A 144179-nucleotide genomic window follows, 5' to 3' on the forward strand; every position below is an offset into this window, starting at 1 on the left:
CGGGACTAGGAAGGCAGTTGAGTTGGTAGAGTACTTGCCTAGCTTTCATAGATCCTCGGTGCCACTAAAACTGGGCCTGGTGGCACATATTGTAATCACAGCATGTCAGAGGTAGAGGCAAGAGGGGGAAAGAAAGAAAGAAAGGGAAGAAGTGAAGGGGAGGAAAAGGGTAGAAAAATATCATCACAGCTGAATCACCCACTCACTCTCAAATGGGATTCACAGCACATTCTCCTTCCTAACTAACAGCACTAGACCAGGGGTGAGCTACCTCTTCCCTAGAAGAACATGCATGTCATTGCTCCACTAGCTAGCTCCACCTTGACATCCTGATAACGCTGTACTAGCCAACCTGAAGAAAATATATCAATTTAGTCCTAGGTTATGACTTAGACACTGCATTTGGGTAGCCTGGAAGAGCACTAAAGCACAACCAAGTGAATTGGTCTCTCTTTTCCTGCTATCTAGGGTGTCTCTGGCTATCATTCACTTGTACATTTATTCAAGATAAATGATTAGGTATTAATGTGCCAGGCATTTCCAGGTATGGAAGCATTACAGAGAATGTGAAGCTAGTTGTAATGATGGAATACTCAGCTATTGGTTGATTGAAAGCTCTATGTATTACTAATACAAGTGGAATGAAGAAAGGGGAGTAAGTTCCTTACCCCAAAGTCACAGAAGCTTATGTGTGTGTATCCATGCACTCACACATGTCTATCTACATCATGTTGCATGTCTTGGTGTGAATGTTTGAGCACTGATGCTGTGTGTGCTTCTTCTGGAGTAGGCTTTGTGGAGAGCACCTTCCCAAGAGGTGGTCCTCACCTCTTCTTAACTCCTTCCCTTCGGTTCCAATGACCGTCCCCATAGCCTCCCTTGTATCTAGTCCCCAAACCCCTTCCCATGGAAATAGTGAAACATCTACTATGTCATCTTGTTAGCTTCCCCACCCTCCATCCTTGAGTGTCAATTGCTTTTCTCCTCTTGGGTCATGGTTACTCCCCCACGGAGAAGGGTACGACCTGGCTCTGCATCCTCTGAGTTTTCCAGGTTGAAGCTTGTCACTGGTGGGAAAGAGCTTCCACCCTGGCTTGTGGCTGGAATTTCCCTGGGTTGCTGAAAACCCAGCCAGTCTTGCTACTTCTAGCATTAATTTCTCTCAGAAAGCCCCTATTCTGACCCAGTCAACAAGTACAAGTGCTCCACCTCATTTTGATACTCGTCTTAACAAAATTAATACCCAGACTTACCATGCAAAGGAAAAATATCTCCTTCTACCTTGCCTTTATGGTAATTTATCAGACACCTTATTGTTACTGGACAGTAAGGAATATGACATCTAAGACACATTTCTTCAGACTCTGAATACAGAGAAATCTCAGCCCACCCAGTCACACTGACATCATTTAAAGTATGATCCACTATTAGATTTGCTAACACACCTAGAATACATTTGTGGCTCAGAAAACATTTTGAGCATGGTTTGAGCTAGATCTAGATCCTCAGTGATATGGTGACATTCTGCAAGCTTCTCGGCAGCTGGTCTGAGGAATCTACCCCCAAGTAAATTTCAGTTATGATGTACACCAGAAGCAACCAGACACTGAATTACTATTCAGATCCCTGGTACAACCTGAAGCAGCTGGTGAGATAGATTTTTCTTCTTCTGATACCAGAAAATGGATGTCGGTTATTTACTTTTATCTGGAAATGAAGTCAACCAATACTTTTTGCATTTTTAATGTTAACCTTTTGAAAGCCTAATAAAAGTCAAAACAATAAGCTATACCATATCTTTATTGACAAGACTATACTTTCAGGGATCATTTCTATAGTTTGTCACCATATCTTTATTGACTAATTCTAGATTTTGTTCTAGGGAATTTGTCTTAGAATAATTCTAAAAGAAAACAGTGGTAAAGACCAGCACAGTGTTGATATCAGACCCTCAAATACAAACCAACATGTAGTCTGTACTACATTGTGAATGCTAGCTTTAACTGTCAGCTTGATTCAACCTAGAAACACTGGGAAGAAAGTCTCAGTGAAATATTGTCCACATTGGGTGGGCCTATGGGAATATATGTGAAGAATTATCTTAATTAAGACAATTGATGTGGAAAGATCCAGTCTACTGTGAGTGGCACCATTCTCTAGGCAGAGGATTCTAAACTGTATGAGAATAGAGAAATCAAGCAAGTGACCATATGCACACTTATTTACCATTTATCTGTCTTGACCATAGATGTGATGTTTCTAGATGTTTGAAGTTCCTTTCTTGATTTTTTCCTACAATGATAGACTGTGACTTGGATCTGTAAGAATAACTAAACCCCTTCTCCCTTAAGTTGCTTTTTGCACAACTATATGAATGAAACTAGAACACCCACTTAATAATCAACCTGTTTGTCTAATACGTAAATCTTATTTTAGAGTAATTTCGATCATCTTGAAATTTGTTTAATGGCTTGTCAGAGTTCACACCAGTTCTCTTCAGGAACTGCAATGAAAATACTCCTGTTGAAAGGGTTGGTATGTTAAAAGGATGGGGAGAAGTTTCAGTTGGTTAAAAGTGCTTGCTGCTACACAAGCACAAGGACCTGCGGTGCTCTCCAGGATCCACATTAACAAATTTGAAAAGCAGAGCATGGTGGGTCATAGGGGTGTGTTAGCTAGTCAGCCTAACTGAATCATTGAGCTCCAAGCCAGCAAGATGCCCTGTGCCAAAACACAATGAAAAAGACGAACAATAACAAAAACCCAAAGCAGATGATGTCCTGAGGAACAACACCTAAGGTTAGCCTCTGTACTCCACATGCATCCCACACACAACTGCACCCTGACACCACACACAAAGGGTTTGGTATGTTAAAGTAAAAGCAGACTGATGTAGGCATTCAGGGAATGTATTCTGGCCAAGGCTGTTCATGTAGAGCTCAGCTCTGCTCCTTTCTAGTGGAGTGACCATGTTTCATGTGCCTTGGTTTTCCTATCTGTAGAGTGAGGATAAATGGAGCTTTATCTCCCAAAGGTGCTCTGTGTCTTGCTTCAGTTTTATTTTAGTGTGCACTACTGCAGTGTTCTGTACTAGGCAATGTTATGAGAACTTTAAAATAACAATGTGTTTAGTTTTGATTACTCTGTAAGCCACATATGTTATCTGTATTAACCTGTCTACAGAGAAGTCGAATAACTTAGACACCATATCTAAGACAGTGCCTGGAAGATACCTGTTTCTTAGGGTAATTAGTTAAAGACCACAATCCCTCTCTCTCTCTATATATATATATATCTCAAGAAAAGGCACGGCTACAATTATTTGTATCCCTCAGATAAGAATGTGTCCAAATAGAAAATACAATGCTTGGAATTTAGCAAATATTGAGCAAATGATAGTCACATTGCAACTTGCTGTTTCCCTCATGATCTGTGAGTCTTTTTCAAAACACAAGATGCAGACTAAGTCAGAACACGCATGATTAGTTGCATCCTGACTTTTCCCCTCCCAGACTACCCAGCAACACTGGTCCTCCACACAAGCCTTTAGTGAAAGGGTCCCCACCTTCCCCCTCTTTTGTCTTTCTGGATTAACCTTGAGGATTCAAGGATTAAAGTCTGGTAGCAGAATTCAACTTCCATGTAGATCAAAAGGAATTTTTTGAGAAGTCCACTAGGGGGCACATTATCAACAGACCAGGGAGTCAACAAGATGGCTGAAAACCACAGAGAAAATGACAAGTTTCTAGAAAGTATATGAACACAGGTGTCAGGACTCTTTGTTCATTCAGTGAGTCTCCAGCTTGGTGTTACACGAAGAGAAACCACAGCATTGTCAATGGTTTTGCCGCTCAGGCTACATTTTGTGTTTCTGAGCTCCAGTGGTCCCCAAACCCAGGCTTCAAAGATTTAGACAAGAAGCCAAGAGTGGCTAATCACCCTGCCCTGGAACTTCTTATTGTAAAACTAACTCATGGGCTTGCCTTACAGCCATTATTATTTATGTAGCTACTGTGTTCTCAGACGAGACAATGAACAGCTGTTAGCTAATTGCTCCTGAATAACTGCTGAAGTACCCCTCTTCTTTTTGCGCTTTCCTTCTTATCTTTCTGACAGCCTTTTCTGGCAATTCTCTCTTCGTCCTTGAGCAGACTCACATGACAAGAGTAGAAAATAGAAAGCCAAGTTCTTACACAACTCCAGTGACTTGTGGAGAATTCTGACGTGCCCACTACTGCTCAAAACCAGTCTCTCCAGTTCTGGGCAGATGAATTCCAAATTACCTGTATAGGCTTTGTTGAGGCAGGACTCTGGAAAGGGGTTCCCGTTCCCTCCTCCCACAGTAACAAATCTGCATACTTCAACACTTCAAACCCGGGCAGGTCCCCTTTCCTCCCTGATGGCCATTTGAGTATCTGGGTGGGAGAATTAGGGTTTCAGCAGTTCTGTGCTTACAACCCTTAAAACAGATTCAGGGATTCTTGCACCTTCTTTGACTTCCCTTCCAATCATGATTCATAGCCTACCCAGCTGCCTACTGTGTATCACACAGAAATGGTGATGAAGCTGTCAGGAATGAGGAGGAGCGTGAAAGCCTTATGCATTTATCAAATCCCATCATCTTATTTAATTTCCCAGATGTCTTTCTGATAGAAATAATTATCCCCATCTTACAGATAAGAAAAACCAAGGCACAGGATTGCTAAGTGAATTAAGATGCACATAAATAAACAACAACAAAAAAAATGCCAATGCTGGGTTTGAACTGAGTCTGGTTTTAAAGACTTTTATGTTCAAACTAAGTGTTAGCTGTCTTTTCTGGAGTTTGTGCCATTTCTCCTCAGGGAGTGAGGATAGAGGAAGTGGTTTGGATGAGACTGCTGGAAAACAGCAGTCACCACATGATGAAGTCAGCAGTCTGGAAGCCTGAGGGGGGGTGGCATGGAGGGGGCGGGAGATGGGGAGCCCTAACAAGCAAACAAACTGCTGGTGTTGAAGACCAGATGTCAGCACAGGCAAGGAATGGGGCCTGAGGCCAGGGCACTGGATCAGACTTCCTTCTTCCATGACCCTTTGCGTGGGCCATCATGGCACAACTCCCGACACTTCTGCATGACCTGATCCTTCTCATTCCAATAAATGCAGAATCTGTGAGGTCCCTTATGGGTTTCTAAACCAACTCCTCCAATATAGTCTACATGGTACATCTCTTCACTTACTCCCAACCCTTCCCAGGAGCTTCTGGAGGACTCTTTCTATCTGGTTAAGCACAGAGAGCTAGCTTAGGAGTGCTGACCTGGCTCAAAGGGTTTGGAGATGATCTCTTAATGTCAACAAATTCAGCTTAACACACTTATGAAGACAGGCAATTCTAACTATACTACTCTCTACTTGGGTGGTTTGTAGACTACAGTGTATTTCTCTGTGTTCCTAGCTGACTCATCCATTAAAAATGGGATAAGAATTCCTCCTTCACTAGTTGAGTACACAACCACAGACATCCACAAGTGATCAGTAGTAAATAGTAACTTTTGAGGCCATATTTGATCTGGGACTTTTGTCACCATTTGGAGGTAAAAAACACAAAACCTGTTCTCAAGTGGTCTGCCATAACAAGAGATAGAATGATGGGGGAATCAATAAAGTTGAACTATATTAGCAACTTGTGGACAAGGTCAAGGTGCTACTAGGGAAGGGGAGTACACTCAGTCTGAATCAAGGTGGGGTGAGACAACTTCCTGAGGATGACATCAAAGCCATGGGTGGGTGCCCAATTTTGGTTAATGTGTAGCCACATCTTGGGTAGCCAATATTACATCAAGGATGCCAGCTGTTTGCTTTGGTAACTCCTTGCTCTTAGGTCTTGCTTTGAAAACAAAAGCTCTTCTGTGAAAATCAATGAGCTTACCTCACAAGGTGCTTTGGATTCTGAATAATCTGGATATAGTCACCCTAAGTTAATAACCACACAATTAAGATGAGAGTTCAGGAAACTGGAAGGGATGGTGAAGGCAGAGACTAAATACCTATGTATATGTGGACATGGCAGGTAGGAGTGTATGTTTGTGTGTGTGTGTGTGTGTGCCCACGCGCGCATGTGAGTTAGTATTGTATGAATGTGTTCGTATGGATGTATGTACCTGTATGTGGAGACCAGAGGTTGATGTCAAATGTTCTTGACATCCCTGATTTTTTTCTACCTTGATTTTGAAGACAGGTTCATTTACTGACTCTGGAATTGGTTTACTAAGCTAGCCTGGCTGACCAATGAACTTCAGAGATCTGCCAGTCCTGGATTTACAGACCTGGTGCCACTGCCGCTCTTGGCTATTTATGTGGATGCTGGGGATGAAATTTGAGTCCTCAAGCCTGTATAGCAAGTGCATCATTGGCTGATCCATCTCCCCACCCCTTGAATTAACATTTTTGAGAACCTATAACATACCAGGCAGCACGAAGTACCTTGCCTAACAAGAGAAACCCTATGGCAGTTTTCCTGTACACCCCTTTATTGCAGATGATAAACTAAGACACCAATTACTTAAGACATGTGAGCAGGGTTGCACTAAGTAGGTGAGAGAATCAATATGAAAACTCAATATTTAATACTGACTCCAAAACTCATGTTCTTTTTAATGCTATGGGCACTCTACCAAACACACACACTTGCATATGCCTGCTACTTCCTTTTCCAATCTCAAGCCATTTATGAAGTTGTTCATGGTTTTCCATACTAATGTTATCACCAACATGGCCCAACATTTCTTCGTAAACATAAACGAGAGGTGCCCTTGAGCCATGAAAATCTTTCAACACAACTGATGATGTTAAAAGCTCTTGTAATTGGTCTCCTCCCTCCTAGCTTCTTTGGAAGGTGTATTTGTTAGTCTTCTCACTGGGAGATAGAATCTATTTTCTTTTTCCCTGAAATCTGAGCTGCTCTTGGGTTTGGCTTTGGCCAGTATAATATGTTGGTGGAATCACAGAAGGTTAGTTTTGTGCGTTGGACACTAGGAGCTATATAAGCATCCGTTTTCTTCTTAGGTCCTTGCCAGGCCTATACAAGCCAGCTGATAGCATGTGAAAGACATATGGAAACAAACTCTTGGCATCTAAAATAAAGCGATCCTAGATCAGGCAGCTTCTCTCTGAGCAGTTTATCAACAACATAAACATGAATGAGTCAACTGAGCCAGCCCCGATCGCCAGATGCACTGAATCAACCCGTAGACTTGGGAGGAACATTTATCTTAAGCATCTACTTTTGCATCAGCAACTAGCTGATATAACCAAAATGTGAATTCCTTTTTAATTAGGAGTCAACAGAGGCAAAACATGTATTCTTTCCATTTTTAGTCTGTTCTCCAATTTGGACTGATTTCCACCTTGACTGGATGGACCATCTTCCTCTGGGATCTCTCTCCACCATTTTAAGAATTCTCTTTTATTTCCTCAAGTTCACATCTTTCATTTTAGGTAGAGTGCACCCACTCTGAGTTGCCTAAGAGTAAGTGAATGGGCTTGGATACCGTGCATATCTGAAATGTCTCCATTCTGTTCTTACCCTTAATTTGTATCTCAGCTTAGTTGCGAGTCTAGCCTGGAAACAATTCCCTTGAAAATTTCTTCAAGTATAGTTAAATGTATTTAATTTAGCTCAGGCTAAACAGAATGACTTCATGAGGTTCATTTAGTTCAAGTGAGAAGTTCCTATTTTGTTATTTTTGAGGCCTCCAATGACTTTTACAATCCTAGGTGCCCTTGGTTTGATAAGGGCATTACAGGTATACAGGTATTTACTACTCTCCCAGGCTCAGTGTGGTCTGAAGGTCAGATTATTTTGGAAACGTCCAAGCCTCTGGAAAGGTCTTTTGGGGCACATCCCATCTGGGAAGCTTCCCATGGGAAGGAAGCTTTTATTCTACCATGTCTCTTGGCCCTCTTTCTTTCAAAGGAATGAATGAGAAGTCTGATTTTCTTCTGGTTATTTTGTGTTTGTTTGTTTGTTTGTTTTTTGAAACAGGGTCTTTCTGTGTAGCTGGCCTATCAGACGTATGATCTTCCCATCTACTTTTGACTCCTAAGAACTGGGATTCTGGGTGCACAGCATCTTATCCAGCTCTATAGTATCATGCCCAGGCCCTAGTTTGAGTCTTTGTTCTATATTTAAGGTCCAGCTTTCCTTCCTAGAAAATACAGGGTCATCTCTTTCCTGCAAATGTTGAGAATTTTTATGACAATAACTTGATGTAGTTTTGGTTTTGTCTATTTTTCTAAGCATTCATCTGGTACTTAATCAGACACTTGCATTTATAAATTCTGGAGCATTTTCTTGTTTTGTTTTGTTTTGCATGATCACTCCTTTCCATGGTTTTCTCTTTTGGTGTCTTTTGTAATTTGCACATTAGATTTCCTATCAGAGCTCAGTCTTTGGACTGTATATCTCTTTATTTCCATTTCTCTGTCATTGCCTTTGCAATGATATTTCTTGAACTTTATCTTACGAGCCTTCTCTTGTGCTTATTTTAAAACTCTGCCCTTTCAAATGGAAGATTTGATAAACTCCATCTTGAGACATGCTGTGAGTGTTCTTTCTCACCTAAGCATTCTGTCCTCTCTTCATGCTTTGCCTCCCCTTTTACTGAGGCTACTAATGATGGGTTTTGTTTGTTTGTTTTATTTCTTATCCATGAATTGTTTCTTTCTCTTCCAAGTGGCTTTATCTTATTTTCTTTAGTCCATGTGTTTGATGGAGGTACTTTCTGCAAGGACGTAGAACCTCTGTCTTTCAGTGTGCAGAGCTAGGCTTAGAAATCTGGGTGCCTGATGCCCTCTGTGACTTGATCCTTACTGCACAGCTCCTGTGTCCCCTGAGACACTATCATATTAGTTATCTTCAGACTTTTTTCTGGGTTTGTAAAATTCCCTAGAAAGGTGGAGCTTCTTGAAGGAAACAGGACTCTGCCAGTGTTATGGGAGCCAAGGAAAAGGAGAAGACCAGGGAATTTGAGCATTTTCATATGCACAGATTCAGCGTGTGTGTGTGTGTGTGTGTGTGTGTGTGTCTGTGTGTGTATGAGAGAGAGTTATATTCCAACTGTCTCTCTTGTTGCCTTAACTATTTTACTCTCTCCAGAGAATATCATTCTGCTTCTCTGTGGGGACGGTGAGAGGATAATAAGCTGAACTGCATAGAGGAGGGGAGGGGGCTGGGGCTCAAACTGCTCATCCCCCTTCCTCATCATTTGCAGGATAGCTACTGATGCCAATTTCTGGGCCTCTGTGGTACTCAGCTCATAAGTTTGATTATTTCCCAACCCATGTAAAATGTTGGTGGGCATAGTGGTTCACTTGGAACCCTGGAGCAAGCTGGCTAGCAAGACTAGCCATACTGGAGAGCTTTGGGTTTGATTTAAAGACTCTGCCTCAATGAATAAGGTGGAAGAGTCAGCAGAGATGACCTTGACATCGAGCCTCAGGCTTCCATATATATGCCCACTCCAGCATATTTCTCTATACACACGCAAACATAACAAAAAAGGAACATGACTCCAGATGCCTCAGAAACCTCCAAGTTCTTCCATATTACTCAGACATCCAAACAGCCACTCTCTGCCCCTCCCCACTTCCCAAGCCCCTCACATCAGAGATCATGGGTTCCATTTCGTATGGCCTTTTAATATTTTCCAATACACACTTTCAGTTGGGCAATATATACATTATGCTTTTCTCATTATTATTGGTCAATCAATAAATATACAAAAAAAACAGAGAAAGGGAGGGTGGTCTCTGAAAAATCAAAGGAACCATAGCAAAAGTCATTGTACATACATTAACAATTGACTGTATTTGAAAAGTCATCACAGGAGATTTACACGAAGTGGTCGATTCGTATTCTTAGGAACCTTTTAATTCCCAAAGAAGGTGGTTCTATCTTCTACTCTGTTGCTACACTCATGAATGGATGTTGGCTACAAAGCCAGTTCTTGGTGTTATGGATGTCAATGTAAAGCTTTTTTCTTAAAAAGAAGCCTTCAGGATACATGACAAATTCACAATTTCTGGTAAAAATGACATCTGAAGTGCTCATGTTACTTTACAAAAATCACTAAATGCCAGCCCCTAATTTTTATTAACAAACTCCTAGTTCAATGACTTGGTCTATATCACCTGGCAAGTCATTGGTAGGAGTAACACAAAGTCAGATTATGCTACCATAATCATACTCATCATGGCAAGTAATATCCTACCCCAATCCAATTGGTGGGCATATCTAGAATGGGTAGAGAATCATCTCTGGTTCTGAGGCTTACATGGCTCTCCTTGTTCCTATAAAGGGTATCTAGGTATCAAGGAGAGCTTGTCAGAGTCTTTTATACCCTTTATACCCAATTCCAGAGTGGTTCGCTGCATACAGGTTAAAGAGCCTGTTGTGGGTGTGGTAGGCCAGGACAGCTATAAGGACGGGGACATTCTAACACCAGTGGGGAAGAACAAATGGGCACCTAGTGTGTATTTCAACTGGAAAAGAAGAAGAAAACTAGCTGTGTAAATATGGCACTGACTAATAGCATTCACAGAGGAAGTAAAAGAAAATCTGTGGGAGCCAAGTAATTGGGGAGATATGAATAGGGAAGTCTGTGTATTTCCTTAAATAAAGCCTTTTGATATAAACTCAAACCCAATTTAGGTGATAAACTTTTCTCTTGTTTTTTTATTTGAAAAAATATTAAACATATAAATTTATCAACAGTAACATCATGGGAGACTTAGGAAGGAAGTCTCATCTTACAGAAAGCCTTACTTTATAGATTTAATTTCTTCTACAAGTAACCAGGGAAGATCCAGGAGCAATGGGACATTCTGGCAGATGGATAAATGCCACCAAACACTTACCTACTACGTTAAAAAAATGAGGTTAGAGGGTAACACCATTCTCCCTTGGCTAAACCATAAGCCTGCTTATCTGGTGATGAGATTCCAGTAGTGGGCAGCCCTGAGGCTTTCTGGGAGATTCCCAGGCACCTCACTCTGAGGACCAACTGGTTTGTGAAAATATCAACAAACACATCCATGGAAATAGTGGGATGGGTTGTGCACCACACCCTCCTTATGCCAATCTACTGCTTGTTTGTGCACTTTAATTTCTGTTGGCTTCTCCTTTTATTGTAAGGTGTCACAAGCACGCACCATGCTGTTCTGTGAAAACCACTACTAGGATCAGTTTCTATGAAATAGAAGGACATAGAAACGTAATGTTCCCTTTAAGGAAGAGAAAAGGGTGGCCATAGCACAAAGATGACCAAAGCTCTCCTGCTCACAATCCAGACTCCAGAACAGGAGAGAAACCCCTTTCATAGCCCTAGGTACAGAACAGTGCTTCTTTCCTTGATCTTTTAGGAGATTCAGCCAGATGAACCTGAGTTGGGCATAGGTAGTCTGGCACCAGTTTAGGAGGACCGTTCTAAAGTCATCCTGATGTGCTATGAAGACTCAAACCTTGCTGGTTTAGAAACTGAAGGATCACAGCACAACAACAGGTTAAGATGGAAGATTGACAGGTGTTTATTATGAATCAACTTATACCCTGTTATGCTTCTGACAAAGTAACCTAAAAAAAAGTCAAAAGTCATACTGCACAAAGGACCTCCAGGGTTTGATATTTCAAAAACAAAGATAAATAGCTTACTACAGATAAATAGCTTCACCCTTTGGGGATCTCTCAGAAGCATCTGAAAATTTTCCAGCAGAAAGGGGAGTCTATAAAAAGGTGTGTAACCAGTACACCTGATCTCCCACCCAACTGGAAAACAATACCCAAGGACTGGACTTGTGGAGAGGCAATATGGACCCATTCAAATTTCCTCCCAGAGACCAATACCTCTAAGCCCTGGGGTAAGTCCCTGGCTGGTGACTGTTACTTGGGACTTAGTTTAGGGAAAAGATTCAATAGGGACCAAGAATATGCATTTGATCGAAGCCGTCCATAGCATCCCTTGGGAATGCAAGACCTCTAGGAAGGAGCTGGAAGAGTCAAAATCTTAATGGAATATTCTTTGGGCCCTCATTTCAGAAAGCAATGCTGGTTTTTATAAATTGGAATGGACTATTAACAAAATGAAAAAGGAATAGAAATTTTACACAGAAACTACCCCCAATAAAAATAATCAGTAGCACATTGCATCTGTTAAGGGTCCCAGCTCCCAGTATTGACAAGTCTGCGATTTTGGTGTCTTTCCAAATTGCTGGTATAGGCACTACACCCCAATCTTCATGTCCACATTCTGCAGATTCCGGGTCTCATCAGCTGTCATAAACTGGTCAGGAGTCTCTGATGGTTCCTTGTTCACCAAATGCACCATTTCCTGAGACTTGCTGGCCTCCCCGTTGAGCTCACTTGGCTTCCTGTCCTCCACCTTTCCATTGCCACTGTTGATCACCAGCTTTTTCTTCTGTCCACACCTGATGATTTTTAAAAACATCATATGAGAAAAGGCGCACAATCAATCAGTCAGTCAACCAACCATTATCATCATGACTGACACCACAGGGGATATCACCATGATCATCACAATTTAGCATGGTCTTCCCATGTGCTAAGCACTGAGCTTGGTGCCCTTTCTACCTGTTCTTGCTAACTCTTATGGCAGAGTTTCTCTGTGTAGCCCTGCATGTCCTGAAACTCACTCTGTAGACCAGGCTGGTCTCCACCTCAGAGATCTGCCTGCTTCTGCATCCCAAGTGCTGGAATTAAGGTATGTGCCACCACCGCCCACTGACACCAGCACTTCTAATGTGAGGTCCCTAGTCCAGCAATAAAAGCACATGGAAATTATCCACTCTAATGCTTACTGAAGAAGTCAGAAGGCGGTGGGGCCCAGGATCTGAGGTTTAACAGACTATTATTGCAGTTACTCTGGAGGCTGAGACAGGAAGATCACAAGTTCAAGGCCTTCCTCGACTACAAAATGAGTTCAAGACCAACCTGGATAATGAATGAAACCCGGTCTTAAAATAAGAAGGCTAAAGAAGTCTAGGGATATACAGCTTATTGGTAGAGTACTTGCTTAGCATGCAAAATACTCTAGGCTCAGTCTGTGGTACTTGGAAAAAAAAATAATAAACCACCACACTATGGTGGCTTCTGCTGCAGTCAACTTTGAGAATCAGAACTCTAGGTACCCAAAGCTATTATTACACCTAACCCCTTTTAGCTGAAGAAATTCTTGGGGGTCTGAAAATTCAGGTCTTTCTAAGTTAGTTAACAAGCAATGAAAGAGTCAGGATGCAAACCCTGATCCTTCTGACTCTGGAGTCCTGGTTCTTCGTCCCCCACACCGTGCCGTGCAAATGTTTGCCTGTGAAGCATTCAAGTTCCGCAGCCTCAGATAAACTGTGATGACTGTGACCATAAATCATTCTGATCTGTGTATTCAAGAAAGTTCCACTACTTCCTCCTTCACCCAACACCTCACTGCCTTGTCAGTATTATTGCAACTTGGACAGAGAATAAGAAACCCACACTGATTCAGAAGGATAAGGCCATACTGATTTTTTTCTCTCTAAGGTTGGTTAACTTTCACATAGTGCTGCTATAGGACACTTAACCAATGTAAGAAAGACCATTTGTTGTCACTTTGAGATTTCTTAGTAATGTTACTCAAGATTCTCAGACAGGAGAAGGGCTTCTGTGGAAAGCATGACTCTGACCTTGCCCTTGTGAGTCTCATAGCACCGCCTGGACCCACAGAGCCTGACTCAGAGCTTCCTGTTTGCTGTAACCTGTGCACCGCTGTACATATAGCAGTTAGATTAGGCTAATGGATGCATCGTCTTAGAGCTTCACAGCTATGATGAGGGAAAATAGATGAACACTTATTTAATGCATGCTCAATTCCAGACATAGTACATGCAGTTTTCTGTAACCCTTATTAAAGTGACTCTCACTGCCATTCCTGCAGCAGTGGGAACTGAGGGCCAGATAAGAGCTCGCTTGAGGTTGCAGAAGTAAGAACGGCAGAGTTCCTATTTGGATATTAAGCTTCTGACTGAAAAAACTGCGTTCAGCCTGGCCCTGTTAGTGCTGAAGATTTGGAAACAATGAAGTTGGAACGGCTCTCTTTGCTGCTGGATATTTCGAGTTCTACAGTCAAAGCGTCTATTATTTGTGACCACGGGCTCTTTCCTGCAAGACTGCCAAGACCATAAACCTTAATCTCTCGTTTGGGAAAGTCAAAAACATACTGCCTCAACAGGAAGCAGATCCTGTATCTTCCAGCACAGGTGTGGAGCAGGGTGGAAGGAAAGATGTTCCAACTGTGAAATAAACAGATGAGGGATAGGGACGTAGCTGGGGTCCACAGAGACAGCAGGATGCGTGGCGAAGGGCTTTAGAAGGCTTGGTATTGAGATCTTAAAGCTGTGTGACCTGAAGCAGCTCACTTGACTTCTCTGAGCCTCAGTTTATATATGCACTTGTGAAATCAGGCTGTTGGACTATCAGCCTCACTGGATCGGGGCAGGTACTTCAAACAGAGGGAACTCAATAGTCTGCTTACTGCTGCTTTTTACTGCTTTATGGACAATGTGGGTTGAACGAAATAAAGCCTGGGATAATCAGGAGAGAACCCGGAATATAGTAAACATTCAGAAGTGCTGGCTGCGGTCGTTAATGGGATGAAAGCCACATGATGTGAAATCTAGTGGTTTCTTCAGCTGCTTTCACTGTAACCACCCCAGCAGGGATGACAACATCCTATAGAGACCTTTGTGCCCCTCCTTGGGCTATGAGACCATTGAGACAAGGGACCCCAAGAAATGGGAATTTCCCAAGAACCTCACAGTTGGGGGGAGAAAAAAGGCTGAATCCTGTGGCCAGCCAGAGGGGAACTTGTCTTTGGGATAGAGAGCTCACATAGTTCCCAGAAGTTGTAGCAACTTCAGTGCAGGACATATGGATCCCTGACAATGCTGGGTCAACTGTGGGTAGGATCATGCCTTCACCATAATTTCTTAGCTGTGCATATCTCCTGCCCTCTATTTAAACCTTAACCTCATGTCTGGTCTCTGAAAATGGGCTGGGGGAAGGGTTGTCATGGGAGATAGTTTATTTGTTCCTCTTCCCAATGTGGTCACAATCGACTACCTCCCATTTCTCTGCTTTTCACCGTGACTTGCCTGTTTAACTATCCTTTTGGGAATGGGTGGGGAAGTTCGCCGCTACAGCGGCTAGGGATCCAGCTCTGACCATGGCAACCCCAGAACACCATTGGTTTTCCTCTAAGCACTGGTAGGATAACTCCAAGGGTGGTGGAGAACACTGCTGTCTTATTCCAAACTCTCAGGTGACATAGCCTGCGTTCTTAGAGGACAACTGCCTGACTTAACTAAGACTCACTTGCTTATTGCTTATCAACCAGAGAGTTGAGGGGTAGAATGAAACACAAAGGGAAGTGCTCTGTAAGTATAAAAATATGCCTGTGCATGCATGCAGGACCAAATTGTTAACTCTAAATCAGCGGTTCTCAGTCTTCCTAATGCTGGGACCCTTTAATACAGTTCCTCATATTGTGGTGACTCTCTAACCATAAAATTATTTTTGTTGCTACTTCATAGCTATAATTTTGCTACTGCCGAAGTACAGAGGTCCACAGCCAGTGTTCATGACTGGTAAGTCAGGGCTCTGTGTGTGTGTGTGTGCACATGCAGGCACATGCAGGTTCCTGAGTGTACATGAGTGTGGAGACCAAAGGTCGATGTTATGTGTCTTCCTGAGTCACTCTCCCCCTTATTTTTTTGAGGCAGGATATCTCACTGAATCTGGAGCTCACTAATTTGGCTAGGCTGACTGTCCAGCAAGCTCCAGGAAGAGACTTGGATCTTCCTCCCCAGTGCTGGGACTGTTAGTTCACACCACCATGACCAGCTTTTTATGTAGGTTCTGGGGGCATGAAACTCAGAGCCTCATTTGTGCTCCGCAATCCATTACTAACTGATCATCTTTCCAGCTCTTAGTAGGTCTGAGGCCTGCTACATTTGAGCCTCAAGACTTTTAAAGAAGAAACACGGTCTTCATTTTCTTTCATTCCTCATCAGGGCTAACATCCATAGAATCCTGCAAAAGATGCTGTTGAATAAATGAATCCCCTCTGGAGGTCTCATTTTCCATCAAAATATCTTGGATGAAAATAGGGTTCCCTATCGCTTTTAAATGTAGTGTTCGAAGCAGAAAGGCTCTTGTCTCCTAACAGGATTGGAGATGGGCTATTAGCTTTAGGAAGACAACACACATTAAGGGGCCTGTGTGGCCGTTAACCATCCTTCATCAGCATGGCAAATCTGTTTTCAATTATCAAATCAGGACATAGTAATTTACGGCGTCCATGAAGCTGCTTTCCTGGTGAGAGGCTGGTTCAGCCAGCTTCTGCCTGTCTCTGTTTTCCTGTTGCTAGGGTGATGGCTGGCCTGAGGACAAGAAGAGGAGGGGCCATGAGGTCCTTTCTCTGAGGCTGAGGAGACAGGGAACCATCTGGGATAGGATGCCACAATGTGACAATGTGCAGACTTCAACTGCTCTCAGGGACAGTTGAGATGTTTGGGGAGGGCCCCCCACATCAACAGGATTGGGGACATCTCTATGGTGACATCTACAAAGCTATGAACTGTATATGTGATACCTCCTAGGGTCTGAAATCAAGGCTGATTCCAAACAAAAGGAAATTCATATTTAATTGAGCAAAACTAACCCAAGAGAAAACAAGGAAACCAAGAGGAAGAATAAAATCTCTTTGAAGGGCTTCCCCAACTTACATATCTAAGTTGAACTAAAAATAAACCTTTTTCTATCCAGTCATGGGAGCCCAAAGGAGATCTCTTAGATTTCCCCCCAGTATGTGGTCAGAGCTCATGACTAACATTTTCATTATGCTCTCAAAGTATATAGGTAGCAATGCTGTGACTTGATTGAGCACTTTCATTAACCCCAAATACAATAAAACAGCATTACTTGGTCTTTGCAGATGATGAGAAAGCCTACAAAGACTATGCTGGGCACTGGAAATAGTTGCTTATTGTTTCTGAACAACAACAATGAAGAGTATAATTCTTCCCAGACATCTCAGAATCTGAGACTTTTGGGAGGCTGTAAGGCGATTTAGAGATACAGCAAAGGCAACCAAGTTCAGCCAGAAAACTCTAGCTTCCATGAGGCAACCACAAAGGCTGTTTATAAAAAGCTTAATGTCTGTAGCAGACACTTTGGAAAAAAACAAAGAATCTTTAAAGTATCCTGGAAGAATGTAGACTTAGATATTTTTTGGAGTACCCTGGATTAAGTTCACATCTCCTGCTGCTAAAGTTACTATGGTCCTGCATTTCACCTTGGGTGGCATGGCATTCTGGTAGGAGACTGGTTATAAATTTATATATATATATATATATATATATATATATATATATATATATATATATATATATTACTTAAGTAACTTTTGAAATACTAAGCTTCATGGATGCGAGCAGCCTGTTTGTCTGTTCTGTGGTGCTGAACTAATTTTCTTGCCTAGGAAAGTTAATCATTGTTTCATAGACCCCACTGTGATAAAGATTTTCCTCGGGCAATGCCCTGAATCTCTTCAATAGAAACGTTGAGAAATCACAAGATAACATCCTTACAGAGAAACAAACAAACCCAGGACCCATGCCAACTTTGGGCCCAGTCTAGAAAATTCCATAAGCTTTCAATGGTCAAAGAAGATGACCAATTCTTGATTTATGATACATTTTGTGAATGCTTGTTTAATGAACCAGTGGCTGAAAATACACTTTATATGACTTCCTGGTGATGTATTTCATAACTTTTTCAGATAGTCACCATAGGGTTTGACCATGAAAAATTAAAAACAGTAAGATCCAACCACTGTTTAAAAGGAGGGGTTCTGATGTTTTATTTCTCTGAAGAAAGGGACTGAGAAAGGCTTATACTAAGACAAGCACTGGACTCCCTGGGATCTCATTAAAGAACAAGCTCTGATGCAGGACATCTGGTGTCAGGCTGGAAACCATGCATGGCCCCAGGGTGCCAGGGCTTCAGGCTATAGTCAGAGCATCACAGATCTAAAGCCTGGGTTCCACAATACCCCTCAAGGCAGAAAGCTGAAGGGGCTCCCTCTTACCTTCTCCTACTGTTGACAGCAATGCAAACAGCAAGAATCAGAGCCAGCGCCAGGAGAGATGCCAAGACGATGAGCCATTCTGGTGAGAGTGAGCCAAAGAACACACGTGAGCTTTACAATACTTTAGGGAATAAGAAACGCGATTTAAAATTGATCTGCTCCAAATAAAAACCCCAGTCAACTCTGCAGAGAGACCTGACCAATAGGTACAGCTAGAATATTCTACCACAAACTTGGCTGCAGTTGTTCCATTCAACAGGCTTCTCGTATTAATCTTTTATCAACAGTTAGTCAAGTCCTGCTGAGGAAAGCTCTTTCCAAAAGCATATCAAACATGCTGCTGAAGCCTGTATGTGTTTTTGTGAAATGCTAGGTAGGTTAAAGGAAATTTACATTTTTATTAACAGAATCATTCCATGCCTATGTAAGAGCATCTGCCTTATATTTCACTCAAAACAAAGATGGGGTTCATAACCAGTGGGCAAAGGACGTTCTTATGATGAGTGTTAAGGTAGATTTCTGCCGTTCATTTCAGTTATTTGGCTACTCTTGACAACAGACCCTACTCATGCTTTTTGATTTAGAAGTTACACTTCCTAAAAGTTATAGGATCTCAAAGTTGGCTGTAAAGATGTCCATCTTTATACCATATCTAACCACGGAAGTTGAAACTGACCTAATGTCCAATGGTGAGGGATTAAATAAATTAATCAGGATATATCCACTTTTGTTAAGTGCTATAATTCAAGGGAAAGATGTTTAATGACATGGAGAGTGGAACTCATCAACAGAGGATGTGAACTAAACTGCACATACAGCAGTTTTGAAATAAATTACTTGGAAAGATATTAGGAAGAACATCTTTCAGACTTCAATACTTTTGGGTACCGAGATAGACAGTAAGTGATCTGCGTTTCCATCCATTTGCTAAGTCGTATTTTCTAAAATGTATTTGATAATTATGCTGCACTTGCGGATTAATGCAATGCTATGCATATGCTTTAAACCCAGGCTTCAAAAAGATTGACAAGTTGAATCAATTTAGTTGCAGATGTATGCAGTAAATGAAGGCTTGACAAAGAAGAAAGACAGAAAGCTGTCAGTCATTGTCCACTTGTTGGAAGGCTTGCTTTCCCCCTGCCTGTCAGACTGGGCATCCTCTTTGGCTCACCTCAAGAAGACAGGGACACTGTTGGGATGATGCCATGTCTGCTCCGTCCTGTTCTCCCCACTTCTGCCTGACCCCCAGCACTGAGTGTTATGTGCTCCTTTTCACTGCTCTGGGACGAACCCCCCTTCTGATCCTCCCTGGAGGTGTCCTGCCTTCTTGGGTGGCCATCATGCTGAAGCAAAGGAGCAAGGCCCACAGGGAAGCTGCTTTGCTCCCACCCCCCCGCAAGAAAGCATTGACAGGGTGATTTACAACATTCAGAGAGACTTCCTTTGTGGAATCCCCCCTTTGCACATGATCAGTTTCACCCCCAAGCTAAAAGAAGAAATTGTATCAAATGCTAAATCTTGCGGCATGGGACAACCAGATGTCAAAGTTCCCTCCCTGTACATGTGATACTTTCTAAAACATTTCTTCTGGCTGAATGAGCAGACTGTTCCTCAAGGAAAAGTAGTTTGGGGAGCAGAAGAATGTTTTCACTCCACCCAACACAGATGGCCCCTTATCTCCTCCCTGCCCTTTCAGCCAATGCAAAGAGAATCACAAATTTCATCTCCAGCCCTGGAAATATAGGGGGAACTGGGTTAAGATAGGAAGGACCTGGGTGTGCCATGGGGGTAATCTGGGGGATGGTTCATATGAGTAAGTGGCATACCAGTTCTTTGAGGAAGGCCTCAATGTGAATTAATCCAGGACATGAGGGGCCTAGGGGCGAGAAAGAGAGGGCCCCTCCTTTTCTATGAAGAGGCTATCATATTTTTGTTTATCCTTAAGCTTGCAAAGAGGTGCCTGATGTGCATTTGATGAGGCCTCTTCCAGGATATCCTGAGAATCTTGCTGTAATTATCTCACATTTGCTTCACCGTATGAAACTCACCTGGAATCTGAGGTTTCCTCCCAGGACGAGAAGTTGTGTTTGCCCCACTGTCTTGATTCCCACTTGAGTGTCCTAAGGGGAGAAGCAACAAGCTCTTTCAGTCCAGGTTTGAAATGTATAGCCAGGAGTTCCTTCCAGAGAGTTGTCCTGGGCTACCCTCCAACCACTGCCTCACTAGACGCTATAAACAGATTCAAGATGCAGACATCTACAAAGTGTTAGACAAAAGATATCATCTCTCTCCTCACCTCCCAGGGAAGTTCAGTGTGACTAAGCTAAGGCTTACAAATGTTACTTTTGCTGCAAGGAACTGTGATGGGCAGTGTTTGAAATTGAGCCCCAATGCTGGTCCACCCCGGGTTTAGAACCTAACTTATTAATAACTTTTGCTGAGCCACGTTATCTCTGTTTCCTCACATATAAAGTGAGGATCATAACAGAAACACCTTCATTGTTGTCTTACAGAGGGTTCCAGAAGTATATGATAGTAGTAGCTGTGTATAGTTATAATGTTATGTGTTTAAGACCTTGCCTATAAACTGTGGTCCTGTAGACCAGCAGGACCCTATCACTAGGGAGCTGGCTACCAATAGGATATCTCAAGTTTAGTTCCAATCCTCCAGACACAACATCTTCATTTTAATAATATCTCTAATGCATTCATGTGCTTCAGAAAGTCCAAAGTGAATCTAAAAATCACATGCTTTGTGCTGATTAGTTTTTTGTCAACTTGATACTAGAAAGCCTGGTTCATCTGTGACGAAGGAACTTCAGTTGAGAAAATGCTTCTACCACATTAGCCTGTAGGCAAATCTATGAGGCAGCTTTCTTTATTAATGATTGTTATGGTAGGGACCAGCTCACCAGGCCAGTGCCACTATGGACAAGTGGTCCTGGGTGGTATGAGAATTCAAGTTGAGCAATCCAAGGAGAGCAAGCCATAAGTAGCATTCCTCCTCCAGGTTTCTGCCTCCAGGTTCCTGCCCTGACTTTCTTAAGGGGACCGTGACTCAGGATATGAAAGCCAAATGAATGTTCCTCCCCAAGGAAAGCTGTGGTTATGGTCTTTATCACAGCAATAGAAAACAAACCAGGACACATATAAGCACTGATAAGACCACTATTTTTTTTTTTTTTTGCAGGAAGGTGGAGCACTGGCTTTTTCTGTCTACAAATAAAAGGTTATTAGAGTCTATGCTAACACAGTGAAACATAATAGAAAAATAAATGCTTTCTATTGTTAAAAAACAAAACAAGGAAATGAACAAAAAGCCCAACTTGGATGGGAGCATTGTGAGACAGACAGTCTATGAGTCAAAACCCAGATGCCTTTTCAAACCAAGGAAGACACTATGTTTCAAAAGAAATTTCTTGGTTTTCTGTTTTGTTTTTTTCCTTTACTGTTTTTTATTTTAAATAGCAATCTTTTCTGGAATCTTGAATGCCACCTAGGCAAGACTTTTTGGCTAGTTCATTGACTAGGATGAGTGGGCTTAAAAGAAAGTATTTTCTGAGAGAGCCAAACATTAGACTCTGCAGAGTGGATGCTGAAATCTAACTACATAGGATGGCTTCAGTTTGGACGGTTTGGTGCTGTGCTAACGCTCCGACAAAACGGAGCAAAGTAACTTCTGTGCTGTTTCCACAGCCCTGCACTGCTCTGAGAATAGCCTCTGCTTCACAGATCTCAAAGGAGTTCGTGGCAATTTTTCTACCCACCTGCCAGTGTCCTGGGCAATTGGCAGGTTTGTGCATGCACAAGTCATGGCATAGCAACTGTCTAAACTGGAGAGCTTTGGCCTTGAAAACCACTGTAAAGGTATAGTCACTCCCACTGGTCTCTTTTGTCTGACGCACAGCAGCCTTTGATATTTGAAAGGGAGGCCATTAATAGATCATAATCTATTTATTTTCCTTTTCCAAAGAAGTGCTCCCAGCAAGGAAAGAATTAGGTGTGTGCACAAGATGAAACCTCTTGGTTGAACAATAGACACCTGCACAGGAGCCAAAGGAAAAAAGACTAGTTCCCACCCACCTGATTCTCACTTCAAGCAAAAGCCCAAGAGGCCAGAGACAGAAGGCTTCCTTGTGCCCAAGAACTCCATAAATCCAACCAGGGTAGAACAGGCCTGGAGAACAAGTTTTACAAAGAAGGACACTGGGCACACCAGTTTGGAGATGGGGCCCAACCACAGACATGGGCACAGACCATTCAGTTGTGTAGAGTGGAGCATACTAACCAGCTGAAGGGGAGGGGCTTAAATAAACCGAGACGCCAATCCGGTTTATTTAGGCCCTTCCCACAAGCTTCTGTGTGCAGTCTCCGCAACTGGTTCACAGAGCACATGCATAGTAGTAGAGGTCTCTTGGTTTTGGAAGCTGTGTCTTCAAATTTAACCGCTCACACCCTCAATACCTTGTGCTCCACAGGGAACCTAGATTACTGAGGTAGGTGGCATGGTCTTTCTTCCTACTGACAAGGAAATAAGAGCTAGGGAAGACCACGTGTGCTAAGGACCCCAGTGAGCTCAGAACATCTGTGTCTACTTCAGGGTAGTTTCTAATGAGCCCTGCATCCCAGAGTTCCTACATTTAAGGGATGTTACCAATGCCAGTTTGTAATCCATCCTCAGATTTTCTTGAACCCTGGAGGCAGTCCTTGTTCAACATTCAAGCCCACAACAGAGGATGCTAATTTATATGGATTTCTTGGCCCCTAGGACCACATAGATTTGTGATGATCAGGAGCTCGTGGTAGGAAGTGCTGAGAGAACCTCTCTGTAACCCCAGCATTAGGCATTAAAAGTAAGCTTGCCTCATGTCAGATTTCGCTGCCTGGAGTAATGTTTTCAGGGGTTGATATGAGTCATGGCCAACAGCAATCTATTTAATAATGCATGTCTGGCCGTAATTATGGTCATTATAGAATTTTCTTCCAGACCAGACTTAGGAGAGGCAATCTGAGACCCCAGGCCTGAAGCCTGGCTCCACCACTCTCTGGTCATATCAACTCGGCAAGTTGCTTACCTTCTCTCACCTTTCCTTATTCTCCTCATCTGTAATAAGGAGATGATAATAGTGTTTTCATATATTATAGGGTTGGCAAGGTAATTAGATGAGTTAATAGAAAATGAACTATGAACTCCCTGGCACTGGATTTACTTACCGGATAGAAATATCAGTTTCATGTAGTTCAAAGTACAAATGAAATGTTTTGCTTAATCTTTCTGGAATACAGTAAATTCTGAAGTGCTGGCTACTTCACCAGGTTCCAGGATTATGCTAAACACTTTCCAGGTATTCGTTGCCATTTGGTCTTAAAAGGGCACCCTCTAACAATATCTCAAGATTATCATCTAAGACATTGAATCTCAGACCCTGTGATCATTTGCTCAGCTTATAGGTAGAAGAACGAGGATCAAACACAAGCTATGTTATGTCAAAAAGTTCTCTTAGTTACTCTGTAATGGAGACAATGTTAGATGGTGGCTGTCCTACTTAGGGTTACTATTGATGAAACACCATAACCCAAACCAAGTTGGGGATGAAAGGGTTTACTCGACTTACATATCACAGTCCAGGAACTCAAACCTGCCTGGAGGCAGGAACTAATGCAGAGGCCATGGAGCAAAGTGCTGCTTACTGACTTGTTCTTTGTTGCTTTCTCAGTATGCTTTCTTTTTTTTCCCCTTTTTTGATTTAAGTTAGAAACAAACTTGTTTCACATGTCAATCCCAGCTCCCTCTTGCTCCCCTCCTCCCTTGCCCTCCCCACCAGGCCCCCCAGTACCCCACCCAATCTCCACTCTGATCCCCAGGGATGGTGGATCTCCAGAGTCTGTCATCTCATCCAGGGCAGGGTCTAGTCCCTCCCACAAGAGTCCAGGCTGAGAGAGCATCCCTCATTGTAGGATGGGCACTCAAAGTCTATTTGTACGCCAAGGATAAAGACTACCCCCCCCAAAAAAAGCCGGGCGTTGGTGGCGCACGCCTTTAATCCCAGCACTTGGGAGGCAGAGGCAGGCAGATCTCTGTGAGTTCGAGGCCAGCCTGGTCTACAGAGCGAGTTCCAGGACAGCCTCCAAAGCCACAGAGAAACCCTGTCTCGAAAAACCAAAAAAAAAAAAAAAAAAAAAAAAAAAAGACTACCCAAGGCCCCATAGATTACCTAGGCCACATTCAGGGGGTCTGGGTCAGCCCCATGTTTTCTACACAGCCATCAATCTGGGGTCCAGTATGCTTTCTTATAGAGGCCAGGACCACCAATCCAGCGATGTCCCAGCCACAATGTGACAGCCCCCCCACATCAATCACTAAGAAAATGCTCCATAGGCTTGTTTACAGCCAGATCTTACTGAGGCATCTTCTCAACTGAGGCTGCCTCCTCTCTAATGACTTTAGCTTGTGTCAAGCTGACATAGCACTAGTCAGCACAGACGTACTGTGTGAATTCTTCCAGACCCTTTCAGATGGAAGCTCCTTTTCTATAGTGTTGGTTCTCAAAGTGTGGTACTCATTGCAGCAGTATCACAGTGAATGGGAATTTATTAGGCTCCACCCTAGACCTGCTGAATCAGAAACGTCAGGGTGGGGTCTAGCAAAGTAACTTAATAAGCCCTCCCTGTGACTGAAAATACATGTGGTGTCTTCTTTTAAGTGTGAAACAATTCTCTAGAGACACTGACTCAGGATTCATTAGCAACCATCAGGTTCAGTGATCATAATAGTAAGTGACTAAACATTTCTAACTCACCAGTTAATTTGGATCCATCAGTCACAGTGAGGGAATTCCCCCTGGGATCCATGGATGAGTCTTGGTCTCCTAGAGTAATAGGCAATAAAAAATAGTCAGCATTGTGTGTCCACTCACATTGTCATCTTTATTTCCACCGGGTGTGTGTTCAGAAAAACATCATCTGCTAACAACGAACAAGTCACTGCTCATCTTTAAGACATTGATGAGTGAACTAGAGTTTTAATCAAAATTAAGGAAACAGAGGCAGTACAGGTCATCCTGGATGATCACTAAAAGTATGTTGAGAGTAGAAATCCAAGAGCAGAGCTAAGGAATATTCTGGAGGAAGATACTATGATGCTTTCTTGGGGTTGGGTTTTGAATGGGACACTTCTTAGCTTGGAAAAGAGCTGTGATACAGGAATATAATCACTTAACTAAGACTCTGGCTCAGACAGTGAAAGAGGTTTCTCTGAGTCTGAAACAAAAGAATCTTAGGGATGAATGAGGCAAAGACTCAAAGGGAAAAATAAACTATGCAGAGAGGAGGAAAGTCAAACTTAAGTGAAAAAAGAAACAGTGAAATAACATGAATGATAATAGAGCTGGGTATCAGAATAAATCTCAACTGACATTTTTTTTTCAGATTTATGCCTGCATTTTCAACAATCCTTGATATGATCCCATCTTCTCAAATATCCATCATCAGAAAACTTTAGGTTTTGACAAACTCAAGAGGGGTTAAATTTAAATCCTAAGATGAAATCTTAGATTCAGCATATAGGAAACATAAACAGAGATCAAGAACTCCGAATGTTGGTATAGACCATTACAACAGAGCCTAGAAAGAGAATACAGTGAACCGCTCATCACCATTCCCTGGTTAGGAGGGGGCTGCTTGGAATTGCTCCTAACTTTATGAGAGACTGCTTTTTTCCTTGGATAATGGTTATAATAACTGACAACAGCACTTGCGGAAACACCACATGAGAGTCCCACCACCAAAATCACCATTTCCAAAGCCATCACCATCGCTAGGCCCATCAGCACCACTGCCATTGCATGCATGGTTCAGTGCTTTGCATTAAGCGTGTAGATTGAGAAATGTACGGAGAGAAATATCCTTTGTGAATCTTCTGGAAGGAAACAAGGAATGAGAATCAGGCCATTTATTCTAATCACTGAATTCACAGAGAACTGGAGGAAATACAGATATTACTACCTTTCTTACATTGATCAAATGGGATCAGCACATGTGTGTACTAATTTAGTAGAAAGCATTTTACTTGCTAGCAATTAGATAGACTCTGCAAGCCACTCAAGAAACTGTAACTAAGACTGCCATTTCAAATTTAAATCCACCAAGTGGCATGATGGATGGGACCATTTCTGCATGAGAACATTGCTGGCACTCCTAGATTTGATTCGTTCTGCAGGAATCTAACAGCAGCACTTGGAAGTTTTAATGAAGAAAAGATGGTTATTAATAAGAGCACTAAGCAAAAGCCTTCAGCGTGTAAGGAGGCTTGGGCTTGCCAATACTGCCGAAATTGGTATTTTTAAAGCTCCTTTTCTTGAAGCCCTGGAGTGGAAAGCCAAAGGAAATATGCTATGCATATGACATCCTGGGTTTTCTTTCCCTCTGTCAATCAGAACTTCACCACTACCATCTGTTTTGCATATGTGATTCTCATGAGATCATTTTCTTATCTTTTGCGAGAGTGGAGGAGGCCTGGTCTTTCTACAAATGTGCGTGCATATGTATGTGCATGTGCATGTGTTTGTGTGTATTAATCTTTAATGTGTTAGTGGTTGAATGGTAGAGGTACCTGGACTATAAGCACTAGCAGGAGTGGGCATCTAGTTTCTTAGCAATAGAAAGCACTTTCCCCTTTCTACAGTGTTAGTTTCTTAATACACACAAACAAATAAAGGAGAGATACAGAGAGGATTGCTTATTTGAGAAGTCTCATTGAGTCCATAACAGACTTAGTTGAGTAAGTCATATGTTTACAATTACAATAAAAGTGAGGATCCCAGTTTATTAATAGTGAATAACTTTGAAGCACACTATAAGTAGAAAAGGTTCATATACCAACCCATCACCAAAAATGAAATGAACCACTCCATCACCAATTAAAGACAGTTTCAGAGGAAAGATACCAGTATAAGAAAATCATGAATGTTTGGTAAAGCTTTACTAAATAGGCAAAATATATTAGCTGAATCAAGTGAAATTTCTAATATTCAACTATTTCAGTCCTCAAAAATATCAGTTTCACATGGTTCAAGTTAATATATCACAGACTGGAGAAAAGACAAAGCAAGAAAGCCTACCATGAGAACCAAGTCACAAAAAAATATATGGAGATTACACCAGGAAATTGAAGCATTATTTTATTTCAGATAAGTCCAAGTTTGCTGGCATTAGAATTGATGACCAATGATGAAAACCATTCCCATGGCATAAGGTAACCTAATTACAGTCTTCACAGAAAATATCCCCAATAGGAAAAATATATATTGTTTCTCCAGAGAAGCAAACCAGATGACAAATGGCCAAATTACCTGGTAAGGAGCCATCAACATTAAAGTTGGAGTCTTCAGCAACAGTCACTTCAGTTTCTCCAAAGACCCCAGTCTTTGCAGGAGTCACTGGGGTGAGAGTCCCATTTTCCATTGTTTCTGGGTAATGAGTGGTGTAGCCTTCCAGAGAAGTAGTTGCGTCTTTGGGGAGGCCTCCACCTCTTCTTCCGTCTTTACCACCACTCCTAGCTGCGTGGAGGTGGAGTCAATGACAAGCCCACACCTGTATGGTTACCACCCACCATGTGCTTGTCTTCAGAAGGTAAAGTTGCTGAGACATCTTTCTACTGTTTTCCAAGACCAAAAGCAAATGGTGCTGAATAAAAACAATGTTTTACAAAAGATACCATCCGGATAGCACTCAACAGAAGAGATTTTGGTGACTACTACCCACAAGAGGCATTTCTTATAAGATTTGTCTGAGTCATCAAGGGGGAGGTTAATCCCATTGTGACCTTGAACTCAACTCAGGTATTACAGGATTTTGAGTTTTTTTTCTCAGTTGGATCCATCTCTGAAGAAGAGGAAGAAACAAACCATTGGATTTCCATCTGTCTACAAACTGGAATAATAAATTCAAGATCCAAAAGACCTGAGTCTACTGACTTAATCTTTTCTGTGCCAGAAGGGCATTGCGTCTTAGTCACCAATACTGTGGAGTTGTGGTCCAGAAGACAAAATGGAAATATTATTAATGTAATGAATTTAATAAAATCTTATAGAAACAATCATCATTTTCTAAACCAATTCAGCAGAAAAGTTTTACCTAATGTACAATGGCTTCTAAAAGGTCTATAAAGCAGGGGAGTTGGAGACCACCACCAGACACACCTTATGATTAAAATTAATGTATAAAAATAAGCAGCAGATATACCACCACCAAAGATACCAGAACTTTTTGATTTCTGTTAAATAGACAAAGCCATTTGGGCTTTATGATCCTTACTGCTAGATGGCAGAACAGAAGTTGTTGGGTGGTTTTTGTCTTCTTCCAGTTCTTCATGTGATGTAAAGTTCTGAGAATGACTCTGTGCTGTTTCAATGAGGGATGAAGTTAGTGTTAATTAGGAACCACGAAGTCCTTTGTTGCCCCCTTACATGGATGATCTAGTTAGCAGATGGACAGATACAAAGGGAGAATGATATTTGTGCCTTTTATCATCGACTGAGTTGATAGAAATACACAGAAAATTTTTGCTTTGTCCCTAGTTAGCTTCTTTTTCTGTCAGTGCAGTTCCAAAGAGAAGCCCAAGCCAAAACTTTGTCCTCCCTGGACTGACCCAACTGCACCAAGAAACCCCAGGAAACAAAAATCACAGAGATATGGAAAGTGCAGCTTTAATTTGTTTTTCCTCAACCATTAAGATATTCAAATTGTGAGCAAAGAGGTTATAAGGAAAATAGTGCTATGTAGTTTGTGAACACAAAAGGAAAAAGCTCATTTCCATCAATTAACCCAGAGCAATCTTACAGAGAAATACATGACTCCCTTGTAGGGAGCATTGCATTTTAGTTACTACTTTGTTAGTAGGCTATGGTCTTGCCTATAATATGGTTTCTCTTCAATGCACCAAGGAAATGCTTGCCTGGGCAAACACAGGGCTCTCAGTGACTTATATCAATTTGAGATTGAATCGTTGCCCATATCTGAAATTACTTTGACTATTTTAAGTTCTTTCCTTTTGTGTTCTTCCAAGAAAGGCACTGACTGACCTCTGAGGTTCAGGTGCAAAGGCTGCATAAAACACTCCCATGAGCCATGTCCACCACCAAATAAATATAGCCAGGAGAGAGACATTCACTAAATAACAAAAGCAAGATCACAACAAAAGCCAAGAGTAAACAAAATGTAAATACAAGTCCAGCATTGGTGAGAGCCATATATAGGCTTATTTATATTTCCTTTGATGCCTAACACTGTTGTTTACATTAATGATGGTCAATATATGCCTGCTGGCTTTTTTATTATGCCTAAAGGGCTCCTCTAAAGGACTCTGCCCATTATGTGTAGCAAGAAGTAAAATGAGTCCTTCTTAATTTGGGGATTTCTTTGATAATCTGCCAAGAATTTATGAATGACTTTGGGGTTGATTCTTGGGCTATTATTATACACATGGTGAAAATTAAGGGCACTAAAAATTTCATATTTCTTCTTGGCAGATTTTTTAAGGATAGAAAACTATGTTAGCAAAGGGTTCTTTTTGATTCCAGGAACTCCATCACCTTGGTCAGTTATTAACAAAAGCCTTGCTCCTCCTCTCAAATCTAAATGCAATTTCTCTATCCACAATGATAATCTGGCCTTCATATTACACAACCATGAAAGCAATCTTTCACCTTCCTTGCATGGTAAAAGGGTGGGAATGAAAAATAATCTATTAAAACATAGAGAAAGCAATCTACTAGTGATGGTCTTCAATATCATTCATATGAAGAGTTACAGAAGAAACATGGAGATGAATTAAGCCTCCATATCCTTTTGTTAGTAAAAAGTCATTGGAGACCCTGAATGAAGATGAAGTCAGGTTTAAAGAATCCCCACAAGAAAGACGGACAATGAAAATAGATTCACCCTCTGCCTGAGCTGAGCCACCTAACAAAGACTGCACCATTCCACCACCAAATGAGACATCTTGACCAATGTGAGCAGAAGTAGGAAGACAGGTCAAGAAAGGAGCTGTGTGTCATTATCCTTACGAGTTGTCACTGAAAGTGGTCCTGTCCTGTCCAAGTCTTCCACCAAATGGGTATTTTGAGCTGCAGTAGGCTGAAGGGTTGTACTATGACTGGACTCTGTATCTGAAGAAAGTAAATCTGTATTACTGCCTTATTCCCTATGCCATTGCCCGAGGGCCATTGTCATACAGCCAAGTAATTTTTATATTCAGCCTGATAAGAGGAAAGAAACAGGTTCACATGTCCAGACTGTGATAAATGATTGTTTCTTTAAGAATACCACAGGATATTCCTGGTTTTCATTCAGGACAGAGTCAGGTTAAAGCTATCACATATTTGCTTGCTTGTTTTGCCTAGTCTGGAAGGAAGTTGCATGAGCATGCGACGGGGCTCACAGTCTTTGCAAAGGGACAGAAATGTAGCCCATGTGTGATTTGCTTAAATCCAAGGCAGACAAGTACAGTCAGACACATGGAGACAAATAACACACACAAACACCATTTTGTCACTTCCTGCTCACCAGGCCAAACAAAACAAAACAGCACCAACGAAAAGTTTTTAAAGGATTCCCTTATTTGGTTATTTTTGTTTGTTTGTTTGTTTGTTTGTTTTTGCTTCACAACTTAAACACAGAAAAAAAATACACATTACCCAATATAACTAACTACGTTGAGACAACAGGAAGTACCCATAGACAAACAAGAATCATTCTTTCCCTAAACACAAAAAAGAAATATCTTGGCCGGGCGTTGGTGGCACATGCCTTTAATCCCAGCGCTCGGGAGGCAGAGGCAGGTGGATCTCTGTGAGTTCGAGGCCAGCCTGGTCTACAAAGTGAGTTCCAGGACAGCCTCTAAAGCCACAGAGAAACCCTGTCTCAAAAAACCAAAAAAAAAAAAAAAAAAAAAAAGAAAGAAATATCTTGGGATTTCTGATTATAGTATTGAGTGGTGTGAAACATCCATGAAGTAATTAAAAAGACTGCTTTTTCTGATGGTTATCACAGGGCTATTATGGGCTGGAATAACAAGTTCAGAGTGAAATAGAGGCCAAACAGTCCATAAACACCATCAATATTGCTAACTCTACAATTTTCTCCGTCTACCCACACCACTGCCTCTGGGGAGATCTAATCAGTTCCAAATGGCTCCAGTGGGAAGCACTGGGATACAGGACACCCACCTTGGGACTCCAGCCTTTACATGCTAAAAGCAAAGACAGACAAGATCTCTGTCAGAGAAAAATGTGTGTCTCACTCTACCATCAGGATTTCAAAGAACAAAGGTCAGTTACCCATCCAAACTTTCAAATGGATACCCTACCAGAAAACAGCCTTGTCTTCTGAGTGTCTGCGTCTACCCTTGTTCATTTTTTTCTTTGATGAGTAAAATTCTTTGAGAACTATCTTGTCATCGTATGATTGAAGCCGTCATGTGTGTGTGTGAGGAAACTCAGTAAAGAAACTGCAGACACGACCACTTCAAGATATGATTAAGGTTTGTATTGTAGATATGAGAGAGAGAGAGAGACAGAGAGACAGAGAGAGAGACAGAGAGAGAGACAGAGAGAGAGAGAGAGAGAGAGAGAGAAAGAAAGAAAGAGAAAGAGAAAGAGAAAGAGAAAGAGAAAGAGAAAGAGAAAGAGAAAGAGAAAGAGAAAGAGAAAGAGAAAGAGAGAGAGAGAACAGCCAGAGGCATCTGGAGCAGTCCATAGCAAAGAAAGGAAAAAGTGGACTAAGCATGACCAGCAGATTGGACATAACCAGGGCCAGGAAAGAGTGGGAGAGAATAGTAGAGACAGCAAGATAGCAAGAGATAGAGAATAGAGCACAGTGAGAGAGTAAAAACGTAAGGTATATAAGGAGGATGAGTAGCTGTGGGGAGGGGAGAGCCAGGAGACTGGCACAGGGGACTTTGAAATGTTGTAACAAGTACTCGTGAATTGTGATTGAGGTTATCTTGGAGGCCAACATGGGTTTTGATATGCAACTGCAGGCATATGTCAATGGAGAGCCATTATGTCCTTTCTGCCAGAGCAAAGGGAAATGATTCCTTTTGACAGATGGGAACTGGTTTCACAAGTTCCTGATGAATTCCGGCCTTTATCTAACCACCAGAAATTCTCCTATAGTCTAGCTTGAGCTCCTTTCTGGGTATTTGGACTGCCTATGAGATCTAACACCTTTTTCTTGATTATTTACCTATGAAATGTAATCTTTCTCTCTTCTTCAGGTTGGACACCTAATAATGATTCTGGAGTTCCTTTACTGAGTTTGTTTATTTATTCATTTATTGTCATTTATCTTTTTTTACCATAGGTCTCTTCAGAACCCCACCCACACGAGCTAAGCACATAAATCTGTGTGGTGGGTCTTGCCTGTGGCACATCAGCAACTCAACAAAATGGTCCCAGAATAGCCATTTAAACACTTCCCCTCTTTTAGGACATATCTATCCACTCACAGTGATGTACTCTTTCCTTGGCTTTTCTTCCTTTATGGATTTGTTCACATGAGTCTCCTTTTCAAAACATCCTCCATCTTACTTCCATTATCCATTACTGATTCATGTTGTCAGATCTATTGTGCTATTAAATATTTTCTTTTGTCTGCTGATTTTTAAGTTTCTTTCAAGCACGAATATGAATTATATATACATTCTTGTATCTCCATGATGGCTTATGCATCTAATGCATATCTCACATACATGGCTGTTTATGGGATGTGTATTCAATAATATTAGTGTTTCTTAAAAAAAGAAGTTTTTGGATTTACTTTAGAGGTAATTTTGTAGTTATCCAATATGGAGATATATTCACCGAGCTATTAGGATGTATTTCAGTCAGATATGTGTAGAGCATATGGCTGGCTATTTACATCTAGAAGATACATCTAAATGAAACTTCTCTGAAAAAATTTACAAAACCCCATATTTGGTTGTTTTGGAATGTTACATTTTTGTGATATGGATATTTTGTTTTAAAAAAAGTAATTCTGCTCATGAGTATAGTAGAAACACAGTCTTCTATTTGTTGAATCCTAAGAGGACAATGGCCACCAATTCTTGATGTTTCTTTCAAGCAGGTGGCTGCTGTTACTTTTAACAGGAAAGTTGCTTTTAAATATGAAAATTAGTCAAATAATTCACAACCTTCCTTTCTTGCAAAACTATAATACATTTTGATTTCTCTTTTTAAATTGCTTGTGTGTAAATAAGAATGAAAGGCATTAAGAAAATAGGAATTTTTGTCTCATGTACAAGTTGTCTATTCATTAAGTTCATAGCCATTCAAGGAGGGCCCAGAATGATCTAAATCTTAAATCCTTCAATACTACACTATCTCTAAATGAGGCAACAATAAATAACTTTACAGTTTTCTGAGTCATTACATTGTTTATTTACATTAGCTACTCACCTTTTCTTTTCACCAGTTAGATTTGTCTACCAAAACCAAAATTTATCTTTGAATTTATAGTAGACATAGTCACTGAATCCATTACTTATTGTTTCTTTTGAGATCTTTGTACTTAAAAAGGAACAGAATCTTAAGAATATCCCTTCCTTAGCCAGGCATGATAGTACATGCAATCCCAGCACCCAGGAGACCGAGGCGGGAGCATCATCAAGAATTGATGACCAGCTTGGGATATGTAGTAAGACCATCTTAAAGTAAGAAACAACCCACCTGTCTCCTAGGTTTAAATAACTTCCACTCTTATCAGCGTAAGACTGATAAGTGCCTAGTCTTCCTGGCAAATTCTTCACTCTCTGACTAGAACTATGTACATAGATGATGTGCATATCTACTCCTTACCGATTTGTATCAGCAAACTAATTTTTGAGTACACCAGGATGCTTAGGAAAGTAGATTGAACTAAAATCAACAGTACATTTCAAAGGGAAAAGACACGTAGTTGATTCTAAGAAACATGATACATTAAAAAAAGTCTCAAATGCTGTTTACCCTTCCTTTCTGTTTGATGATCTTGTCCCATTGGATGTGAAACTGGGTCGAGGAACTCAGTCCAGGAGACGCTCTCTTGACTCTGGGTTGTCATTCTTTGACTTGGATGGTTGCTGTGGGCTGATGCTGTTGTCACCATGCAGTTCAAACAATCGTCAAAATGTTAATTGACATTGGGCAGGGATATATAGACTGACTTTAAAAAAAGACTTTATTCTCCAGAGAAGAAAATGAAAATAACTTTCTAGTGCTGAGGACAAAGGGGCTACATTGGTTTAGACTTTTCCCAGATTTGGTTTCATTTGTGCTCAATTTCTTGTTCGCCAGCATGTAAGTTGGAGGAAGCATAGCATTAACAAGTGCTGTAATGGACAGAGGATGAGTTACAGGCATCAAGGGAGGATGAAGTAATTGTCAACACATGCCACCACAGTCCCCTAAAGAAAGCAATATAAGTGCATGATGTCACTCTGAGACACGCACATCCCACAGTGAAATGCATGAGCAGGTGGTGATAAACAGAGGACATCAGGTAAAGGCTTCCCAAGGGATGAGCACGAAAGTGCTACTTATCACAAAAGCACAGAGGGAGTCCATCAGAAACATTGCCTTCTAACAATGAGAAACGGCATGTGGGCATGTGGTTTATGCCTTTGTTTCCGTCTGTGCCATTGGAGAAGTATAGGAAGAAAGATTACAATAGCATTCCCCAGAAACAAACACACCAAGGAGCCAGTCACCAAACCTGCTTCTCTACTAGTGATTCATTTACAAGTTTCCATGCACTGCAAAGAGGTTATGTTTCAGATTCCATATTGCAGATGGAAACATGGAGATATTTCCCACTGATACCAAGTAATAATGTAGAATTCACACACTTTGCAAGGCAGGGTGAATCACAATGCTTAGTCACACAGACAAAGGAAGCATGCACAGGGGCTTGCAGAAACATGTTATTATCTGGCAACCTTCAGAGATGATAAGACTTAAGTCTGTTTCCCACAACCCCACAGTTCCAGAATGGAGAAGGTGGCTTATTTGTAAGTGTGATTAAGCAGTTGTATATTCGAGGAGATATTCAAAACAGGTAAGAACAAAAGTTCAGATGGCATCACCCAGGCATCTTTCTTTTTCTTGTAAAGCTTGAATCTACCCACAACACTAGATTTCTAATAAGGTTCTTTCTTACAAGCCTAGTGTTTCACAAAAAATATAAGGAAAAAGGAGACTCTTGTTATATAGTAAATGTTTTTTAGGAAGCAGAGAGGGGGTTTTCATTAGATAGAGCCTCTGTCATTGTCTCACTAGGTGATGCCTCAAACTAGATGTGAAAACCACACACTTACAGATTAAATCTATTTCTTTCATGTGCTTCTATCTTTGGCTGGCCAGATAGCTTGTTAGGAACATCAACAGTCTGGATCTATGTTTACTTCAGTATGATGTGTTAAGGAACCTAACACCTTGGACAATTCCTTCGGTGTTTGTGTGTGTGTGTGTGTGTGTGTGTGTGTGTGTTGTGTTTTCAATGCCCATCATTGAACTCAGAAGGTAGTTTCTACCCGCATTGTGAAGCCCTCCATTACCAGTTGCCCCTGCTGTCACATGAGAGTCTTCAGTTGGTGTGGGGGAGTACTTCCCCTGCCATCCATTCTCAAACCACTGCTCCTGCTGAGTAGCTGCTTCTTCTGCTGTACTACTAGGAGCTGCCCAGGCTGCGAGGAGAATGCTGATGGTGAGCCACATTGTCCAGGTTCTTAACAAACCCTCTGGTATGCCTGTCTACATTAAGGGCAGAGCTAGATAGGTAGGTAGCCAGGTAGGTAGATACATATATACATACTATATACATACACATATAGATACATGGATGATAGATAAATACATAATACATGCATATATACATTCATGATAGATAGATAGATAGATAGATAGATAGTTAATGACAATAATAATTGTGGATAAGCTACTTATATTCCAAAAGGTAGATTCAAGAAAGAAAACTTTTAATTTTCCAAATGGGAAAACAAATTTCATTTGCTGAAAATCATGTACTCAGAGTAGCGCAAAGTCAGGACAAGATCCTAGCCGGTGGATTATAAATTCTGGCCTCACATATTCGGCCAGAAAGAGTTTCTGTTGGAAGAATAATCTCTGTGTTCCAGTGATTTTTGCAGTGGAAAATGTGTTACATGGCAACTCACAATACTTGTGTAGCAGGAGACATTTGCAAATAGGCTGTAAAACCTATCACCGCACTCAGCAGAAATGTGCTGGCATGCAAGCTGTGGGGATGCCTGGGATATTACTGTCATGTGATTGTCTAGGGACATTTTAAATAGCAAAATCTCTTCTGAACAAAGCTAATTCAGTGGAAGAAAAAAACATTCTAGCCAGTTGGGGAATTATATAAATAATAACAGTATCAGACAGGCTTAACCTTTCAAATGCTGTTTTAAAAAGGCAAGATGACTGGGATAAAATCCCATCAGAGTGCTTCCTGGAAAAGTCAGAAAGTCACTGACATTTCCATCTGTAACAGTTCATAGCAAATTTCTGATTCATCAGGAAAATTAGGGCCTATAAACTGCCAAGCCAAAATAACTTTTGTGACTTACAAAATTCACTGTATCTCATTATCTTAGAAAATGATGTGTGTGTGTGATTTTGTAATAGCAAATATATTTTTAAAATGTAACTCATGCTAATTTTGCAATTTCCAAGCCATTCCTGGGATTAACTGATTATCCAAAGGGATGGAGGCCCAAATCTTTAGTTATTTTCCATTAGTGAAATCACTATCTCTCCACAAATAATGAAGTTAAAAAATTTTAATGCAATTATTTTTAAAAGTAAAAATTAAAAAGTACACTGCTATGCCACTCAAAGTTTAAAGAATAAATAAGTATGCATGTGTGCTCACAAATACACACATATATCTACATTCACTCTCTGAGATACAGATGAAAGATGAATACATTTCACTTTTTCTTTGTTTTCTTGTCCTAGGTTCATAATCCAGTGGTGAAACACAAGACTGTTTTTAGAAAACCTGAGATATTTTTCTATAAGTAGAAATAGCAATAAGAGCATCAAGGTCTTTCTCAAGTTGCCCTGAAAATTTTTTAACCAAATAAGGTTAGCTTAGAACTTGAAGAGAAACCATATGAGCCCTGATTTTCCACCAAGGACACAGTGGTACTATTCTACCACAGAGCAAGGAAGAGAGTGTGGAAATAAAGAAACTGGATATATTGCAGGTATTCATTGAAGATGATTTCAAAGATATGCCCACTTGTGAAGCTTTCCTTCCAGATCCCACACTTAATACCTGAGGAGCATGCTCCCAAAAACACACACCAACCACCAAAACAGAAGCATTAAGAGTTATTAACACAAAAATGGCATCTCATATCCACTTTGTAAGCATTCTGGTCTCTTGGAAAATCTGACAACTTGTCATCTTTCTTCCTTATTTACAAAAATCATGGGCAGATCTGGCCCCTTTCAGGCTCTGAAGATAAATTACTTTGCAGAGACAAAAGCTGAGGCCAACAACTAAACAACATCTCTGTTAAATTGGGTACTAGAACCTCAGAGCACCATCCTTCTTACTTGTACTTGTAGCACGTGGGATCTCCTCTTCATCCTGATATTCATGGTGATTGAAAGGAGGCTGTGCGTCCTGGGTGGAGTTCTCTCCATGAGCAATAGTGCTGTTTCTGTCTACATCTGTTGTGATGATGGTTAAGTACACTGTGACTTTTAATCAAATAGTCTTTAATAATCCTTTTCTTCTACTAAAGTACATATTATCTACTGGTCCTATGCCTAAGCACTATCTCTAAATACTTACTCTCAATAACTGAGAGTGATTTTTACTAATCTGCCTCCAGAGAAATGAACAGGTAAAGAATTCTATGATATTACTTATTATTCCAGAATAATAAAATGTAAACCATTCATATGGATTCATTTTTATAACAAAATGACATAAAATACCTTGTGTCCAGATAGTATGGTTGATAAATGACTCCCATGTGGAGTTGAGTACCCTCATGAAAGTTTGCTAAGGATTTGTGATGAGACATTAATTAAATTTCCCACCGAGTCCAGATGTTTGACCTTCACAGTATCATAGGCTTTGAGGGAAAGTATCATTAACAAATGTGCATAATTCTTTACCAGTCATCCCAGTGGTTGTCTGAGGTAGTGCTTCTGGGTTTGAATGGTTTGGCTTCCAATGGATCCAGTCTTGGTTCTGTTTTGTGTGATCAGAAACCCGTGGAGTGGATGAAACTGTGATAATGATGATTGAGGCAATTAGAAAAATGTTATTTCTGGAGCCTTCATTGCTTGCTTTGTACATTTCATCCTTCTGTAGTCTACACACCAGCTCATCTATACGAGGATGTATAGATGGTTGAATGGAAATGGAGAGAAAGGAGAGAGCCTTCAGCTTCATCCACCATGCTGGTTTGCATCTCAGTGTCCTTTGCACTTAGAACATGAGATCTTCTGGATAAAATAGTCAAGGAGGTTGCAGCAGCAGGAAGAACAGCTTTGAAGACACTAGCCCTCCACCAAGAATGAGCAAAGATGTGAAGAGTTTTGCCCATCCATGCAAACTGTAGGAGCCCTCCACATCTGGAAGTCCAAGCCATTCGTTGGTATCACTGGCAGGTGTGCTAGCTGTAGATCCTCAGGCTGAAGAGGTTGATAGCTGAGTTACAACACAGGAATCACTATTTTGTTAGTGATTTTGCTGGGGGAAAGACATAACCACAAGAGCCAAAGCTTTCATGTATATGGCGTTTGGAAAGAATCTCTGCCTTATAGAACCATTCGGCTTAACTATATTTTTTTCCCTGAACATCTACCCAAAAGCCACATAATAAATACAGAACGTGTTATAAGCAAGCCATTCATAGCCACTGAAAAAGGACCAAGATATACACTTTCATAGAAAAGAATAAGAAGTAACCATCCACCATCAGCATAATACACTGGAAAACAAAGACATGTCAATTCACCAATGCCAGTATCATGCAAAATAGGAAGGCTGGGATAGAAGGTTTGACAATGCCAGAAACTATGTCTTTTGTGAAAAGGCTATTTGCAAGTTTATCTTCCTTCAAATTTTACTTTGATACCCAGATAACTCAAAACCATTTCACAAGTAAAGAAAATATTTTAGAGTTATTAACCATTTTTCTAATAAGCATGAAAAGTGGTAGTTAGACCAAGCCTCCAGGAGAAAGAGGGCATCCTGTTGAATTAAAAGGCTTAGGTGCTAAGCAAAAAAGTTAAATTGAATACACAAGTTAAATTGAATACACACTATAAAGATGGGGGGATGACATGACAACTTTATCCCCTGGAGTGTGACCATATTAACACATTTGTAAGTAGTTCTTTTGAGATTGATTTCTAGGGAAGCTACATCCTGAATCCAGAAGACACTGTCATAGTAATAGTCAATGTATGGGGTTCTTTGGTTGTTTTCTAATGTTCCTAAGCTCTGTAGAGGCTCCAGCATGAGGAATGTGCCACTTAAATCTGTCTCTAATATTTTCTGTATCGGTGCCACACACTCAGATGTCTTCAAGCCACATATTGCTTTTACGTCCTACCCTCACTAGGTGTTATTCACTTGGGAATGAAGTCCTTCAGTTGTAACGGGATGGATAAAGCTCTTGCTGTCTAAGAGAGCTGATACAGTACCCCCATATCCTTCCTGCAAATGTTAATTGAATCAGGTTTATGATTCTCATTTCTGTCCAGCAAAAACTTAGCTTATGACATGTTTAGGGAAATCTGTCACTGGGCAGAATGGGATAATTTCTCTACATTCTCCCTCTCGATGTCCTTAGGAAATTTTATAGAGCTCACAAATTTGCACATGATTACATAGTGGTGTCACTATCTGCTTTTATTTATTGACACTGTCTTTTTAAAAGCTTAGCTGGCATTTATTCTGCCTTCTACTGTTTTCTGTTATATTAGTGTCCAGCAAGGTAGTTTAAACTTTTTGAATTTTTTCTTTTGATTTGAACCATTATTTGATTAATTAAGGAAGTTCTTGAGCTCTGGCTCCTATGTTTTAAGCCATTCCAAGGCCTCCCAAGCTTTCAATTCAGGGTCATGTGCAACTTTTAATTCCCGTCCTCCAAGTCACATTAACATTTGTCCGAGCAGTCCATGAGCCTCCTGTAGGCAAAAGTTTTGGCCTTTCCATCTTTTTGTTCTCATCGTCTGGCATAGCAGGGACACAGTGAATATTTGCTGTGGTGTTTTAATATGTCATTCCCTAGTCACACCTGAGAATGCAGATATTCTATAAGAGCAGACCTTGATAAACAGAACAGGAAGAACTCAAAGTGTCAGAAAATTCAGGACCTATTTTTCTCAGCAATGTTTTGTTTTCCATTTTATCTCCTCCTCCTAAATCTCATCAGAATGGAATTAAGGTAAAATCATAGATTCACTCATTTTTCGCATCATCTGTTTCCCAAGACAGATACTGTATCATCACTTAAGTCCCTCAGCAATCCTTGCATATATGGTTCTACTGTAATTGGTTATTCTTACTGGTGCTGGAGATAAAATCTTCATCATCATCAATGCCTGATCCAGAAAAACTGGGGTATTTGTCTGTTTCATCTTCATTTTCCTCATTTGGCTCCCGGCCTGTTGGATTGGTATTTGACTCCGTACCTGTTGTGGTGACTTGCATTAGTAGTTGAGCTGGCTACCAAGTAACCCATTTCAACCAAGGAGGGAAGTCAGACATGGAAGGCATTATGGTGTTCCCAAGATTTTAAGAAGAAAGTGAAAGAGTAGGTTTATATATCTGTAAGGTCTCATATCTGAAGATAATACGTGGGCCTTAAAACAATTGACTATGATCTTTACAAGTCAATATTCTCCAAGGAGGTTAAGAGTAACTGTGGGTAGAGCCTACATAAGAAGTTAGAGAAAAAACACAACAAAGCCCAGAGCCATGCAAATTTGCCCTTGCTTTCAGATGTCTTTCTTATTACATCTTTGGAATATTCTATTAAAGCTAGGGTATCAGGACAAGAATAGGAAGGTTTCGTATATCCCTATTTGCAGTCAAGACACTTTCAGTAATACCCCAAAGTCAAGTTTCTAAAATTCTATAGTTACAAACGTATTTTTAAAATTCATTTGTTTTCTTTTATTCTTACTTCTTATCAGGGTTCATTGGTTATAAGAAGTAAAGGGTTTTGTTTCAACATTTCTAAGAAGGTGCATGCAGTTTCTCAGTCTTTATCTTTCATCAGATCCTGTGTCCCTAATGCGAATACAAGGAACACTATTCATCTTCAACAAAATTTCCCATCGAGGAAGAAAAGGTTAGTTAACAGAATTTTTCTTGTCATTTATTAATCAACCAAAAAGACTCAAAGAGGCTGATGACAGTAGACTGTAGTCCATATTTTGAGAATTTCTCACTTTCAATTTTTGGATGCCACTTTTAAAAAGAAAATGGAAATCTTTGACCTTTTCTCAGTATACACTGCAAAAGATGTCTTTTTACTGAAAAGGATTCTTCTAACTTTTGAATGCAATTCAGTCTGTCTTATGGTTTTCTTACTATTGGTGTCTAACTAAATCACTTGATAGAAATCTTCTATATTTTGGTAGCTATGTTTATGTTATTTTACATTCTCTAAATTTATTTGACTTTGCTAATTTGAGGATGTACCCAGACAATCGTTTAGAGTTGAGATTTTATGTTACCACCAAAAAGTTGCCCCACTTTACAATTTTCTAATTAATTTTATTCTAGGCTATATCTATTCATATGAAGTATAGAGAAGAAAAACCATGTATTAGTGATATTAAGACAAACATAAAGATATCAGAGTTGGTCTTTTCTAAATTGACACATACATTTGTAAGACAGAATGGCATTTAGATTTTAACCACATCCCATAGGTTAATGAGAATTATTAAAGGCTGTCAGGCAGGCATATGATACATGGTATCTGTAACTCATTACCAGGCATCTTCGTTGTTGTATGAAGATGACTCTTGGACTCTGATGGTTGAAAGAACCATGAAAACCAGTCCTGGGCTTCTTGCCTCTTGGGCGGTGTTTCAGGGGTGGTCATCAAGGCTGTTGTAACCATGATTGAATTGATTGTTGAAATGTTAATTATCAATTCCTAAGAAATAGCATGATAAATGTTTCCACTCTCTCCCTACCCAGAGAGACATCTATTCTTCACATAGGTAGTAGGAAGAAATGAAAAACAAGAAGTTCTGTTTCTTTCAAGAGCCCAAACTGAAGTCAATAAAATGTCAGAGGTGGAGGGATCTTAAACATCAAGTGTTCCATGCTTTCATCATAAGATGAAAAACCAGTGCTAGATACTTGTCTGAAGTACAGTAAGCAACAGAGAAGTCTCAAAAAATGGAAGAAAATTATCTAAAGTACTAGCCTATAAACTAGAACAAGAGTTGAATATTTGTCTCCTTCCCCAGGAAGCCAAATTAAGACCTGAGGTGAGAATTTTAGAAATAGAGTGTTCCAAAAACTAAAATTAAAAAGTAGGTGATATTTTAAACAATTTAAGATTGAACTAAACAATTTAAGATCCTCTCCAAATCTGATCATTTGTGATTTTAGTGTCCAGCTCTTAGGAACCCAAGCCCTTTGATGTTCTTCACAGTTGAAGGTGGTCAACCAATATCATTCCCATGAGTTAAGGGTATGATATTCTGTCAGAAGTCGCAGGCATGTAACCCCATGAACCCCAAATGAAAGTGAGAATGGGACAGGAAGAGGGACACGGAAGAAGATGTCTTCCCACCTTTTTCCAAGGAGGTTGCATATCCTAGAGCCATTGCCCATAATCATTTCATGTCAACACTGTACTTCGCAAGAAAGAGCAGTCTATTTTTTGAAAATATAGTATAATGCATGAAGAAAAACAGGAAGAAATGAAGGAACCCAATGACTCCACCAATACCAAAGCAACAGTCTCAATTTGAACACTCCCAAAGGTTGACAATTATGTTATCATGATGCACATGGGAATATGAAATAATAGGAAACCAAAAAAACAGAATAAGTTTAAGCAGAGGAAGCCAAAGCCATCCATAAGTTTCCAAATACAACAATCAGTGAAATTTCTCTTGCCAGTTATCAAGAAAGCCGATAAACAATTAAAGATGAAACACAGCCACAGAACCCCTTTATTCACACTATTTGTCCTATGAAGATGTGTCATACATGTCAGCATAACAGATAGCATTTTCCTTATTCTGCCATCTCTTCCCTCCACCTGCCCACCTCAGCATGCTGTTAATCACTGTGATGTGCTAAGCACACAGAACAACAGTGAGTTTCCTATATGATCGCAGAAGGAAGGATGTAGTTTTTCAGTGTCTTACAAGGTGAGCAAATGTATAAGGCCATTTCCCCATTTTTATGACACCACGTCTGCAGAGAAAATGCTTATTTAGAAATACAGCCATATTATTTGTTATAAGTTAATAAATGAAGAAATTCCTGTTACCTCCCATTATTATAGACTGATTCACTTTTCCTACTCCCAAGGCAAAGATTTCAAGTCAAAATATCTGAGAGCTAGTGCCCAAACATCCCTAGAGTTTACTTATGTCTCCTATCTGCTGGTATAAAGCAACAGGTCATTGTCATTTCTTAGAACTTTAATTGTATGTTTTCAGTGTCCAAAGTAATAAAAAAACCTATGCTTCCTATTCATGAATCAGTGTTTCTCTCTTTTTAAAAATATGATTATTTGGTCAGTAGATGTCTTTCTAGAGGTCACCTCCTGAATGACTCTTCTAGTCATAGGAAAAAGAATCTGACTCTGTTCATGTTGCTAGAATGAGGAGACAATAGATACACAGGTCTCCATGGCCACTGAATGATATCAGAACCTGATGCCAGCAAGGATGCTGTCTATATATGATAATGAACACCCATCCTTAATACCTCCCTGAAGGCAGGTGACAAGCAAAAGATGCTATAGTTTACCTGTAGTTGCTGTCGTTGTGGGCTCCTGAGTCTGAGTCGTGGATTGTGAATTACCAAACCAAAACCATATCCAATTATTTTGTTTCTGAGCTGCTGCATGGCTGTTTGAGTGCACAGCTGAGGCAACTAGATTAATTATGAAAATACCATTTAGTGAGATTCCCCTGTCATCTATAAAACTTGTACTCTCTGCCCTATATAAAATATCTCTATTTATTATAGAATGATGACTTAAAAAGGAAAGTTAGGGTCCACTTTTATATTTCCAGACTCCTAATATTTCACAGAATCTTAGGGCAGAGTCAAAAAGGCAATTTAGGGCATCAGTTCAATGGCCTTAGTCTTCTATTCGGCCCCCTCAAATCATGACCAGGGAAAACTCAAGCAGCAAATTAACTGCGATGGAGAGAGATTTGCTCTTCTCCAATGGCATCATCATTCAACCGTGCTCTGGAGGTCTTCAGTGCAGCAGAGCTTACAATGACTTCCATTCATTAATCTTCAGAGGGTCTTTGTGGATGTCTGAATCTTTTCTGTTTGTTCAGCATTGTACCCAGGTAGCCTGTGACAATGGTCATTTCAGAGCTCCACTCATCCTCATCAAGCACAAGTTAAACTTCATAGTTGGGCAAGAATTTTGAAAAGAGTTCATATTTAAAATGTTGCCACTAGATGACATTTTCTCCAGTATCTGTCTATCACTTCCCGCATAGATCTGATAAAAGCAAAGACTTGTTCATCCATTCAAGTTAGAGAAATGGTAATAAGAACATTTATTAATTAAAATTATTAATTAAAAAGAAAGATCTTTCATCTGACTTTCAAGTTGGACTGGTTTCCAAAATGTTACCCATAAGGAACAAAATGACAAATGCCATTGGGATAAATGTCTGAATTCGCTGGAGCTTTAAAAAGAAAACAGTTTAAATCAAACACTTCTTCTCATATTGCAAGTAGTTCATGCATAGCATGGAGAATCTACTGGAACCCATGTTTAGAACTGGGACATCACACAATAACAAATGCCAAAGAGCCCATTAGTGAGAGCAGAGCAGAAGTTACCCACAATGCCCCCAGTAAGGCACCCACAAAAGTCTACAGACTTCCCACTACCGGACATTGCACTAACGATGCTTAGTCTCCAGCGTTCACCTTCAGGTACTCCCAGAAAAAGCAGCTAACAAGAAATGGACACACAGAGACAAATGACTTCTGTCTTCCTCCATGGAGTTGTGTGAGAGGAGACAATGAAAGAAGTGTCAGTCTAGTCATCAGTTTCCGATTTGCCCCACCCAAGTAAGGTCATGCGAGACGGAAAACAAATTATTTCACTTGACACCCAGAAGACAGGAAGTGGAGCTTTCCAAGGCAGGAGCTTATTTCCTAAATTAGTTTAGGCTTCTTGATTCCAGAGAATTCCAGATGACCAATAAGAAGAGACTGATGACACACCTCCAGTCAGACTCTTCCAAAAACAACATTTCTAAATTAACAGCCAGTGGGAAAACCCAAGTCTACAGGGCCTGTTGTTCTTGCTAGTTTTCCCTGTTGCCACCCACTGAGCATCCCGAGAAAGGAATGAGCTGGTGAGGCCAAACAGCTTCTTTCCGTGTCCTCAGCCAGCCTAGCTCTTGACCTCTGCGCCTCGGCATGCTAATCTGCATCCACTCCCTCTCAGTGTGTCTCAACCCTCCACCCAACAGTGATAAATCAGCCCTTGGGAAACTCCTCTTTGGACTCAGAAAGTAGGATTCTATGCAGAAGTTTGTCAGTGCCAACTCTGTCGTGTTGCATGCTATGTACAAGTAAATTGAACCTGGTGGGCGAATCAGCCTCTCTTCCTCGCCTGTTAGGAAGAACTAAGCTACATGCTCTATAGTAAAATTCCCTTTTCCCTCAAATCCTCAGCTATGTTTTCATTAAGCCTCACACATGCCTTTCCTTTGATTTCTAAGCTAGGATGTCGTATCCATGATGGGTCCACCTCTGACCCCCATACACTAATGCAGTGTCTGCAGCAGAGAAGACACTCAGTATAGAGAGAATGGATGAAAACGTCACTCACCCTGGCTTCTCTTTGAGATTACTCTCTCTAACCATAGAATAAATGACCTGGGAGGGTGTGGGACGCTTGAACAGATATGCCTTGTATGTAAGATTGAAGTCTGTGTATGTGCGCACATGTGGTGGCATAACAACGTTTTCCTTGATTGCGTTCCACCTTCCTTTTTGAGATAGTTATCTCTCACTTAGCCTGCAGCTCACTCATTTGACTAGACTGGCTGGCCAGCAAACTGGGGTCTTCTCCTGGCTCTATCTCCCTACTATGAGGGTTGCCATGTATGCTGTCACACTCAAGTTTTTTATGTGGATGCCAAGGATCAAAAAACCAGGTCCTCATGCTCACAAGGCAAGCACTCTACCCAATTAGCTATTACTAGGCCCCCAGAATCTGATGGAGGATTTTTTTGGACAGACTTCAAAGAATTTCTGGGAATGACTGGAATCCTGCACCTGTTTGCATCTCCCCTTCCCCTCACTCAGCAACCTGATAACAGGAATTGAAAACACTGCTGAGTGAGTTCAACTTATATCAGAATGCTGTGGAGGCTTCCTGGCTTCTGAGTGACTGCGTAAAAAGAGCCCTGTCTTGAATATTCACAAGCCAGTAGATTCCTGCCAAACCACAAAGAAGCCAGAGTTCTACCCCTTGCAGCCAGGAAAGGAGAAAATCCACACCATACTAGGATACCCAGTGAAGACTTAGCTGCCCTTTTGGGTTTCAATAGTCCTCCATAGCAGGAGCCCAGCCAACTGAAACCCCATTCTAAAACAAACAATAGAGGAAGTACAGAGGAAACGGGAGTAGATGAGGCGCTCTGAGCTCCTTGCTACCAGAGTCCAACTGCACAAACCCAGCATCATCCAATGCAGCCGCATGCACAGCCTGCTGTCACCCCCACATACCCAAAGAACATTGGGATTTTCCCTAACAGACTGAAATCTAGAACTCTGCGGCTGACAAAGGTGCTCAGAAATCCCCTCACACCACTGTGAGTTCGACCATGCTCCAGCGAATATATGGGCAGCACAGCTTGGGCTTGATATATTTTTTCTTTTCTTCTTTGTTCTTTTCCTTTTCGTTTCCTGCGGAGGTCTGAAGGTGGGAGGTTGGACCTGGGAGGACTGGGAAGTGAGTTTGATCAGGGTGCATTATGTGAAATCCCTAAATAATCAATAAAAATATTATGTTTGAAAAAAGAAAACCCTTCATATTTGTTTCCTTGGACCAAAAGAACGGAATGGCTTAGAAAATTCTGGTTAAGGAATATGACTGGATACAATACAATCAGAACCTTGAGAATAAATCAGGTTTAAACGTAGGACTTTAAGGCAGGGTTGTAAAAGGAACCTGTGGAATGGAGTGTATACTCTGCAGCTGTAACTTTAGTAGAATAGTCTTGCGCATAGCGAAAAACCACAAGAATGAAACAAGCAACACCAGAGATTCTTCTTGCAAGAGGTCTGAGGCATCGCTCAGTCATCAGGAATGAGAGAAAAGAAGCACTGCCCCAAGGAAATTTTCCAATATGGCCCACCGTGTCCCAAGATAAGAGGTGCAGAACTGAAGGAGGAGGCAATGTGAAGGAGAGTAGGAGTCAGTGCACACTGACCAGGAGCGTGGACAGGCACAGGAGCCCAACTCCCTAAATGATATCACCCAGATCTAGATGCCTAAGGATGGCAGAAAACAAACACTGGAGTGTGCAACACTCAAGAGGGTCATTGGCATTCTGTCAACGAACAGCTATAGGAAAGCACAACCGTTCCCTTCTCCTTACTGGTGGCCATGGTGCTCCCGATGAAGTAGGGATCATCCTGGTCTGCAGTTGAGTGTATAGTGGGAAGGTAGGTGTGGAAAACATAGCCCCCTGAGGTGCTCTTCTCACTGGAGGATCCGCTGCTGACATCATCATCTGTGGTATTTGAGGCATCAATGTCTTCTTGGTGTGTTCTATACTCGCCCTTCTTGCTGTAGCGGGTACCATCACGGTTGACAATAGCTGAAGGAGACAGAGAGGCACCTTCAGAACTTCACAGATGATACTTATCTTGAGCATAGGAAAGACAGTGGATTGTCGTATGACATGACTTGGAAGCTATTTTCTTTTGCTTTAAAAACATCTGTCTAGTGCTGAGATATAGTGGGTGAAATGCTCTGGAAAAGGGGAGGGGAAAGTTGAGGTACTAGGAAGCTCCCACATTTGAATCTGAGTTTCAAATCTCTCTAGACAAGGTAACCCTGTGAGCAAAAGCAGTTAGTGCTCTTAACACTGAGCCAGCTTTCCAACCCTCAGACAATTTATAAAGAATGGAGGTTTATTTTGCTTATGACCCTTGAGTCCTGGCTGAGAAGTTCAAGAACACCATTCCAGTGTCTGTTTTGGATCTGCTGAGGGTCTTCTTTCTGTTTGCTATCGTATGGCAGAGAGCATCACGTGGTAAAACAGCAAGCGAGCCAACTCAGGTCTCTCTTCCTCGCCTTATAAAGCTACTGATGTCATCAAGCCTCACCCTTACTCTATCCTGTCCTAACTACATCTCAATGATCTCAACCCCAATTACTACTAACGTGTGAAACTGGGAGTTATATTTCCAACACATGAACTTCTGGGGCAGATGTATTCAAACCATGGTATTGACCAAACATAGAGATATGGAGTTTGGAGAAATTTTCAGGAACCATGGAAATTGGGCATTTCATAAGCATCTGATAGGTGCCAGGCACGTACGAGACACATCAGAGTCTTGTGATGATTCTTACATGTTGTATCTTACACATAAGAGGAGCCTGAAGCTCAGGAAAAGTTGTGGCTCTAGTATAACATGGTAGCTGTTGGGATGTGAAGCATCCTCTGGCTGCTACAGGACACAGGCCAAGTGAGAGGCTGGACTTACACAGTTGAGGGAGAGCTCATCACACTACTGCTGCCACTGTGTCCACACACCCTGCTGGGGCCTGACTCCAAGGAAGCAGAGATAAGCTTATAAATTAATCTGTTGGGAAGTTCTGACGAATGTTTTCCATCTTCTAAATTGGTATGTGCAATTTTTTTATAGATGATCTAAGATGAGTGTGATATAGATGATATTGAAGCACATACCAGGAAGCTTGTGGCCTTCATAATCATGTACTTCGACAAGATCTCGACAAGAAAATTCTCATATCTCCATCCCTGAGACTCCTTAAACCTTCTCTATTAGACAGAGCACAGCTCAGGTACAATTGTTAACTGCTAGAAGTTTAAAACTATTATTTACTTTGTCTTGTACTTAAATTGATTTTTAAGGTTACCTTTAATTTATGACAAGTAGTATTCATTTTCCATTTGCAGTTTCTTTTGAAAAACAACTGAATTTTATTTGGAAGAGAACGATCAAGTAAACAATGGAGCAGTAGAGTATACAGATGGGTTCCCAGTGTGTGAGAGCAGTTTTCAAATGACTGATGTTTCAGAATGGGGCATAGGGGTAAATCAGAGAAGTTTCAAGCCATCGTGGAAAAGGAGAATGGGGTGTGGAAACACAGCCATTCTCCCCTTAGGGAAACAACTTAATAGCCTATTTGAATGGTAACAGTAGAGAACACGCCAGATGCCTTTCCCAAGAATGAGACAAATCGCCCAAAACTAGAAGGGGTACATACTTATGGTAACTGGTCCTTCGAAGGAATTGGGCAGGTCTGTGACAGATGTACAGTCTTCTTCAAGGGGTGCTATGGGAAAGAACAAAAAAAGCATGAAATAAAAATAAATGACTAAAAAACCCTCACAGCTAATGTGTCCTATTAATCAGTTAGAATAGAGTTTTGCTCTAATTTGTCCTAAATTACTTTCTTTTCTTGAAACTTGATAAATGATGAGGAACTTCTTTACTCTTTTTTGGTGTGTTTTCACAATCTTAATTTCAAAAGTTCCAACAAATGTACTATTCCCACCCCCAGCAACTTCATTCATTAAGAAACACATGTGTTCTAGGGCAAGTGTGTTGATATCTGTAATCACGGAGCTGGGAAAAATAGACTGGGCTATACAAGGACAAAGGGAGGCAGGCATTCAATATCTGACACTGTGACAAGTATGATGTTTCATGTTTAATTAGGAATAAGATAGACATGAGTCTTCTCCACTTAAGCATATTATTAAAGAGGATTCTAAATCTCCTTTCAATTGCAAAACAAATGAAATTATTATGAAAAATTAACAATGAAGGCATGTACAGGCTATCATGAAAAATCATTTGCAATCCCAGATATCAACATAGATGATGGGAAACTGTGGTGAACACACGATTGATGTGAACATCAAAAGATTATGAAGATTAAAATAGCATAACCAATGAATTTACTCGATAATCAAAATATTTAGTAGGCAACAAATTTCCAGTCTTTTATTAAAGGATTAATGACTTCATTTATTTGGTTAATATTTATGAGCACTTTCTCCAGTGCAGGGCTTCACAGCAGGCAGCTAGGCCTGACACCTTTGACGTGGGCACCCATGCTGTCTAGGCTGGCCACCTTTGACATGGGCGCCCATGCTGTCTAGGCTGGCCACCTTTGACATGGGCACTCATGCTGTCTTGACATATATCATTTGACTTCTTTTTTCTTGTCTTCCATTTATCTTCTATTCCCACCCTTTATTTAGGATTCCATGCTATGACCTGGGCTAGCTGGTCACCTCCAGGTGTTTTTAGGAGCTTTCTGGTCAGTACCTCCTGACATCCTCAGAAACCAGGACCTACAATTCCTGACTTATGTGTTACTCCTTGAGTCTTAGAAGCAGACAACAGCAATTTATTTAACCACCACCCTGTCATGCCCATGTGCTCTATCAGTGAGTATGGAACTCTTGAATGCCAGAGAGCTACAAAGCAACAGCTTTCATGTAAAGGTTGGTTCCATTGGTGTACTAAAGGGCTACCCCATTCATTTGTTTTCCTGAGATACAGGTTGTTCTTACTCTCATAATCCTCCTGCCTAAGCATCTTAAGTGCCCGGGTTACAAGAGTGTTGCATCACACCCAGCTCCAACTGCATTACAGCTTTTATGGTGTGCATGACCACTTAAATATTAGAAGACAATTTCTTAGGTTGGTTTCTTCTAGAACTGCTTTCTGAGAAAGAGAACAGAAGAAAGACTGATGGGTGGTGGCTGCGCACACATATGCATGGAGGTTTGGAGGGCCAGCATCAGAAAACTGGCAGACAGCTGCCACAAGGAAGGCAGGTCTCAAGTGTTTTTAAGTTCCCTGCCACAAACTGTTGCACACTCATAACACAGGCAGAAACAGACATTGGACAAATAGATAGTGGCTGCTTATCAGTTACTAGAAACACTAGAGACTGTTTTTTAATTCAATCAGTTCTTTGAAAGCAAAAGCTGCTGATGCTGTAGACATTCAAGAGGAGGAGAGTGGGTGTTAGGAAAAGTATTCTTGCACAAGTTGCTGTGAAAAACTTCACAAAGAGAACCTTTTAACAAAAAATCCACCAATGGCCAGTACTCTACCCCTTCCTGACACCTGTCACCGTGGCATATCACCTTTAATTTCTTCTTCATGTGCACTGCGATCTAAAATTGTTCATTTTACTTGATGGCGATTCATATGACTCTCACACCACCCACCTCTGGGTTTTCACCCTGCCATAGTGATGCACGGGCTCTGAAAAATGAGAATAGTAAGTTCATCTGCTTGGGCTAGACCACTGTGAGAACAGAGAGACTCTTAGCATATGTTTGTCAAATGAGAGGAAAGGGGAGGAAATATCTCGTCTCTAAGGAAGCACACCTAAGATGCTATCTCCTAAAATGGTCCACAAGTATCAACAGCTCCAGAAGCCTGGAAAGTGATGCTCTGAGTAGTTATTAAAGTGTTAACTGATTCTTTCTAAGGGCCACTCAGCATTTGCAGGCCAGGCCATAGAAGAAAAAAGCAGACAAAAGAACCTGATTCTATCCTTGGCTCTAAAGAATTTCCAAGTCACCAAATATATTTCTCTAGCTCTTTATTCCTTAAAAATATTTCAAAACCCCCTTATTTGACAATGTAGCTACTGGAAAGATTTTGGAGGTACCTATTCTCTTTGTTTTAGGACTGAGAAAATCTGTGAGTTGTTTCTGGTATTTGGATGTAGAACATCCCCAGAAATGGGCCTGTGAGCTTCCAGGAGTGAAGTTGTAATGGGCTGGGCATGTCAACAACACTGAAGCTACTCTCTTGGTGCGAGTGTGTTCCCACGGAGCCCCTTCATGCTCCATTTCACCTAAAATTTCATAGAGAAGCCAAATCTGGCCAGGATGCCAAGACACATGGTGACCCACGTATACAGTTAACATATTCCTGCCCGTGTCCACTCATGTGACCTCATTAGATTGAGCTTCACTCTCTTAAGCAATGTACTGCTGTGGGTGTCACTGAGCACAGGGACTTGTTAAAGAAACACTAAACTGGTCTTCCCCGGGGCTGTATTCTCAGGAGGTTTGGAGCTCTACTGGCTCCAAAAGGCTAAGATAACAATTATTCAGTCTTGGTGCCAATCTCTGGGTGCCAGGTAGAAAGGGCACTTCCTCCAGGGTAACTTGTAGGTGTTCCATGAGTAAATCTTCCAAACACTTCTCAAAGAAATGAGTGAATGGAAATCATGAATGCAAAATCTGCTCCTTAATTCTACCTAAAGAAGATAATGAACATCTTACAGAAATCAAGCTTTAAAAATTGAGGCTTCAATTAGTTGTCTTTGTCCCTGGTGCCTAGAAGTCACCAGGATCACTCATGTTGGGCCTCAGACTAAGAGATGTGGCAGACAAAAAAAAAGATTACAAAGCCTTTTCCTGAGGACTGCCTTAAATTCCCCTGAGAAGTCACAGAAATATGGGTTTTAAATTTGTAAAAGTTATCTGTGATAGTATTGCTGGCTCTTCTCCCTGTTGCTAGTTTATGGGACTACCTCCCATGGGACCTCCTAGTTGTAGTCTCTGGGCTAGGTATAATCAAAGATTCTTCCAAAGACATTCTTGGCAACAAGGTGGAAGCTGCCAGGTTCTTCATATCATGTGCCAGGATACAGAAATTGCTTATTCCCAGCTGCATTTATTCCTGCCTCTCTTTTCTGTATTTTCTGTCTTGCTGCTTCAAGAAGACTGTTAATTCCTTGAAGACAAGAAACATGCTTTCTGGTTCTTTCTTACCCTCAATTAGCACAACAGTGTGCAGATACTGCTAATCAATAAATATCATCATCGAACTTACTATAAAAGCTTATCAACAGGAGTCCATGTAGAAAATAGAGAAAAAATGAAAAGTAGTATTACTTTTCACTTTACTACTTTTAACACAATCATTTTGGGATGAAGCAGATCTCTAGTACTTCTCCCTGTTTCCAACAGAACTAACACCTGCTTCTTTAAGGAGAAGAGAGTTGGTTCATCAACATTGTTGACCCCTGTGCTGGGGACAGACTCAAACTCGGGGGCAACATGAAGGATAGGGAGAAAAGCAGAAGCAGCTGTTTGCCTTGATCGCTTTCCATTCCTAGCCATAAAACAGTGTGTGCTTTTGCCTGTTTCAATTAAATTTCTCAGCACCTTAACTCAAAGTGATACCAGCTTGTAAACCAGCTGAGACAGTGTGGGAACACAGTCATGTGATTTATTGCATACATTCCCTGAACAAGACTCAGCAGGAGAAGCAAAAACAGAACCCAAAAGACTGGGCAGCTGGCAAGATCACACCAAGCTGAGTGAGCAACTGGCAGGATCATACCAAATTGAATGAGCAGCTGGCAGGATCATACCAAGCTAAGTCTTTGCCACCTGTTCAACCCCTTCATTCCTGACCCCTTCTTTGCACAAAGGTGGAAGAAGTTAACTCTGGGTGCTCTGTGCCTACTTCCTGTTTATCCATCTGAGCTTTGGTTCATGACATTGAGTATGGACAGTGCCCTGTATGGTTTTGGGTGGACTTCCCCGTTTTGATTGAACTCCACGTGTGTTTTTTGCTCATGTGATAGAGAGAGGCAAACTTGCTGTGATTTTTCTCCTTGTATTGTGTGCGTGTGTGTGTGTGTGTGTGTGTGTGTGTGTGTGTGTGTGTGTGTGTTATCCATGTCCCATGCATACTTGGAATAACTCACTGGGTTCATATACTGTATTTGAACTACTTGGCTTCAATATATCCACTTCCCCCAAACTCTAGATTTCTCCTCTGAATTCCCACTCTAACCCTCAGTGCTTGTGAAATAATGGGTAGGTGGCGCTGGCACAGTCTAAGGACACTGATGTAATCTCCTGCTGCCCTTGATGCCCCCTGTTACCTTAGAAGTTCACATAGTTTTTATATCCTACCACCATATTATACTAGCTATGGTTTCACGGGGATAACGTCTTTAGCCACATTCCAGCCTATTTAACATCTTCCTTCCATGTTTAAGGAAAAATTACAGTCCTGGGAGATGTGACAAGTTCACCTCAAAGACTTTTCCTTCCTGCCACTCAGTTCCAGCCCTTTGGGGGAATAGAAGATACAGTTTGAGAACTAAGGGTTTTGATTGTTGGCCTTTAAAACTTTGACATTTATGGTTTCAGTTCTTTTCAAAAGACTCTGAAAATGTATAGTACATTGAATTCTTTGTGGTGGCTTGAATAGACTTGTAAGCATGACTTCTAAGCTCATAGTTGGAAAAGGGTTCACAGACAAAGGAGGGAACCCAGCGTCTCTATCTTCGCCTTCTTATTCCTGGTGGTCTCAACCATTGGGTGAGGGGAATTTTCAAGGCAACAGTCTATCATATCCTCCTTGCCTTTTCACTAGCTCCATTTATAGTAATACTCTCAGCCATTTGGTTCGCACTCCCTAACTATCAATGCGTGGATACCACTTTCTTTTAGAAACTGCTTCAAGTTCCAAACTCACTGAAGGCTCTAGTCACCCCTCCTCTAAACCTCTTTAACTTCTTTGCCTGTAGTTCTGTCCTTGACTGGGTATTTATCACCTTGAATTCCATGGTATTTGTTGGGTAGAATTAAGGTGTTCCTGTTGTGGGCTTCACATGGCCTTCCCATCGGTCAAGAGCTCCACTCCTTTTCTTTGATGGTGGCTCTCCTAAACACTTCCTCAGATGTACCTTCCCTCTTCACCTCTCAAATGAATAACATCCCCGGAGCTTGTGTCTTCCTATGGTGCTTACTTTTTCGGCACTCTCCAACCTCATGTAAGAGAACTGATATTTAATTGTTCATCATCTGCTTCCCAAGCCTGGCACGTTAATACCATGAATACAGGAATCCAGATCTTCCTTCTACTGTAGAAACTCTCAGGACTCATCTTGAGTGGAAGCTTCAGGAAGCTCCACCCATGTTTTTACTGGACTATTGTCAGAAAACCATGCTCCCACAGGCAACCCAAAGATCATGCACTTAGAACCAACCTGAGGCATTGAAGCAATATGTATCGTAGTGGGAGGTGTTGGATGTGAGGATATACACCCCAGTGTGGTTGGCTGCACAGATGGCATTGGGCTGGATCCTCGGGATCACCACGTGGCCTTCTATGAACCCATACCTGCCAAGGAAAAACAGAAGTTATTAACCTGTATGGCCAGGATGTCTTTCCATAACTTCCCATAAAATGACATTTAATGCATCACAACACTTCACTTCTTCACCCCAAGGGATATTAGGGGTTTTTACTGAGCTCCATAAAATCCAAAAATACCAGCATGGGAGAGTGAAGGAAATCAAAGCTGAGACAGGCAAAAACATTTTGTTTAAAGACCAGGAGCTGATGATCTTTCTTGTTTTTAAACAAAAAGATTCATGAATGAAAAAAATCTGTTCCATATAAAATTTATGGCCAGCAATGTTATTAAAGGCAACAGAAAGCCTGAGTTACAAAAGAAAGAAGCTACACAAATTTGACACTGAAATAACTCTTTCTTTTCAAAAAATGACATAAAATGACCCATTCCCTAAAACAGCAAGTGGATTAGCCTTCCTTTAGTCTAAGATTACAGACCTGCCTCATTTCTTATCCTCTTCTTTCTTGTCCTCCCCTTCTCCCTTGAGCCCCTCACTCTTTACTCCACTATTGCCAACAGGAAGCCTTGCGCCTATGCTGACTTTGCGAGCAACCCAGACCCGTGGAGATAAATTGGCCATCATTGAACTGAGGGCAATAGCAATTAGGGAGGTAGATGACAGTGGCTTACTTAACAAAGTTCTTCAAGCAACATCCTGTCACCCCTACACCCATCTAGGGATTTCTGGGAGTTTATTGGGGGCTAGAGGCCTTTTCAGATATAGTACACATCACCACCATCGTAGTGGCCATCTGCAACAAGCACAAAATTCACCAAAAACATGGCATGTGGGCAGAGAAACTGCTACCCAAAAGGAAAGAGGTGGCGTGACAGCCAGAGAACAAAGGGTGAGACTCTAAATTCCACAGGGTTTGAGAGTACAATGCAGGCTAAAATGCACCTTCTTTTAATCTCCCTTGAGGGGCAATAGCACAGACTGCAGCACCCTGCAGGACCCGTGGCCATGAGAGAGACTTGGAAGCTCCTAAGCTCCAAGTCTCTCATTATGTTGGTGTTGCAATGGAAGCTCGATGACTAATTCCCCAAAGTCTCCTTGAGCTGCTGGTGGGACGGCACACAATTAACTGGTAAGAAGTTCTCATGGACCTGAGAGTTGTCACTAATCAGGGTGGGGCAGACAAGGCAGAAGTCCCTGCTGAGCCTTTGGCCTAGCCTGTGAGACTATGCCTTCTGTCTTTTGGCAGATATCTGATTCCATAGCTACCTTAGGGAAATTATGAAAGTGAGTTTTGAAACACTTAATACAAGTTATGGGTGAAATGACAGACTTCTCCAGCAGAGGTTTTTCTTCATATTTTTTTTCTGAATAATACTCGACAGTGAAACTAATCTTCACCCTGTCTTCCTGCATGATGTGGACAAGTGTGTGTGTGTGTGTGTGTGTGTGTGTGTGTGTGTGTGTGTATTAGACATTCTAGAATTGAATACATTCTCTTACGTTCTCTTTTGGGTTATTGTGAATTTTCACTAGATCATGCTACTTGACATTTTTATATGCATGTACTACACATGAGTTGGGGGCATTAAAAATTTCTGTAGGTGAACATGGCATGAGTAAATGACTGTCTATGAGGAGGAAAGACGTAGTTAGCAAATCCTTGCTTCCCCCCTTACTCAGTCTCTTGCGAGGGCTTGGTCATTACATTCAGACTGATCACAACCAAACTGAGACTCCTCTGTGTACAAGCAGTGTGATCCATGACAAGCTGTAAGGCTCTGTTGCTTCATCTATAAAATGACTTGGTAATACAATGAACCGTCTAAGGATGTCAAGGATGTCTTTAGGATGCTCCCAGCATCTTGACACTCTGCATTTGTTCCTCTGGCTCTCAACAGATGAGAAATCTCTGTGTTTCACAAGTAAGTCTTAACTGCGTTTCACAGTCATAGGTCAGCTTCTGAAAAGCACTTTGTTAGCCCAGTGACCTAGTCAGGGCACTTGAATAAGTGGTTTTGCTAATCCTTCAGGAAGATAGTGGGTCAGGTTCTGTAGCTACAGAGTCATCACCCATCCTTTAACATTCTCCCAGACTTAGCTCTGAACACTAAGGGACAGAGATGTCTAGCTGGTGCTGCTCAAGACAACATTCTTAAATAATGAAAATATTCTCTGTAGAATCTATGTCATTTGATAAGGCACCTACCAGGTATGTGAAATGTAGCTTGCGCCATCAAAGAACTCATTATCATGTAGCTTAATTGTAATGAACTTAAATGTAACTCACCACATGTGGCTAATGGTTACTGTATTAGACAAAACAAGAGTCTCAGGGACCACTCAAGAGGTGGGTTCCTGAGTCTGTAACTAAGGGCCGGGGATAGATGCAATTAACTTCCATTCAATAGCTTGCATGAAGAGGGCTGCAGCTAGACTTTCTAACAGCATTTTCTTTGCATGTATGCGTGTGTGTGAGCCCTGGAGAGGGAAGGGGACCACACTGCCTAAGCTGGAAGCTGAGGTGGGGATTCAGAGCAGGTGTGAAGACTACCCAGACACCAATCACATGACTGAGGGTGTCACTAATTCATTCATGCCACTGGCCACACACACACACACACACACACACACAATCAAGAAAGCAAGAGGCAGGATACACCCTACCTCTTGTGATTATCATGGAACAAAATGATTTGAGGAAAGTCCTCTGGGACCTCAGGTAGAAGGCTTTTCAAGGCTTCTGATAGCAACTTCCTTTAATGTAATATAGCCTTAAAACTTCCATATCCTTTGACTTACTTTGTCAAACCATAGCAACACAGAAGACAACTTAAAAGCTGAGAGAGGGGGCGGAGGATTTGGAGAACGTGCCTTGCGTCAAGTCTGCACAGCTAAGACTCTGCCAGCTACCTACTTATTTTAAACACTGTTATTTGGCTCGTGTCTTCTTGTGGTTCCGACAATGATGCTGAATGTTTCTTCAAAGCCAGAAGAGTGCTACGGAGCACATTAGCAAGAGGGTTGCAACTGATATGACCCCAATGGCTCCCCTGGTCCCCCCTCCCCGACCTACGCATGATTCACAAAGCTGACTTTAAATTTTAGTTGTCATACCGGTTTCAGGTTGACTTGGTCAAATTAATAGGTAGTGCTGCCTCTTAAGCAAGAACCCATTCAACTGCCAGGGAGAAGCCTTCCACTGTAAGTCCTCCCACTTTCCGGTGAGCTTTCCCTGGTGAGGGTGCTGGTCTCTTACCTGCATGTTTCAAAGCCCTTGCTCAGGGCCATCACCATCTGGTCCATGGTGGGCAGAGTGCTGTTGAAAGCTTGGCAGAGGTCAGCTGCCTCAGTCCGTGAGATGCTGTAGCGGCCATTTTTCTCCACGTGGAATACACCTGCATAGCGGCAGGTTATGTTCAAATCTGTGGGATCAAACAGAAATGTTAGAGTCTTTTGCATGAATAATTTGTAGAAAACTAGATCAGTGGTAAGAAGGGCTTGTAGTGAAGACATTAAAAGAAACAGGAAGGAAAAAAAGCCAAACAGCAGGTTGGGGTGATGGCGCAGTCAGTAAAGTGTTTGCTTTGCAAGCATTAGAACCTGAGTTTAACCCCCCAAATCCACATATAAAAAGCTGGCTATCGCGGTCAGCATTTGTAATACTAGGGCTGGATGTGACAGGCAGATCCCTTGGAATCTCTGCCGAGCCAGCTTAGCCTTCTTGGTGAGTTCCAGGCCAATGAGAGACCTTGTGTCTAAAAACAAGGTGAATGACACCTGTGGAATGACAGCCAATGTTTTCTTCTTGCCTCAACATGCATGTGAGAACAGTCAGATACATGTGAATCTATACACACATGCATACTCATGAAAGCCAGATAATTGCACATGGTATCTCACACTTGAAATCCCAGCACTCGGGAGATTGAGGTGGGAGAATTACCTAGGTTCAAGGCCAGTCTGGGCTACAATTTGAGTTACAGGTCAACCATAGCCACTGTGAAAGACTTTATCTCAGAAACATTAACAAAAATCCAAGTAAACAGCGCCACTGATGCAGCCTTCAAAATTTACTCTGGCTTTCCAAAGATATATCAAGCTTAAATCTGAGACATGACATCATAAAGGATCCCCATCCTTAAAGTAACTCCATCAACAAAGAGTTTTAAAGCATATTCTTTAAATTAATATAAACTCATAAGATACTTATCAAATCCAGTGAAGTAATGAAGGAACATGTCAACTACTAAGGAAACCACACACACACACACACACACACACATGCAATAGCATTACATTACATACACAGTTCTGTATTTGGGACCTGTTCCTCACTTATTCTTATATTATGAGCACGTTTTCACAATCAACTGGCGTTGCTTCTGACTGTATCACTTCTAACACTGTATATGCAGCTGCACCCAGAATAAACTTCCTCCTGGTCAAAACCAATGTGATCAGGCTGCAGACTCCCTCTCTCTCCAGCCTGGGAGTTGCTGGCTCTCCTCCAATCACAAAGTTGTCCCATCAGGCACTCTGAGCTCCTCCAGATCTGAGAACGCCACCTGATTTCTTTTCTACATGGATTGGCCTGTCCTTAGAAGTCACATGGATGGTTCACTTCTCTTCTGAACGGTCAGTCCATAACATTTTCTCTCAGCAGTACCCAAGGTACCATGCGAGGAGTTACAAACCAGGTCTGGAGTCAGAAAGAAGTGACTTCTACCTAGATTCTGGACCCTCCGAAGTTCAAGTCACCTACCAACAAGAAAACTGAAGCTAGACAAGGGAATTGCTGAAGAAGGTGGCAGAACCATTTCTCTCTAGAACTCCAGGTTCCTCTTGAATGCAACTTTGTTCCAAATTTCAGAGTGGATTGCACTGGAAGAGAAGGGCTTTCCCCTCCCCCCCAATTGTCCTTTGGTGTCTTGAACCTTTGGAGTTCTGTATTGTATAATTGCCACCAGTACCCTAAAAGCTTTGCATATATATTTAAAAGTCAAGAAACAGAAGCTGGGAAAGAATGAAGCAACTTCCACCAGACCGCAGCTTTTAGATGGCTGAGATAGGAACTCCCCTCAGATGTGTTGAACTCCCTCAAACAGGGTTTCCAAGCAGTGTTCCATGTGCTCAGAGCCTTTCATGCCTAGGACAGGGGAGAGGCACACCTAAACAACTGTTTCACGATGATGAAATTGAGTCCATTATTATGAGTTATGGTTACTACAGGTGACAGCTGCCTTCTCCTAGAGCAGGAAGCGGGTTCCAAACACGACAAAGCAGTGTCAGACAGAAGCAAAATGAAGAAACAAGATGAAACCCAGGAGAAGGCATAAGCCAATGCAAGTTGGTTTCTTTTCCTCAATTTTTGTCATCAGCAAGCAGGTACTTTAAAAACGAAAAACCACGAAACACTGGAAGCCATGAAGAAAAGACGCCTTGTGCAGTTAATTCCTTATCTACAGGACCCAGTGTGTTCTCCGAAGCCTCTCATGCAGTTCTTGGCTGGTGAAGCAATGAGCACACACAGGAAGGAAATGCAGAAGGGCCCTTTGAAATGCTGTTTATTTTTACTGACATTTCAGTTGAGGTCTCGGTTGGCCAGTTTCACAAAGGGACCCTGTCACTCAGAGAGGCAGCCCTTCCAGGCCTCTTCCTGCTCCAGCATACAGAAGGAAAGAGAAGTGTCTTGAAATCAGCTTCTTGCAGGTGAAGCTGCTGGGGACTTCAGTCAAATGCAACCTGACCTGCTGACTCCTGGCCCAGGTGGTTGCTGTCAAACTCCTGGTTTAAAAATAAAGGCCGAGGCTTGGACAATGGTTTGGAGATGAGAGGCAGTTTCTTTCTTATGAAAATCAATTCTAGCTTGCCACCTGGCCAATGGAATATGCAAATTAAAGAGAAACCAATGCAAGCTGAGACTTTTGAGTAAAATCCCTTGAGTTCCATGAGCAGTAAGCAATGTTACTTAAGAGACAGTGTCAATACATGGTGGTTATTCAGTAAGTGTGCCCGAGATTGACTATGTATGTGTGTGGTTCATCATGGGCATACCAGACAGAGAAGCTCAGCCTTCATCTTGCGCTAGCTTAGCCAGGGGCCTGACATACTACAGACATCTGAAACGGTTGCTGGGTGAATAAGAAATTCTCAGAAAATATTTCTCTTAATCTTGTGAGAAAGGATCCAACTCCTAACCCCAGTGGCATCTGGACAGTTAAGAACTGCAGCGATGAAGGTCCGGGCTTCCAGTACAACTATCACGTGAGTTGTTAATCATCCTTTAGCTGAGGATCACTCTGGCCTTAAAATGGACCAAACCTTCAGGTCTGTGTATCATCTAAACCCTGACAATTTATAAGGAACTCTCTTCCTTATATTTACATAAGCCCTGGTTTTTACCCCCAAGGGTGTTAACAATCCCATGAGCAATAACAATGGTGAGTACTTCTTTGGATGCCAGACACCCTTACAAGCCTTTCACAAAGGTTAACAAATCTTCTTAAAACAACCCTAACAAGTGGGTAATATTAATCTCCACTCTCCAGACAGAGAAACTGAGGCATGGAGAAGAGGAACTATAGAGACATGCCCGGGGTCACAGAGTTGCGGTAGTGCACAGATATTCAAACCCACCTGGACTGGACTTCTAGGACCCACAATTTTCACCTCTATCTTCTACTCCTAACCCCAAAGTAGGCAAACCCCAAACTCTCCTGGCCTCCTTATCCCACCAATGCATAGCCAACAGCAATTCTGGGTATCTCGAGAGCATGGGTGAAATGGAAGCAGCAAGCACCACAGAACATCTCTAGCAGAGAGCAGGAGTCCACGGCTGTGGGGAAGAGCTGCAGCACATCTGTCTGCAGTTGTTTCTTCAGAAACAAAAGAACTGCTCTGACTTTTGAGGCAGATATTAGGGCTGAGGGGATAACTCAGCCCATAAAAAACAAGCATGAGGTCCTGTAAGAAAGCCGACAGGGTGGTACACTCTTAGAATCCAGTGCTGAGGACACACTGATACCCATGCCTTCCCTGCCAGCTAGCCTAGCTTTCATGGTTAGTGCCAGGTCAGGTAGAGACACTGTCTCAAAGAAAATAAAAGGTGAACAGAACAACTTCTGAGGAATGAGAGATTATGTTGTCTTCTGGCTTCCACGTATATTCAAACACCTAAACACCTGCACATGTGCACCCATATGCATTCATGCACACGTATGGGAACACACGCCATGCATGTGCACATAAAGAAGCTAATATTATATTACAATGGCTCCTCTCCAACAAGTCCTTCCTAATGAAGATCCACTAAGAATGCTTTCCTGCTGAGCCCTCCGGTCTCCAGTAAGTCTCCTGTATCTTGCAATGACTTGAACTCTCCTAAGCCCCACCCTTCAAGAGACAAAATGGGCTCAGTGAAAGATGTAGACTGAAGATACTTTCTGATTCCAAGAGAAGCCTCCAGGGAGTCATGCCATTCCTTTAGAGTTCTTAGGCAGGCTGTTAGCAGGGCAGGGGCATCCCTAGGCCCATCATCTAAGAGTCTGGTCTGCCTGTCCACAGGAAGACCAGGAAAAGGAGACCACGAGTGTCTTTGCAGGCACATGGGAAGGGCAATAGCTTAGCCTAGTTCCGATCTTCCCGGACTCTGCCGCCCTTGGCAGGTGGCACAATTAGGTTGCTGCTTGGCCTCTCTGATGTTCAGCCATATTGAAGCAGAGTCTGTGGGACTCATTAAATGAAATTTGGTAAAAATGGAGCTTATAACAAAACTGTGAGTATTGCACACTTGTTAACTGCCTTAGAAACTTCGCCAACACACTGGCAAAGTCATTTTAAAATTTTTTATTATTTTGAAATCAAAACATAATTATATAATTTCCCCTTACATCTCTTCAGACTCTCCCATCCCTCTCAAGGCCATTTTAAACTTTCTATCTATCTATCTATCTATCTATCTATCTATCTATCTATCTATCTATCTATATCCTCTTCAATGTTACTTGTATATATATGATTTCAGGGCTTACCCAAGTAGGGTACTCATTGCTGGGGAAGAGTCTGGAAAACCCATCCTTGGAGATGAAAAAACTAAAGGACAAAGTGGTGTCCAAAGTCATCCAAATAGAAGAGTCAGATTTCTAGCCTGACGTAGACTAGATTAAAAATCACTCTCAGAAAAGCCACAAATGACCTAAGGCACCATCCTCCTTAAGGCTGGTTTTTCCTAAGCCTTTCAGATCAAGAATGATAGATTTCACTAGGGAAATCACCTTAGTGATTTAACACTTTGCTTACACTGTAGAGTCAGGGAGAAATGGGTTCTTCCTACACCCAGTCATTTCCTAAGTGGGAGAAAATCATAACACCATCTGAAAGGGAGCCACTATGCAATTTCCACTCAAGTTTCCATTATGTGCATCTTCCCAAAGTTGCTTAAGAGGTAAGTGGGGCTGGTTCCTGCTCTAGAAGAGGGGTAGACTCCCCACATTTGCCAGGAGACACCAGCCAGGCTTTGTTGAGAATTCTCTACTGGCCACTAGAAATGGCAGAGCCTGGAGCTTTGTTTTTGTGAACACTTGCTGTTTTCCAAGAAAGAAACTGTTTCCAAGAACCACATGTGTTTTTGTAACTGACTTTATCTATCTACATAATGAAGTCATCATCTCTGCAATGGGTCCAATATGTTTAGGTTCACATAGGTTTAGGGGGCCATTTATGAAGCTAGACCTCCTATAGGTAGCTAGTCACATATTCCGCATGAAGACCATCAGGGGATACTTACAAACATAATGTGTCCAAATAGGTGCATAGCTCTCCAAGTCTCTTGGATGCCCCCAAAAGAATTAAAGCTTGCCAGAAAGAGTCAACCAAGTGCCTGGTTTCCTGCTGCCATCTCCCCACGAGTTATGGGGCTGAATTAGGTATTTTTCTGTTGATTTGGCCCACAGCAGGCTGTGCGTGGAGCGAAGTTGATGTCTTAGAGATAGTAGAAATAGAAGGTAGGCCAGTGACTGCCCAATTCCCACGGTTCACTTATTGCGGATTGTGGGAACACCAGCAAGCAAAGGCAGCACTTATTTTGGGTAATGTTTCAGTTTTCAGGAATTTTATACCTACTAATTCATTTTACTCTCATGATAATCCTATGCAATGGGCTCTTTTATTAACCCCATTTCATGTATGAGCTGACTAATACACTGAGATGTCTTAAGGAACCGCTAGAGCCAGGCACAGACTGAACAGTCAAGCTGAAACCGTCACAGTGTTAAACAGTAGCTTAGACATGGAAGAGATTCAAACACTATCAGGAACCCATTTGCCATCCGTGAACCTTTTAGTATGGAGAAGCAGTCATTAAAAGAACTCTAGAGAAGAGATCTCACACTTACTGAATATGATTTTAGGATGAGAGCTTCCTTCACTGTTGCTGGAAGGCGAAGATCTTTACCCCACAGTTATGTGTTGCTTCGGTAGAAAGTCTCCTTACTGTTGGAATTTTACTCCCTCCCAGGGAAGAAGTCCTAAGCTAGCCACCTCTCTCTGATTCTCTAGTTCCTCTTCCTAAGATACTCTTGGAACTTGGAATAGTCTAGTCCTGGCTGCAGTTCCAGTCTTCAATCCTTTATACCCCAAGTGTTCCAGCCATGGTTAGGCAGAGCTAGTGAGAAGAACTGGCATTCGGGTCTGGCCCACAGCTGGGCTCACCGCAACAGAGAGTACTGTGACTTTTTCTGAGATGTCTACTGCCAATCCCAAAGGTCTAGACTGACCAAGTAGGTACTCTAGACTCATGTAACTGGAGCCTGACACACTTGATTGATGGTCACCAACAGGATGGCACTCCTAGGAGACAGCCACCCTCTTGGGCAGTGAGTGGCAGCCCAAAATACTGGTGAGCATGTCATATGGTTTTCACTTTCACAGTGGTCATTATATATACAATCCAAGGCTCTATCACTACCTTCTGATTGGCCGATCTTACATCCCACACAGAATGTGATGCAATTGGTGAGCCTAACGGAGCCAATTCTGATCAGAAGGAGGGAGGAAAAGTGCCAAATTACAAAAACAAAAACAAAAAACAAAAAAACCATATTGGTAATTAGATCACCCATAATTAGAGATAAGACAATGCAGGGCCTTGAATGAACCGTCTGTAAGAAATGAGAAAATAACATCAGGAGTGACTGACCACGGTCCCCTAGACCATTATGAGGAATGCACAACCTTAGGGGACTTTAACTGAAGAATCCTGACCCCACTACAGCGCTCCTGTCACATGAAGAATTTCATAAGGGGTTTGAGCACACTGCTCCCAATAAATCCATAACTCATGGTCATGAAGCATAATTCTGAAGCGCATCATGAACAAGTCATTCTTTTTTCCACTCGTTTGATGTCTTCAGAACCCAGAAGCTCCCATCTGGGAGCCTTTCAAGCTGGTGTAGCCCCTGCTTCCACCAAGCCTGCCAGTGCAGAAGAAGGCTGGCAGCCTTCCCATTGTCCCCTACCACTCATCCCATCGTCTGACTGCCATGTGATGGGTGCCTAATGAAAGAGCATATTGTTCAGCATCTACTTCCAAATGAGGCCAAAATCCTTGTCAGTGCCTGGACTGCCTTTGGCTGCCCACTGCAGACCATGAGTCCCTGGTGACTCAGTCTCTCCCAGAACTGCCCCCTAGGCGGGTGAGGGTTTAATGAGCAGAGAAGACAGTCATGCACAATCATACAGAGAGAGGGAATTTCCTCCAGAGCTTGTCCTGGGGTGCTTTTAACTGAGCTATTCATCTCTTGACTCTTAGAGAGGAAAGGCACCCCAATGTCTGGGGGCCTGGCTGAACACCCTGACCCCTCAGTCTCTTGTCTAAGGAACAAGGGAGTCCATCATGAGCCAATGGGACTCTATGAAAGAACAACCCTCTCAGAAGTTGTCACCCTGGCCATTTCTGCCAAGTCCTCCAAATAGCTGAACCATTGCATAGTCTGGAAATACCTTGCGTAGTTTTCAGAATTTGGGAAGAAGCCTTCTTCTTGACTTTTGCTTCAGTGTTGGCAACATGGGCAGTGAGAACCTGATGAAGATCCCACCCCTCCTTCTGGGTTCAACAGGGTGTTTACCCCTTGGTGTTACCTCACTACATAAGAGTTCTGCAAGAACAATCATCCTTGGGGAACAAGCCTCCAGGAAGACAGAGGAGAGCAAGAAACCACAGTGTGTACCCTTGCATGTTGCTATGGCAACCAGGAAGTCTACTAGCCTCAACACCTTTGTTTTTTTTTTTTTCTCTCTCTCTCTCTTTTGGATCTTATTGATTTAGCAGATTGACTAACACAAACCCAGGATGTGGTAAGTGAACGGACAAAGCATCCGAAACCCACACAGGGTTTTTCCTGCTGCAGTTAGGAGAAGAAAAAATGACAGCTCCACTTTGTCTTGCAAGTACATTTTTTTTTCTGGGCAGCTGTAATTGTTTCTACATCATCTAATTAGAGTACAGTTTCTGCTCAAGTGTAGAGGCAGCACTTTGAGAGAATGGTAGATCAGGAGAGGTACCTTGTGAAAGATGAAGTTGTTACTTGCTAATATCTGCACTTCAGAAGAGATTAGTGGGTCCTGACATGTTGATATGCCAGAACCTGCATCTGGGAGCTGGAAGCACTGACCACACCCAAATCCTGCTCATGACTTTGAACAACTCACAATAGCAACCCTGACACATCTAGTCTTTCTCCTCCTGGGATAAAATGAGAAAATGCTTAAAAGACCATCCATACTTTTACGGACATGGCCTTATGTAATCCAGGGCCATGTAAAATAATTACATGTCAATTGAAAAACCATGTAAGAAAAAGAATATAAATTATAAACACTAACCCAACAGTAAAATCAATGGGAATCTCAAATCTAAGTAAAATTAATTGATAACATAAAAGCTAGGACATCCTTGGGGCTTGCAGGATCAAAGGGCTCAGAATACAGTTATGTACACCTGAGGCACATTGAACTCTCAGAAAGGTATTTAAAATTCTCACAGGAATGAAGACATATTTTGCACTCTTTACAGGACAGAATGTATTCAAATACTTGAGACTTTTATCTTCTTGTCAAGTAGGACTTTATCTTACCAAATATGCAATAAACAGTCCTGTGAAGTCTGGAGAGTGGGTGCTATGTACCCATTTTACAGATGGGAAATTTAAGGAATGAGAGATGCAGGAAGACCCTGAACACAGACATTGCCTCAGATCCTCTGGGTCTACTGGTTTCTATTGTCCTTTGCTTTGGGTTGAAATCATGATAGATAAAACAAGTAAATGTATAGTTATTTGAGGCGGAGCCAGAACGAGGACTTTCAGGTAGAGCTAGAGCCTGGAACTTCCTGCAGTTCATCCTCACTCCAGCCTACCCTGCCAGTGACCCAGGCACTCCCCAAGTCCCCTAAGGAAATACTTAAAACCAATCTGGAGAACTCTGTGGTAAAGGCCAATCATTAAATGATAATCATCATCTGGTCAGGGTTAAAGTGAAATGTGCCAGGAAAATGGGTCACCCCACATGATGTCCACAGAAACAGACAACGAGCAACCAACAAAGGGTCCCAAAGCTTCAGTGTTGTCCCACTTAAATACATCACGCAAAAAAGCTTTAGAAATAATAGGCCTCATATTTTATAACTTTTGCATTTTTCCCCTTGTATCAAACATAAAAGTACCTTGCAACTTAAGAGTAGGAGAGAGTAGATCATGGGGGAACAGGAAGGTTGAGTTGGGGGCAGAATAGGGGGAGAACAGGATGAGAAATACCGTAATAGAGGGAGTCATAGGTGTGAAGACAGATCTGGCATCAGTGAGACCTCTAGCGATCTACAAGGATGACACCAAATAGCAATCTAAGCAGTAGTGGAAAGACTTCCTTAAATGCCCTTTCCTGATAATGAACTTGACGACTACCTTATATGCCATCATAGAACCTTTATCCAGTGACTGATGGAAGCAGAGGCAAACACCCCCAGCTAAACACTGAACAGAACCCCTGGAACCCAGTGACAGAGAGTGGAGTGATGAGCAAATGGGCAAAGAATGGGCTGGTGAAACCAGCAGAGACAACTGACCTGAGCAAGGGGGAGCTCTTGGACCCCAGACCGACAGCTGGGAGGCCAGCATGGGACTGATCCAAACCCCCTGAGTGTGAGAGTCAGTGAGGAGGCCTGGGCAACCTGTGGGGTCCTGGGCAGTGGATTAGTGTTTGTCCCTGGCATACAAATGGACTTCGTGTGTCCATGGCATGGGGAAGGATGCTCTCTCTGGACTCTTGGGGGAGGGCCTGGACCCTGCCCTGAGAGAAATGACAGACTCTAGATATCCCCTGTGGAGGGAGGTGGGAATGGGGTGGGAGACTGGGGGTGGGGGGGGAGGGGGAATGTGGGAGGAGGGGAGGGAGGGGGAGCTGGGATTGACATGTGAAGCAAGCTCTTATCTAAAAAGAATGTAATACAAATTTTTTTCTTGAAAAAAATCCCCCATAAAGATCACCATGAATTAACCGTGCAGAGAGAAAACTGCAAAATCAGAACTTCCTGTGTGTATTCTACCATGACTGTGGCTAGATAAGAAGGGGACCTGACAAGATTTCAGGACTCAGCTGAAGTAAGGCTTATTATCCTTCAAGACGGAGTCATCTAAAGGAGATATTTGAAAGGCCACTCGGTTCCTACCAAGCTCAGCTACAGCCTACAGTTGAGGGTGGTTCTTATTTTGATTTTCCTTCCCTTTATCTGTCTCTTTTAGCATCTTTTCGAGTGCAATTGCAAATATTCTAGAAAGTATGGAACTGTTGCTCTGTGTGCGATGATAGCATAGGCGACACAAAGATTCTACATCATCGAACTCTGAGCAGCTTCTGGAGGTTGAAAAACTTACCTTCCTCACTGGAGGGAAAGATGAGGCACTACTAGTCCAACATCTTATTATGAAAGTGGCAAAAGCTAGAAACCACCCCAGGAGGCTGAGACTCCGTTTGTGAAAGCCACAGTTACCTACTTGGGACCCGGAGATTCACACTTAAAATGCAAGCCACCTGGGGTAGCTTTCCAACCCCAGTAACCTCTTCCTGTTACTCAAAAAGCTTTATCTTAACAACTGAGTTTGGAAACAAAATTAAGTTGCCCATAAACTTTACACTTACCTGCAAGTAACCTTTTATCTGTGGCTCACTTTGTAACCAATACTGACTAAAGGGGGATGGAGCTGGAGCAACTCCAGGGATGAAGTTGGTGTCTTTGTTAGGGTTACTGTTGCTGTGGTAAGAACACCATGACCAAAACCAACTTGGGGAGGAAAGGGTTTATTTGGTTTGATAGACTGAGGGAAGCCAAGGCAGGAACTCCAGCCTTGTGGGAACCTGGAGGCAGAGGCCATCAGCTCAGGGATGGTCCTACCCACAACTGGTTGGGCTCTCCCCCACCAATCACTAATTAAGAAAATGCCCTAGAGGCTTCCCTACAGTCCGATATTGTGGATGAGTTTTCTCAACTGGGATTCTCACCTCTCTAATAACTCCAGCTATGTCAGGTTGACATACAAACTAGTGTTCTGGGTCATTCTGAGCTATGAAGAAAGACCCCATTTCAAACAAAAAATACAAACCAAGTTTTATGCCTTTAGATTACGTTTTCACTGTCTTCAAGTGTATCAACAAACAGCTCAATCACATGACTATGAAAGTATTTTCAGCAACAAAGCATTGTAATGACTAGGCAGAGTTCTAGGTCCCCATTGATTCCAAAGTCACAGAAATTATCAGGTCACATTTTAAATTTGCTATCTCCCTTATCTTGTTTTTTCCTTTCCTACCATGTGCTAAAGCAAACAGGAAGAGGGGTGTGTGAGGATATGTCTATCCCTATGCATGAGCCTGGCTGCTCTTCACTCTTCAGACACCTTTGGGCACACAAACATTGTAAAACACATGCAGCAGTCGCTGGATTGTGGGGAGATTTTTTAAATCTGGGCCAAAAGATTCCCAGGATCAGGACTCAGTAAACTGAGGGCTTGTAATTCACACCTCTTCCTGTGCTTTCAGCCTGTGAAACTACATGTGTAACAGCAATGCCAGTCTCAAATGCCAAGCTCCCAGAACTGTTTCCTAACAAGTTTTTATATCCAAGTCAAGTCACAGGGTTTGGACAAGAATCTCGAGCACTTGTTACATGCTCACACAGAGTGGGCCAAACACAACTTCCTGCTGTTAAGGAATATGGCTCATGCAAAGACCCACAGGTCTGGAAACACAGGAAACTACAAATAACCCCACAGTTAAGCTGTCGAAAGAAAATAAGGTGTTGATTTCCCTTAAAATAAATGTCCATTCACTATGACAAGGGCCTATCATATTGACAATATGACAAGGGAACACTCCTGTCAAAGGGCTCCTCTTCTACAGAGAGCTCTAGAAAGTTCTGGGTGAGGAAAAAAATTGCCACTGGGGATGAAATCTGTACCTCCCAAAGCATTCACCGTCCTACAATAAGGGCCTGGTGAAAGGTGCTGGCTCTCAGGACCAACCCTAATGTGCAGGTGCAGGTGCCAGCTATGACCCTGATTGCAGGAGATAAGGACAAATCCCTGCCATCAAAGTGTGTATGAGGAAACAGCAAATAGACAAGCCACCAACATATGCATGAGGCAGTTTCAGGTACTAATAGTGCCACACGGAAAACAAAAGAGGGCATTGTATGAACAATGGTGGGGCTATAATGGCTTGTGATTTGTGTGGTCTTAAGCTCAGTCTCCTAGGAAACTGTGGCTGCCTTTATTTATTTGTTTATTGCATTTGGATGGAATTTGACACCTGGGGTGATAACTAATCTTCATTGTCAGCTTACCTGGATTTGGAGTCGCCTGGGAGACATACTCCTAGGGATGTCTGGGATGTTTTTACCAGAGAAGCTTCACTGAGGAAGGGAGACCCAACCCTGATTTTGGTTGATCCCATCCCACGGGTTGGTGTTCTGGACTAAATGCAAAAAGTGAAAGGAATGCCAGAACTCCCTGTCTTCCCAGATGTGAGGAGCCCCAGCTGCATGCTCCAGCTGCCACAAACTCTGTCGTGCTTTGCCTGTCATAGTGGACTGTACTCTCGTTAACCACCAACTCTTCCCTCCAACTCCCTTTATGTCACTGCCATGAGAAATATAAGTAATATATTTGACAAAAGGAAATCTCTTCCTCTACCCCATCCCCATATTGAATTAAGTTTGGAACTCATCTTTGCCTTCCAGAGTTCAAAAGGATCTCTAGGCTCCAACCCAGCCCTGTTCATCTAGAAGAGGTCTGTGTTTCTTTCCGACTAACACTCCCAATGCTCCAGGGACCCCGTGGCTCTTTCTTGCCTGTTGGGTAGTGGTATTTTGCTCCTCTATCTGGACAGCTAGGGTGTCAAGCAGAGCGGACTGGCCAGCAGAGTGAAAGAGCAGACAAAGCAAAAAGATAGTGTGGACAGTATCCTGTTCTCAAATTGCAGCAAATGAAGCCTTCTGCACACAGGGTCCAGAGTCCACCCATCAATGGAGTTGAAGGCAAAGAATGGTTTCAATTAAGAGAAACACAACAAAGTTGCTAATTTCCTTAGAGAGTCTTCCTAAATTACCACAAACATCCCCAGAATTCCCTACAGTGAATTTCAGGATTTGGGGCCAATTCAAACTATTCTTCAAGAGCTGCTCACAGGGAACAATGGGGAACTGTCCCCAGCATGGGCTGGATCCCTGGCTCCCTAAACTCTGGTGGTCTTTGAGGCCTCATTATTCCTCAGAAAAGGGGGGAAATTCCCATTATCCTCCTTCGTCCTTAGCAATCAGAGTTTTTGCAATTGGGTCTCAAACTTTTTAATCTAAATTCTTTGAAGACAAGAACGAGACCTTGGTTTTACTAGGCCTCTGAGTCCTGGGAACAGAAGAATGGAATTAACCCCACAAAGTGGAGTTGTGTTGGAGGGGGAAGGCAACTTGGGAACTAGATGCTAGCCCAGGCCCATAGTATATGAGACATCTTAAACAAGCAATTCATATCTGTGAGCATCCACTTCTCACTCCTTCGACTCTGATGAAATTGTATTCAATCATATTTACTCAGAAAAATAGATAGGTGTAAGACAATAAATAAATGCATGCAAATTGCCAGCCAAGAAGTAGACCATAGTACCTGCTCAGTAAGCATCCTCTCCAACAGGAAGAGGAAACCATAAGCATGGGCTCTGAGTCTATTATATGTCTATACAATGGAAAGTCGCCTTTGCTTTGATAACCTGCTGTTTCATTCCGAGCAACAGTCTAAAAACACTGAGCCAGACTCTCGTGGACTAAAGGGAAGATGGGAAGCTGACTCAATTACAAATACTCCTATTAAAAAGTGCAAAAGCCCTGCTCATTTTTGGGGTGTGGCTGGGAGTGGCTTTTGGAGGAGAGCAGAACTAAGCAGTTAAAGGAAATTACAGGTATTTCTGGAGGTAAAAGAATTGAACATCCCAATGACAGCATTTACTTTACACACTCAGAAACTGGCCCCCAAGCTGGGACTTGTGGGATGGGGGTGGGCCCTGAGAAACTCCAGCAGGAGGAAGCTATCGCATTAAACTACCCCCTAAAGGCTCCTCTGTGCTCTGAGATCACAGAACAGCACTGCAAAGAAGCAGTTCTAGGGCTTGGGGGAGATGGCCCAGTAGGTAGAGTGGTTGCCACAGAAACATGAGAAGCTCAGATCAGACTTCCAACATCCACGAATAAGTGAGGAGGGAAGGCCTGTGTCTGTAACCCCAAAGTTGGAGAGGGAGAAATGTGGGACTGTCTGGACGTCACCGGTCAGCCAACTCACCAAATCGGTGAGATCCAGGTTTCCTAAGAGATCTTGTCTCAAAGCAGGAAGACAGAGGATGACAAAGATACTGAGACATCAATGTCTGGCCTCAATGTGCACTCCTGTACACAAGCATGTTCACATCCTATCCTCAACGCACACACACACACACACACACACACACACACGCCACTCCTCCTCCAGCCCCACCACCAACTGGAAGAACAAGAGTCAGGAAAGGCTGATCCTGCTGAGACAAGCAGCCTGCAAGATTGTAATTTTGCAAGTAGGGACAGGACCCAAAGTGGGTTTCCCACTTCGCTTTCACCAGCTACAGCCAAGGTTCCCGGAACTTCACAGGCTGTTTCATCTGCTGAGAAAGTGTTCCAGTAAGCCCATGAGGGTGTCAGCACTGTGAGGTACTGACCTCACCAAATGAAATGAGAAGTCGTTGGCTAACATTGTGCTCAGAAAGGGAATGAAAATTTTCTCAGGGCAGTTGGAAGTGTTCCCCCAAATGTTCCAGGGCACAGTCCAGGCTGAATGGGGGAAGAGAGAGGCCTAGGATCCTTGGAATCATAACAATGATCATAATTATTACTGCTGAATGCTTGTTCCATGCCAGAGAGTTTATCAAGGGCTTCATGCACAGCATCACATCAGTCTTAAAGCCGTGGGAGTTGAAATTTTGTTTCAGAGATGAGAAAAACGAGGCACGGAGAAGCTAAGTGCATGTGTAAGGCAGCATGATTGGCAGCATGATTGGCGCGTGGCAGGACTCAAACCCACCCATGATGCCAGGACCCGGGTTGCTTTCTCATTATACATGACACTAGATGATCCTGACAGTCCAGACTTAACTCTGGAGTAAACATTTTCCTGTCCAGCCTTTAGAAAAAGATAAAATGCCTGGCTTTAAGAGACAATCCTCTGTGGCCCCGTGATTGAAGTTGGGACCTATTTCTGAATGTCTTCCAGAGGGCCTGGGAAACTTGTTTGGAGAAACCAGATGAGTTTTCTACAGTTTCAAACAATGCAAACAATGTAGAATCCAGAAGTGTGTGATGACTGTAACACTCCAAAAGCAGAAACAGGAAGCTCACACACTTAATTGGGAACTTTCCCCTTGCCATGAGACATCAGCTGAAGGAAGCCTGGGGTTACCTAATAGTACTTGTTTGTAAGGAGAGAGAATGCTCCAAATGCATCCCTGAGAAGAACCTCTGGGGACTTCTCTTTCTGCTTCACCAAGAGGCCTGGAGTATTCACAACTTGCTTCTGCAAACCTCAGCCCAACAGCCCTGCATCAACAAGAAGAATGCTTCTTCTCTATCTTTCATATCCATGCAGAGTGGTCAGATGCTACACAATCAGAGTCCCAGGTGGTACCCTTGCAGGAAACCACAGAAGAGAATCTCTTTAATGATGTCACTCATAGAAGGACTGAGATTATTGGCCAAAAAAGAAAAGAAAGAAGGAAAGAAATAAGAAAGTTGGAGAGAGATGCCAGCCTGCTTGATGAGCTTCCTTCACTTAGCATGTGTGTGTGTGTGTTTGTGTGTGTGTGTCTGTGTGTGTGTGAGAGAGAGAGAATATGAAAATAGTTTAAAGAGATTCTATTAATTGATAAGCAATAGACTTATCAATAGAGGCTAAAGATAAGCAATACAAATAGATATATGATTGATAGATAGGGTGGAGACTCATAGCCACATAAATAATACAGAAATGTGTTTTTTCCAAAAAATTGAGATTCAAGCAGCCTAAACTCACCATGTCTAACCATAATCTCACCCAAACCTCTCCAATACTAAAATAAACCACAAGTCTTCAGAGAAGGGAATTCTAGTTCCAACTTCATTCATTCAACAAAGATTCTTCCAGTGATTCTATGTGCTGGGCACTGTGCTACTGGGGTGAGAACAAATAAACAGGGAACATGGGGTCACAATCCCAACAGAGATAATGGCCCATTGGCCAAGCCAGACATTAGACAAGTCAACCCCACAGCACAATGAGTCATGATAGAAACACAAAGTGTGGTGGAATCCAAGAGCTCATTCTACTACAAGCCTTTGCTCTGTAAGGTGCTTGCTGAATGTACTTTCAGCTGGGAAATAAAGGATGGGTTAGGAACTAACCAACGGAGTTGAAGCTCAGCAAGGTGCACAGTCAGGAAATTCACCTCAAAATAAAGCTTAAGTCATGTTAGCTCAAGAGAACCTGTTTCCTCTAACTCCTTTGTCATTAGGTAGTGAAAAAACCTAGCTACCTTCCTTTGTATAAAACAATTACACCCATGAGGTCCATCTTTAAACATCTTTGGATAGGGTCATATATCCTTGAAATTTATTTAGGTGGTCAAAAAGAGTGGAAAATCACCACAAGAAGAAAAGAATGTAAGATCTGGGAGTGTGGGGGGGGGGTATGTGATATAAAAAGACATCCTGGCCATGACATGACTGTAACTCTCAGTAACTCACTGTGACTACAGTAACCTACACAAGACTGGACCTGCTAACATTTCATCATGGATACAGGAAATGATAATGTGGCCTCACCACTCTCTAAGGAACTGTCAGCAGTCAGTGGCGGCTGGGAGACAGGGAGTCACTTCAGTGGTGTAGCCACTGACAAGTTGCTGATGTTCCAGTAAATAACTTCCTAACTATACTCATGTGAGCAACTATAACTAAACTCAGCAGGTCACATACAAAACCAGACTCAATAGTGAGAGGGGACTCATTAGGAAGAAGAAAGACTTCAGCAGAAGACAGATGGGAAGGAAAGAAGTGAATGGAGAGCTAAAATGTTTCAAAATCATTATATGCACGTATGAAACAGTAAACAACTTTTTTAAATCCTGAAGGTCTTTCTTAGGTTGTTAGACTGGTGAGCTAAATATACTGGGGTAGGGGATTAGTCCAGAAAAAACTTCTGTCTGTTCTCAGATTTATTAAAAGGTTAGCATATTTAACCTTCGATCTTTGAACTCAAAGGAACTAGTTGGAAGGGCTCCTCACACCTGAGACAAAACAATGGCAGAATAAAATTTAGTAGTCAATTTCAGACACCCTAAAGCTAAATAGGGACCCCAGGGGTGCTAATGTAGTATGGAGACACAGACACGAGTTCTGAAGGTATAATCTGGGATTCTAATCCTCAGAGTACACCAATTAGCTCTGACCTTGACTTGTAGTGAACCTGGGAAAAATCATTAAAACTTTGCTACAGTTAGGGGGGAAAAGGCACAATAATGCTAACCAAGAAGTTAATGTGAATACTGGACTAGATAATGGAGCTGAAAATACTTCACACACATTAAAACACTCCAGTGGAAAAATGTAATAGGAAGGGGAAGCCTGCCATCTCCCTTGGGGGTCATCAGCTCAGAACTTACAGGAAGAGATGCTCATCCAAGGTCAGGGTAATTCTCTTTTAATGGATTACTGAAGAGACGTGGTCCTCGAGCATGGGGCAGCTCCAGCAGTGTGGAGATGAGTTGCAAGTCATGAGTTTCCAGTAATACAGTGCTCAAGCATGCAAAAGATGAGCCCAGGAACTATCTCTTATGAATTATAACAAGTTTAAGGTTATCTCTCAATGGTTTTCCTTTTATGGAAGAGTAGAAATGATGTATCTATAGCTACTGGGATCAAGAAAAAATATAGACCCAGTGAGCCCCAAATTGTAGTGAATCCCCCACAAAGCCTAGCCATGAGGTGCAGCTTCTCAGAGAAATCTGGAGGGTGCGGCCCAGAAAAATAAGAAATTAGCTCTGTGTCTCAAACCACACTTCTACCAGATTGATAGATACTTTCTAGGGCCTTACACATCACAGCAGATGTTGTTACAATGGCAATATAGATCTAAAACGAACTCAAATTTCCACAGAAATCTAGAACTTGTGCTGAAGACCTGACTCCTGTCTTCAATGTATGGATCAGGATTGGCTTAAGTCAATCACTGTGGCCTGTGTTCTCCTTGCCAGTTAATGGGGGGATATCCTTCTGTATGATGTGAATATATGTTTCTCTTATTGGTTGATGAATAAAGCTGTGTCAGCCAGTGGACAGTCAGGATGTAGCCAGGCAGGAAGTATAGGTGGGTCTATCAGACTAGGAGAATTCTGAGCAGAGGAACATGGACAGAGTCACTGTCAGAGAGTGCCATGTAGATACTGGGAAGGTAGGATGCCCGGACATTCTCCAGTAAGATAAGGCCTTGTGGAAATACATAGACTAATAGTTATAGGCTAATAATTAAGAGACAGCTAGCCAATAAGAAGCCCAGGCCATTGGCCAAACAGTTTATAATTAATATAAGCTTCTGTGTGTTTATTTGGGACTAAAGGGCTGAGGGACCATGGGAAACAGAAACTTCAGTCAACAGATAGTCATGTGATCCCCACTGGTCCAATAAAAGAAGCTCTATGGGAAAGCCATTTCTCCGTTTTAAAAGAGAGGTGCTTGTGAATAAATTGCCTCTTCTGCTGATGGACACCGGAATACATTTCATGCTTGAAACTGTGGATGTCAGTTGGGCAGCATGAGGAAGACCAACTGCTGTTAGAAGACAATGAGAGTAGCAGGGCGCAGTATCACTGAGCTCCTGAAATCACCTACCCCCACACTTCTTACTGTGGGAGAAGTTAGTCTGTGAGAGTTGATTGTTCTGTTGTGGAGATCCTGGCTGGATGCCCTGACAAGTGTGGGCCCAGATGCAGGTGGTGGATAACAGGCCCGTAGTTTGCTGCCTCGACAGGGTGTAGCTTCTGGTGGATTGTGACAGTTATAACGCCATCCCTATCTCACCTACCAAAAGAGATATACTTGAGTAAGAGAGGATGAGGAGGATGTTGCCATCATGATGGAACAGAGGTCCTTCCCTTTTCTCTCTTGTTTCACATGTGGCTGCTGACAATGGAACATTTGGAGCATCTGCTGCCTATACCATTTGGTACATTTTTTTTAGAGTCACCTGTGTTTGCATTTAATGTTTGTTTTCTCGCTGCATCCATGTCACCACTCTGAAAGAGCTGTCATCTTCAAGAAGTTAGAAATCACTAAGAGGATAAAACAGTAGTGAGGACCCTGTAGTCATAGCCCAGAGTGGAGAGCTATTCATCTTGTCTGAACCCAAAGATGTGTCTGCATGACCACCAGAAGTCACTCAAATGACACCTCACACCCATATGCTATCAAACCTTAGGTCCAAGTCAAAAGTTTTAATCCTACACCCAGGCTTAACATCACAACCTGTAAGTGAATTATGAATTTTCCCCAGTGCTACACCCTGTGGCACCTTCAGTTGCTCCAGAAATTTGCCTTCCTTTGCCACTCCGTCACGTGCTCCTAAAAGTTCAAGTCACTTCCTAGATTCCCATAATTCTCTTCCACCACGGTCTGTTGCAGAGCAGACATGATTAGCAAGAAGCTTCACTATCTGGGGAACTTACTTACATTTCTTGTTCTTTTTATACAACACAAAAGTGAGGCAGCCAAAGTGGTGCTTGGTTTGCCTAATATCACCATGAGGAACTTTGACCACACCCTTCAGTCTGTGTTTTCACGCAGAGCTGGTGGTGTTCTGAGAAACCCCGGGGGAAAAAAAAGAGGACCTCAAAGAACAGAGGATGCTGCAAACACAATGTCAGTCACCTTATAGGACTCAAGAGGCTTGGAACAGATGGGCTCCCTTAGTATATTCCTTCACTAGATTGTGGGTGTCTCTTTCATAACACAGGATGCTGTGTAAGTAAGGGCTCAGTTTTTGTGTACTGTCTACCTCCCAGACATAACGTTGGCTCCAGGAAGCACTGATGAAACTGTGCTTCGTATCTCAAACGTATCTCAAGTTACATCCTCAGTATCCAGCAGACACTGTTGTAGCACACATACTGCTGACTCAATCCATAGAACATATGACCAGTGACTCCACTCAGAATCCCAAAGGCCAGGTCAAGTTGCTCTGGGATTTTGTTCCAGTTGCCTCATAAGTCAGAAAAGATCCCAAGAACACCAAATGAGACAAGCAAGAAAATACATAGCTCTAATGTAACAATGGTCCCCAAAGAGTATAATCACCTATACCACTCCCTACTATGCCACTAACACACTGTTCCTTTGGCTTCCTCCATGTTTACAGTCTAGGTTTTCTCAAAGCAGTCATTCAGTGCTTAGTAACTCGTCTATTATTTCAAGGAGGAGAAATGGAAAAAGACTTGTCTGGGAGTCAGAAGACCTCTGTTAACTAACTAGTTGTGTGACCTCAAGAAAGTCATTTGGAGCCTTGAGGTTTCCTTTCTTTAGATGTCAAATAAGACAAAGGGGCTATACACTTTCTAACACTTCCTTCTGACGTGGTAGCATCTTTGGCTTGTGGTACCTAGGCCACAACAACTTCTCTCTTAGATTCTTTCTTCTCTTTCTCTATTTCCCCATCTTATGAGCCATATGTTGGTGCTTCTGTGGAGGTCCAGTTCAGCTGACACCTTTCAAGTTGACTGTCAGTACTAGAAAAGCCACACAGTAACCATCCCACCTGTCTCCCGTGCTGTGATTGAGTTATCCCACCAAAAGCATGGAGACTCATCTGTGTAGAACACTTCAGTCCTCTGCCAGCTTGGATGTGTTCTCATGCCTCTGGACATGGCATAACTAAGGAGCCCGAGCCAACATGAGCCCTCTTAGATAAGAAGGGTGTTCAAGCACTGAGAACATTGGTGAGCATTCCCAAGAATATGGTTTCAACCGCTGGGGTCAACCAGCAACAGGAGACACAGATAAAAGTGAAAGTCAATCCAGGTAATAATAGCACCCTGTAGTTTTATTCACATGCTCCAGCCTGAACAGGGGGCCAAAAAACCAAACACAAACCTACTTTCACACCAGCAAGCAAAGGTGCACAGGTCAAGGGGAGGCAGAGGGATTATTATCCTAGGTGGTTCACACAGTCTATCGAAGCACTAGACAGATAAAGCCAATAGCCCAAGGTCACACAATTAGGCTTTCACAGGTTGGGAATTAGAGCAGAGTGTCCTAATCTTACCCAGGGGCTATTTCCAGAACACTCTCCATGGAGCCTTTTGTTTATACCTTAGTTCTATCTTATCTTACCCTCCCAGGTAGTGAGCCTACTTTTACCGTTGGGGATGAGTAGTGAGAAACTTGAGTGGCCAGAGTGGCTTGGCTAGCCTGAGCTCAGGATTCAGCTTTCTTGACTTTCTTGGCTTGGACACTATGAGCTGGGACAGTCTGCGGAATGTCGCTGCTGTTTTCACGTTTGGGATGCACAGAGGGGACGCCAAGTGGCAGCTGAGAATGCAGAGGCTCTGGGGCTGATAAAAGTTGTAATTAACATGCACGTACAATCCTTTCATCTTCAAAGGCTTTCTTCCCATTAGTCAGTTATTTCTCCTATCGCCCTCATGGGTGAGGCATCACTTTTTTTGTCTTCTCACTTTGCAGATGGAGGTGATGTGAAGAAAGGGCCCTTTGCCAGGAAGTCTGGCCTTGGTTCAAACAGGAGATTTCTGGCTCCAAGCATCTAACTTGACATGGGGTGATGGGAAAACAGAATGAGCATGAATCAAAAGAGAAGGAAGGCACAAGTCACTGAACCTGTGCTCTGGGTAAAAGACTGTTTTTATACTGTTCTGGAAGGGGGTGGGGCCACCAGTATGGCTCTTTATCTAGACTCAAGAATGGCTAAACTCCCAGAGGATTCTAATCTGACATTCACAAACATAAGCTAGAGAAGTCTGGTGCTCTAGTATGGTGACATTGGTGTGACAGGAGGGAGCCAAATATTCTATATTTTGTTCATGTCAGACATCACTAATAGATCATAGTGTTCTTTGTAAAATGATTAGGCTTTTAAACACAGCACCACAGGAAGCCTCTATTGATGAGTAATAAATGTCATATGAGTAGAAATCAACCTATTACTGATGCCATAGGACCTGTTTGGGAGTCACTTGAATTGTCACTCTCTGAACCAAGTAAAGACATTAAAGTTCTCACTACTGTTACGGAGTTCACATTGTTCCAAATTCTATTAGCACTGTCTGACAGGGTTGAGGGCTTCCTCTGAGATTCTAAGCAGAATTGGACCCTGTAGACAATGCCACTATTACTGTTACCTGAAAGTTGTTGCATTTCATCTCTTCAACTTGAACTGCCTCATATAGACATCTGACTCCTTTAACTGCAATAAAGCTGTTCTTTTCTCCATGCCTTTAAACGCTTTGTTCATGTTTTTACCTTCTTTGTCTCTCATTCCTCTGTGTTCTCTTTCTCCCACTCTAATTCCCTGAGACTTACCTACACACCAGCAGCTCAGGGACACACCTTGCTTTTTTCTGATTGCCACTCAGTTATACGACATCTTGTTAAGTTCTCCACTACTAACATGCGGATGTCTGAGGAAAACAGCTCTTCTGCCTCCCCCACCCCTCTCCATTTGTCAAAACACAATTCCATAGAATGAACTAGTTAGTTTGTCACCCTTGTTTTTATAACTGAGGAAACAGATAAAGGAAGGACCATGCCCATAGTCATTCTGTGACCAAGGAGAAGGGCTATCTGCTGGCCACATGTGGGCTTTCACTTCTCCTAGAGTAACACAAAGTCTGTGTAGCTGGTTGGAAGTAGAGACAGAGCCATACTCAACAGCTAAGGGCACAGATATGACATGAGGCAAGAACCTATCTGGGATTTTATTTCAACCAGTGTTTGGTGGATTCCAGGTGAGTATGATGTGGGGACAAGCAGAAAGGGACAACCTGACTGAAGACCTTCAGTGACTGGTAAAGGGACAGAAGTAGACAGAGTATTCAGCCTCTGACCCACTTTGAAAACCTCCACAGAAACACAGTATTTGTGATTTTCCCCCCACTGGGCAAGAATTTCTCTGGACTGATAAGAAGAAAAGTTAACAAAGATCCAGAATCTCTTGCTAGAAGCAGTGAACTGCATTGTACAGTGTCTTACTTAAGTTTATATTTTATGTACATGTATAATATATGTAATATGTACCTATATGTTATTATCATCATTTCATCTCATGTTTATGAGTGTTTTGCCTGCATGTATGTCTATATACCATGCCTGAGCTTGTTACCCTCAGAGTATCAGAACCCTTAAAACTAGAGCTACAGAGACTTGTGAGCTGGCATATGGGTGCTGGGAATAAAACCTGAGTCCTCTAGAAGACCAACCACTGCTCTTAACCACTGAGTCATCATTGTAGCCAATATGGACATATATTACAGTGGGTGCTTTTACTGAGTGCGTGAATGGTTTTGCACTGACGTGATGTAAAGGCTGCTTGAGGGAGGTTGAGAAATTCAGGACGCTCACAAAGCTCTGAAAATAAAGGAAATACTCATTTCTTCTCTCCAGAAGTTGGATTTCCAGGCCATTTGGTACGATATTGTTTGAATTAACACTTGAAGCAACGAGTGTTTCCTTTAATTCCTGCCCATGATGCCAGGGCTGCTTCTCTGTAGTGGAAGCTGTGTGAATGGGAGGTGTCATTAACTTCTCTGTCTTGGACTGCTGCATCTGCCCACTTCCAAGAAGGAGGGAGAATTTGGTGGAATACAAGGATGGAAGTACCTCATCCCCAGGAGTCACTCTTGCCTGCTGGTGTTCATGAAGTGTAACTGGGTCATTGTGCTTATTTCTGGCATGGATTAATAATTCACTTCTGACATTTGATCAACACTGGGCACCACATTTTCAGTACCCTACTAGTATAATATTATAGTAGTGTTATTGTTTTCCCTAAGTTTTATGAAGCATGGGTAGCAGTGAACTCAGGGCGATAAATTTCCAGAGTAAGAGTCCTATAAAGGGCTGTGGAGATCACCTAGGTCTTCTTGTCTCCTTTCACACATGGAAAAAATAGAAGAAAGTGGTGGGTATGCATGGTATAGTGAATAAGTAACAGGAACCAAACAAAAGAATCATTTCTATGCCAGGAGCACCTGTGTACGCTGGAACTTCAGAAATCATGAAGTGAATCTTGTTCTAGGCACAACTGCTCACCTTGCTTTTAGGTGACAGAAAGAGAATGAACCAAAATCTCTCTCCCAGCCATGGAATCTTGGCACCACCCTCCCCAAAGGCAAGCTCCTTATTCCAACAACAAATGTCTGGTTACATGGAGCAGCTCCTTGATCTGGAAAACATCAATGGGAAGAAGCAACACTCATTCTGTCTTCCTCACCTCACATTTTTAACATAGGGACCAAAAATCCCACATCTTTTCTCAGAGTGTTGCTGAGAACAGGATTTTGATGCTGGAAGTTCACTATGTCCAAAGTCAGATTTTAAGGTATGGACTGAATCATAGAAGTAGCCAGACTTAAAGGAAATCAAGAGGCCTACTTCACTGGACAAAATCGAATGGGTTTTTTAATCTCCTTGCCTTGCCTGACACATAAAATCTTAAGAAAGATCCACTTAAGATGAAGAGAGAGAGAGAGAATGCCCAGAAAAGAAACTTCAAGGAGTTTGAGATTTGCTACAAGGAACACTAGGAGGGACAATGTTTTCTACAGACTGAAAAGAAAAGGCTAGACTGAAAATAAGATAGCCAGAATGTACCCAAAAGATCTAAAACAGTTAATGGTGGTGATTTCTTTCTGATTGAGTCCAGAAATTGTATTCGGCTAACTGTCTAAATATCTAATGAGAGCCCACTATAGTTGGGGAAAGATGCCACAGCTGGGAGCTATGGTATATGCAGACATGTTCATAAGGTATGCATTTTCCATCAGGAGCTTTGAAGATACACAGCTACAACTACAGAGCATCTCTTTTACTTCTTTTTAAAATAGGTCTTTATTATTTTGTGTACATTGTACACCCATGTGTGTATGTACATGTGCACACGGAGGCAGGAGGACAACCTCATGTCATTTCTTAGAGGTGATACACCCTGATTTTTGGAGATAGATCTCCCACTGGCCTAGAATTTGTCAAATAGGCTTGGTTGGCTTCCCGGAGACCTCCAGAGAACTTCCTATCTTCCTGGCATTAGAACTCTAAGTGTACACGGCCACTCCTGGTTTTATACATGGGAGTGAAGGACTGAGTTTAGAGTCTCAGGCTTTCAAGGCAAACATTTTACAGACTAAGCCATCATCCTAAGTGAATTTTTAATGAATGATCAGGAGGTTCAACTAGTGGAGAATAATTGCACTTAGGAGTGTCTAAATGGATGAGCCTGACCTCTAAGATATGAAAAGGTGTAGCCCTATCACAGAGAATCCAAGGCAAAGACAAACTGTTGGTAGGCTTCCTCTCTAAACCTTATCCATGTATGCATGACTTGTACTCTTGGGCTTCCCTGAGTCCATATCCTTCCTTTGCAGGTGGGGAGACTCTACAACTCTCTGGTAGTTACATAAATAACAATGTTGTAAATAGTGCTCTCTAAGCATCAAGTTGGAACTCATCTCTGTTAGACTTAGCTTTTTGGACAGGGTATAGTCATCTTTCATAATGTCTGTGCCTGACATACTTATTTGATGCTTTTGGAACCCACAGAGATTAGGTCAAGATTATGGGAAATGACTGTCAAGCCAAAGGCAAGTACTGGCTGCATGCAGCCACTCTTTTCTCTCTTGTGCATTAGTTAAGATAGTGAACATTTGCAAAAGGGTTTCACTATTATCCTTTAAAAAATAAAGTAAGGAACCCCTCTGCCTAACTCGTGACTGGGGGCAGGGTGCTTTTGGGAAGCAATGAAGACCTGCTTGGTAGTAAAGAGATGTGTGGCACTGAAACAGATAGGGAACCCTGAATGAGTTCCTGTCATGAGGCTAAAGGCTTACAGCCCCTCCTACAGACTAAGTCACATGTGCCCAAAGGGTTTCATGTTTTTTCATCCTAGATGGCTTGTTTCTCAGCCAGAGGTCCCCAGAGGAAAGGATCTTATTCCCTGGATGATGTTCACCTGCTACACTAAGCTGACTGCAGGTCCCCTGGTTTGCCATTGAGTTGGGAAGCAAGGTTACTATGAACTAAGTACTCAGAGCCATGGATGTGTAAAACCTAACTCCTGGAACACTCTTTTCTAGTTTCCTTTCTTCCCCATCAACTCCAGTTTGTAGAGGGAAGATCCACCTTGGATGCAGAAGCTCTTAAGCAGAGAGTTAAGTGTGTTGTTTCTATTCATTTGTTCCTTGCCTTAGTTTTCTTTAACCACAAGCCACAGTCTTAGATGATAAAACAAATCAGTCAGCAAAGTCCACCTTCATCCAGGTGAGAAATAATGAAGTGGTCATGAACAAATACTCATATCAGCATCCATTAATTTACCTCTCCAAGTCTACATCCTTCCCAACACCACACCACCAAGAAGGGACTGTACTCCTGTTGAGGTACTAGAATAAGTGAGTCACTCAGAGGATATATGGGAAAAGTTTTTCTTACATGATCTTTTTCCTTTCAGTTATTGAAAGTCCAGTCCTCTCCTCTAACATTATGCTTTAAAACCAAAGGCAAGGGGCTAGAGAGTTATCTCCATGGGTAAGAGCACCTTCTGCTCTTCCAGAGGACCAGAGTTCAGCTCCCAGGGCACTAGCAAGGGGCTCACAGTTGCCTGTGACTCCAGATCCAAGGCACCCATACTCTCTTCTGGACACTGTGGGCACCTGCACCCACAGGACCTGGGTTTGAATCTTGGCCCCCTCACTTTACAACCATGTGGCCTTAGTCTATTTACTTAAATTCTGTACCTAGTTGCCTCATCTGCGAAAAAGAAATAATAAATAACTGTTTTTTGTGAGATTGGAGTATAAGTTAAACAAGTTAGTATATAGAAAACAAAGAAAATGTCAGTTCTGTTTGTTATGATTATTAACATCAGTAAATGGTATCTCAGAAACCTACAATTAGCCATCAAAAAGCAAATACAGAAGGTGTAAGGACTCCCAAAAATGCCCAAATTCCCAGCCATTGTCAAAAACATAGATGCTCAAATCACAGCTCCTATGACTGATTCCTTCCTCCCTGGGGTTTTACAGTTAACCTTTACTTTCTAAAGCTGAAGACATGAGGAAGGTTCTTAGACCTGAGTTTTGCAAATCTCCTCCTTGGTGACTCAGGCCATCCCCACCCACTTAGGATCTGTCTGCCCACACTTGCACAAAGGAGGGACTCTTGCCCCAGGATGGCACACCCAGGCAGCTGGTGCACCCCAAACTCATGGAGTTTCTGGCTCAGTGAGTCTAGACCCCACAATATCATCCCCTCATCCCTGTGTTTGACTCTCTGTCTCTGAGGATTGGTGGGAAGGTGATCCAAGGGAAGGCAGGACCTGCCACAATTGTGAGCAGCTTTTACTGGGCAACTTCCATGCAAAGGAAGCTGGTGGGGTGTCCTGTTAGTTACCAGGCTTCCTGTAGATTAGCCACTTTGAGGGTGTAGTAGTGTCAGTTTGGATAGCAGACCACAGAAAATACCAGAACCTTCTGGGAAGTGCTTCTGATTCTCCCCCTGCTGCTGTCACCTGCCAGAAGCAAGTGTGGATCAGCGGTTGTGTGGGCCGCTTCCCCCAAGGACTCGTGTCTCAGACCATCAGCTCACAAAGCCAGCCATTACTGGACAGTGTTTGATTTTGAGGTCTAAATGTGGGTTTGGTATCAGCATCCTACTCCCTTCTCACTCAGCCATTCACTAACCCTCTCCTTAGACCAGCCCCATGGCCAGTAGCCACCAAAACCACAGACAGACAAACTCTCTGCTTGGAATGAGGACATATAAGCCCTACTGTAAGCAGTTGGACAGTCAAGCCTTCTCCTCACAATGTGTAGAGTAACAACAAAGTCATCAACATGCTGTCATGGTGCTCGCTTCGGCAGCACATATACTAAAACATGCTGCCAGATACACATAGACATATTTGCATATTCACTGTGTGGGTCAGCATGCCTCCATACATGAAAACTCTTAGTTTTCTACTTGAGACATTATTTCAGTTCAACATTTGTGGTCCTCATTTTGGGTCAACACTGGGGTCTTGGGCCACAAAAATGGTTGAAATATAATCCTTGACATCATGGGGATCCATGGGACTGCCAAAAGGCCAATAGCAGAGACATTTTTCCCATTCCTTCCTAAAGGCCCTGCCTCCCCAAACCCTTGATGGCCAGTTTGGAGCTCCTATGGGTTTGTTTGTTTGGTTGGTTGGTTGGTTTATTTTGTTTTTTTTTTTTTTTTAGTTCTGAAGACTGAGTTCAGGACTTCATGCATGCTAGGAAAATACTCTGTCACTGAGTTCCATACTAGCCCCAGGAGTCTATGTTGAAGAAAATTTCCAACCTGAGGAGTAAGTAAAAAGTAGGACTCAAATTTAAGGCCCTTCTTTAAAAAAATGCTTGTGTCCCAGTTCAAGCAGAGGCACAGAGAAAATTGAGTCATCAGCTTCTTGTTGTGCAAACCCCAAGAATTTCTCTCTGAAGTAGAGAAGATCCCCTTTGAAAAGTCCACGGGGCCAGGAAGTAGCTGCACCTGCTTCAGATCACTCTTTCACAAGAATCATTTCCCTCTCACGCTCGGGGTGGGGTTGCTAAAATGGAGGCACTGATGAAACACAACTGCAGATCCCACCTTGTCTCAGGACAGACTACAGGGGAAGCCGTCTCTCCTCACGTGGCCTCCTGTTCATTAGTGGAGTGGAGTCTACACACTTCGGTGGCCTCGTGTCTTCTGGGGGTTCTCAGTGGATTGTGGTTCAAGATCCATGGCTTCTGTAGAAAGCTATGCCAACCCATGGCCTGGGATTTCAAGACTCCCTCTCAAATAGGAAATATATAACTGTCCAAAGAGTACGTAGCAGCGGTTCTCTATGGGTCATTGCATCTGAAATGCCTGTGAGGGAAGCATGGGAGTGTCTGTGGGCCCTTTCTTAATTTGCAGGCAGAGAGTATTGCCCTGACTTGTCTCTTAGGCAAGGGGAAGCCTCTCCCTTTTTGCCAAACCTACAAATGAGGGCATGTCTAAAGGGGCAACTGGACTCTGATAAAGGAACTGGCTTATTCCAGCAGTAAATAACTAAGTTGGCATCTCTGACAGCTGTGACCGAGCCCAGGGAAAGGGACAAACTATCCAAGAACACAGTCTGCTTAAGGGTGGCAAGGAAAGCCCTTCATAATCACTTTGCTGACTATAGGGGACAGGAACAATGAGAAACATCACAGTATTTCCAGAATCCTCCAAAAGCACTGGTGGGGTGATGTTAAATGATGGGGCACTCCAACTCTACCCCTGTGTCCTTGGGTGAGTCCCATTATATCTGAGCCTCTATTTCTTTGTCAAGAAAGTGGTGTTAGGAAAGTACTAATGTGTATGACTGTTGCAAGGCTATGGAGGAAAACGTATCACTAAATCCAACTGATCTGAGCAGTGGGTGCTTCTTACGGATTTCACATGTTGAGTGGCAATAGCAACATGCCAGGGTTTTAAAATGGGGTGCTCCTAACTTTTCAGTGATATTCAGGAGGTATCAGAAGCTCTAAAACAAGATGGATCTGTCTTGAGCACCAATTTCCTTTAGGGAAAGATACAGTGATCATGATTCTTAAACTCAAACAGTATATTGGGCCATAAAATACAGAACTGAGGTGAGTGTGTAATGTAGTACTGAGGATGCTAAAACTTTGCTATGCCACATCCCGAATTCACCTCACCCTCCTTACCACTGCAGGGGAGAGCGTGGGACTCCCACAGTCCTCCAGAGACTGGGGTGTTTCAGGGATGTCCTCACACTCTAACAGAGTGGGGAAGTCACCAATCCTTGTCTCCCATGTTCTGTTTCCTCTTGAGAAAAAGAATGGTTTTTTTTTCTTAAATGATCTTTAAAGTCCCCATCTCTGAGTCTATGACAGTGAATCAGGAAATTTTTCTGGAATGAGTGGAAGGAGATCTGTCATAGACCAGGAATTTCATGTGGTCCAGCGTCCCCTCCTGTGTGGGGGGAAGTTGACAGAGAACAGAAACTTTTTCCCTCATTGCCAGAGTCCCCAGCGCATCAGCTCATCACGGCTTTGGAAGGAAGTAAACGTCCTATGTGAGCAGGGGAATAACAGAATGAATCGAGTCTAACTTCGGTGGGGATGGGACTCATGTCCTTATTTCTTCACACGGGAAGACTCAGCTAGAGCTCTAACTGCCAATGGGAAGAAGTATCCAGAATGATCTGAGTGAGTACAGAGACACCTGCGGCCCCTAAGCCCCAAGATTCTCAAATGCACCCCTCTTTCTCAACAACAGAGGTGCAATTTCGTAGCAATGTTCTCTGATCGTGGAGGAAAGGACATGCGCACATGGAGACTACTGCCCAGGGCCCCTTTCTCCTCCGCTGTACAGGGTACCTGGGGGTCGCTGGGTTACCTCAGGACCATTTCTACTTTTTGACTTCTGATACAACACTGAACAGTTTCTCCTGTCACTCCACCCCCGCCCAGCAAAACTTTTGCCCAATCTCAAAGCTTCCTCATCTCCCAAAGCCAGCCACTACCAGAATGGGGCAACTAGGATGCCTCCCTTCTCCGCCCCGCCCGGCCCCGCCCTTTCTCCTCTGCTCTGTCTACCCAGACCCACATCCTCTAAGTCACATCTCATTTCCGAGTCTCGGTTCCTTACCAACAACTTTACAAGGGTATGAAAACCAGGCCCATGCGGTCACTACTATGGACCCCCACAGTATGCAACAGGAAGGTAAAAACCCCAAGGCAGGAGAGAGCCTGCTGGTCTCTAGGACCTGACTCCCAGGGTCACAAGGGATCCAAGGACCTGGGAGTAGGCTTTTATGAGCAACCGGAAGGCAAGCTAGGAAAATACAGGAGCTCAGCTCCTCAGCCACCGCAAAAGGTGTGGGTGTCCAATTTTTCTCCTCTCCTTGGAGGCCAAGCCCAGGGCTGTACCTGCCCTTCCCCCACCCATCCATACGGTTTCTGACTTCCAAGGGCCCTTTGGAGCTCTGGTTCCCTTTGGAAGCCTCCACTGTAGCTTTAGCTGGCCAGAAGACCTCTTTCCCAAAGCCTTCTGGCTTTGTCGAGAACATGTGTTCAGATACCCCATGACAGTCTAAGCTATGGAATTTAATGAACCCAAGTTCATACCCAGCAGCACTCCTTGCTGTGTGAATATGAGAAGTCACCTAACATATCTGAGCCTGTTTCTCTCCACACACACAAAACAAACAAACAAACAAAAACACAAGCCAGCAACAACAAAAACCTTGATAACTGAACACTTCTCACCAAATCACCACAAGGATAAAATGTGATGGCATATGTGAAATACCTGACAGAGATCCTGGCACAGCAAAGGGGCATAGATAAACGGCCAATAGAGTCATGTTGCTATTATTATTATTTGTATTACTTCTGCATCAGAATTCAAATTTTTTTATCTCTTGCTGAGAGGAACTCACTGTAGGTTGAGCTGACTTAATGACCTGACACTTCTTAAAAACAAAAAACAAACATTAACTTGTGCTGGTGCTAAACAAAGCGTTCATGAAATTATCTGTTCATATGTAGACAAAGGAAGGGAATGCTTGGAATTGAGCCATACTGGATACTTGGCCTCAGTTCCTCCTCTCCACAGCCACCTAAGTCACCAACTTTATTAAGGACTCCACACTAAAGTTCGTGTGTAACCCTGATACAGGTCCCCTCTTGCTCTGAAGATGCCAGACAGTGAATATGAACCGTGTGCTTTCTGATTTTGCCCAGACTGGCAGAACCAGGGGACCATAAGCACTAGACAGCTGGTCTAATCATTGCTTCTGTTATGTGTCCTCCTTGGCCCAGCCTGGAATCTCTTGGGGGCTCAGAACCGGAACACAGCACCGGTTCAAGCTCCCATAAGCTAAAGCAGTTGGTGACCAAAGCAGACTGTAAGAGCCTTGAAAACCAGTCTAAGCCCAGGCTCTCTCTCCAGCTTTCTGGGGCTCCTTTCTGAAAAGCTCATTGCCATTGCTGGCTCTCTGACTTACAACTCTGTGGCCACCTTGCTACTGTTCTACAGGTCCCCGCTCCTGCTCTGCCCCAGTCCCTGGCTCTGCCCTGACACCCACGAGAAGCCCAGCCCTGCTTGAGGAGCCCTTGGGCACCCGAGCCTGTTAGTCCGGACACCGACTGCCTGCATCCAAGAGTACAGTTACTTTTGCGCCATGTGCTCCGGCAAGCGCCAGCGACCTCGCCCAAAATCTGCGGCGGGCAACCTGCCCAGCCAACTTTCTTCTCCCTTTCTCTTTTCTTTTCACCAAAGCGGCGCATCCCAAGAACCGACTCTCAGCAACTGCGTAGCCCCCAAGCCCCAGCTTTGCTTTGCTGAGCCCACTTCACTGCATTCCCTCCCCGGGGGTTCAACCCAGGGGCATTCTGCTGGAGTGGGCACACCGCGTTCGCATCCTGCTGCCCAGGCTAGGGCCACTCACCGATCTGCTGCTGCGCCAGGCTCAGCGGCAAGAGGCAGAGTCCCCAAGCTGCGTGCCACCAAAACTTGTCCATGGTGTGCGGCATAGAACCGAGGAATCTAGTCGCCTCTTAAAAAGGGTCGCAGGGAGCAGGGGCAAGGAGGATGGATGGAACCTGTCACAGGCTGGGGGCCGCTGGGCAATGAGGCCGCCTCGGAAGTTGGCTGCCGTTTTTATTCCAGGCTTTGAAAGAGTGACCTAAGAGGGAGGGAGCGCGCGAAGGACACACCCAAAGCGAGGGGGCTGTGACTAAGCAGCCAACGGTGGTTTAAAGATACACCAGCCTGCTTACACTGCTGACCCTGAGACCCTGCCCTGCTCTCCCCGGCAGCTGAGAATTGCTGCCGCCCCCGTCTGCCCACGTCCCATCCCCCGGGTCATTCCACAGGCTTCCTTCTCTGGCCAGCCCTTCTGCCTTTGGGGAGCCTTGCCTGGGACAAGGAGAATGACTGAGTCTGTGACCTCACCCCTCTGAGTTCAGCCTCAGGCCTCTTCTTTGCCACTAAACTTCTGGGAACCTGGCTGGGGAATGACTGTCTGGGTTTCCCAGGAAGCCGGACATCTCCTAGGGAGGAGCTGAGACAAGAGGGAGATCCTGCTGGGAGGGAGGATTGAAAAGTGGGGAATTTGTGGGAGTGTCTATTCCTCTTTCCCTCTGAGAGAAGGCCAAAATGCTCAGTGGCTCCTTGCTCATGGAAACCTAGTGATGACCAGCTATGGGGTCATATCTGATGCTAAGGGGGTCATACCTGACTCTGTGGAGGTCATATCTGACTATATGGGGGTCATACCTGACTCTGTGGGGGTCATAGCTGACTATATGGGGGTCATACCTGACTCTGTGGGGGTCATACCTGACTCTATAGGGATCATATCTTACTCTATGGGTCACATCTGACTCTTTGGGGAGGTCATACCAGACTCTATGGATGTCATATCTGACTCTATAGGGGTCATACCTGACTCTATGGGGGACATATCTGACTCTATAGGGATCATACCTGACTCTATGGAGGACATATCTGACTCTACCAGCCCGTGCTGTCATGCTTGTCAGCCTCCTATCTCAGGATGGCACCTCTATCCTAGGACCCACCCACGAACACACTTCATTCATGATCTCAGTTATCTACTAATCCATCTACCAATTCTTTAAATCCTTCTGGGTTTCACACATCCCTCCATCCATTCTCCTGTCCACCCATCTTCCTATATATGCACTAACCTAGTCATACTCTATCCACCACCAAGTCTTACATTTGTCTATCTGTACAACTTTTCATCCACCACTCCAGAAATTCTGTTTACAGTTCTCCTAAGCTCACCTCTTCCACCACCTTCCCCATCCATCCTCCAGCATGCTGATCACATTTCCGTTCCATCATTTTATCCAGCTTCATATCCACTTACACATTTGTCACTTCTTTCTTGTTTGCATTTATGCTCCCTTCGCTGCAAACTTCAATACACTGCCATTTATTTCTTACCTGAGAAATATCAAAGAGGTGTGCATTACCATATTCTTCAAGGGAGACATTTCAAGGCTGAAAACAGGGGGAAGTCATATTTTAAATCACAATTCCCTACTTCTCTCATACACTGTGAGTCACAACTAGGACATCAAAAAGCCGTGTTTATTTTTAATGTGAACTACTACAAGTGAATGTGAGCGGACTTCTTGCTGAATGAGATACATGGAAAACATGCCTGTGGCCAGACCCTGAAGGAATCATGCCAGAATTTCTGAGGGAAAGTGATATTTTGGAATTTATTCAAAGAAAGTGAAAAAGTAAGAGAAATGCACCCAGCTACCTGTCCATCCATTTATTTATAAAACATGTAATGATTGCCCAAAGATATCAAGATAAGCCGAACCTAATTTGTCTCCAGGCACTAGTTTACAGTCAAAAGCCAGTTGCTGCTTACAACATGAAATATACTGTAAAATAGAGCCAGAACTGGCAAGAGGGCTCGGTGGCAATGTGCTTGCCACCAAGCATGTGACCCAAGTTCAGTCTTAGGAACTCACATGGTAACTCACACAAATAGTCCTCCACCCTTCACATGCACGCCATGGCATAAATCTACAAACACACACACACACACACACACACACACACACACACACACTTAATAACTATTAAGTGTTTAGAAAATAATTCAGCCAGCCTTTTGCATTTATAGATTAAAAATATTCATAAGAATTGCATTTTTCTGAGTATCTGTAAGCTTTTTGATTTTCATTATTTTGTGAACAACACGGGTTAACATCTATGCATCACATACACAATACACATTATTCTATTGTGTTAAGTACTACAAGTTATCTAGCAGTGATTAGAAGAATATGTATGGGTTATATGCAAATATTAAGTAATTTTAAATAAGAGAACTCATCATCGGAAGGTTTAATATGAAGCTTGTGTGTGTGTGTGTGTGTGTGTGTGTGTGTGTGTGTGTGTATGTGTGTTTGGGATGCCAACAGTCCTGCAATATGAAGAAAAAAATCACAGTATTTTCTTGGAAACACAAGTAAGACACCCCAAGAGAGGTGATACTTGAGCCAGGTACAAAAGAGAAGGAATTCTTAAGAAACTGAAGGGACATGTCAAGGGAGTTCTGTCAAGAAGTATCTTGGAGTCAAGACTAGAATACCTATCTCTAAGTTCTGTTTGGTTGCTTACTACTTTAGGGTCTCAAGACAGGCAATGAGATTTTAGTGCCTCCATTTCCCCAAGTGTAAAGTGGGCTGAATAATAGTATCTGCTTTGTAGAATTGGTGAGCAGGGAATGGCTTTTAAAGTCCTGCATCTCTTAAACACTGGATATTTCTATGCATGTATATTTGTATACATGCACGCACACACATAAGCACACACAGAGAGAGGAGGGGGAGGACCAGCTTGAATATTAGAGCAGATGAAAGGACTGAAAGCGGACAGCCAGACAGATGACTAGAGAAGACTGCAGGGCCATGTTGTAGATGGCAAGGAACTTGATCCTGTAGAAAACCAAGATCCATCATAAGTTTTAAAAATGATTTTATATGAAAAATGTACTGTTTATCCACATGCAAGTTCAGTTAGATGACATATAGTTAATTCACAGTATTATGGCCCCTTCACAACTTCCTTGTAGGTTTTCAGTTAGAGCCTTACACCAGCATTTTCAGAGACAATGATGGGGCTGCAAACTCACTGAACCTATTACCTAGCCAGTCTGTGGTTGCAAGGTATGACTCAAGGATCTGCCTTTCTAAGATGAAGAAGGTACCTCTTGGCCTCATGTGAATACCGGACACTTTGGAATCTTCCAGTAACTGGAAAGAGCTGGCCACCCTGCTGTTTGTGACCCAGAGACCATTTACTTCAAATTCTAAAGACTCGGCCATTTGAGATAAACATCCTAGTGGGTTGGTGAACTGTGGATGGCAAATGATTTTTGTCTGTTTCTCTTTGGAGGTGGGAGAGGGAAATAGGTAACCACCAGGAATGCTGTTTGGTTTTGTGGAACCCAGGGGTTCCTTTGGGAGTGCCTCAGAAAAGGACACAGAGTCCAGAGCTGAGGATTCACAGTTCCTCCCTTGTTCTCATTCTACAATAAAAATTCCACATGGTCATTTTTATTTTATAAATTACCATACCATGGGAGAGTTCACTTTGATAAAAATTTTACTCTTAAAAAAGCCGGGGGGGGGGGGACCCACCAATCTAGGTAACGTCAGAGTCCCCCTAGCTGGACTCTTGCGATTACTTGGCGATTAGTTCAGTAAACAATACTGCTAAAGGTGTGTGGTGGGGACCGACTAAAAATGATTTGCAAGACATGCAAATTCTCTAGAAATTATTATTAGGATTCTTCTCTGGGTGGGGGGGGGGGGGGGGCTTGCTGCTTCTTCCCGATAGTTCAGTGAGGGACTGAGACAGCTTGCCCTGATGCCACAAATGACTCATTTTCAATAACAGACTTACTGAGTCAGGCTAGTCCTTGGAAATTCCTGGATTATCTCTGAGCCCCCTATCACCCCCTTTTCAAACACCTCGCCCACACCACAGCCACGAGGTCTTCCCCAGCGTCTCTGTTGTGCCTCTTATGAAGGTGAAATCCTTACAATAATTTACTTCAGGCTTTTGGTATCAGTTGTACATTCGATCAGCCACCTTTTGTAAATCAAACTATGGATGTGGGAAACTGGAAAGGAGAGCTTGAATTGGTGGGGCTTGACATGAGATCACAGGGTTTGGAAAGAAGCCAGAATGCAGTCATCAGCCTTGAGCTGAGACAGCCCAAATCTGAGCATTGGCTTTGCTGTTATCAGTGACTTAACCTCTGGAAGATTTGGGTTCAAAGTGAGGGTAAGTGGACCATCTCCATAGTTGAGGAACACTAAGGAAAAGAAGAATCAGGATCTTGGTGGAGAGATCCGTCATCGCCATAGGAGCTCCCTGTGTTCAGGGACATGACTGTGTCGGAAAGTAGTGTATCAGTCGCCATGGCTGACATAACCCAGTCTCTGGCTTTATCTATCATGATCCATAAATAAGCACTGTACAAATGCCTCAGTGAGTCCTGCTCTCTTTTTTCCCATCACAGCCCCTGAGCTGTTTCAGAAGCCACATGAGCTCACAGGTTGATGCATGTAGGCAACTTGAGGGTTGCTGAACCCCTTTAGGCAGTACTCTGCAAAATGACCAGTTTAGCAACCTGCAGCCTGTGCACATGAGCAGACTAGACGTTCTTACAGAAACACTGGAGCCTGATGGCTTCTGATAATAAATCTCTTCTTCTTAGGCAAAGAAAAATAAAATCTAAATGTGAATGGAAGTATGAAGGGCAAGGCTGGGAGAGTCAGGGATGGATTGTGGGGCTGTACAAACATTGAACAGTGTTCAATGTTTTCAGGGAGCTGTTTCACAGACAAGACTCGGGCTGTCAAGGTGAAGGTAAAAATACCATCCCAGTTAAAATTGAATTCTCAATGAAATCCATTCTTTGCTCACAGTCATGGGATGAATTCTACACATGCAAACGAATAGTAGTGAGAAACCCTCATGAAATCATTTCTAGTCCAAGGAATGGATAACTAGGGATGAGTGACTCTTCATGATAAATAAGTAAGATTGAATGGCTATTCTTCAGTTAACAGTGATCACAGAGTTGGGCTTTTCAAATTATGACAAATGAAGTAGTTGGTGTAATTGTTGCACCTTGGAATGCCAAGGGAACTGAGGAGCCTAGATTCTAGATTGGCTGTGTCGGTCACAAAATGGCTTTCACATAGAATTTTTGGGACTAACAAAATAAGCACCCAAACCCTGAGCTGGTTGGCAAGAAACTTAGAAATGTGATTATTTGAGTATGGAATCTGAATTGATTATTCTTTTCATTCATTTATGTATCTATCCATTATACAAATAATAAATACTGGGTAAATCTTACACATTCTTGATTTTGAAATAGTTAACCATACTATTCCACCGTCACCATAGCCATTACCATCATTGTCACCACTGCCAGCGCTATCATCACTATGACTCCTAGCACAGCCATCATCATCATTGCCACTGTCCTACTTTTGTCTCTGCTGCTGTGATAAATACCCTGACAAAAAAGTAATTTGGAGAGGAAGGGGGTCATTTCTACTTAAAATTTCAGGTTATAGTCCATTATTGTGGAGAAGGCGGCCGCACCATCTCCATAGTCAAGAGCAGAGGGAAATAAATATGTGTACATGCTCATCTGCTTTGCTGCTTGCATTCTCTTGCTTACCTTGATTTCTCCACTCTTATGAAGGTCTGGGTTCCCTGACTAGGGAATGGTGTCTCGCACAGTGAGCTGGATCTTCCCACATAACTAACTTACTAGGACAATCGTCTATAAAAATGCCTAAGGGTAAATCAAGTAGACCATGAGACTCTTCTCAGGTTGTTCTAGGTTGTATCAAGTTGACAAATCTAAGGTCACAACCACTGTAAACATTGTCCTTACCATCATCATTTGTACCTTCCTAATTTTTGATCTGGCAAAACCACTAAAGCAATGGAGTTCAAATTAGTTTTTGCTTTGCTTTTATTCTACTCAGTTTCATTTAAGACAGATAAAAATTAGTTCTCTCCAAAGGAGTCTCACTAGGTATACCATACTTGACAGTAGGTCCCCTGCCCAGAAGCAGATGGCCAACATTAAATGAACTCACCAGTGCTTTTATATAATTTTGTCTCATGTTGCTTTTGGGGGGCATTTTTTCTTACTGGCTTTTGGTTTATATATTATGGTTTCTTATCGGGAGAGAGAGAGAGAGAGAGAGAGTGTGTGTGTGTGTGTGTGTGCGTGTGTGTGTTTATGAACTTCTTGAGTTCTTTCTTACTTTACCATGGTTTGTTTTTTGTTTGCTTGTTTTCTAAAGAGAAATAGAGGGCATGGGGTTGGGTTGATGGGGAGGTAGGAAGGATCTGGGAGAAGGTGAGAAAGGGAAACTGTGATAGGAGTTGCTGGATAGTTGCTAGCTCACTGGAGAGAAGGACTGAGACTAGTAAGGTAGAGGGCAGTACTTGCTGATTCCCAGTTTTCTTAAAATGAGGAAGGCTTATTTAATAGCAGAAACTCAGACATTTACTGCTCACTGGGCTATCTCTTTTTCTGTATGGATTCAGCATGAAATAGCAGTATGTTTTGACTAGAAACGTGTACTATTCTCTGTGATGGCACCTGAATACTTACTCATTTCCTACACTCACTGCAGGATATTTTTTGTTTGTCTGTTTGCCTGATTTTATCTTTACTTTAGTCGCTCTGGTTATTGTTGTTGTCTCACGCACACAACACAATTCCTCCTCTGATCCTGAAATTTAATTCTTGCTTTGGTGACTTTTCTATGTGACTTCCTACTTTCTATGAGGGTGACTAAATGATCCCAGTAGCACAGACTGATACAAGCCTAGTCCTGTTAGAGCTGGTCATCAAAGCTGGGAGTAGGATGTAGCTGAACATGCATCCATCTGTATGGAGAAGCAGGAGAAAGACAAATAGGGCAGAGACTCGGAGACAAGCATAAAAACATGTCCTCCCTTCTGTCACTTTGCAGGTTCGTTGGCTCCTGTGGGGCACCCAAGCCCTTATCACTAATTCCCTTCTGTTAGCCTGCACTAATTTCTGTGACTTACAACCAGAAAGACTTAATGAATATAAGACCATCACTTCACTCAAGTGGATGATAGAGATGCCTACTGCCTGGTTTAGACCTCGGGATTTGACTGTATGGCTTAGGTCTTCTCTTACTATCACTCCTTTTGTGACTTGGGCCCCTTTCAGTTCTCCTAACATTGTCACATTCTACCCAAAGAATCTAATTATATCTCCTGTACTGTGACAGAAACTAGATTCCTGAGTGATTTGCCTACAGTTGTGAGCTGATCCAAATGAGTAGCATGTCTTCTGAGTCCTGTCTTCCAGAGTCTTTGTCAGAGAGCCCCTTTCTGCCTGGACATGCCTGATAATCCATTTCAAAGGCAAAACCTTCCAGCTGGCAGGCAGTAACCACTTCTCTTCAAAACACCCAAAGGGTAAAACTTCTGGGTGACGATGCAGAATCATGAGCCTCTAGCCCAGTCCTGATGGGGTTTAACATCAACACTCATGGAAAAGGAACAGGTTTAGAACTAGGAGGTGAAGCCAAGCTGGATACCTGACTACAGAAGACTGATTCTAGATGTGCTCCATGGCTCACAAAAAGACTTGTTGAACTAAACCTGATTAGGGGAAGATGTGGGCAGGGAGGGAAGGGAGAGGGGAAGAGAGACATCTACAGTGAGTGTGGTTGTGACTGCATATGAAGGTAGAGGATGAGAAGCACAGATATAATCACCACAACATGAAGGAAAATGGAGCCTTCCAATTGTCAAATAGAAAAATGACAGATCCTGTCACCAACCAGGAGTGCAATAGGTGCTATCTGTGTGTAGCACACAGACTGAGCACTGAGAGACAAAGATGAACAAGGCCTGCCTTCTCTCCTCAAAGAGAGAGTGCCTGAGATCCATGTTGGCAGGTCAATGACCTTCGTTATTTCAAGATTATTTCATAAACACCTCTACATTCTAGGCCCTACTCTAGATACTAGTGCTACAACAGCCCAAAGGCAGGCTAGTTTCTCTTTATCGTTGAGAAAATGGAAGCAGGGTAACTTTAATCATTGTTTGGGAAGGTTAGTCTGAAGTGGTGCCATTTGAGCAACATTTGCATAAATAGAAGAGAAAAGTTTGTTGAAATACATGGCAAATGCAAAGACTTGCTATGAGGGCTGTTAGTTGGTTTAGAGGCACAGACATTGGGAAATGAGCTTTTGTCCAGCTTTGCATGCCATGGTCACAGTGATACGAAGAACACCAAGACTTAGCCATACAATAGGTGAAGGTTCCTTGGTGTAGTCATAATGTACATTAGGTCTACAGGATGACCCCCACACACACACCATACACAATGTAAAGAGGAATAAGAAGAAAATAAAGAGATTCAAAGAGGGCTGATATTAGCCAGTGTGGGACAGAAAGGCTCTGTAGCACTCAGGCTTAGTAGAGTTTGGAATGTTATCCTTTACCTCCCTATGCCTCTTTATTTCAGCCTTCCGCTCTTCCTGGCCTAACTCCATCCTCATTCTGTAAGTCACTGTAACTGTCTCTTAACTAGTTATTCTCAATAGATCAACTCCAAACATCATTTACTTGGCAAGTGACCTGGGTGGTTTACTCCCTGCTTTTGAGCTTTAGTGTTTCATTTAATGACCATTATACCCATTGTGAGAGTCAAAGGATACACTGTAGCAATGCATATTCACTCTCCAATAAGATTTGGAATATAACAGGGTCCAAAAACTAGTGTATATTTCTGACACATTCCCCAAATTCAATCTTTTTGTGACTTTCTATGTACTTCCTTGACCCCTCTTTCATTTGCCTATCAGGTGGATCTGTCTTTTTATGTAGTAGATCTAATTTTGGTGTTGATGAATTTTGATTCAATAATGTATAATGCGTTTGGCATGTGGAGGTTTTATTTTGGGGTCACCTAACATCCATCACCACTCCCAGTAGTTGGGAAGGTGATTTTAGGCAGAAGATGCCTCTACAATTCACAAACTGGCTTCCAAGTTCTCTGAAGTCATTTCCATTCATGTGGTGGAAGAAAAAGAGCATTGAAATTCCCTTTGTGATGTTTCCACGGGCTATGTCTGTCAGTGAGACCACCACTCCCAATTCCACACTGTTGGTCAAATCTAATTAATCACGAAACCACAGCCTCGTGCAAGACGACCTGGGGGCTGATTTCCAAAACCAGAAGAAAAGAATGAAGAAGACAGGGAAGGAGGGAGGGAGGGAGGGAGGGAGGGAGGGAGGGAGGGAGGGAGGGAGGGAGGGAGGCATGGAGCAAGTGAACAGAAAACTGAAAGAAGACAGGGTGGGCTTATTGACAATAATTTTTCCCCAAATAAATAAAAGCTTAATGGAAGAGCACACAAGACACCAAAGGAAATTGAAAAGATGCTTGTAAGTATGGAAAAGTTCAATAATTATACAGATAGAGAGAAATGTATAATGAGTTATTGAGTGGTCATTCACCAGCTTCAACAATGATTTTTAGTCCATTTTATTTGCAGGCATCTTCTGCTTCCTTCTCCACATCTGAATTATTTTGAAATTCTTCACAAACATCACATCTTTCAACCTGTAGTATTTCAGTATGTGTCTCTGTGAGATGAAGACTTTTTAAAATAACATAACTACAATCTCATCATTGCATCATTAGTCATTTTATGTTTTATTAATTAAAAAACCCATTCTTTGACAATTTTATGCATATATATAATACATTTTGATCACATTTACTTTTATTGTCATTTTTAATTCTTTTCAGCTAGAGGGTCATTATAAGTAATATTAAAATAGCCCACTTTTGAACCAAACAATTTCATTTAAATACTGTAATAAAGCCAAGAATGATGGTATAGGCCTCTAATCCCAGCCCAGAGACGGAGGCAGGAAGACTAGAAGCTCATGGCTTGCCTGGGCTGTAGAATGAGCTCAAGGGGGGAAACTTAGTAAAACCTTGTCTCAAAGTAAACTATGCCAAAAGACTGCAATAGCTCAATAGCAGTGCCTGTGCCCACCACAGATGGACCTTAGCTTCAGTGCCCAGTACTGCATGACATCACACTGAGCTGCAGGAGACACAGTGGTACCTGACAGCTCTGGAGAAACAGCCTGGCCTGGAAGATGTTCTCTGTTGCGTGCTGGGTGGTCTCATATAGTGCTACCTACAGGAGCAAAGAAGGAAGCCCTGCACACCTCCCTGTAAGCAGGAGCTGAGGAATGGCTTCTTCTGTCTTTCATCAAGCTCACATCAGTGCCACAAGTGATCCAGTTGGGGAAGGTGACAAAGCCTGGGAAGAGGGTGAAAGGGCTACTACCACGATGTCCTCCAGAGGATGTTCTCTTAGCTGGTGCCTCACAGTGTGTCTAAACAGGACCAGTCTCCTTTGCCTGTGGGTCAACAAGCTTAGCTAATCTTACCAACAATGAGACCATGAGAACTAGGGGAAACTGGACGGAAAGTTCACAAAAACAAAACTGACTTTCATCTCCATTTTACCCAAGCTTTGACTTTTGTTCTCCTTTCCAGCCCTAGGAGGCTAAGCTCTGTCCCTGTCACTGTCTTTGTTTGTATATAGAAAATTCACATTATCGTGCTCGGGTGTTGTGAAGCAGGAATACTCAGGATAGGGGAGGTCCCGTATCTCTTCAGACAAACGAGCCAGAAGTCACCTTGCTTCACCCCATGAGCACACTGCCCTGTGCGTGGTGAAGTGGTCCATAGAGTGGTGCCCTAACACACCTGTGCTGAGCATCGACGGACGACCATGTAGGAGGCAGGAGAAAGACCAAGTGCTCTCACTTTCCCAGAAACTGCTCCTCGGTCACACAACCATTTCTTCTGTCTTTTCTACTTATTTTTCTTGTTTGACCATGCTTGACGAGAGCGTGTTAAGAAGAAATGGTTTGCTTTGGTCCATGGTTTATGCATCCAGCTCGTCGTGGCTGGAAAGGTGTGGCACCAAGAACAGCTCCAGCCGCGGCAGCAGGAGCATGGGAGAGCTGGTCACTCTGCATCTGTAATCGGGAAGCAGAAACAAATGCCAGGGCTCAGTTCACGTTCTTGTCATTCAGCCAGAGACCCTGGCCTGTGAGGTGGTGTCATCTATAGTCACAGTGGGCCTTCCTTCCTCGACTGTACCAGTCTATAAACTCCCTCAGGTATATGACCAGAGGTTTGTTTCCTACTTGATTCTGGATCCTGTGGAGATGATCAGAATAATCGATCCCAATCATTTTTCTTTCTCGAATCTTCATCGCCGTGCCTCAGCCTCTCACTTTCCTTGCAGACCTGTCTCTGGACTGGGATCCTTCCCACGAGTCACAGGCTGCGTGAGCCTGTTTGGAGGTTGAAATTCTCCCTTTCCTTTGCACCTTGGTTCTTGCTGCACCGCTTGCCGCCGCCGCACCAGCCTGGGTTTGTCCCTTTCTCTTCCCCCACCCACAGAGTGTCAGCTCCAGGTGGCCTCCTTCAGGCTCCAGATGCGTCTCTATTCTCACTGCACACAACCTGGTGACAGGACAACAGGTTCTGGCACAGGGTCAGGGCAGCCCCTTCACAATGGTCCCTTGAGAAAAACAAGCAAGCTTCTCTTGTCCTTTTGCCGAGTAGGAAGAAAGAATGGCAAGGAGCTAAGGGTAAATGCTGTTAATGCCTTGCACTCTGAGGCAGAGCCTGGCCTACACTGTGAGTGGTTTTATAGAGCCCAGTCTCATAAGCAATCTGGAGCTCGTTTTGATGTTACCAGACAGACACACAGAGAAGAGCTGTCACAGGATATCTCCATTAATCTGAGCTTGGGTTTGGCTAAGGCTACATAGAGAATCAGAGGACCATACTCAAATAGAAAGAGACAGTAGAACCTGGTCTCCTCTGAAAGCTCTGTTCATGCTACAGTAATGATCCTCTATGGATGGAGGGCAGGAGGAGGCAAACTTACTGTGATGCTTTTTTTCCGGCAGAGCCATTCAAGAAGTTTTCTCCATCCTACACCTCAGCATTTGTTTCTCATGTGTACCTCACTTCTTCTAAAGAAGTGTTTGTGATGTGTGTGACTGCATCTCCTCTCATCCTGTCCCATGTGTGTCTCTGCCTATACTTTGGGGATGCTGACAATGACCTGGTCAAGATTCAAAAACCCTCACTCATGACTACCCGGAATTCCAGGACCCAAGTGGGCCAGGGTCATGGTCAAGGTTTCCCTCTCTGTGATGCTATGGGAACCTGGTCTCAGAGATCCATCATCTGATTCAAGTTGAGGCAAGAAGAATGGAGAGGAGACGAGGAGAAGCTGGCTTGAGTTCAGACTTCTTGAAAGTCTGGCTAATGTTTGCAAGTCTATTGAGCTGGGCTACGTCCAGGCAGAACAAACCTCCCTTACATACAGTCACCCTTATGCCACCATTGAGCTGATTGATACACACACACTCAAGCAAATATATACAGAAGCACACACATACATATACAAACATACACATAAATGCACACACATACAGGTACACACAGACATACATGAGCACACATGTATATATACATGTGCATACAGAGACATACAAACATGCACACACATGCATGCATGCATGCATGTACACACACACACACCAGCTTTTATTCACAGTGCTTCCAGCATGCCTCTAATTCTCTTCTTAACAACTTAATGCTTCTACAGTGATGAAAATACCTTTGATAGAACAAAAACCCTTATCTGAGATCCCTTTATTATTAAAGGTTGATGTTTTACTGTGTGTTTCTCTTTTCAGTTTTTGATTAAATGTGGGCAGATTTTTTTTGTTCAAACTGTTTTGTTTGTTTCCTTTATTGTTTGTTTGGATTTTTTTTATATAGGTCTGTCCCAGCTAGGGATTCTATTGCTGAGATAAAACACCATGACCAAAAGCCACTTGAGGAGGATAGGGTTTATTTGGCCATATCACAGTCCATATTCAAAGGAGATTAGGGTGGGGACTCAAGACAGGAACTCAGAGGCAGGAACTAAAACATATGCCCAGAGGAGTGTTGTGGACTGGCTTGTACTTCCTGGATTACTCAGTTTGCTTTCTTATACAAGCTATGACCACCAGTCCAGGAACAACCCTGTGCACAGTAGTCTGGATGCTTCCACCTCAATTTTATATCAAGAAAAAAATGCCCACAAGCTTGCCTAGACGCCAACCTAATAAATGCATTTTCTCAATTGAGGGTCTCTCATCCCAGATGATCTAACCTTGTATTAAGTTAACAAAACAACAACAAAACAAAATAAAGAACCAACTTGGACAAAGTATCACACTATATCTCAAGCTAGCTTGGAATTTTTCCAAGTAGTCAAAGCTGGCCTCAAACTTAAAATAATCCTCCTGCCTCAGCCTCCTGAGTGTTGAGATAACAAACCATCTTATTTTTCCATGTAAATTTTATAATTACCATTTTTACTTGTATTTAACCTCACACTGACTAGATACAGCATAATTTATTTAAATCAATTCTAGCTGACATACACTCAAGTTATCACCTTTAGCTACAATGATATAAAAAACTTTAATGGAAATATTTATGCATGCAACTTAGAGCCTGGTTTAGATTATCTTTTCAGACAGCTTCTCGGGATGGCGATGGTTCTGAATATCTACAACCACACAGCCAATAAAATTAGCACTAAGAGTGAAGCTCCAAAAGTTAGAGGTGGGGCCCACAAGAGCACCGACAAGAGCTGTGCACATAATAAGAGTACTGACAAATGCTAGCAGTGGGGCACATACTGTGAGTACTGATAAAAGCTAGCTGTGGGGGTACATGCTTAGAATCCCAGCTCTGGGGAGGCAGAGACAGATCCCCAGGGCTTGCCAGGCAGTCAGCCTAGTCTAAGTACAGAGCCCCAGGTCCCATGACAGACTTTACCTCAAAGAACTAAGTAGATGTCCCCCAAAGCATGCCACCCGAGGTTGACCTCTGAACACACAGGTACACCTGCAATGCACACACACACACACACACACACACACACACACACACACACACACACATCGACAGCCAACAACTGGCTTAAAGTCCCAGAATTGGCCCTTTGTATCTCTGTGACTTTGGACAAAATATTTAATTTCTCAAAACTTCATTTGCTTGCTTTAAATAAAGGAAAAAAACTAATACAATACATAAACCATAAAGTTATAATGAAAATTGAATAAAATATAACATTCAAAATTATTTTGATTTCTCCTAATATTACCCATTCTATAATTATGGCTGATGTTAACCCTATTTGAGGTTCTTCTAGAGTAGGCTGATTCAACATCATGTGGCTGACATTTAAGATATTTCCTAGAGGCAAATGCAGTTCAGTCTGGAATCAATGGCTCAGCAGTTCCTCTTAATCCAGTCATGCTTCTCATCCTTGCAAGGTCAGTGCTATAGTTTGAACAGGTGACCTTCCCCCAGAGGCTCATGTGATAAAGTCCTGGTCCAGAAGGATGCCATCGAGAAGTCGTGGAGTCACTAATAGGTGGGGCCTTGTGACAAGTCCCAAGTCATGTCTTCAAAGGAAACTGAAATGCTAGTCTTGCCTTCTCTTTCTCTCCTGACCACAAACCATCCTCTGACACTTGCTTCTACCGTCATACATTGCGCTGTCATAGACACAAAGTCATGTACTGAAATCTCCAAAATGGTGAGCCAAAAGAAACCTTTGCTCCTTATAAGCTGATTATGTCAGTTATTTGTTATAGCATCAGAAATTTGACTAACACAGAGAACTGAGTCAGAACTCAGTCCATACTCCATTTCCTTTAGGAGTCTTTTTTTTTATTATTTAGGTTTGAAACAATCTTGTTTCACATGTCAATCCCAGCTCCCTCTCCATCCCCTCCTTCTCCTCCCCCCCCCCCCCCAGGTCCCCCAGTCTCCCACCCAATCTCCGGTCTGATCCCCAAGGAGGGTGAGGCACTCCATGGTGGATCTTTTAGGAGTCTTGTAAAGGTCCACTTAGTCCATTTGGTTCCTGATTCTCAAGTTTGAACATCTTGATCCATGGCTCACTAAACGTATTTATTGCTTAACCACATTCTGTCTGTTATACAATTATGTAAAACCAATTGATTAATAGATGCTTCTAAGGGTTTAGCCTCATGATCTTTATGTTTTTACTGGTGTTATAATTTTCTAATCAGGGCTGATGTTTAGGGATCTAATGATTGCTTCCTTTCACCTCTCTGAGTTTAGAATTCAATAAAAAGTACATTCAGAGTTATATATGTGGACATGAATATTGGTTTTATTATTGTGAAAAGCTGAAGAAAAGAACATAAATGTGTAGCTATCGGATACTTCCCAATACTGTCCCAGACATGAGCCAACAGTTCCTCTCTCGACTGCAAAACAACTTGGTTCCAGTTCCTTCAGCTTGCCACTGACTGGGCAGTGGCACTGAAGTCAGCCTGGAATGGTTCGTTTTTGAGCTCAATATATGCACTCAATATCATCATTTGAACATGATGACTGTCCTACCTAGGGTTTCTATTATTGTGATGAAACACTATGAATGAACAAAGCAACTTGGGGAGGAAAGGGTTTCTTTGGATTACACTTCTGTATTATAGTCTATCACTGAAGGAAGCTAGGGCAGGAACTCAAACAGGGCAAGAACCTGGAGGCAGGAGCTGATGCAGAGGTCATGGAGGGATGCTGCTTAGTGTCTTACTCCTCATGGCTTGCTCAGCCTGCTTTCTTATAGAACCCAGGACCTCCAGCCCAGGGATGACACTACCCATAGCAGACTGGACCCTTCCCCATCAGTCATTAATTAAGAAAATTCCATACAGCTGAATCTTATGGAGGCATTCTCTAAATTGAAGTTTCTCCCTTTTTGATGACTGTAGCTTGTGTCAACTTGACATAAAACTAGCTAGGACAATGACAAAAGGCTCACTCTCACTGTTTGAGCTTTGTTGGTTTCTCTGGGCCACATTTCCTTCCAGATTGTGAAATAATTGCCAACATGAGTAAGCACACACTATGCAATAGTATTTTACAAACCAGCTCTTGAGCCTTTAAAAGTTACTCTATGAAAGAGATAGTATTATTTTGTTGAAGATGAGGAAAGAGACACAGACACGATAAGGCATTCAGAGTCATACAGCTGGTAAATGGCAGGGGCAGGTGTGGGCGGGGGAGAGGCTCACACTGCTGTGGGCATGGCCCCAAAACACTCATCATTTCCTGAAAGCAATGGTAACTATATTCCAAACCCATAGGATGTGTGTCATTGGTCTTCTGTTTTGGGGACCAAGTCAACATTTTGCATGTGTTGTTGGAGGGAGCAGGATCCTTAGCACATAGATGTGTGGAGAATGTCAGAGCGGTAAAGCCTCTGGGATTGCCTCTGTGTAATAGGACAGTGCTGAAGTGGGACTCTCCATTCCTGAGTAGCCAAGGAGTTGAGATTCGTGGAGGTGGAAGGGTGGTGTCCTCAAAAGGGCAATCTGGGTGCAGAGCAGGGGCAGACAGTCCTGAGTCCTTCCTGTTGCCCTGCAGCTCACTGGATGGAGAATTCTGAGCAAACAGCTTCACCTACTTGAGCTCCAGTTCCCTTATCTGTGAAATGAGGCTGATGCCAGCAGGGCTCACCTTTCTGAGCTCTCTCCGGTAGACTAATCAAGTCTGAATAAAGGATCCCATTGATGGTCCAGTGTGGAGTGCGTGCTGGTGGCCTGGTGGCTTCATTGCTCTTGCTGTTGTTATGTTATTGTCATCCCTGTTCCCCCAGGAGAACATGACAGACTGGCAACCCCAGCTCTGGGAATGACATCTGCTGCTCGTGCTCTGTTCTGCTGCTCGTGCTCTGTACTCTAGGCATTTCCTCCTTCCTTGAAGCCTCCAGCAGCAACTGCCAGTCTCCACGTTTGACAAGGGAGTGTTTAAAGCACATGGACCAAAGCCTGCTGCAGTCCCTGGAGCTAAGGAGGAAAGGGGGAAAGGGAGACAGGGAAGGAAGCTTCCCCTGGCCTTCCCCAGAGCCTGAACCCCACCCACAACCCCAGGTCCCAGTTTCCCAGGCAAGAGCTGCCATGTGCTCTGCGTCTAAGGATGTAAATGCCAGCTGTTGGCCACCGGTTATGGCTATTAATACCATGGCTGAGAAGCAGAGCAGCAGTGAGCTCCGGGCTGGCATTGGAGCAGCCACCTCCTTCTCCCAGTGTGTGTGGGGGGCTGGGGGGGTCAGGAAGCTGGAGACAGCTTAGCCACCTGCAGAGCCCTGGGAACCACAGCTAGCATAGGGTGTTGACTGCCAAAGTGGTGTTCAAATTTCCACATCAAGACACGCCATTGTCCGCCTGACTCCAGCTGGAACCAGAGGACTCCACAGGAGAAACAACGCCCCTCTCAGCAGTCTGGGCTGTTAGCTGCTCCTGAAATCTGCCTGTGAGTCTCTGGGTGCTTAGTCATGGAACATGGAGCTGGCAAAGCCTTCAGTGGAAACATTCCATTTTACAGATAAAGAAACTGAGGCCCGGAGGCATGAGGTGACTATTCTAGGATGGTGCGTGAGTCAGGACGTGCTGGGCAGAAACATCTTACCACAGATAGTGACCCTGGGGCTGTTTTCTTTCGTAAAACCAGAGCCCACCCCAAAGGTCTTACCAGTAAGGAAATACCCTGTGATCCACTTGAGGCCCGAGAGCCCAGTACACAGCAGTGCTGCACACCCTTCACAGAGGATCTGCCAGGAAACAGGTGAACAAAAGGATGGCAAGGAAACATGTATGTTGATGTGGAGACATGCATGCTCAGCTGTGAATAGAAGGAAATGCACGAGAAGTCATCCCGTGCCTCCATTTGGATAAGGAATATGCCCATGCATAGAAAAGACTGTTGTCCTCCCCCTACTCCCACCCCCATTGCCCATCCCCCACCCCAGCCGTACATGTATTTTCTACTTTGAGACTGCTTGATTGGAAAGAATTTTAAAAGAATACAAAGTAAGATAGGCAAATGCCTGCCTGGGTCCATTGTCACCTTCAAAGCCACTGAGACGGGCTTGGCTTGCTGCAGCTTGCAAGACAGACTGACCCATTGCATGAGGTGAGGGTGTTTTCTTTTCCAGTGAAGAGTGAACAAGCTCAGACCTGAGGGCAGGAAGCCACACCAATTCTGCCAAACCCTGGTTATGGTGGCTCCAATTTTGGGCGCTCCTGGTTCTGCAGTGTCCTCTGGGGCAGGAAAGGGCTGCAATCCAGGCTCCAGCATGAACTTCAGCTTGGCTGCGAGTGTGTGATAGCTGGAGGCAGAAGCCAAGGCTGAGGGCTGAGGCACAGGAGTTGGGAAGAGGGCGAGAAACCTCTCTGCATCCCCAGCCGTTCCATCTAGGAAACTCCATGGCCAAATGTCATAGTTCAGACACACACGTCTTATTGCCACTTGCCTAATACAATGCCAAGACCCTCAAGGCACACAGCTCTCTGGCTGCCCCATGGAGGCTACTCTCTGTGGGAGCCTTTGGACTCTTTTTCGTTGACCAGGGGGTGAGGTGTAGAGTTTGGGTCTTAAGTGTTCGTCAAAGTTCCATGTGCTGCACCTTCAGTCTTCAGCTTGGCTTTGTGGGGAGGTGGTGAGAACCTTAAAAGGTGAGCTCCAGTAAAAGGTCTTTAGCCTGCTGAGGACATGTCCTTGGTGGGGCAATGGGACCCTGCTTGTTTCCTTTCCTCTCTCTATGTGTGTGTCCTGGTCATGAACGGAATAGCTTTTGCTTCACAAAGCACTCTTGATGTATTACACCGCCAAAGCCGAAAAGAAAAATAAACCCACAGTCACCAACTAGAAGGCCAAAATAAACCTTCCCTCTTTATAGGTTGACTGCCCCAGGTTTATGTGATTATAGTGGGAAGGTGATGACCAACCGTACTGAGGAAGGGTAGATCCTGTCAGGATTGCTGTGGAGATCAGAAGTTTGTTTAGACATGACTATCTTCCCAAACCACAAGCCTATTTTTTTCTATGGTTTCCCTGAGCTCCATGTCCTGAGCAATTGATACTGACTCCCCGTAGAGCTGCGTACAGAAAATACCATGGTCACAATAGAAGGGTCTTGCCCATCAGAGCAGCTTCCCTCATTGTTGGGGAAGTCCTGTGCATTTGTCAATAAAGCACTGTCTGGCCAATATGGAATCTAGATAGGTGGGACTAGGAGTCCAGGAGGACTCTGGGAAGGAGAAACACAGGAGAGTCGAGATGTAACCGCCATGGGGGTAGGAAGCCCGGAACTATTCTCCGGTAAGAGAAATACTTAGATTAACAATTATGGGGTAATTACTTAAGTCAGAGCTAGCCAGTAAGAAATAAGCAAGGCCAACAGGTTCATAATTAATAAAGCCTCCTGTGTGTTTATTTGGGACTGATGCGGCTCTAGAACCAGGCTGGCGGGAAGGCTTCTCTCAAGGAAAAAAGCTTCTCTTTACATCTCATCCCATTTCTAGCCTTTTCTCATGGGAGGAAAACTGCCGAGGGAACTAAAGAAGCCAGATCCAAGGGCATCACAGGTCAGGTGAGCAGAGGACCTAAGTCATAGCTCTGTTTCTCAGTGGCCTGTGTTCAAAGGCCGGTGAGGACCCTTGAGCCTCTGTATTCCTGTGTGTCCAGTGAGTCTCAGCAGTTCTAGCAGGGTGTCACAGCATCTAAGCCTCTACAATTTCATCAGTGACCTGAAACCCTCAAGAATCTAGCTTACTGCTTGTTTTTGTAGAATCCTCAAGCTATGGTGTGTGTGGTGTGTGTGTGTGTTAGGGATCAATCCCAGAGCCTCATGCCTGTTAGATAAGTTAGATAAGTCCTCATTCCTCGACTTTATATTTTTAAAGTAAAGTCAGGACAAGAGCAATAATTATAACATAGGAATTATAATCTTGCATTCATTCAGATTTCACTGTCCACAACAAAGTTTTATTGAAATGCAATGCTGACCATTTGTTTGCTTCTTGCCTATGGCTGCTTTAGTGCCATGACCTGCAAAGTGCAAGCTGTTCACTGTGTAGCCCTTGACGGAAAAGATTTGCTGAGTTATGACCTATTCTGGGTCACAAGTGCTAGCAAACATTTCTTCCCCTTCTCCTATGGCTCTGATCACCTTTTCACAATTCCTGCACACTGGGTACCTTTTCATCTTGTCTAAAAGACAGGGCATCGAATAAGATTATCACTGCTGTGGAGAACAGGGAGGAGTGTGTGTGTTCAGGAGCAACCATCATCACTAGGTTTGACGTAGGATCAAGTTGTAGAGAGGAAGTCATTCTCCTGCCAACTGGTCATGTGACCTGGAGAAAGTTGTTCTGCCTCTCTAAGGCTCAGCATCCCTCATCTATAAAATGGGATTTTAATTATAGCTAATGTTTATGTATCACATGTTGAAAGTTAGACATTGTTCCAGTCACACCTGTAACTTATTTAACCCCTGCAGTTCTGTTAGGAAACTATGCCATCACCCTACTTCAGAACAAAACCTCAGAAGCCAAGGCCCAGGGTAGACTCAGACTCAAGGTTCTCCTGCATTAAACTTGAGTGCTGGGATTATAGGTGTGCACCACCATACCCAGCTTCAACTGATGTGTTAAGATATGAATACTTTGTAGAGTGGCTAAATAGAGCTACTTACCATATGTGTTAATTCATGTTTCTTTGGCAGAAAATTTCAAGTATGCAATATTATTATTGATAGCCATGATATTATAAATGGCTCTCTTGATCTTGTTACTCTTGACTGGAATTTGTACCTTTTAACCAATGTAGGTAGGTTCAGACTTTTAACTCCTCTCTGGTAATGACCATTTGAATTTTTTTTCTGTGAGTCCAACTTTCCACTGTTGTTATGGAGGGAAGTTCATCCATCGAGAATTAGCCAGGTAGACTCAGTTTGTGTAATCCCGGGAGCCAGGAGAACATGTGGTTTCTTCTCTCCACCAGGTGGATTTGACTTTTCGAGATAAGTAAGATGGAACAGTATTTATCTTTTGGGGGCCTAGTTTCTTGGCATAATTCCCTCAATATAGCACGTTTTTTATGTTATCCTCCCCCCCCCCGTGTGTGTGTGTGTGTGTGTATGTGTGTGTGTGTGTTTCTCTTTCCATTCACCCACTGACAGACACAGCTTGTTTCTGGATCTTGGCTATTGTGATTAATGCTGCAATGACCACAGACTACAGATGTCTCTTTCAGACTGCAGATGTCTCTTTCAATAGGTACATTTCATGTGTTTTAGGTATACACCCAAAGGTAAGGTTGCTGGATCATATGATAGTCTATTTAATTTGAAGGGAAACTTCTATTCCATTTTTTAGAACTTGGAACACTTTTTATTAAGACACCTGTTCTATTGCATAGCTATGCAAGTTTATTGTGAAGGAAGAGGATGGCATACAAACCTGACTCTCTTAGAATGACGGCCTTACAGTATAGCAGTACCCGAACGGGAACTTGTAGGGAGACATCCAGCCTGCCTGGATCATTTCTACTTCCTTGCTTTCTGTTCAGAAGGAAGAAATCCCAGTCCATTTCCAAAGCCGTGGGGCATCCTCTTACACCCTGTTCTCAGAGGCTTCCTGGTCACCTACCACCTCCACCACCTACCGGAAGCTAGTGGCTGCCTTTTCTCTGCTCAGACTCTCCTTTCAGCCGCTGCTTGCCACCCTCGCCTAGTGAGCCGGCTAAGGGGTGGCTCCTGCTCTTCAGTCTATGATGTCAGCTCCATGTGCCTCCTGCCTTAATTAGGACTAATTCCTCTGGTAGTTTCCTTTCTGAACAGTCCTGAAATGGTGGCTAAACCCAGCCAGGCTACTCTAGACAACCCGGAAGGAAGCTGGCACAGGCTGCCGTTCACTCTGTCCCCCTGTCCACGGCCCCACCTTCCCACACTTGCAGCCCTGACTCTGCGCTCCCCCACCCCCTCCCCCAGGCAGGACATGACCCACCATCTGTGGTAAGCCCTTTCTGTAGCCTGCCTCGGGCTCAGCACTTCTTCCTAACTTCCCACTCCCAGGCTCACATTTGGATGATAATTGGGTGTTAAAGGCTGATGCAGGTGCGGTCTTGCCCTTTTGTCTAATTGATCCACAGGACCTACAGCGGGTTCTTCAATGCTAGGAGCTCCCTTGTGGATGGGAGGGTGGAGAGATGACACTAAAGACACAATACATAGGAAATTTGATTAATAGCTTGTGCTCTGAAACTCCTGTAGGACCTTGAGAAAATTAGCTAAGCTTTCTGGACCTCTGGATAGAACCTTTTCCCTATGGAGTTGTTGAGGACTCAGAGACATACTACACAAAGAGCCTATAACAGTGCCTGGCACACATTTAGCATAATAAATGTTCAGTATGTACAAGCTATTATTACTTGTCGGCCTTCCATCAGGTACCTCAGCTTAGGGGGTTTCAAGAATGGGACAGAGCCGGGTGGTGGTGGCACACGCCTTTAGTCCCAGCACTCGGGAGGCAGAGGCAGGTGGATCTCTGTGAGTTCGAGGCCAGCCTGGTCTACAAGAGCTAGTTCCAGGACAGCCTCCAAAATCCTGCCTCGAAAAAAAAAAAAAAAAAGAAAACAAAACAAAATAAAACAAAAAGCAAAAAACAAAAGCAGAAAGGAATGGGACAGAAGCTTTCTCCACAGCTTTGTGTAATGTCTGACATCAGAATGTGTGGCGTCCTGATGTCACACCTTCTCCATCATGATTCCCTCACCCTGGAAATATGAGCCAAATAAACCCATCCTTCCTTAAGTTGCTTTTGACAAGTATTTTGTGACCACAATGAAGAAAGTAACTAATACAGAAGGAAAAATAGCTCAGTTTTCCCAATAAGACCTAAGGGGCTTGAGTTCAGGCACTGTGAGTGTGCATGACCTCAGAGATGGGGGGTAGGGGAAGATGAAAAGCAGACCAGAAGAAATGAGCCCCAGAGCTAGGGATTACGAGCTTGGGAACCCAGGTGTCACAGGAGGGATCTCCTCTCCCTGGGAGGCTATGGTGGCAGAGGGGACAGGGAGCACGGATAAGCTCGTACGGAGCCTCCAATTCTCTTCAGGCCTCTTTGGACAGGCTACAGTATACACAGAGCACAGCAGACCACAGAAGAGAATATCTGGGGATAGTCAGCTCTCAGTACGAAGTTCAGACTTCCCACCTGGTGCTCTCCACAGGGGGAAGCGTGCAAATTCCTTTTATCATTAAACGTTAAGTACAATGGCTGCCTGGGACAAGGAAGAAGAAATGCTGGGTAAATGGCAGAGCCAGGAAAGAATGCATGGGAAGGACTGGGCGGGGCCTATCTGGCACAGAACAGATCAGAGTCTGCCTGAAGATGCCCCCCCCCAACCCCTGGGGCATGCACAAAGCCCTGTGGGAATGAAAAGCAGGAAGGGTCTGGTGTATGACCACCCAGGTATTGTGTGGAGGATGGGCAGTGTCCAAGACTGGCCTGGAGAAGTAAGAGAAACATTCCAAGGGAGTGCTGTAGGGTAAATGCAGTTTCCCCTAGTCCCTGGTGGTAAGAAAGAACCAGGATTTCCCTTTCAGGAAATGCTCAGGACCACCAGCTCTCAGGCAGCCCTGCAGAGCAAAGCCAACAATGGCTGTTCTGGTGGCCATCACAACACTTCCTCCCCATGGGCTTCCTCTTCCTGGAACCCAGGTTTTCAGCCCAGGCCTGCCCAATGCCACAACTCTGTTTCCTCTTTGGGGAGCCCCAGGAACTGGAAACAAAGGAGAAAGCACTAAGCCTCAGGAGCTGGGGTCCTGACTGAGTTTTTTCATATGACTGCCACTGTGAATTAGACACGTTTCACTCTCTTTAGGTCTCTGTATACCTGTCTATACAATGGGACCACACACTTGCTCTCCCTAATGCTTGCCTTGAAGGGAGTGTTATGACACGAGCCTGGCAGTGCTTATGGCTGCCTCACTAAATAAGCGTTATCTGGGGTGAGAACTCTTTGGCATAGTTCACTGTTGCATGCCAACATCTACCATACATCCCTAACAAGTCTGCAGGTGGTTTGCCTACAATTGTGGTTGTGAGAGTGAAGTTGATAGAAAGAGAAAGTTAGGAGACAGAGGAAGGAAAAGTAGACCTCACACCCCAGAGTTTGCTTAAGACCGGCAGATGAGAGTTAGAACTGTAACACAGGGTTGAAGAGGCAGCTCAGCACTGGCTGCTCTTCCAGAGGACCTGAGTTAGGGTCCCATCAGCCACACTACACTTCCCCGTCACTCTAGTTCCAGGGGATTTTGCTGTCTTCTGTCCTCTCCTGGAAGCAGGCATGCATGAATGTGGATCATAGATAAATGATCAGGCAAAATACCCACACACATAAACTAAGAATAAAGTTTAAAAATTAATTCTAACACAATGAACAACATCTACTATAAAGGCAACAACACGAAGACTACTTTTGTAGAAAGATATTCAAATAAAATGGTTTTAACAGAAACTTAAGCTCTGCTTAAGGCCTAAGGACATAAGGATTTTCTTCCTTCCCTTCCTAGCTGCAAGCCTGCAATTTTCCAGGAACCTCACCAGATACCACATTTAGAGTGAAAGACACGTCCTAACCCCTGTGCGTCCCTCATGACTCCGTGGTCTTATCTCATCAGAGCATCATCCAACAAGTCACCTCTAGATTAACCCTATCATCTCATTCATAGAGAAACAGTTTCCCTAACCATCTTCATTGTTTTTAGGAAACGCCAGCTCTGCTCCATGCTGGCTTGTCCTAAAATTCAGTTCTTTGTGGAGGCAGGAATCAGACTTCACCAGAGTTGAAGTTCCTAAAAGATTAAGGAGAGACTCTTGTTACCACTAGAGATAGTGTGGAGCTGTGGAGAAGGACTTGATTTCCCAGCTTCAGTGTTTCTATGTTCTGACCCAGCCTTATAGTCACCTACAATGTCAAAGGTGTCGTCTGCAGCTAGTCACCTGGGCAGTGACAGGGTACATAGGAGCCTACAGCTTACTCCCTCTGCTTTCAATCCCTGGAGAGACTTATCATTATCCCCCAGGAACCATCTTCCCTTTTCCCTGATAAGCAAAAATTCCAGTTTACTCTGATTTGGTAAAATTTACCATTCAACATTACTTTTCTCACCATCCTCACATACAGAGGAGTCATCTAGGACACAGTTATGACACCAAAAATAACACAACTTTGGGTTGATACTCTGAAAGATCTGACAGGTTCAGGTATAATTTTGTCATTTGTTCTTCTCCTTGTTCCTTACTGGAATGAAGCATTGATTGATGGAAATTTAAGAGCCATCTTGTGACCATGAGGATGAACATCATACTCTGTGAGGGTGCGAGGGCCCTTATTGGCATCTTTGAACTGTGTCGTGTTACCGTCAACTACCTTATTTTCTGAAAATTAAAATTTCTACCTGTTGTAGTTATTATGTTGGAGAGGGGAAGAAGATTTCAGTAGAATCTATTCTGTGTAGATGAGCACAGCTATAACCAATAGCTATTTTACTCCAAAAGATACAGCCTCATCATTCTAGACTCTGTGCTCATCAAAGAGCTTGCACTGTACACTGTAAAGGCCAATCACCTTTCCCACCTGGCTGCAAGCTCAGTCTACAGCAACTACATATCCTGTGTGATCACTGCTGCATCCTTAAAGGTCCCACTCTTCCTGCGAAATACTGGCTGCTTTCACTGCTTTTCTTAAAACCATGAATAAAAAAGACTATGAGCTCTGATTTTAGTGACCATCATTTGACTAGTTTTAAAATCATTATTAGTACATGAAAAGATCAACATTTAAAGAAATTTATCTAAATTTCATGAAGCTTGGGGTGCACAAGCTTTGAGAATAATTCTGTTGACCTCCTACATAATAATACAGGGCCCGTCATTGGCCCCTCCAACTTGCCATGGGCAAGAGACAGGCAAACACTTGGCAGATTCTGATGCCAGGTGCACTGAGGTATGGCAGGCACATCCCACACAAGGAGAGCTCAGTTGATCATGCATAAGTGCATAAATGTAACATTCATATACATATTTGTCAGGTCATTTTCCTATCTTAATCAGACTTGTAAATTATTTGTTCCATGGCTTCGGGGTGGTTCTAACAATCTCTTCTTCCTTGCTTTTTCAGGACTTTCTCCCTAACACTTGTAATTTTAGCATATCCCAAAGTTATGCCCACTTTCAGGGGCAGTAGGTGTGAGTTGTGACTTCATTTACCTCTATTTTGAAAATCATAGAGACTCTACACATTACTAATGAGAATGCGGAGTTCCTCTGTCAAGGTGTCTTATTGGCAGTCATTTGGAGAAATGGTAGGGCTGCCTGATAACCTCTCACATTCTCCTTTCTCAGGGTTCATGTCAGAACTAGATTCCTAGCACCCCCTACACCGGCCTTAGGTGAAACCATGTGTGCTGAGATCCTTACTATCTTTTCATCTACCATATGCACAAGTATATACAGGAAGATAGAGCTATAAGAGGGAAGGAACTTGGGTCTCTTGAGTGGCTATATAAAGTAGTGGTCTGTGGTTGTACTGAGCTGCTACAGAAGCCAGAATCAACTTAGCAGTTCTAACTCCCCAGTGTTTTGAATGTTTGTGACAGTACTTTGCATTATTGACAAATCACTCCTTATTTATCCACACCAGTGTTGTGGTGTTTCTGTTCTAAAATACTGCAGAGATTTGCTTTTTATTACAGCTACTTAAATTCATGACTACTGAGTATGTTTACTTTGATTAGTGTCAACCCCAGCTGCTTGATAGGAAGCATCTTGGAGCTATGAGAAGCTCAAAATCCTTGACTTTGTTCCCAGAGCATTTGGTTCACTGACTTGATGATGAAGCCACATTTTTGTTAATTGAAAGGAACTTTGGTAGCTGAATAGATGAGTCAAAACTTAAAGAGCATCAGATGCTCTCTCAGAGGACTTGGGTTCAATTCCCAGCACCCATGTGGAAGCACACAATTGTCTGTAACTCCAGCCCCATGGGATCTGACACCCTCTTCTATGGGCACAGGCATACACATGATACAAAGACATACTTGAAGGCAAAACACCCATACACATAAAATAAAATAACATTTTTTAGATGGACTTCACAGCTGACTTTTTTACAGGACATCCAGGTTTAGGACCATTTGTCTGCATCAGGGGTCATCAAACTGGGTGTACAGGAGAACACTCGAGGGGCTTGCTGTGACAGCCTTTTGGTCTTGTCCCTACATTCCTACCTGAGGCCTATGCTTTTGGTTCAGGAGCCAAAACTTGAAAGCAGATTCTAGGTCTTTGTTTTCCTCATAATGACAAAAAGATCGTGTTAGTCACTTAGTAATTCAGCAGATAGTTGAGTTAAAAATAAAGGCATACAGGGATATATACTTAATAAGGCACAGATGCAGTTTGAGTTTACTTAGCTGGTGTGTCTAGCCAAGACATTCAAGAAGAACAGAAAGAAGGCACAATGGGTCAGAAAAAAAATGTAATACTCTGAGATGACACGTGGAAGTAAATATTTACCGAGCACTTTGTATGGTCACAGCCCTGTATAGTCCGTCTGTGATTTTACTTCTAAGGGAAAGTTCCAGAAGAAAGAGAGAATTGCAGATATCTGATATTCTGAGCAGCAAAACCTGGTTAAATAGAGGCAAATGGACAGTTTTAGAAAGAATAATAAGCTAGAACATGTATGCAGGCACACACACATGCACACACTGTCTATGCACTCCACTCACACATGCACATGTTCACAAAGAAACCAAACTTGGATTTGGTATTTCAAGGAGACACAGAATCATGGTGGGTAGAGGGTTGGAGTATCTAATGATACAGCCATGAACACTTTTGTAGATTTCTAATCACCTGGACCTCTTCTGTCTCCCAAGCAGAACAATGATATGGTCAAAGTGTGAGTAAAACTTGGGCATGGAAGGATGGGAAGGAGAGGAAACTGGGATTGATATGTAAAGTAAGATTGTTTCTAATTTAAATAAAATTTATATAACAACAAATTAAGTAATACAGCAAAATAACCCAAATAAATAAGACTTGACATGTAACCTTCACTCTCCATAGAATAACTTCCCCCCTACATATGTGTGTGTGTGTGTGTGTGTGTGTGTGTACAGATAGAGAAAGATAGACAGACACATATAAATGATTCACTTGGCAATAAATTTGTTCAAATTTAGTACTTTGCACTTCCCATTGTTTATTTGACTTTATTTCAGTCATTGACTCTACTTTCTCAGCCCACCAATTAATTTGATACTACACACTCAAAAAGCACTGTATTCTATTTATTGACACTTTATAAAGTACCAAGACAGATTCTGGCAATTATCACAGAAAACATGAGAACGGGGATTCTCTTGAGTGACATTTATTTCTTACAGAACTGCAAGGGCAGCTGAATTCAGATTAGAATCTACCCAGCCAAGGATGACACCCCAAACCATACCTTGATTTCTCCAATGCCACTACAAATATTTTGCTGGGCATGGGACATTATTGCTTTACTTGAGACACTCTCAGGGATTAAATGAAACTGTCCCAGCTGCCGCTGGTTTGCTACCAGGATTCTTGATTTGGCCTCCCTGGGCATCTCTTGGTGAGTCTCAGAGATACAATATCTGATTGGTGGAGCCCAGACCACGTGCGAATGACCTTGCTGCAAGGGAACCTATGAATGGCTCTCTCTCTCCCATTTTTTAAACCTTTTTTATTATTATTTTAATTTTAAATAGCTTGTTTTACATGTCAATCCCAGTTCCCTCTCCCTCCCCCCTCCCGCACCCCTCTACCACCCCCCCCAACCTCCCACCCTATTGCCAATTCCTTCCATATAGGGGATATCTAGAGTCTGTCATTTCACTCAGGGTAGGGTTCAGGCACTCCCCTAAGAGTCCAGACTGAGAGAGCATCCCTCTTTGTGTTATGGACACACGATGTCTGTTTGTATTCCAGGGATAGACACCGATCCACTGCTCAGGGCCCCATAGGTTGCCCAGGCCTCCTCACTGACTCTCACATTCCGGGGGGTCTGGATCAGTCACATGCTGGCCTCCCAGCTGTCGGTCTGGGGTCCAAGAGCTCTCCCCTGTTCGGATCAGCTGTTTCTGCTGGTTTTGCCAGCCCATTCTTTGCCAATTTGCTCATCGCTCCTCTTTCTCTGTCACTGGGTTCCTTGGGTTCGGTTCAGTGTTCAACTGTGGGTGTTTGCCTCTGCTTCCATCAGTCACTGGATGAAGGCTCCCGGATGGTATAGACATCAAGTTTGTCTCTCTTCCATTTTGAGACACAGGTAGGAGCTGGGGATATGGGTCAGTGATAAAGCATTTGCCTAGTATGCACGAAGCTTTGGGTTCACTCCTTAGAACCTCAAAAATAAATGTTAACAGGTGGGACACACAGAGAAAAGAAATCTTGATTCAAATGAGAAAATTATCATGAAAGCTGTCCATATCATTAATTGTAACCATAATCTAGATTTGAGCTCATTGTGTGATTCCTTCTATAGACATATTTATTATCCGTTAGATTTTCCGTACACCAAAAAAAAAAATGATTAGGAAGATTGGAGAGTTGATGGAGAAGCTGTTTTCAAAGGTGTCCATTTCCTCAGTGGAAACAAAAAAGGAATCTGTTAGAGGTCAAATAGAAGAAGTAGACCTGAGACTCCTGTGTCTGTTAAGAGTGAGAAGATGCTGATGAGAGGCATCTTCTTGGTTATCTTGATACATCCTTGTGGACCCACAGTTCACCTGACCTTAAGATAATATGATGGACTGTTTCTTGCACTTTACCTGTGTCTCACATCAAGGACAAAGGGAGACCATTCAAGATGCCTCTCAACCTTGTTGCTTCAGGATTTCTCTAAAGTTGTGGAAAGACATTTAAGAGGTATAGCAGAAAAATAAATTGAGTTGTTGTCCCCAGAAATGCATTCAGGAGATTGTGGATGAAAAGTTCATGGAGAAATGCCTCAGATTTCTTAGGCTCTGGGAAACTGTTCTGAGGTACAACTAAACTTTCCTCAGAGAGTTTCCAGGGTGATTACACCCTAGGTACCCATGACAACAATTAGATTGTTAATAAGCCTTCTATTGGATTTTCTCCATTCCCTCTGCTTCCTGGAGCCAGTTTCCAAATTAGCTACTGGGACTCAAATTGTCTTTGTAAAAACTGCATTTGGGAGAAACATGGCATGTACTCTCTCATATATGGATTTTAGTCATAGATCTGGGGAGTGCCAGCCTACAATCCTATGGCCAGAGAGTCTGGGAAACAGTAACTTCATTTACTGGCTGGTTAAGTACTGAGCTGAACTCAAGAAAGCCAGTATCAGAGAGGGAGGACTGATGATCAAAGGGATTAAGACTGGGCTGGTTGAACCCCCAGAAACAGCTGACCAGACAAAGGTTAACTCTTGAATCCCAGGCATCAGCCTGGGAATCCAGCATGGGACTGATCAAGACCCCCCGAATCTGGGTGTCAGTGAGGAGGCCTAGGTAATCTATTGAGCCTTGGACAGCAGATCAGTACCCATCCCAAGTATACACACGGTCTCTGGACTCCCATAGAACAATGTGAGGTGCACTCTCACCCTGAACTCTTGGGGAAGGGTCTAGGCCCTGCCCTATATGAAATGACAGACTATGGACACCCCCATGGAGGGCCTCACCCTCCCTGGGGGAATGAGGGGATAACGGGGGGGGGATGGGGGGAGGGCATGGGAGGAGGGGAGGGAAAGGGAGAGGGACCTCGTACTGACTTGTGAAGCAACCTTGTTTCTTATCTAAATTTAAAATGGAAAAAAATATTAATAAAAAGAAGTATACAGAGAAAAAAAAAACTGCCTTTGGAAGGACCCATGCTTAGTCACAGTTGCCAACCATTGACAGAAAAACAGTAGCTTCTAATATCCACTGACATGAAGGAGCAGGAAGAATAAGCAACTATTTCCTCCAACCAGAGTCTTGCCCATTCCTCTCAGATCCCCATTTCACGGACCCACAGATATCAGCCTCCTGGAGCACAAACGTAGTGGAGAGCAGAGGGCAATGGCAAGAGTAAGTGGCTGCTGCTCGTTCCTGTGGCTCCTTTCTCCTCCTTGCCTCTAAGACGTCTCTCAACTACTGTGTCATGTCAGGGAGACGAACTCAGTTATACTCTCACTTGAAATAGCGATTCGTCACAACATGTGCTCTTCTTAGAAGGCAGTGAGAGAAAACAGGCAAAGATACAATTATCCTAAATTACAGCCTCTGCAGACCCCATTTCTCTACCTAATCCTTTTGCCTAAAGTGATAACTATCGTTCCCTTCCTCTGTTGCCCAATTCCATGTTGCCCTTTGCCAACATCATCACTTGTTCTTTTTCCTGTTGTAATCCAGACAAACACAGGAGTCGTCTTCATTTGGAGACCACGTGATCAGGGCTCCAAGGAACAGTATTATCAGGTCATGGTCCCATCCCAATTACTGCTGCACTACTGTGACAAGATGTCCTTAGACAACAACTTAAGAAAAGATCGTTTGGTTCAGCTTTGGAGGTATCGGGCCGTTTGGGTGGGGAGGATGAGGCAGAACATAACAGTCCATGTGCAGGAAGGAAGGGGGTGATGGCACTCCACCAGCTTTCTCCTGTCCCCCTTTTATTCCATCTGAGGCCCCCCCCATGAGATGGTGGTACCACATTCAGGGTGAGTCTTCTCTCTCAAGGCAGTCCTCACTGGAAACAGCCTCATAGACACACCCATACGTATGCCTCACTCATCTCTTAGATTACTCAAAAATCCAGTCAAGTCATCCATTAGTATGAAGCTCCAACACCCCTGATCTTCGTCTTTCTTGCAATCCCATTGTGCCTTAGAAAAGCAATGACCTTCTCCTTCTTCTCTTTTGTGTTTCTCCTCATAGTTATGATACTTAGGGAAAATAGTTCATCCTTCAGCATTGGAACCTCCTTGAGAATACATGGAAGAGCAGGGAGGTGGCGATGCTCGTCTTTAATCCCAGCCTTGGGAGGCAGAGGCAGGTGGATCTCTGTTAGCTTGAGGTTAGCCTGGTCTACAGAGTGAGTTCCAGGACAGGCTCCAAAGCTACACAGAGATACCATGCCTCAAAAAAAAAAAAGCCAAACACAAAAGAATACAAGGAAGAGACATCCATCTCCAAATCAGGTTATTTCTTGTGCTAGTGAGGTGGGTGAATGTGGGTACTTCTACATTTTTCCAGAGGTATTCATTCTCTGGATGGTGGAGATGGCACCATGATACCCCCTTGGTGGCTTCTAGCCATATCCTGCATACTGCAGAATAGTACTCTGCCCACACAGGCTGCTGCTTTCTGGATAAAGGCATAACCTACCCAATGCTTAGACAGGTCGTGTGTGTGTGTGTGTGTGTGTGTGTGTGTGTGTGTGTTTCCAATGACCCCCTGCTTCCAGACATTCCTGATCCTATGATCCCTTCCCCTTGAATATGGATTAGACCTAGTGACTTGCTTCTAATGAATAGAATATAGTAAAATGAGGTGATGTCACTGTCTAAAACTAGGCTAAAGAAAAGCTGCATCCCTTTTGTTTTCTTTCACTCTTTTGTTTGCTTGCTCTCATGGAATCCAGTTGCTTTGTTGTGAATTGCTCTCTGGGGAGATCTGCCTGGCAAGGAGCTGTCATCTTCTGCCAATAGCCATATGAGTGGGAGTAGTTATTCCCGGGAGACAAGTCTTGAGATGTTTATAGCTCTGGCCAATTTCTAGCTTGAGGCCTTGTGGAAGATCCTAAGTAAAAGTTTCAGCCGAGCCCATTTCAAGCACCTAGACCACGGAAACCTGGAAATGGTGTTTGTGTCTCAGGGTCTTGGTTATATAGCCATGCTTCCAGACAGCTCTTCTGGATGAGAGGGCACACCAGAAAATCCTTTAGTCTTGAGCCCCATGCTGTGTTTCTCTTGTTGTTATAAAATGACAAATTACAGCCAATGATGCATAGAATAACATCAGACTAGATAATATTGTCCACATAGCCCTGAATGAGAGTGTCTATTGAAACACGGTAAAGAAAGAAATTTCTGTGAACAAAACAGGTATCTTTTCCTGAGAAGACAAACCTTTCCTTTTCCATAACAGGAAAGGTTCATTGTAAGCATCCTGCTATCTGATAGTTGCAGGTCTTTTAAGGAATGGTCTTCCATTAGAGGTTTACATAGACTTTATCCCAGGATGGTCTTGGCAATGGTAAAAGTCAGGTCAGTCTTGGTAAGGGGGATGCCTTTTTCTTGAACGGATGTGTGCACTTTATCCTTGTTTCTGTAACCACACATGGACCTAGCACAAGGTTACCTCAAAGAGACCTGCATAGTGTTCAGTTGCGTATGTGCCAAAAAGAGACCTCTTTAACTCAGACAGATCACCCTTACCACCTGATTGAAGTTTATCTGTAACAAGTGCTCTTGTTAGCAAACTTGGGGGGTCATAATCTGTGAGCCAAGTAAGGTCTGGCCACCTGTCCTCCATAAGTTGTCTGATATATCAGTTTGAGAGACACTTGTCTGTTTTAGAATATCTTCATTTTGGGCAGGTCAGTTATAAATATCTTCACATAGATATCTTCATACTCAGTGTCCATTTCCAGAACTACATCCCTGTATTCCTCCCCAAACTTCCTTGTCACCAAGTTTTCAGTGCTATTCATTCAAAGTTCTACCCACTTGGAGGACTGGCCATCTCTCTCCACCATCTGTTTAGGCTCACTGCTGAGCAGATCTACAGGTAAGGGTCAGCATTCCTGGTTCATTCTAGAATATTCTCTAGATCCAGCCATAAATTGATCTATAATGTCATACCTTTTTAACTAGCCATCAGAAACTCCCCGGAAAGCCTTCGGGGAGGAAGAATAAGTGACCTGAGACATTGAGTCACTTTCTTATACAAGCTCTGTCTTGAAGATTCAGAGGCTTTTTAATTCTCTGTTTATGTTCTTGGTTGGACATGCAACACTTTCATTTGCTTTCTGTACTATGCATACTCATTAGAGTGGATAGCCAGGCCACACCACGGTCTTTGTCACTTTGTCATCAGCATTGTCAAGACAGTGACTAAAAACCGAAGGTCATTGATTACAAAATCTGTACTCTCTGTGTGCCTCCTAATCCATCCCATACTGCAGCCAGTGATTTACATAGCCATGAGGTCATTACAAACCATAACAACTGGTGCTGTTCACATAATATGCCCATATCAGCTAAGTGAACACGTGAGAAGTCCAAGTCCAGAATCCCACTTTTAGGAACTGCTTTCTTAGGCTGTTTCTGGTTCCATTTGCTATTAGAGTCATGAACAAAGACAAATGATACTTTGACATGAGGAGCTGAACAGAGTCCAATGAGTCATATGTACAAAGATGTAACTGGAATAGTAAAGCACTGTGGATAAGCCACAACCATTCTGTGCCTAAAGGACTGAGAGAATGGTGATGCCCCAAGAACCCAGTGCACTTCTAGCTGGAGAGTACAACCTGCCTCAGTCAAAGAGAACAGAGACTACCAACCTGAGGCCTAGCAAGGAGGAGCTGGGGCTATGAGCACTCTGGCCTTACTCTCATGATATCCTCCAATTCACTCCCTTGCCTACCATCAGCCAAACCCCATCAGAAATTAGGAGATAAGAAAGGCAGGCAAGAGATACCAGCTTTGAGGGTCCTGGAATAAGTGGAGAAGGATGACAGTTAGAGATGGAGGGGCAAATAAAGACCACTTTGTGACAAAAACCAACCAGCACAGTGAAAAACATTATGGAGACACAGTGCAAATATTGACTCTGTTTCCATGTGGGGAAATATGACATTCAGATATACTATTAGATGGACTCAGATAGAGAAGTTTGAGGAACACTAGGTGGCTGCAAGGGCTCCTCCATTACTGATATCTGAACTTTATAGGTTCAAACTTCTGCCCCCTGAGTTCTATTCCCTAAGAGCCTAGACTTATTTTTTGAAATAAACCCTTAGCCAAGCAGAGGTTTAACTATAAAGCTCTCCCAAAAAAATGTGTCTGAATTCATGAGTCCCTCACAATTCAGAGCCCTGCCCATAAACATCTAAAAAGAAGGCAGCATTGCCCTGGATTGGCAATCAGTTTCTGCCTGGAGAGCTGCAAGTTTCACTGAGTACCAAGAATTGGGCCAGAGAGTTGGCAGAGAGAAAGGCAAGAAGTTCCTGTCAGTTAGGAGTGTCAGAACAAAGCAAAAAAATTAACATGATGAGAATTAGAGGCAGGGGCAGAGAAGAGCTTGGCCATGGATCATGGGACTGTTGTAAAAGCCAGGAGGTGGAGGGTTTTATTTTATGATGAATATTAAACTTTTTGTTGCTTCTATTGAGCAAGAGGAAATAGACCTGGTCTATCTGGTATACCATTATTTATTGGCTTTGTGTCAGACTAATAAAACCACCCAGATCAAGACAGATGAGTCCCTCAACTTGAAGGTACTTACATTCTTGTCAGGAAAAAAAATGTTAAAAGCAAACAAAATAGGAAGAAGTTTGGTTTAACAGTTAAAATATGGCATGCACTGTGAATAAATGACACTATGGGATACAGGGATTAGAAATCTTTTCCTGCATAAACCAGATGATGAATGTTTTCAGCTGGCAGACTGTACAGTCTCTGTTTCCATGCCTCATACATAATATTCATCCTGCTCTTGCAGCACAAAAGAATCTAAAGACAATAGGTTTCACCCACTATCCATAACAGAACAAGGTAGATGAAAGTGGGGAGACTAGCACACAAGGTACCCTGAGGACTCACATGATGAGAAAAGGACAGTCATAGGTTGCCTTGGAGATGAACATTCCTGGTAGGACAAAAAGTTCTTGCAAAAAGCCTTTAGTTGATGTGGCTCTGCCCATTCCAGAGACAGAAAGAAGGCTGGTGCATCTGGAGTGTATTAACCAAGTGTGAGGTAATGTCACAGGGTAGGATGCCACTTTGTCCTGATGTTTCTATGAAGTATGATGGGAAGCTGCTGGAGGTTTCTAAGAAGAGTGATGGTCGGAGAGGACCATTAATTGTTAGAAATAGTAAGAAAAATAACAATAAGCAAGAAATTGTTATTTCTTCCTGCCAGTGCTTGACACAGCACTAGTTAATGCTTTCTTGTGTACTGGATGACAAAGCACTATGTTTCCAAAGGGCCAAGTCCTGGAACAGAAGAGAACACAGAAACTATCTAGCACATAGTTTGCATATGAGTACATCGAAACCAAGAAGGTTAAATACATGATCACTCAACAAGTTGGCAGTGGAATAGGGCTGGAACCCCATCAAGAAAGAGAATCTCAATGAAGAGGCTGGACCTGATAACAAGGCATCTGTTGACAAAAAGATGGGATGATTCTGGATTCACTATGGTTGATGTTGTAGCTGCATCCATATTGAGACCAGCCCCCATATGTTCTTTTTGTGAGTGTTCTGCAAGAAGACAGGCTATGAGAAAACTCGAGCAGCCAAGATTTCCAAACTATGAAGCTCAGCAGGGACCTCGAATACACAGGAGTCTTGAGCATGAGCATCCTTCCACTGGCTGGAGAACCATGGTCCTAGGCAGTTACCTTTGGTAGAGAATGAGACAGAATCATCAGGTACAAAGTAGAAATGACAAGAGCTCTGAACATTTGGCACTATACTCAGAAATACCAGAGGGACACTTAGAGTTGATGTATATGACAGTGTATGTATATGATGTACAGAACCAGAGATTTATTACTGTCAGCAGTATCCCATCTTTGTGACTCTGCCCTATGTGTTGTCAGGATAAGAAAGTCATGTTTCAAATTCATATTTGAATATATGGACCCATGTTCCTGTGCATTCATCATAAACATGTGGCAATTGCTTGGGTGGCTATTTGTTGCCTCTTACAAGATTCTGGTTATTCTCAAAGAAATACAAATAACATTAGTGACTCCAAGTCTGTGTCAAAAGCAGGCTTGGGCAGCCTAGCACACTAGTATGGATAGGATAGTGAGAAATGGAGAGTCGCATCCTTTATATGGAAAATAGCTGGGCTTGGCATCAGTCAGGCCTTGTTCAAGGGTGTGAATTCAGATATCAAGAGATGGGGCTTTTCTTCAAGCAAAGAAGTAGAGCCTCATGAAGTTAAGAATCTACAGCCTCAACATCTAGCGTAGCTTTCTATTCCCCAGACAGGACCCCAATTCTCTCCTCTACAATAACAAAGCTACGGTTCTAAGTATAGAAGAAAACAATGCAATGGTATGTAATTTACAAACTGCAAGGCTTCTACGTAGATTCCATTTCTAGTGACCAACTGGAAAAACATCTCTCATTCTGCATGTACATATTTGAAATCCAGCCAGTGGTTTACAATTCTACTCCCTGGGGAGAATTTGCAGGAGGATCATTCCAAACAATTACAGAGCCATGTTTTGGGGAGAATGTCACCTTGCATTTTGCAGAAAGGCGTTAACCTCCATGGTTGATGATTCCACCACCTTCAGCCACAGGGAAATTTGAGTCATGTGTTGTTTCTCTAGAATATTCAATTATAGCCTTGGGGCCTTGTGCTCATGGAAAGGATGAAACTTTGGGTCATCTATAAATAAAATAACTGAAATTTCCAAGAGAGTGCAGGCCCTTCATGACTGCCTCTGGTGGTTCTGCTTCAAGCAGAAATTGTGACTCTTTCATATGTGTGTATATATGCAACCATGTGTACATTTATGTAATGTATGCAAGTGCCAGAGGTCAATTTTGGGTGTCATTCCTATGTGAGTCCCTGGAATCTGCTGTCTCTGTCTCCCCAGACAGCACATTGCCTGGCTTTTTTTTTATATGGGTTTGGGGGACTCAAAACTCAGGTTCTCATGCCTTCAGGACAAGAACTTTACTGACTGAGCCTTCGTCCCAGTCTCCAACAGAAATTGTTAACTATGATAGAAGACTGGCCTAATACTTTTCTATGAACAGAGCTCAAAGTTACCTATGAATTTAAATCACTTTCATTAGATAGAATATAAGCTCACAGGTCAAAGTATGCTAGGAAGACATGAAAAACAACCACAAGAGACATTGGAACATAATCTTCACAGTGGGACTTGTGGCTCTTACAGTCAAAGACCTATACATGAGTTTTGTACCTGACACCATTCATCCCCTTGTGAGGATGAGTCTCATTAGCCCCAGGTCTTGGCCATGACAATGATCAGAGCCTAGGGAGAGAATATTCACATTCCTGGGAGCACACAGACTAGCAAAAGGAGAAAAGCTTGAAAAAGACAGGAAGTCTATTTATGAAACATTTACTTACCTTGCAAATTGGTGGCTGAAAAATAATGTTCAGGTAGACAAGGGATAGCTTAGGCTCACTGCCAACCACTTGGTATGTTTTAAGAGTTGTTCTCTTCAAGATTTAGTCCACATATAGAAGCTGGAATTTACTCTTTAATCTTCTCTTATAGCAATGTTATTTGTGAGACTTAGGCTGTGCACACCCAACCACTTCAACTGGCCGGAGGACAATATGGGAGAGGGCAGCACTCTGGCAGGGCCACCCATTTCCAGGTGGAGTGGTAGCACATCTTTCTATCAGGTCCCTAGTGGGGTTAAAGCGGGTGATTGCATCTCAACCAGGCTGGAGTACTGAAACCAAGGACAGCCCCACTGGTATTCTCAGAGGAGACCTAGTAGATGGCTTTGTCATGTTTCTGATATACAGGGGGCTCAGCACACTCCATCTTCTGCAGAATCCACGGTTCTGTCTGAACAGTTGCAATGGACTCCATCTTAAACAGCTAAGAACCGAATCTAACCCATTTAGACATATGTTAAAATCCAGGAGTTGCATGAATCTTAGAAGTAAAATATGAGGCAGCATTAGAATCTCACACCTGGATTGGGCACTGGAGTCTGAATCCGTTCTTATTCTTTTTTAGTTATTAGAGGCATTATGTAGAAACATTTGAAAATTCCAGGCCTAAGGTGCAGGCATAAGAAAAAAGGAGAAAGGGAGAAAGAGAGAAAGAAAGAAGGAAGAGAGAAAGAAAGGAAGGAAGGAAGGAGAAAGGGAAGGGCAGAGGGTAAGCAGGAAAGAGAGAGGGTACAGAGAGAAAGCAAATGAGTAAAAGAAATCTGTGTACACAAAACTTCCTACCTTCAAAAGGCGAAGACACACCTTCATTTCTATGATCCTCAAATCGAAGTTGGGACCTCTCCCTACACACAGTTGCTGAATTTGAGTTTGCACAGAGAGTTTGCACTATTTCCTAAGAGCATGCAGATGGAAGACTGAAGGCCTAAGTGTGGAGGCAAGCCGTCTTCGGCAAGTGTCTGCTGCCTCCCCTGCCCTGTTCCACAATGGAGCAAGGGCTCTGTCGTCTGGGTTTCTTGTTCCTTAAGAGTAAAGGAAACAAAAGCTGGGAGAGCTCAGGGACAGTTTCTCTTAGTGTCCCCCCCCCACCCTGCATCCGACCCCACAAACCTCACACATGAACCCTGACAGACTGTTGTTCTGGCCCAGGGACCAGCATCTTCCTCCCCTAGACAGCAGACTCCTCAGCAGTGTAGATAGCTGTTGGGCAGAAGCAGTTTGCTCCCCCAGAGGCTGGGGCTTCAGTTGGCACAGGCCTGCTTCTCCTCTCCCTCGTTTGCTTCCCCAGGGGCTGGGGCTTCAGTTGGCACAGGCCTGCTTCTCCTCTCCCTTGCCTGCCCTCTCACTGTGCAGGGACACACGACTCAGATTTCGCATACACACTGGGCGTTACTGGGAGTGACACATTCCAAGAATGACCTGGTAATGGGAACCAGGCTGCTGAGGAAAGAGCACCTCCATTTGGAAGCTTGTGCTCTGCTCCAGGGCCTAAGACCGCAGGGCAGCTGGGCCACTTAGAACCTGTGGCCAGAACTTCCTATCAAGAGAAGCTGTCTTTATCTGCTCAGGCAGCCATAGAGGTGGCCATTATTTGAGGAGCTTATTAATAACAGAAATTTATTTCCCACAGTGATGAAGCCTGAAAAGTCCGAAATAAGGGTCCACTATTTTGGTGACACGAAGATACACTTTTTTCTGTCTCTTTTTAGTGTTTATAGTGTGGTATGATGTGTGTGTTGGGTATGTATGTGGTGTGTGTGTGGTGCAAGTGTGTGTGTGTTGTATGCATGTTCTGTGATACATATGTGTGGTGCCGTATCTGTGATGCATGTGTGTATGTGTGTGTTGTGTCTGTGCATGTGTGAGTGGAAATGTGTGTGTGTGCATATGGTATAGATTGTGTGTTATGTGTATGTATGTATGTATGTATGTGTGTGTGCATGGGTGTCTTGTGTGGGTGTGGTATGATATGTGTGTGTGGTGCATGTGTATGTGTGTGTGTTGTATGTATATATGAACAGGTGTGGTGTGAGTGTTCCAGTGTGTGATGTGGTAGTGGTGGTGGTGGTGGTGGTGGTGGTGTGTGTGTGTGTGTGTATGTGGTATGACATGCATATGTGACATGTTATGTGTGTTGTGTGTGTGTAGTGTAATGTGTATGTGTTGTACTTGTGTGTATATGTGTGAGTGTGTGTGGTATATGTAGTGTGATATGTATGTGTGTATACATGTTTCAGTGAGTGTGCACGTACATATGAAGGCCTGAGGTTGATATTAGAAATCATCATCCCTGCTGTTCCATATTATTCATCAAAGGAGGTCTCTCAATCAAACCTAGAGCTTGTCAGTAAGGTTAGTCTTGCTAGCCTTGGTCTGGGGAGCCTCAGTCTTCCCATGCTGGAAGTATAGCAGGCTACCAGGTCCACTGGCAATGGCGGCATTGGTGGCATTTGTGCAGGTTCTGACGATTCAGCTCTGGTCCTCACACTGGTATGGCAAGCATTTACACAAATGAGCCATCTCCCAACCCAGGGCTCACAGTTGGATCTGCTTCAAAGGAAAAATGTTCTCTCCTGAGTCTCCCTTTTAAGGACAACAATCCCATACACAAGAGTTATACTCAAGTTTTTCAAAAGGTTCCATCATATTGGACATGGGTGTCTTATGTATGAATTTTGGGAGCTACAAACATTTAGGCCATGCACCCATGTGCTTTTAGGTAGACTGGAGAAAAAAGAGAGGGTTATGGTAAGGATGGCCCCAAAGAACTCTTCATTGCTCTCATTGACAGCTCTGTCTTTTGAGCATTCTGCATGCTCATTTGATATTCACAAGAACCATGAGACAAATATTGTTCTTGTGTCCACTTTTCAGGCAGAGACCTTGAACTAACAGTATTGGAGACAGGATTGTTGTTTTGTTTTTGACATGCCAGGATGAATTTGGGGTTTTGTGCATCCTGGGCAAATCCTCTACCACTGGGCTAGATCCACAGCCTTCTTTTGCTTTTTAAATTTTTAGACAGGGTCACCCAAAATTGCACAGAATAGCCTCAAACTTGTTCTATAACGTGGGTTATAGAACTAGTAGTCTTCTTGCTTCAGTTTCCTGAGACTCGGGATACAGGCCTATAACAACAGGACTGGGGAAGGGTCATTTGCCCAAAATCACATAGTAAAACCCTGACAGCACAGAGGCTTGGGGATGGGCCTTGTAAGCTACAAAAGTCAGCTTCACCCAATGCTCTGCCTTTTGAGTTCTAGTTGTCTCGCAAATAAAACAGAACTTCCAGAATAGTATAGTACAGATGTGACCTTGTATTCCTCTTTTGGTAGCACTATCTCCTTCCAATCAAACTGTTTCTGCTGCTGAGCTAAGTCCTCCAGGTCAGCTTGCTTTCAAGCATCTGATAACTGTCCCATCTCTGCCTCACACCTCACTGAGTAGATTACAGAACACCATGGCATCCGGCTTTTTTTAAGACATTCTGGGGATTGAACTCAGGCCATGAAACTTATGTGGCAAGTGTTTTTACCTGCTAGGCCATTTCCCTGGCTCCAGGTTAATTTTAAAGTTGGGGTGCTTGGGATACAGTGTCCCAAAGCTGTCATTGAAGTAACCCTTTCAGTCTTTCTTTCTTGTACCTGCAACTGTGGGAGCCAATGAGAATCTACCGTGCCTTAGTCAGGAGACCCACCAGAGTGCTAGATACTATGATGACTTTCTTAGCCAACGATGACCATGTCTTTGTTCCTGGGCCTTCTCTGTTTGACTTATTCTTCTCTTAGATGACTTCTGTCCCTGAATGCAAATGGTCTTTTAAGAGATTGGCTCACCGGGTATTGGTGGCACACACCTTTAATCCCCGTACTCGGGAGGCAGAGGCAGCTGGATCTCTGTGAGTTCGAGGCCAGCCTGGTCTACAGAGAGAGTTCCAGGACAGTCTCCAAAATAATACAGAGAGACTCTGTCTCGAAAAACCAAGAGAGAGAGAGAGAGAGAGAGAGAGAGAGAGACAGACAGACAGACAGACAGACAGACAGAGACAGAGAGCTGTCTCCTCAGAGTTTCCTGCTCATAACTGAGTTCCAACAATAAATACAACATCAGTTCAATCTCAGGTCCCCCCATTCACCCTGCATGATAAAGACAGCTGTAAAATTAATGTTGTAAAACAAACCATCCCCAAATTAAACAATTTAAACAACAGCCATTCTTTTTTCTTCAAAAAATTTCCTCGTGATTCTACTGGTCACCGGGTGGTTCTGCTAATTTAGGTGGAGCTTGGCTGATGTCAGCTGGACTCACTCATGTGCTTGTGGTTAATTTGTTAGGTGACTGGGTTAGCTGGTATAGGATGGCCGGGTCTTGATGACTGGGCTCTTCCCATGAATCACTGATTTAATTCCAACAGAACCAGCCCAGACAGGCATGGTCTCACAGGGAAGGCAAAGGTCAAGAAGGAAAGGGTTTTTGAAGTTTTCTCTGGGGTCAGAGCAAGCTGCATAACTAACAGAAGACTCAGTGTGAGAAGGTGCTATCAAAGACCAAAGGGGACAATGAAAAGCTGGACTCACCGTGATCTATCTATCTGTGTATCTATCTGGGATCACTGTGTACCCATCTTCTACACAGTGCAAGTAATGTTGCTTCACTAGTGAAAAAACTGTAAAAGAGCTTGAAACCCACCCAAGTCCACTCTTATGATGAAGCAAGTGCCACATGAGTGACATTTGCCCCTCAGATGAAAATGCCCCAGCCAAATTTCCTCTCCTAAGGGATACTGCTTAGCCAGTCACCTAGGCTGCTCCCAAGGGCCTCAGCAGAGGAGGCAAAAGTGAAAAATTTCTCTGGATATCCCAGATTACTTCTAACATTTCTAGTCATTCTCCCGTTGGTAACATGAAAGTGTTTCCTTTGTACCCATAAGCCCAGACTGCTGCTTCCTCAGTGTCTATAATCTCTTGTCGTGCTGGAGCTCAACACACCTCCCCTTGTCTTTATTCCCACAGAAGCTGTTATCATCTGGGAGTTTTGCACTGGGACCTACCCAGAGTGGAGTGAGAATTCATTCTTGTGCTTCCAGAATCTCATTCTCCGTCTGCATCCAGCTGTGACTCTCAGCTAGCTGTGACTCTCCAGTGGCAGCAAGTTCTCACTCACCACCTTAGCAGAGATAATATGTAGAAAGTCCATGGCACTGCTCCTTCCTAAGGGCACAATTTTCTCAAAAAAAAAATCAGCAATCCCGTTTACCTTGAACTTGCTGAGTCCTCCTTGCGTTTTGATGCTCTCAGATGGAATCAACGGCTCTGCAGGAGTTGCTGAAGTAGACATAGAGGGCAAGCTGGCAACCTCCTTTGGGGATCGTCTCAATTGAAGAGATCTGAAAAGAAGGTGGTTGGCTTTGTTTCTCACATTTTTGGTGAGATTCCCTATTTCCAGGATGAATGATGGGATTCTAATGGCCTCTGCTCCCCAGATGGGCTGATAAAACCCTGCTCTCTATATCCTATGTACAAGACAAAAGAAAACACCAATCATCCTTATAACTCCAGATGTCACCTCATGGCCCTTCTGTTTACAAAATATCATCTAGTCACTCCACTTGGTTAGAACTGACAACTGAAATGAGAAAATTTACTACTTACTATCTTGGATCAGAATGGACCCAGGAGCAAGTAACTGTTGAATTGTGCTTCTCTCAAGTTTTGAAATCCTACCCCAAAACCTCAGAAAGTGAAATGATTTGGGGAGGAAAGTCTTTGTAAATGGAGTTAGTTATGATGGTATAGATAGGATGCTATAAAAACAAGGTAGATCCTTAACTTAACAGGTATCTTATTAAAGGGGAAATTTGGATTCAGGGATTCAGAGGCAGAGTAGAAAATACCACGAGAACCCAGTCAGAGTTCTCCAAGACAAGGACTCTGTCAGAGATGGCCAAAAGTTTGGAAGCAAGGGGACATGCATGAAGTGATCCTCCCTACCCACCCTAAGAAGAAAATAAACTTCTGACACTTAGATCTGTGGCTTTCTAACTTCCAGAACCCAATGAAAATAGATTTCTGCCCTTCAACATTGTTTTTTGCTATGGCAGCTGTAGGAAATGCATACATAGGTCAAAGAGGATCTTGCCTACAGAGTACAGACTAATCTAGAAAGTTCAAAAAATCAGGGGATTTCTAAACATTTTGGAGAGCATGTAGACAGCTTCTCTTTCCCTAGTCACAAACCTATGTCACAATTAAAGAGGGCAAAGGCTGGAGAAGTCATGGGTCTTAATCAAAGTCAATGAGCCAGCTGAGGTCAGAGCCAAAACTCAGCTGAATTCTGGTAACTGCTTTCTCATATCCTAACTCTATACATGCTAGTCATTTTTCCTACTCGTCTATCTCTTTTTAAGTTTCCATTGATGTAGTAAATAAAAGAGCTTTGTCACTGAAATCTAACATGGTGCTGTACACACCACAAGTGTCTCATGATGCTTATTATGATATTTCTAAGCTCTACCACAGGGTAATATTTTTTTTAAACGTGGTGTTTTTTTCTAAAGCAACTTCTAGAGAAAAGACAGAAAGCAAGCCTCTATGTGTCAGGCTGTGGACAGCAACTCCCAGTAGACTGAAGTTATCAGTCTGGCCCACAGTCAGTCCGACAAGCAGCCTCCTGCTGACAGTGAGCAAAGGACTCAGGAGGAAGTCATTGAGTGAGGTCTGACAGCCACCAATGAGCTGGGGCCATTTCCTAGAAGCTAGACGTGTATATCCTCCCCAGGTGAGAACCTCATATGTATCTTAAGGCAGGGGCTGTCTAATTTATTTCCACAATTCTCAGCCTAGCAAAAGTGTGGTAGCTTCAGGAAACCTCCTGTGTAGTTGCTTAGCTGCTAAGCAAAAAGGAGAGGGACATTTAGGAAGTGATACATTATTTAAAAATATACCTTTGTGTTTGGGCCAGGGAAGCCCAGACTTTGTTATTTGTGATTCTTCTTTTCCAAAGTTGGTATGAATGTTGGAAAGAAATCACTATCCACCTTGCATGTTTCACTACATAAAATGCCACCTGGAAGTTTGAGAACAAAAGCTTCAATCAATCCAGTTTCTATAGGAAAATTCCCCATCAAGCACAGCTATGATGCAAATTGTACTTTGTGCATGACATGATTTTCCCTAATAAAGGCATATAAAAGCTTGGGGTGGGTCAAATTTGATAATTAGAAAATTCTGATTTTATTTGTTTATGAGCTGCCTTCCCTGTACCCATACCAGGTTCACTGGTCTGTCATAAATTCAGTCTCAGTGAGACACTTGCATAGGAGATACTTGCACAGTTTTTCATATGGTCCTTGAGATTTGCGTCCATCATTTGTGACTGTGCAGTTTGTTTCACGATAGGAAAGGCTTATTCACAGGTTGTAAGATCTTAGTGTTGGGAGAGAGGCAGAAATGCTTTTGCTCTTGCTCCCTCCAAAGCACTTGAGTGCTATTGACTCACAAATGCATTGTCATCTACCACACACATCGTACACTCGGACACAGACTGCGATGTCGAGACTTGAAAACATTTTGGTTGCATGTATGTCACAGTTTGAATTTATTTCTAACCCAAAATCTCCATGTAACAGTTGAGGATCTCTGGCAGAAGGATTCACTTCCAGGGGCGATGTGGGAGCAAGGATTGTAATGGGAGGTTTCTGAGAAAGACGTTCACTGGCTCCGGGTTTCAGTTCACACCACTGGTACGTGTGCATCATAGAGCAATTTGGATTCTTTGGGGAGAATTAGCTAATACATATGCTTGGAAATTGTAAGAAAAATGGAGACACGCCTTCGACTTTGTGGTTAAAAGCTAGAAACCACAGCCTTTCTGTTCTTTAATGCTTAATAAGAAAATCCTTTCCTGACTCTATGAATAATTATTTGGAAGCAGCAGCAGGAGATGAGACCTTTCCGTTCTATGCAGTTCAAATACCTATCGAGTGCATTCACTCACTCTCTGCTGTTTGAAACCTTTGTGCCAAAATAGTTGCTGGGAGAAGTCATGGAGCCTGCAGATAGAAATAGCCCTGGCCTCAGGGAGAAAGAAGATCTTGGAGGGCCCTCCTCTCATTCCCTTACACATAGTGAGGAGGCATTTTTGCATCTCTGCCAGTTGCTATGGAGACCGAATAGGGAACACATGTAAATACTCAGGCATGCGTGAGACACACTGAGGTCCTCCTGCAATGTGGTTCCTCTTCTCCTTGGCTCTTCCTCTTATGGCTTTGAGCTACAGTTTGCAACCTCATCTGTAGGCTCTGTGGTTTCATGCCCCAGACTCGTGCACAGCTCGTTTTTTTAAGGAACTTGTCTGCCATAAGGGACTGAGAAGCATCTACATTGCAGTCATGAGACCTAGATTTGAAGTGCCTTTCGGCTTCATTTTTGGCACTGTTTTTGTTACTCCATCTCCCCCAGGTTCCATCTTCTCATCTGGAAAACGGGGGAAAGCAAGCCTTCTTTATATAGGGTCTGGGTACACAAGAGGCGCATGTGTGGGGAGGAGAATGGGGTGGGATTTCACAGTCTGGGGAAAGATGAAAGGACAGGGCTCGCTTAGGAAAATTGAGTAATTACTGAATACTCTCAAACGTTTGTCAGACTGTGGTCTTACCTGGGCACTTACCTGTGGAAAGCAGTGGTTGATTTTGGAGTAGGCAGTTAGAAGGCTCCATGGCTTATTGTTTTTTATGTGCATTGGTGGTTTTGTCCCCATATATGTCTGTGTGAGGGTATTGGATCCCCCTGGAACTGGAGTGAACTGCCATATGCTCTGGGAGAGCAGTCAGTACTCTTAACCACTGAACCTCCAGCCCCCTCGATGGCTTCTTTTTAAAGATCATTGTGTGTGCTCTGTGTGTTGTGCTTTGTTCCACCAAGGCAGGCAAGCTTACAGGAGGGATCCAGGCCTTGGGGCTTTGCTCTTGGCTCCTCTCCTCACTTGCCATGCCCTGAGGTAATGAGAAGTTCCAGCCTTACACTCAAATATCAGATTCACTCAGCTATCAATCTTTTCTGACCCCAAGGAAAAAGAAAACAATACCAAAAACAAAACAAAACAAAGGAGTTTTCTTTAGAACACAAACACCACCCTAAAAGCTGAGAAGTCAGAAGCTCCGGCAGCAACAACCTCCTGAAAGAGGCACAGAGGACCCTAGAGTGAGTTTTGGCAAGCCTGGGATTGACTTTCAAAGGCAGCACCCCCCTTCCCCATTCCAACGCCTCTTGTGGTTTCTTTTGGGATGTTGGAGGAAGGGCAGAGTCAAGGATTAGAATGTTGGCCTCCAGCTTCACCCACTGGCAGCTGCCACCACCCAGCCACCCATGTGCAGTAGAGGTCTCTTCAGAATGTTCCTTCCTTGGTGACAGAAGGAAACCTTGCAGAGAATTCTTTCAGAGCTCTGGCCTGGGCCTCTGCATACACTTTCCATCCCAGAGTTGTAGGTTTGTGCCTGTGGTTTGCTTTCTGATCTTATGGAATCTGCAGCCCAGCTCTGGGCAGGAGTCCAGTGCATGTGTTTCTGGAGCAATGCAGTCAATGAGCAGGGGCTGGGGGCAGGGGAGGAGTGGAAATTTAGAGGCTATAGTCTGTCCCTAGTCCAGCCCAAGCTCTACTCACTTTGCTGAGGAGCCAGCTGGAAGTCACTAGGCAGGAATGTGAGTGTGGAAGCTTCAGGAGGTGGAGGGGCTGAATGACAGCTGGGACAGTGGAAAAGCCAAGCCAGGACAAGAATCCCAGGCCGGATCTTATTCCTTTTGTGGTCCATATGCCCCACTGCCCATCTAGAGGGGAAAATAAGCACATGGTTACTTACGAATTTCCATAAGTTGAGAAAGGGGGGTGTCATTGCATCTAGCAAGTGTTTGATTTTGTGTTTGCTTTTATACAAAGGACAAAGAACTAAAAGGAGCCAGAGGAAGGGAAGCCACGTAGATAACAAGTTATGGAGGGGGCTCATGGGGAGGTAGACATTCATGCATTTAGTTGACAAATACGATGTAAGTATCCACTGCCTGCTGGGCCCTGTTTAAAGTGTTAGGATCCACAATGAACAAAATAGGCAGAAGTTTCTGAACTCATGGGAAAAGCCTTCGTTCTAGTACATGACATAGAAGATAAAAATCACATTTAACTGGCACAACAGGTTTACAAATAAGTAACCAAAATGTATTTCACACCTACAGGCAGCAGTGGGGTCAGGGATGGAGAAGGAATTTGTAATTCTATAGAGGACAGTCAGGGGCTCAAGGCCAGGGTTCTGTCAGGGTCAACATTTAACAGACAATAAGAGCTGTTGTGCTGGAATACAGGAAAAGAGCATTCCACAGGGGCCACTGTGGCTGAAGAAGAAAATGAGAGGGGAGTAGTGGAGGTGAGGCTGAAGGCTACACATCAAGCTCTGAGGGACTTGGGCTTTTCCTCGGTGTTAAACAGCAAGTCATTGGAAAGCCCTGACTTAAAGAATGATCTTGAATCGGAGTCTAGCTTGGGTGGGGGCAACTAGGGGGCTTGGTGGGGAGGGCGGGGGAGGAGGGGAGGAAGAGGGAGCTGGGATTGACATGTGAAACAAGCTTGTTTCTAACTTAAATAAATAAAAAAGGAGTAATCTTGAAGATCATTAGGGCTGTGTGAAAATAATAGTGGTCCTGATGCTATACCTTGTAATTTCTACTGTTCAAAAGAAACTGGAAAGTGTCAAGATGCCACCAACACGTTCTGAGGTGGTCAAGTCTGGGAACAGAATAATGATTATGGGTTAATGAACAGTACCCACACACTACCTGAAACTGTCTTGGCTCTTCAGTGCCTCTTTCTCTCTCTCCTTGGAAATTGTGTTCTAGAGAGAAGCCAGACTTTCACCACTCATAGAAGCTCTACTTATTCAGCCATTGAAGTTTTTTGTTTGCTTGCTTATTTGTTTGTTTGGTTTTTGCAGGCAGCTGTGATTCAGATATGAGTTAACAACTCTAAGGTCATCCTTGCTCTTGGTCTATAGCTTAAACCAAAATTCAAACTGAAGATGTTTCATACAAGAGCTCTGTAATCATCAATAGATTCATGTCCCTTTCAGACATGCAAAAACGTGCAACGTTTGTTTCCTACAGTGGACCAAGTATCCCTTTTGTTCCCTCAAACTTATGGAGCTTGGAAGAAAAGAGTAGACATATACGATCAATCAGCATATATTGGTATTCACCAATGTCCTCTGCATTCGTTCCTGCATCTGTTATTGGCAAGAGTGGCGTTGACATGTGGCTATGGGTATGGAAATCATCATGGTGAACTACAGTCCTCATAGGCACCTCTATGGGGTTGATTTGGGTTCTGTGCTAATGTCTCTCAATGTTCTCCTGGTTCAGATTGCCCTTTGGCATGCAGTAGCCTTCATATCCATGGAACACTGATGATATCTTGCCACCAGAAATCAAAATGCTTCATTTCAATGGCTGCCACTTCCCAGCCTCAGGCCTCTGCATTTCCACTGACCACCTTGAACTTCTCTGACCTTAACCAGGATCCATAGTCAAATAAGGATAAATCATGCTGCTATCTATGAAGGTCCTTCTGGCCATGCTCCACTGTATTACCCATGGACACTGTGCCAAAATATGTATGAGGATTTTCCTGGATGCTTTCAGTCACCTCCAGGCTGTGTTCTTAGTTCACCAATGTCTTCCTTATATTTCTATAGTTCCATTTCCAGTGAAGGCTTAACCCTAAGGAGTGAGGAAGGCATCGCCTGCTATTTGAAGGCCAGACTCTTCTTCTACCTCTCTTTTCTTCTCATTTATTCAAGGAAAAGAAGGAATAGATTTGTTCTTAACCCTTCATATCTTTTCTCTTGACAGAACATGACGTGGTGATTCCCTTGGGGGCTCTATGGTTGTGCCCAGTATGTCTTCAAGCACAGATACTGAAGTAGAATTAAGAACTCAAGATGGGATTTATGGTATGCCTTCCTTTGTTTGGGTTTTTTATAACAAAGTACCATGGGCAAGGTGGCTAACTAACATGTTTGCTTGCCACGGTTTGGGAGAGTGGAAGTTCAAAGTGAGGATGCTAGCCTGATTCCTCTTCTCCTTGGAGATTCTAGCTGTTCATTGCACCCTGTATGGCAGAAAAAAAGAAAGAGTCCTTTGGAATCTCTCTTTCATAAGGGCACTTATCTCAGACTTCACCCTTGACTCAGTAACCTCCCAAAGACCTACTTCCTAACACTATTACCCTTGAGAGGCAAATCAACACAAAACCCCAGTGGCAAGAGGCATCCAGTCACTGTACTGGGGCATAACAACTTAAGAAGATATAGAAGGGAGGAAGTGGGATAGGTCAGTTAGAGCCTGACAGTGACCCGAAAAAGTTTTGGCTAGCCCAGTGGGGAATTCCAGAACAAAGACTGTTCATTTGAGAAGTTGATGTTTAAAACAAAAATGCCCATGTTCCAGTATGTTCTGTCATTGTCCAGTGGTTGCCTGGGAGACTGAGATGCCCTCAGCTTTGAAACCAAGACGATGCTCTGAGGCCAAGGCTAGAGGCTGTTAGCTGGTCACAGTACTTACAGTCACAAGTTACTCTTGCAGGGAAATAAAATGGGTACCTCTAAAGCTGTCATGGTGGCCACTGGAGACTGATGGACTGGGAGAGTCTTGGGAAGCACACTGATTTCATGTTTTCCAGTTGGTTTAAATGTTCCCTATACTCTTAAAGTCATCTCTGAACATAATCTGAGCCCACATCCTGTGAATTTCAGGTGAGGTTAATCCTCTGCAACCACAGCACAGAACAAAAGCCACAGATTTGACTTCTCTTGAACATTTCCCTAGAACAAGGTCACAGAATAGAGTGCTAGGATAATGCTTCAAACCATGAGCATAGACTTCACAGGGTCTTATGTGTTTTGTCTAAGAAGCTTTCTAAAACACACCAAAACGGCCATTTTAATTCATTGTTTGGAACCAACAAGTACCCAACAGTTTAGTCTAAAGCTAAGTTTTAACCAAGAAAGTATTCGTTGTATGTGCTGCCAAGGAAATTCGGTGGTTTGTCAATAGCACACTAACTAGCATCAGCATCACTAATGGTGATAGACGGTTGCAAAGCTCTGGCAAAGGACTCCCCAGTGAGTCAGAGGCCAATCATCCAACTGCCTGCTCACCAGCTTTCCTTCCTGTGAGTCACTTTAAGAAATGCAACTTCTTCTTTCTGTTTTCAGCCCTCCTCTGCTCCAGTCAGTGACTGTTCAAGCCACATTATAATTCTGGGAAGTAGTAATAGTTAAGGCTGGGTCTCTCCAGGATAGTTCTTAGAATGGAAGTAGGAGAATGGACATAAAAGTAGGTGGGGAGCTATGAGATAGCTCAGTTAGTAAAGTGCCTGCCCATAAACAGGAGGACTTGCATTAAAGCCCCCCAAATCCACA

General features: G+C 43.0%; 1 protein-coding gene across 11 annotated transcripts; it reads right to left on the bottom strand.

Annotated features, from left to right (window-relative positions):
- Positions 1 to 9657: 9657 nt before the first annotated feature.
- Cd44 (CD44 molecule (Indian blood group)) lies at positions 9658 to 92430 on the bottom strand. 11 transcript variants are annotated; one of them, XM_021230366.2, is made up of 19 exons: positions 92137 to 92430; positions 59073 to 59238; positions 55708 to 55841; positions 49924 to 49992; positions 48059 to 48280; positions 44217 to 44342; positions 42210 to 42326; positions 40772 to 40897; positions 38366 to 38479; positions 37796 to 37912; positions 35767 to 35895; positions 34181 to 34306; positions 30239 to 30340; positions 28488 to 28574; positions 27524 to 27730; positions 24974 to 25042; positions 20222 to 20293; positions 18174 to 18252; positions 9658 to 12462 (listed from the first exon to the last, which is right to left on the bottom strand). In XM_021230366.2, the coding sequence occupies exons 1-19, from the start codon at positions 92219 to 92221 to the stop codon at positions 12258 to 12260; spliced, it is 2352 nt and encodes a 783-aa protein (XP_021086025.1). In that variant the 5' UTR covers positions 92222 to 92430; the 3' UTR covers positions 9658 to 12257. The 11 variants fall into 11 exon arrangements, with proteins under 11 accessions (XP_021086025.1, XP_012973183.1, XP_040600769.1 ...); XM_013117729.3 differs by lacking the exon at positions 44217 to 44342 and having other exon boundaries at positions 92137 to 92421; XM_040744835.1 differs by lacking the exons at positions 28488 to 28574; positions 44217 to 44342 and having other exon boundaries at positions 92137 to 92420.
- Positions 92431 to 144179: the final 51749 nt, after the last annotated feature.

Source organism: Mesocricetus auratus, unplaced genomic scaffold (assembly GCF_017639785.1).
Source record: "Mesocricetus auratus isolate SY011 unplaced genomic scaffold, BCM_Maur_2.0 Super-Scaffold_100004, whole genome shotgun sequence".
Lineage (NCBI taxonomy): Eukaryota > Metazoa > Chordata > Mammalia > Rodentia > Cricetidae > Mesocricetus > Mesocricetus auratus.

What these genes read in the sequence shown, in the direction of transcription:
- Cd44 (XM_021230366.2), bottom strand. Translation starts at nt 92,221, where the DNA reads ATGCCGCACACCATGGACAAGTTTTGGTGGCACGCAGCTTGGGGACTC. An exon ending in CCCACGTGCTACAAGTACAA is followed by an intron (nt 35,896 to 37,795) that starts GTAAGAAGGATG and finishes TTCTCCTCGCAG; the next exon opens with CCTGGGCAGCTCCTAGTAGT. An exon ending in GCTGTCAACAGTAGGAGAAG is followed by an intron (nt 12,463 to 18,173) that starts GTAAGAGGGAGC and finishes AAAAATCATCAG; the next exon opens with GTGTGGACAGAAGAAAAAGC.